The sequence below is a fragment of the Catharus ustulatus genome, chromosome 23, assembly GCF_009819885.2.
Source record: "Catharus ustulatus isolate bCatUst1 chromosome 23, bCatUst1.pri.v2, whole genome shotgun sequence".
NCBI classification, from domain to species: Eukaryota; Metazoa; Chordata; class Aves; order Passeriformes; family Turdidae; genus Catharus; species Catharus ustulatus.
Window position 1 is genome coordinate 6,208,895 of NC_046243.1, and position 139,449 is coordinate 6,348,343.

Sequence of the window (139,449 nt, forward strand, 5' to 3'; positions counted from 1 at the left end):
CAGTGAAAGCTCCCCCAGCTGCTGTGTCCTGGTCTCAGCAGATGTGGTGGGGAGAGGAAAGGAGCCCCAACACCAGCCCAGCTCCCTCCTTCCTGCTCCGAGGGGATGCTGGAGAACCAAACCTGTCTGGGGACACAAACAGACCCCAGGGGTGGTCTCTCCTTCCCTCTGCCCTCTCTGCTCCCCACACCTCCCACAATCTCCCAAGGAGGATATCAGGAAGGCACAGCCCAGAGCTGACCCTCTGGCACTGCCCCAAGACAAGAGCAGGGCACAGGGCACTGCTGCCACCTGTACAGGGGACAGCACCATCCCAGCCACTGCTGCCACCTCTGACAGGGGACAGCACCATCCCAGCCACTGCTGCCACCTTTTACAGGGGACAGCACCATCCCAGCCACTGCTGCCACCCATACAGGGGACAGCACCATCCCAGCCACTGCTGCCACCTGTACAGGGGACAGCACCATCCCAGCCACCTCCTCACATGCAGGAGAGGATTGTAAGGATCTGGGCAGTATCTACTGACTAAACATTCCCTGACATGATTTTCCATCCCAGAGGGAGCTCAGGGATCTCTCTGGGGATGGGTCACCTGCCAGATGAGCTGCAGCAGCAGCTCTGAACAGGAGAGATTGCAGGGAGAGAGGAAATTTCTGTCCCAGTCTCCCTGTCAGCCCTCCCACCAGCCAGCCGTGGTCCCCCAGCACAATGCCAGGCAGAGCCTTCCCCTGCCGTGGGATTCACTGAGCTGTCAGCAATCATCCAGGAAGTCCCCAGGCATGGAGGCTCTGTGCCATGAGCAGGGCTTTGGGCTCCCCCCACATGCCAAGGCCCATGGCAGTGCAGCAGAAGCAGTGTTTGTCCCCCACCTGCTCCCCAGGCCATCCCCTGTCCCTGAGCACATTCCCCTCTCCCTGGCTTTACCTTCTCCAGGAGTACTGACCCATGAAATTAAAAATGAATCACTCCCTGTGTGCTGGTGGGCTCCAGGACCAACAGCCACGTTCAAACACACCCCAGTCAGTGAACTGCAGGGAATTGTGGCCACTCAGGCTGTGGCTGCTGCTCCCTCTCCCTTCTCCTGGCAGTGAGCAGCCTCTGGAGCTGCACAGAGCAATAAGGGCTGAGACCCCTGGCAGGGAGCACAGGAGGGCTCTCAGGCAGAGCAGAACCCCAGGTCCCTCCCATGCAGTGTCAGGACGAGCTCCAGACCCTCCAGAGGAGCCTTTGCTCCCAAAAATGAAAATCCCAGAGAGCTCCAAAAGCCTCCCCCAGCTGGAGCCACACTGTGCTCTGATCTGCATCTATTTAAAGTATATATTAAATCCTACGTCTGGAAAGACTCCCAGTACCCGACTTTAAACAAAATCCCTTCTTTGTTTGTTTGTTTTTTAATCAAGAAAAGGTATTTAATATTAAATAGAACATTTATTGCCTTGTAATTATTTTACTGTAGCCAGGTATTCTAGCACTGAATGGAAGATCTTTTTCCATCAATCTGCTGTATCCAAAGTTTTGTATAAAGTTGTAGAGGTCGATTTTTTTTTATTTTATATTCAGAAAATTTCTCTTTTTATAAGCATTATTTATTATACAATGTATATACTTGAGTTAACTAAGATTATATATTATATAAATATATATATTTGGAGAAAAATATATTTCAACTTCCATTTTTTTTGTGGTACATCATTAAAGAAAAGGTAAAAATTCAAAAATATGCACTTGCCAGCTTGTGTGGTTTGGCTCTGAGGGTCCTGCTGAACAGCTACAGAGCAGTGGGTCATGGCCCAGCTGCTCATGGACAGGGACAACCACAGAACCATGGAATCCCAGAATGGCTTGGGTTGGAAGGGACCTTAAGGGTCACACAGTCCCAATTCCCTGGCATGGGCAGGGTATCTGCTATAGGAATCAAGACAATGATGGCAAAAAGAAGAGATTTTACAGCTGAATGCTGAGATTTTGATTCAGGGAGTGCCAGAGCACAGTGTGCACAACTGAGATTCAGCACAGAATGATGGAACCCTTGGGCTTGGAAAAGACCTTTAAGATCACTGAGTCCAACCATTCCCAGCAGTGCCACGGCCACCCCTGTCCCCAAGTGTCACATCCACACTGTTAAATCCCTCCAGGGATGGGGACTCCAGCTGTGCCAGGACTGGACAAGTTTCCATGAATAAATTTCCCTTCTATCCCATCTCATCCTGCCCTGGCACAGCCTGAGGCTGTTCCCTCTCCTCTTGTCCCTGTTCCCTGGAGCAGAGCCCGACCCCCCCTCACTGTTGTCCCCTCCTGTCAGGGACTTGTGCAGAGCCAGATTAAATTAAGCAATGGATCAAGACAGGCTTCAGATTTGTCCACTCCCCACATGTACTCACAGGCTATCTCTGAATCACCTTCCAATGCTTTGGACAGACCAAGCTCCAAATTTTCTCATATAAAAACTTCTCCTCCTGTGCATGAATAATTCTGTGGATGTTTCTGCAGCATGCCCCTCACATTAGCAATGCTTTTAAGTGCACATGATTTTCCACTGCACTGGCCTCAAATGTACCTGTCTGAAGGGCAAAATAAATATAGAAACATTCGATGTTCTTGCCCTGATCCCCAAATTCCACACAAAGCCATCCCATGGATCCACGTGCATGGGCAGGGTGTCTCTGCTGGTGCCACCACCACTGACATGTCCCAACCAGAGAACCTGGCCCATGGAAGGTTCTGGATTTCACAGCTCTCCATCTGCCCACCTGCCCCAAACCCTCCTCCACCCCACACTGTGCCCCTAAAACCCATCCCAGCACTTCCAAATCTGCCTCTGGTCAACAACTCCACTTCAGGGACACATTTCTGGAAAGTTCAAGATGAAACAGGGTAAGGAAGGGGGTGAAGAATTTTGCCCTTACATTGAAAGCAATATTGTATATTTATTACACATTTAAAGCCATTCTGCCAGGAGGAGCCATGGAGAGCACACAGTGGTGGGAAGGTGCTGCCCTTCCCCTGTGCCACCTGCAGGAAACATCTCAGATGGAGATGTTGGAACAGAGCTTGGGATGGGTCAGGTGTCACACCCTGCAGCCCACCCTGGTTTTCCACACCCCACACACCCACAGACACACCTGGGGCCTGCTCAGCACTGCAGGGCCCACACAGCTCCAGCTGGGCTGGACCAGAGTCCTCTCCTAACTTCTGTCAGAGGGGCCAGCTATTCAGGCTGGGGTAAATTCAGTGCAGGCACTCTGGCACACACTGAGCACCCCTCTGGCAGCAGCAGCTCTGCTCCTCACACACACCAGCAGCAGACACAGATGCACCCAGGTCATCACAAGGAGTTGTGCTTTTTTATTGAATCCATTGAATGTGCAATTAAACCAGATATTTATTCATCAATATAGTTCTGGACACAGACACAATAAGGTTTACATCATTTACTCTGAAATATAAGTTACTGTGTGCTGCTGCCACTCAGACTGGCAGAGGGAAGGGAGGAACAAATAAATTCACAAGATCATACACAAAATGAGAGAGAACCACCACTGGGACTCACAAGAGCATCACAACACAACAGCACTGCCAGAGGAGCAGAGTGGAGTGAAACACTCCCCTGCTGTGAGCACACTGAGGACACCAGCACCTCCAGGTGGGCCTGAAGGACGTGGGGCACCCTCCTTCCCTGGGAACACCTCTGCACTCCACTGCTAGCCCTTACTGTGGCTCTGCTCAAGTTTAGGAAGCTACACTGACTAAGATCTGCAAAATGGCTTTGATTTCATGCCCCACCACACTGAGGTATGTTCCAGGAACCTTCTGGAAGGAGTGGAGCCCAGGGGAGCAGCCTCAGCATCTCCCTGAGGCCACAGGACTGCGGGAAGGAGCGCGGGGCAGGGTTTGATACATTCCTTTATTTCAGTGCAAAAACATGGCAATGCATCTCGTGCACCTGCACAGCTTGGCTTCCCCTCTGTCTCCAAGGAGGAATTTCAACCTTTGGTAACATGGCAGGAAAAAGGGATAAAATGAGGCTGGAGGATACCAAAGCTGCCAACTACAGGAACTCAGGAAGAGCTGGAGGCTGGAACTAGCATCTCTAAAACTGTTGTTGAATTATCAACAAGATTGGATGCCTTAAATACTGGATTTGGAAATCTCCTCTACTCTGATCAACACTTCCCTGCCCTCTTCCAGGCCCCAGTGCCACCAGCAGTGCCCCATCAGGCCCCAAAACACCTGGATATAAGGAGGGTGGGTGCAGCACCCAGGCACTCCTGGGCACTGTGTGTGGGTCTGGCTCAGATTTGGGGGGTGGGGTGACACCACAACAAAGCCTTCACCTGGCCAGGATAAGACAGAGCAGTGCTTCAACATCCCTCCACCAGACTGGCAGCTTTATTGGAATCCAGGATCTCTTTCCCACTGCAGGAATGCTGGACACAAGTGAGGGTCAGCCCCAAACCTCACAGGACATTCCCCCTGCTCACCCCAAACGCAGCCTGGCTGCACAGAGACAGAAGCACAGTGTTCTAGGAGACACTTCCACATGACATCAGAATATCAAAGACAAAGAATAAAGATACTCTATTGCACTACACATGCAGGTTCCACATGGGGCTCTGGGGATCAAGGGAGCATTTCACTTTGTCCAGTGTGTTGAGCACAGAAGAGTAAAGATCCCAGTGTTTGTTCTCCAGGTTGGTCACTTTTCCAGCTGTTGATCTTGCACTTGGTCCACCTTCAGTCTAGGGTAGGGACTCTTGCAAAAGAAGCCAAATCCATCAGGAAAGCATCATGCACATGTATAAAGCATCAAGCACACACTGGAACCCACTCACATGTAGCCAGGATAGATAGTGGTGTGAGTTTCCCCAGCACAGGTACTGCCCTACATGTATTAGAAAGTCATTCTGTCCCACTGGGCTCAACTACTCCCTGTGGCACCTATGGGGAAAGAGTAGGACATCCTTCTCTCAGACAGGAGACACAAGAAACCAAAATTCCAGATCTTAGATAAACAGCTGGATTTTAACTCAAGCAAAATCTCTTTTGATTTATTTTAGTTAAAGAAAGGTAAATCTTGGCCCAGTATCTCATGGACACTTTAAAAGCCAAGGGTAAATTCAGAAAAGCAGAGAATTCAGGCATGCACACTCCCAAACCTTCAGGGCCTCCTCCCTCCCAAACTGCTCTAAGAACTGATCTGATACAGCTCTGACAATAGAGAGGGGCCAGCAATGAGAGCAGATACACCCCACTGCAGGTTCCCCTTAGAGCAGCTCAGAGAATTTAAACACTGCTTCCAAATAAAAGTACTTACGTTCCTTCTTCTCTCAGAAGAGCCAAGAACTTTTTCACCCTGTACTCAGGATCCATCTAAACACCAAACAAAACAGATCCCCATTAGTGCCAGGCAATCCTTCAAGCAGCCAAAAAAAGTACAGAATGTCCTGAGTTGGACAGGACCCACCAGGATCATGGAGTCCAACACAGATCCCCCAACAATCCCACCTGGCCATCCCCAAGAGCTCCTGGAGCTGTGGCAGCCTCAGGGCTGGGACCATTCCCTGGGCAGTGCCCAGCACCCAGCACCCTCTGAGGGAAGAACCTTTCCCTGATCTCCAGCCCTTCCCTGGGTCCTGTTCCAGGTCACAGAGAGCAGAGCTGGGGCCACAGAGGCTGCTGGAGCTGTGTTTGCTCTGCCTGAGCTGTGCAGGGGCTCTGGAGCTGCCAGGGCAGGCACAGCCCTCACCATGAGAAAAGGAGCAGGACTGGCACAAGCTGGGTGTGCTCCCAGGGCAGGAGATGGGAGCACACACAGCCTCTGTTTCCATGGCACCTCAACCCACACCCTGCTGCCAATTCCAGCCAGGCCCACTCCAAGGCTGCTTCCACCAACCCCTTCCCAGAACTGGGGGAGCAAATTCAACAGGAGAAAAGGGGCTGAGGATGTTCTGAGTGCTCCTTCCCCCCAGAGGTGCAGCAGCACAAAGCTGAGGCAGCACACAGCTCCAGAACATTGAGTGCTGTGGATCCATCACCCAGGAACAGCCCCCAGGGAGCAGCCCTGCCTCCCCAGGACAGGAACAGGACAGCAGGGATGGGGACAGGGATAGGAGGGAATTGCTCAGGAGATACTCAAGCTGCTGCTGGAGGGCACCAGCTGTAACTGGATCTGTCCTCTGTGCACAGGATTGCTGATCCTCTCATGGAATCACTCCAGGGAAATCTTCCTTAGTTTTGCACCAAAATACAGTGAGGACTAGAAACATTTAGAAATCAGAGGCTGTTGCTTATCAGAATCTTGGTCTGGTATTCCAAAAGTTCTTGTGTCCCATAAACTCCAACTTGTGTTCCCTCTGCAAATTCCATCACCAACCCTTGTCCTCACCACACTGTGACAATCCAGGGGGGTCACTCTGGGAACACCCAGGACATGGATCTGTGAAGTCACCTGTGTGAGATCCCCACTTGGCAAGACACAGGCAAGCCTCTACTTAAAACAAAATCCTGGGACTCATCCTTGGAGTGGGGAGGCCAAGTGTCAGCCTGTGTCCTGGTCTCCCAGCAGGGAGGCCAAACATGGGTCTGGAAATCCTCCATCACATCCATTTTACATCCCTAAAGGAAAATTTCTTCCCATTCCAGATGTGAAGAAGCCATCTATTTAAAATTCTGGTTGTTGCAACGGAGGGCAACACAAATGCTTCAAGAACAGCTCAGAAGGAAATAAATCCTAAACCAACCACAGTGTCCCCAGCAATGCGGGGGAGAAAGAGCCAGCAAGAATTTCTCCTTTGTGCTAAGAAAAGCCTAAAAATGTAAAACTTCCCATGGCTGTGAGATAGGAGATCAAGGACAGTTCCTCAGTACCAACTGCTGAGCTACTTTTAGATCAGAAAAATAAATTCACTGGAACAAGAAGATTTAGAGGAACTTACTGAGGCTCACTGAGCATTTCATTTGGGGTTTCAGCAGCACAAAACACTGGCAATAGTCAGGGTCCAGGCAGAGAAGAAAGGTGAACCCCCCAAGAGAGTGTTTGGAATGTGAAATACCCAGGGACTGAGAGGGACTGTGCTGCCACCAGACAGGAGACCAGAGAGGCTGTCTGCAGGGTCCCTCAGGCCTAAACCTCCACAGCCTCTCCCAGCTGGCTACAAGGAAAGGCTCACCTGGCACTGTGCCAGTGTCCCACCTCTGTGGGGGATGTGGCACTTGGGGACAGGGGCAGCAGTGCCCTTGGCAGCTGAGGGAACACTCAGGGGGCTCTGCCCACCTCAGTGACTCTGTGGTTCTGTCAAAAAGGCTGAAGGCAGCTGGCACAGGAGCATGTGAGCCCTGAACCCTGATCACATCCCCTTCCTCTGGGGGCATCCACAGCTTCAATCCACACCACCAGACCCAGCATGGGACTCTCACCTGGCAAAGGGCCCAGAGCTTTCCCCACCCAAGGGGCTCTGCTCTGCCCCTGCGGCTGATCCTGCTGAAGCAGAGGTTGGACTGATCAGAGAACACCCTGGGTGGGAGGGGATCTTGGGGAAGGATCATCCACTCCAACTCCTGGCCGTGCACAGCCACCCCAACAATCCCACCCTGTGCATCCCTGGGAGCTCTGGGGGCCTTGGGGCTGTGCCTGGCACCCTCAGGGGCATCCTGACCTCACTTACCCTACAGTCCCATGACAATTCCACCACCTCCCTTCCTGCACTTCTGAATGTTTCTGGAATGGCAAGTGCTGGGTAAAGCCTGACCCCAGCTCCAGGCCACAAACAAGGAATCATTTACAGACCAAAGCCAAGGGACTGAGCACTGCTCAAAGAGCTGGGCCCAAGGAGCTGGGCTCAGGGGAAGAGCTCCCTGTGTGCCCATGTGCCACACATCCACCTGGGAGCCACCATTCCTGAACTGCTCAGTACCCAGTGGCACTGGGCCAGGCACACCCTGAGCCTGCAGGGACAGGGCATCAGGAGAGTCTGTACCTGCTGCTGCCTCAGCCTCAGCTGAGGGAGATCCAGCCCCACACACCCCCATGAGTTCAGTGAAGGGAAATTCCAGCTGCTCTACCTGGGCAGGGACATCCCCACACACCAGGGCAGGCTGGGGACACCCAGGGACTCCTCAGACAAACACAGGGTGTGTTTCTGGGTACCATACTGAACATGTCTCCTTCTGAAAGGGTTTCTTCAGAGCACATGCTGAGGTGAAACCTTAGGAGACCATGGGAAGTCATCACAACCAGGAAATAACAAAGGTCCAACCAGAAAGTTCTGCTAAAAACCCAACATGACCTGACACAGTTAGACAAATCTCCTCATCCTCAGAAAATCTGTTCTAAAGCCACCAGTTAGAATTCAAACTTGCCAAGGCCAGTGCTCTGTTCCCCAAATGGAAGATGCTGCCTCCTACCCCTCTCCACCTGGACACTAAGGGTGTCCATAACCTGCACTGGCCCTGGGGAGACACAGCATTTACCTGTACCCTTTCCAAAAGACCACAGCTGGCAGCTGAAAGGCCACAAAGACTCAAACTTGATCAAATGCTTATTAAAAAATGCAGGCACAAACCCCAGGCTGATCTGCCTGGGAAGGAGCAGAAGCTGGAGCCAGTGGAGCACAGAGGAAGCAGGTTCAGGACTCCTGGACACCCTCTGGTGCTCTGTGAAATAAAAAATGCTGCTGCCAAAGTGAGGGAAGATTTTCTGGAACAGCAGCATGGGGACTGGCCCTGTGACAGAGCTCAGAGAGGGGACAAGGACACAGATGTTCCTTCCTGGGTAGTGCAGCATCCCCAGGACATCCAGGACCCCTCAAGAAACAAAGAAACCGAAGGGAGGCTGCTGTCTCCAGTCCAGAGAAGATCCTCCAGCAAGATGTGATGAATACTCCTGAAAACCTGCCATGAACCCCAAACCCTCTGCATGTCCAGGTACAGTGTTTGCTTTAAAATAAAGCAGGCAATATTATATGGTGATCTTTCAAAGTTCCCATTAAAGTTAAGATAATCTAAGCTGCTTGTCTTTAATGTAAGTTTTATTTATGCTGATTAAGCTTTATTGAAGCTAAACAGAAGTTACCAAATCAGGAAAGCCTGGAGGTGCCAGGAGGGGCTTCCTGGAACCCTGAAAACACAGTCTGGAGTAACTCATCCAGGCTCAGGAGAGAGACCTGGGCTTTGGGAGTGCTGCCAGCAAGGTCCAAGAGCAGCAACACAGCAGGGAGAGGAAGCAGGAGGAACCAGCCCCAGCCATGGGGAGAGCATCCAGCAGCACCCAGGGCAGGGTGAAGCCAGAGTGGGACCCAAGAGCACTGGAAGTGGCCCTGTACTGCAGCCAAGGCCACTGCAAACACTTGTGGATTGACATAGCAAACCCTGAGTGTATCCAGGGACCAAAGGCTTTGTTTGAACAAGAACAGAATCATCCCAGGATACTCAGTGCACACAAATGACCAAAGTATGTGACACAAAACACAAGCAGCTGGACATTAAAGCAAGCCAGGAACAGAAATAACAGAGTTTGGGGGAAATTAGGCAGCCAGAAAGTGTGGGGTTACACAGCTCATAAACAAGGTGACAATTCACCAGAACACTTCAAGTATCCCAAGAAAGGATTTTGATATTGAGGGTTTGGTTCAATGTGACTTCAGACTGAAACACACTGGAAGTCATTTGAGCTGCAGAGAGCTGAGAGTGGGGTCACTGCTTCAACAAAACAAAACCCACCTTGGATTCAGAGGAAGGCACTATGTGCACACTTTTTACAGAGAATTCAGTCACCTGGTATCTCATCAGCTGAGTTCTCAGAAATTTCATCCATCACATGGAATTCTGAAGATTTCACACTGAAATCTCCTTCTAAAGAGCTGTGGTACAACCCAGTGAGAACAAGATCCAGAGCTGGACTTCTTATCTGGTGCAACTGGCAGATCCCAGCTCACTGTGGGTTCCAGTGCCCTCAGATCCCAGCTCTGCTCACTCAGAGCCTGCACTGCTCTCCTGTATTTATAGCAGTTCAGCAGATGGAGTCATGGAAACACCTCAGACCTTTTGGAACAGAGCTGGTTCATATTTAGCTGCCATATGCTGTTACCTCTGCTGTTACACAACCACCTGAACCCAGCAGCAGAGCAGGAACCACCCTGCTGCCAGCCCTCCCTGGGCAGCAAAGGGACACCCTCAGTGGCTCTAGGGACAGCTCATGTTTGATGTTCAGGGTGTGAGAAAGGGCACAGCCCCAGCTCTGCTGTCTCCTCCCAGCCTGGCTGCTGCTGGACCCACCTACACAACAATGGTTTGCTGAAAAGAAATAATGCCCAGGAGCAGCTTTCCTGCAGAGGGAGGACTCTGTGTCTATAGTGTCACTGCTCACAATCATGGAACATCCTCAGTGGGACCTGCAGGGATCATCCAGCCCAGCTCCTGCCCTGCACAGACCCCCAGCAATCCCACCCTGTGCATCCCTGGGAGTGTCCAGTGGCTCCTGGAGCTCTGGCAGCCTCGGGGCTGGGACCATTCCCTGGGGAGCCTGGGCAGTGCCCAGCACCCTCTGGGGGAAGAGCCTTTCCCAGATCTCCACCCAAACCCCCCTGGCCCAGCTCCAGCCATTCCCTCAGGTCCTGTCCCTGTCACAGAGATCAGAGCTGCCCCTCAGGAGGAGCTGCAGCCCCACTGAGCTCTGCCCTCAGTCTCTGCTCCAGCTGAACAAGTGACCTCAGCTGCTCCCCCTATGGCTTCACCTCCACACCCTTTCCCATCTTCAGGTCCTTCCTTTGGACACTCTCTAATTGCTTTCTATCCCTGTGATATTGAGGTGCCCAGAACTGTCCCCCAGGAGTGGAATGGACACTGGGACCAGGGCTGGGGTCAGCATTCCCACCCATCTCCCAAGTCAGAACTGCCCATGATTTACAGAACTTCCACCTCCAGCTTTGAAAAGAACCAGCACTTCAGGAGAAAGCAGCACAAGAGCACGTCCTGTGTCAGAAGAAGGGACCCATTGTCAGGGCTCAGGGAACACAGCAGTCCCTGAAGGCCAGCACCCCTTAAACACATTTAATACATGTGAGCAATGACTTACTGACTTGCCTGTAGGTATGGAATTAAAAGCCAAGGAAGAAGAGGAAAAAGTAATCTAGATAAATGACTTTATTCCCTGAGGTGACATGCAGTCAGAGCACATCCTTAGCGCTGAGCAAGTTTTAACAGAATTGTGAAGAGCGAACAGAGGGGTGCACGACTCGTCTGCTCTGAGCTACAAGTCTCTTCACTTCTGCCCTGCCTCTGTGAGGAAGATCTGAGGACAGTTCACTCAGCTGCACTAAATCCATTTGATGTGAGCAGGGGGGCTGGGGGAGCACGGGGATGTCAGGGGAGGATTAGGGCTGCACCCTCAGCCCGTGTCAGCATCAGCACGAGCTTGCTGCCTGGCTCCAGGCATGGGTGCTGCTGCGGGGGAGGGCTCAGAGCTGCATAGTTCTACCCTCTGCAATTATTTTCTTTAAAGTGCTGAAAGTGGAAAATAAAGAGAAGAGCAGCTGAACAGCCTGACAGATTTATCTTCTTCAGGGAAAGAGCACATACACCTGGACAGGCACCTTCTTCTTTAAAAAAAAAAAAACCTGAGGTGATTGCTATCTGCAATCTTAACATGCTGGGTGGAGAGAAGAAATTCCACGAAAGGTGAGTTAATCCAACCCCTCCCATAGCCAGCTGCTCCAAAGTGCAGCTCTGAACAGCCCATGGCCACAGGGGGATTTAAAGATCTCTGCAGACCAAGATGTGCTGATTTCTTTGTTCTGAAAATTTCCCCTCACTGCAAATTAATCCAATGCAAAGGCTCCCACTGACAGCAGGGGCCTGCAGAGCAGGGAACCTCCAGGACTGCTGCAGGACCCCAGTCCCCCCTCCCCAGAAGCATTCCTACCTGTAAGGACATTTCTATCAGCATCAGCAGCTTCTTGATCCCGATCCAGACAGGTTTCCCTTTGACGTTCTGTGCAATCGTGCTGCGCTCCTTGTCTTTGAAGTTACCCAGGAGCTGGAGGGGAAATCATTTTAAAAAATCAACACCAGGAGACTGAGAGAAGGAAAAATGGTACCTGCCTCAGGAGAAAGGGAATGGGAAGCTAGAAGCATTTACTAGCTGAGAAGGAAAATTTGTTGTAACATATCTTAGACAAGGCAAAACACAAACAAAAAATTCTGTAATTCCCAAATTTTTTTTCCGTAACATCCCTTATCCAATAGTTAGTTCTGTGCTGCACTCCAAGCCTTCTCCACACCAGGCTCTACAAGGAAACAATGGGTCAAGCCACAGGGAGTTTCCACACCTGCTGCAGAAGTGTCTGTGTCTCTCAGGCTTCAGTGACACCACCCCGGGGACAAGTTTGCCAATGGCACCAAAGATTTGCCTGTTCAGTTTATTTTAACAGCCTTCAGTACTCCCTACAACTCCCACTAGGGCACAGAATAAGGAGACACTGAAGGCAGGAATTTATAAGGAACTTGAAATTCCTCAGCACCAAACACCTTCAGCTGAGCTCAGCACCCTCCGGGCACACTCAGTTTAAGTGTCCCAGTTATACTCATTACCCACTTCCATGCACTTGGAATGTTTCAATCCAGACCACAAAGCTTTCCCCAGACCTACTGTTCTCTAATTTTGCCTTTATTTAATTCATGAAAAACCAAATTGAAAAGCTTTAGAACAGCTATGTTATGACATGATGTCAAGTGGGATGGTGTTACCAGACACAGCTGCTGCAAAATCCCTCATTTCCAGCAAATTTTGAGTATTTTGTCATGCTTGAACTTTTGCTCACCTCTAAAGCCTCCATGAGCTGCTCCCCAGTGGCAATGTTGGGCACGTGGATGGTGGTGCTGAAGGCATTCAGCATCTCCATCTCCTGCAGGACGTCCTTGCGGCTCGTGGTGCCGATGATCAGGAGCTTGCGGCCCTGTCCAGCCAAGGCACAGAGTCAGGAAAGCAAAAAGTGGAGAGAACCAGCCTGGGGAAGGTTCAGCTAACTCCAAATGATAAATGGGAAATGGCCATTGAAAAACCCACTTCAAACAAAATTAATAGGATTAAATCTGGCAGTAATTGAAGTTGCCAACAGCAGCCACAGGAGACCAGGATCAGCTCTCAGAGCCGTGCCACCAACAGGGCCCAGGAATTGTGGTGCACAAAGCCCCACCACACTCCCAGCTCCTTCTGAACCCAGCATTATAAATAGCTGGATCCTCATTAAATTTAAAAGCCTGAGCAAACTCCCACTCCCAAAAGCTGAATTACAAATGACTTCTCAGGGGAACAGCCTGTCTTCAGGAATCTGGGGGTACAGTGAATTCCCTACTCCTGCACAGGCAGTTCCAGTGGAATTCCAGCTCAGGCTTTTGAGCAGAGGTTGTTGTGAATCCCTGAGATCTCCCTGCAGCTGTACAGGGCAGTCCCACTCCAGCAGCCTCCAATTCCCAATCCAGAGTACACAGAGCAACCCCCAGTCAGCCCAGGCAATAACAGGTTTATGAATAATAGAGCAACTTGTGGAAAACATCAGCTGCAAATGCAAATCCACTGCTGTTTGTTCAGCTTGCAGAGCCCCTGCCACTGCTATTTGGATTTCCCTGTGCAGAGTTTGGACACTGCTGATGGAAGGAGCTGCAGGGATTGTCAGGCAGGATCATCAGTCCCTCTCCTGTCCCAGCACAGAGAGCCATGGGCTGGGAGGACCCCCACCCTCTTTTGCTATACAAGAAGTTTGGCTGAGGCTGCAAGAGTGAAGTGAATGTCCAGTGCCAACCCTGAGGGTGCTGGGCACTGCCCAGGCTCCCCAGGGAATGGTACCAGCCCCAGAGCTCCAGGAGAGTTTGGGATGCCCAGGATGGGATTGCTGGGGGGTCTGTGCAGGGCCAGGAGCTGGATTTGATGATCCTTGGGGGTCCCTTCCCCTCAGGATATTCTGTGATTCTGTGCAAGTTCTGTATTTCAACTTCATGATGCAAAACTTCATCATTATAAAAATAAAACAAAACCCTAAAAACTGTTCCCAGAATGAATCCTGTAACTGCTTTGCATTCCCTTGACAAAGGATGAAAACCTATTTAAACACATCTCTGATGCACTGTGCATCTTCCCAGGGTCTGCTCTCACTGACCAGATCCTGCTCCTGCTCCAGGTGCTGGACACTGAGCAAGATCCTGAACTGGGAAGAAGCTCAAGTGCTCACTCCAAGCTTGGTTTTAGTCCAAGAGAGCAAAAAGAAGGAACATGTGGCAGGTGGAACCAGAGCATGTCCCAGGTCACCAGTGCCACACTGGGCACACTGTGCTGCCCCTCCTGCGAATCCCCATCTGCAGCTCAGGAGGCACCACTGCACCACTCAGCCACCTCCTTGGAAAAGAGAAAATGGGGGAAAACAGCCAATTCCTGAACTGCAAATGCTGGGTTAGAACTGCAGTGGAAGCAGTTGCTGTGATGTTTCAGGGCTGAGGGTCCAGCACTGCCTGCAGGTCACCTGGGGAAGTGTGCAGTGTCCTCAGGAAGCATCAACACAAACATTCCATGGTATTTCTGTCCCATTCCATGGTATTTCTGTCCCATTCCATGGTGCTGCTCCCACCATGTCCTGCACAGCCACAGCTTTGCAACTGCACAGGATTCATTTCCTTTCAGATGCTCCAGCAAAGCCAGGAAAATATTTACAGCATTTTACAAATCAGGACAATCTGCCTGGCAAAGATGAAAACCCAACACACTCAGTGGAGAGCCAGCGAATGGAGTTTGATCCTCACTCCCACAGGCACTCAGGAAGCCCCATTGGGGACCCATTTTCATGGAACCATGGAATCTTGGAATGGTTTGGGTTGGAATAGACCCTAAGAGCATCTTGTTCCACACCCTGCCATGGACAGGGACACCTCCCAAGAGAGATTTCCAGCTAAAGCACTGCAGAGACCAAGAGGGTTAAGTGATGCTCAGCAGAAGAAAATCCTTTTGTCTGCATAAAGACAAAATTCCAGCAGCTTTCCACTATGGAAAGGGTTGGTAAAACAGGGTGCAAGCACTGGTGTGGCAGCTGTGTGAGATGAGTCCCCAGAACTCACCAGAACCACACCCTGCTCCTGAGCCCAGGTGTGGCACAGATATCTGGCCCAGCTCAGGGCTCAGAGGTGCCTTCAGCCTGCTGGCAGGGCAGCAGGACTGCTCCAGGAGCACTCAGGGACTGTCACAAGTCTGGGAACATTTCATTTGCTCTGTATTTCCTCACACCCTGTCCTCAGGGAGCTCCTGTTCCTCCCGTGGTGCTGCTGTGGCTGATGTTGCAGATCCTGTAACTCAGCAAAGGAGAACTCCTGCTGCCTCAGCCAAGGAATCCTAACCAGCCACACACATGCCAGGCACCTCAAACAGCTTCACTGCTACCCAGCTGAGGTACCAGGGCACAGAGGAAGCCAAGGACAGACTCTTGACCAGAACTGAGCCTCCAAAACACAGACCAACCCCTCCTGCAAGTGCTGTACCACCCAAACCCATCTGCTTCACAAGTGGTTCTCCTAAAAACTTATTTATTAGTGTATGGAACTCTCAAAATCCTGAACAGCTTGGGCAAGGGGCTGTGTTAATAACAGTTTCCCATGAACTATGAGCATTTTAAAGAGAAAAACTGCTCAGCAGCACCCAGGCAGTGTCTGTTCCCCAAATATAGCTCCCAGCATGTGTACAGTGCCTGGCACACTGATCAGGCATCAATCAAGGGGATAACTACCTCAGGGTGGCTGCTGAGGGATGCTTCCCTCACACATTAATGAAGTGTGTGCCTGATGACAATAAAAATGCAATTTAGCTAGGAGTTTCATCAGCAAAGGACACAGGCAGCACAGGAATGTCACAGTGAGAAGAGTTTCACCTCCTGGCACATCAGGTGTCCAGGACTGATCTCGCTCTCAGCCTTCCCCTCTCAGCTCCTGGAGCCCAGATGACACATCCCTCCTGCCAGGAAAGCTGCCCCCACCCTGGACTCATGCAGCAAACATTCCCTAAAGGAGCAGCTCAGGGGGGCAAACCCCACACTGAGTCAGCTGGCCCAAAGCCACCAGGGCAGGGGGTGACAGGAAAAGCACTGGCATTCCCTGTGGGAATTCTGTGGGAACACCAGCTCCATCTCACTCTGTGTGTGACCCCTGGGACAGATTTAGAACAGGAAAAGAGCAAAACAGGATCATCATTCTGCCATGTGAATCCAGGAGTTCCTCCTTGTGTCAAATATAACTTCAAATCCAGCATTTCTGAGCTGGGGGTGTTCACCTGGAGAAGGGAAGGGTCTGGGGACACCTCAGAGCCTCTCCCAGTGCCTAAAAGGGCTCCAGGAGAGCTGGGGAGGGACTGGGGACAAGGGGGAATGGATTCCCACTGCCAAAGGGCAGGGATGGATGGGATAATGGGATGGAATTCCTCCCTGGGAGGGTGAAAGGCCCTGGCACAGGGTGCCCAGAGCAGCTGGGGCTGCCCCTGGATCCCTGGCAGTGTCCAAGGCCAGGCTGGACAGGGCTGGGAGCAGGCTGGGACAGTGGGAGGTGTCCCTGCCATGGCAGGGGTGGCACTGGATGGGCTTTAAGGTCCCTTCCAACCCAAACCATTCCATGGTTCTAAGATTCTGTTTAGTTGGAGAAGTCAGAGAAAGCACTGGGGATGGTCAGGGTTTAGGGAATAACTTCCCTAAATAGACCCTGGATAAAAACAGAGATGTTTATAAAATCCTAGGTGGTGTAGAGGACATGAGGCAGAGACTGCTGCTTGTGATTACAGAAACCAGGGAGCACAAAAAAGAATTATCAAACATCAGATAAACTGAACTAAAGGGTGTTTGCTCTCAACAACAGCTCAGCTGGACTCAGGCAAGCACAGTGCTAAGAATGGAAAGGCTTAACAAGGTTGAAAAGCACCAGGATGAGTTCCCAGAGGGCAGATCCATCAGCAATTTTTAGATATCTCTGTTAAAATCTATTCCCAGGTCCCTGAACCACTGACGTGGTTGGGAGCTCCTCAGAACAGATGGCTACTCCACAAAAGTGCTCCAAATTTTTAACAGCTCCACCCAAAAGATCCTGATTTTTCCCTGCTTTCCTCAGAAGAAGCCATGCCTTCAGCTCCCTGTCTTTAAACCTGACCCCTGGAAAGCAGCCACAGTGACCTCAGCACTGACAGGGCAGGAGTCCCTTGAGCTCCTCAAACTTTCAGGCAACTCAACACAGAAGTGAGAACCTCCAGGGCAGCACAGGAATCATCATTTGCCCCAGGAATCATGGAGGCAGCAGGAAAAGCCATCAAACTGGAAAAGCTGCTCTCAGCCAGCTCCTCTGCACTGACACACACCAGGGGCAGATCTGGGATTTGCTCTTGTTACAGGATCCCAGAATGGTCCTGGAAGGGCCTCAGTGCCACTCCCTGCCCCAGGGTATCCCAGAGCACTGAAATGGTCCCATTTTCAGAAAAATTCACTTTTTTTCATCCCTAATTTCTACAGCAGCCATGGTGAAGACAACGTGCCACGTGTTCAGCCACAGCAATTCAGGATTCAAGCCAAACTTCCAAAAATCAGGCAAAACACGTGAGTGAATTATCAAGGAAGGAGGAACAGCTTAAGGTGATTTGGTGTCAGATTCACAACCAGGGCAGTTCCAGCCCAGTTCTTCCATCACCAGAGATCAGACACAGGCACAGCCTTACACCTGGGTTCATCCTGTCCCTTTTTAGGCAAAGTGCCCCAGTTTGGAGCCCAGATCCCCCTGTGCTGACAGGGGACAGCACAGAGGTGTGTCCTGCCCTTCTGCCTTCTAGAAGAGGGGTGAGCCCAGAGCTGACCCCTCTGCTGCAGGGATTTTACCTGACTGAAGGATGTTCTTGAAGAGGCTGCTGGAACCAAGTTGATTTTCCAGGTTCCTCTACCACAGCAGCAGCACAGGGGGAGCCAGAACATGGCACAGACTCTGCTGTGAGCAACTGCAGCCTCAACACAGCACTGCAGTGTCCAAGTACAGAATTCCAGCAAATCCAGCCAGCCCCAAGCAAGGGCAGCCTGAGCTCTGCAGGAAGCAGGCACTGGTGACACTGAGGTGGCTCTGTCACCCACCAGCTGCTCCCTGTGCTCAGAGCCTTGGACACCTTTATCCTTGTGCCTGGGTCTTGGGAATGCCTCGCATGCAAAGGGAGAAACACAATTCTCCAGGTTTCTGCACGTAAAGGTAACATCACCAGTGACTGGAATTGCTTCCAATTCACACCAAGTGATGTGGAATCAGGAATTAATCCGGGATTGCATCAAACAAGGAGATTATTCCCCCATAAATTTCATCAACTGGCAAAAGCCTCCAGTGTCTCAGTGAGAAAATGGGCTGGGGGCTTTGGGAGCAGTGGAAGGGCAGCTCCAGAAATGGGTGTGCCTTGGAGGGAAGGGGCTGGGGGCTGTGGGGACAGTGACAGGACATCCCAGGAGTGAGTGTCCCTTCAATAAAAAGGGTTGGGGGCTGTGCCTGCAGGGTGGGTGTCCCTTCAATAAAAAGGGCTGGGGGCTGTGCCTGCAGAGTGGGTGTCCCTTGCAGGACACCTTGCTGGGGCAGACACTCCCTGCCCTGGCCAGCCCGTGCCCCCGGGCTCTGCAGGGACCCCGAGGGTCCTTCCCAGCCCATTGTGGGAAGCAGCAGGAGGCACAAGTGAGCCCGGAGGGGCTGGGCAGCCTCCAGCCCCGCTCTGACTCTGCATGTAGATGAAGCAGCCCCGGCTCTGGGAGCTGCTGCTGCTCAGTTCTCAGGGAAGTCCTTTTCTGTGCTCGGCTCCCTGCTGAGACAGCCCTTTTCAGCTTTTCCATCCCCCAGTCCCTGCTCCTGCACAACACAGGCAAACTTGATTGAATTAAAGACCCAGGAGAACATGGTTTATTTTCTTCTCTTCAAGGCATTTCAGAAAAGATTTTTAATTGGTTTAAAAAAAAAGATGCTGAACAAAATGCAATGGTTTTCAGCCTCTTGAAGCAGCAGTAATAGATAGCACTATTTAACACTGCTGAGTGGAACCACAAGCAGGAGCTGTGACTGGCAATTTAAAGCAAGCTCAGAGAGGTTTCTAGTTTATTTAAAGTCTAAAGTGTTTACTCTCAAAAGAAAACCAGAACCTTCAAGTGTTTGCCCTTCCCACACCATGTTCCAATAATCCAGCCTCTCTGAGAAGAGCAGAGCCTGGGAGGCAGCTTTTCCTACACCAATTCAACAGAGACAAGCACCTCAATGCATAATTAATAACATTTCATCCCTGAAATGCTTCTCTTGCACACAGAGCCTCCAGTGATTGCAGGGAGCTGCTTGCACATCAAGAATATCCCTGCAAGTGATGTGACACCCCAGTGAATTCCTAATCTGGGCCACAGCAGAGGGAGCAGCCACACTGCATCTGCAGGGCAGGATACAGGGAAGGGCTCCACTGCCAGAGGGCAGGGATGGATGGATGGATGGATATTGGGCAGGAATTGTTCCCTGGGAGGGTGGGGAGGCCCTGGAATGGAATTCCCAGAGCAGCTGTGGCTGCCCCTGGATCCCTGGCAGTGTCCAAGGCCAGGCTGGACAGGGCTGGGAGCCCCCTGGGACAGTGGGAGGTGTCCATGCCATGGCAGGGGTGGAACGAGATGAGATGGGCTGTAAGGTCCCCCCCAACCCAAACCATTCCATGATTCCTTCAAATCAGCTCAGTATTCCAGGCCCCTCCCATGAGTGAAACACCAAAGCAAAGGAGAACAGGTATTGTCTCCCCAGCACCCTGCCAAGAGTTTCTCTCAGCACAGGATGTCCCAGGAGTTCCCATTTTTACAAGGAATGATGCTAAACCACAATCCCAGTCCCACAGAAATCCATGGTGCTTTGACCCCCTGCAGGTCAGCACCACTGATGCTGCTCATGCACTCAGAGCCTCTACCTGCACCTCAGACTACAGCAACCCCTGAGATCAGCCATTCCCTGCAAAGAAACTGCTCCTCAAGGGAACCTGGAATCTCACACAGGACTTGGAAGGTGTTGATTAACCCTCAGGATTATCCCCATTATGGGTTCCTCACTTGAGTTCAAAACCCCTAAAGAGTCTCTGTGCCCAAATCCAACCTGTTTCACACTAAACTGTCACAGAAAAGGCCTTTTCCTGCACAGCTCTATATCTTACACACAGCTTTGGGTTTTTGAATGCCCAAGATCCCACATGCCATGGCTACCCCAGGGAAATCACTACCAAAGGCCCATGTCCAACAGCAGACACTTAGAAAAAAAAAGAGAAAAACCCCCACATGATCAATCAACCAGTGACATTTCCTCAGCAAACTCACTCTACCCTACAACAATTTATGGCTTAAGTCACCATAATATTGGCTGTCAAGGCAGTCTCCCAGCCCCCAGGGCATTTCAAACCCTGCTGAGCACAAATCTCTGCAACAAGCACAAACTTGGCAAATATCTGTGAGCTCCAGCCCATGTCCTGCTCTTGGGAGCCCCAGGTGCCACCCAAAGGGCAGCCCAGCAGCAGCACACACTCAGGGTGCAATGGGCAAATGGACAATTTAATACTTGAATTTCCTTTGAAAACTGAACCAAATCAAGTTGTGTTTTCCCTACTGATTTATGGAACAGCCATGTCCTGGCCCTGTGCAGCAAGAGGTCAGTGACTGCAGGGCTGATGTGACCAGGAATGGCTCTGCTGCTCCACACAGGCAGCTGCTCTGTTCCAAGCATGTGATAAAACTTGGATGCTGTTGTGTTACAGACTTCACATGGCCTAGAAAGCTCACTGGGAAAATCTTTGTTCTCCCAGGCTGACAGTCACACAGGGAACTCAGGGCCTGTGGCATTACAATTGAGTTCAAAGTCCTGCATTTGAAAGGTCTTTTCACCAAATTCTCTAATGAAAACAACACTCACACACACTCCTGTGCCAGGATATTAAACATGACAAAAATCTGACTTCACCCAGACTGGGCTTCTGTTTTTTCCTGACACCAACTTTCAAGGTGTTCCTGTTAGGATGTTATTTATTCATGCAGATACTCTCACACACAGAGAAGAAATGCAGTGAAGGACAGGGAAATGGCAAACAAGAAAGGAATCCCTGCCTGCCTGTCTCAGCCAGCACGAGCTGCAGAACCCTCAGCACCTGTGATGTTCTTAAATCTCATCGAGCCACAAAGTGCAAACAGACAGGATCAGCACCAGAGCCAAGCTCTTAAGCTTCCCTCAGTCATTGTAATTAACACCTGATCATTTCAAGTTAAGAACAAATTAACCCCCTGACAAGCACAATCACAGATTACACAGAAATTGATTTATAAACAGGGAGGAGCACGTGGCTGAGCCAGGGGTGGAGCTGGCCTGAACAGCTCCTCAGAGGGCAGGCAGCTGGCACAATTCAGCTTCACTTGGTGAAGGTTCAACTGCTTTCCTTAGTACTTTTAGGACTAACTGCAGAAGATTCAGCCCCCAGTAATTAGATATTTGAAGCTGAATCCCTTGTGCTTATCCTAGAAATGCCCAAGTGAATGAAGAGCACGGGCTGGGATTCACGTGGCTGACAGACAAAGGCATTAACACCACGGGCAGCTCCCAGGCAGACACAAAGCTCCCACTGCCCCAGCTCCTGCAGGAACAGGGACCCTGCCTCACCTGAGGGGGGGCTTTCTTCAGCAGCACCAGAAGGGCTTGCAAGACCAGATTGGAGAACCGAGGTCCAATTGGGACATAATCTGAAAGGAAAAATGCATTTTGATGGCCATGGAGCGAATGCACATTTAAGGCACTTCACTGTATCAAAACCAGTTCAATGCTGCTGATAATTTCCAGTTTGCCATGATTCAACATTGCAAATACATCAATATTTCTGCAGCAGCCAGCACAGCTCTCCCTCCCCCTGACTCACCTAAAAGTCGCTCAATGTCATCCACAACAACACAGCTGAGCTGGGACTTGTAGGCATCATCAAAGATCTGAAAAACAGTGAAATATCTCAGTGTTAAACCTCAGCCACAGGACTACCACAGCCACAGCTGCTCATGTGGGTTCAGCTGAACACAGCAGCACTGAGAGGAATAATCTGAGAATGAACCACGTAGGTAATGAGAGATCAGCCTCCCTGCAGGCAACAAAACACTGCCATCTCCACAAATCCACTTTATTTGTTCATTTACCTCCCACCCTTGGCAACAAGCAGCTGCCCTGAGGTTCACTGTAAGCCAGGAGAAACCAGCACCATTGCTGTTTTTGGAGCTGGGGCAATACTGATAATGTAACACACAGAGAACTTTCCCAAGTGCACCACAGCTGTGAAGCTTTTCTCCTCAGGCTGGATGCTGGGTACCCAGCAGGGAGAAGGGACTGACTCAGGTGTGGATCTCAGCCCCAGCCACCCTTCCTGGAGCAGCACAGAGTGTCCTGCACAGCTCTGGCTGGGAGCAGCAGGCAGCACTAAGGACAGCAGTGGTGCTACAGCAATCCCTGATTCCAGTGAGTGCAAAAGGCTCCTTTTGGGATCTAAGACACAAACTGGACCCCCAGTTACAGGTGCATTGCTTCTCTCAAGCACCTTCCTTCCCTCAGAAACTCCACAACCCTGCACCAATGTGATCAGAGTAACATTCAGCTCCACTCAGTACCATTCATCTGAGGAGGAACTGCTGGGCTGCTCCAGGAAATGGAAATGTTCAACTCACTCCCATTGCCTGGCTCCTCAGGTTGTTAAAGCTCTTGTTTAACTCAGGACCCCACCTCAGAACGGCTCCTAGGCAGGATCTGTTCTCCCCAGGTGCAGCCCTAAGTCCTTCCTGCCTCCTCCTTCCCAGGCAGAGCTCCAGCCCTGCCCATCCCAGATGTGTTGTGCTGCAGTGTCTGCCAGGATCACCCACCAGAACACAGCCCTGAAACCTTCCCCAGTCACTCAGTGCCACAAAACACTGACAGGAGTCTGCAGTGACAGCACAGCAGGGAATGGATTCCCACTGCTAGGGGGCAGGGTGGATGGGGTATTGGGATGGAATTCCTCCCTGGGAGGGTGAGGGGCCCTGGCACAGGGTGCCCAGAGCAGCTGGGGCTGCCCCTGGATCCCTGGAAGTGTCCATGGCCAGGCTGGGCTGGGCTGGAGCAGCCTGGGACAGTGGGAGGTGTCCCTGCCATGGCAGGGGTGACACTGGATGGGCTTCAAGGTCCCTCCCAACCCAATCCATTCTACAATTCTGTGATACATTCAACTTTATAAATAAATACATGCAGGATTTTCAGACCTAGAGAGAGCACAGAAACACCATCCCCAAGGGAATTCACCTTTCCCTCCACAAGAGAACCCAGGGCTGTCACCAGCACAGGGGAGGACACATACATACCTTCTTCATGGCCTGGCACTTGGCTGTTTCAGAAAACCCAATCATCTTGTCAGGAGAACAGATCTTGATAAAGGGGAAGTTGGATTCTTCTGCTATTTTTGCTGCTAAAGCAGTCTTCCCACTGTGGGGGGGGCCTGAAGCAAAGGACAAACAAGGGATAAACATGGGATAAAACAGCACTGACAATGCTCAGTGTGGATGAGACTTGGGGTATATTTAGAATTCCATCCAGAGGCATCTGCATTGTGAAATGAGCATTCTTCCTGCTTGCAGAAGGAACAGACTAACTCCTGCTGCAACCCAATCCTCCACATGAAGGCAATTCATGGAACTACCTGAGCATATGCAGAACGATTTGCCATGGCACAAAAGAGGACATTACATTTTCTGCAGGAGCAGCCATGGCACCAAAATGTGTGAGTTTGTGTTTTGGATAAATTGCTTGAGCTTATGTCTTGTCTCAGTATGATCTCTGCTGGCACCTTGGCAAACAAGTCAGCAGAACCATCAGGGAAACACTGGCAGAGACAATTTGTTATTTGCTTGAATTCACACCAGGATAATTCAGAGACCAAAGACACACCTGAATCCAGGCACCCAACATCAATCAGTTTGTAGGGACAGAAGAAATTGCTGGGCACTAACACAAAGAACTATTCAGGGTTAACTCCAAAACTACAGACCACAAGCAACAGTGGTAACCCATTTTTTTGGACTTTGGGAAAGGAAAAAGGGAAGAGAGAAATACCAAATTCTGCTCTAATATAACAAATTCTTCTCCAAAACCTGTAACACAGATATGGAACCAGTTTCCAATATCTGGAAACTCTCCTTAGTCAGCAACACTCTGGATAGAGGGAAATCCACCTTTAACTGACAGAGTCACCTCAGTGTGGCTGTTTGAACTCAGCTAATTGCACTGATGAACCCTCCAGTGACTTCAAAGAGAATTTAGACAACTGACTCAGCTAGGGACATCTCCACTGTAAACCAACCAAACTCAGGTTATTCACTGGGTACGTTTTGGTTTTCACCTGGGTACATTGCCCAGGCAAACTCAAGTTATTCACTGGGTACATTTTGGTTTTTTCCTGGGTACATTCCCCAGCCAAACTCAGGTTATTCACTGGGTACATTTTGGTTTTTTCCTGGGTACATTCCCCAGCCAAACTCAGGTTATTCACTGGGTACATTTTGGTTTTTACCTGGGTACATTCCCCAGCCAAACGCAGGTTATTCACTGGGTACATTTTGGTTTTTATCTGGGTACATTCCCTTCTCCCCAGCACAGGATTCCCTCTGGCTGAGACAGTTTTTATATAAAGCAATTTCACCCAAGCAAACAGAAAGAGCCCAGCTCCATTTCTCCCCAAGGTGTTTGCTGCAGGTGCAGGATGTCAGAGTGAGCAGTGGCAGGAGCAGCCTGCAGAGGGCATTTCCCAGGAGCTTTCCCTGCAGAGGGCATTTCCCAGGTGTTTCCCTGCAGAGGACATTTCCCAGGTGTTTCCCTGCAGAGGACATTTCCCAGGAGCTTTCCTTGCAGAGGGCATTTCCCAGGTGTTTCCCTGCAGAGGGCATTTCCCAGTGTTTCCCTGCAGAGGGCATTTCCCAGTGTTCCCTCAGCTGTACCTTCCAGCAGGACGCTGACCAGGGGAGTGCGGTCGCTGTTCTTGGTCTGCTGCACCAGCAGCTCCCCATCATCCAACACCCTCGTCACTGGGTCCCCCCACTTAATGATCCCATTCATGATGTAGCTGGCATAGTCTTCCTGGTTGGTTCCAAATGCCTGTAGAAAAGAGGGAACACTTCTTTTACCAAAATATTTTTCATCCCATCATAAAAACCATGAAACAAAAATGAGCAGGAGCAAGGCTCTGCAGGATGCTGAAGTGAGACAGTCCCAGCCCCTGGTGACTCACAGCATTCCAGCTCAGAGGGCTGAACACAGCTGGGGACCAGGCACGTTCAGAAACATCTTCTGATACGCCCCCACAACCAGTTCTAGTCAGTGCAAGTTGCCAGTGGGCTCTGACTCCACACACGTGGAGACAATTCTCAGAAATGAGGCTCAAACCTCCTCCTACAGCCCAGGGTAAAGCTCACCCAGGAACTGAAGTGGCCTAAAAGGCAGAGCTGTGACAAGGAGAACCACCCCCCTCCCCCCAAGCTGTTCTTTATCTGTTCTAGTTCTCTTTACAACTCTCTGGGCAGCAACAGGCACACAGAGAGCTCAGAGCTCCCCACCTGCACAGCACAGGACATGTCAGCCCACAGGGCACCACTGCTGGGTGACCCCAAAGGAACAGGGCACCACTGCTGGGTGACCCCAAAGGAAGCTGCTCCCCCATCACTGACTGTCCCTGCAGTCCCACTGTGCCCACTCACAGGTTTGATATCGTTCTCCAAGGATGCGAAGAAATCCCCTCTGGTCACACGCAGGCTCTCTGCCTTCTCCATGTCCACCTCCACTTTGTTGCTGGCCTAGAAAGGCAGGAAAGGACACTGAGCTCCAGCAGCACCAGCTCCTCCCCAGCTCCCCTCCACAGCCCAGCCCTGTGGCTGCTCTGGGTCAGTAAGGATTTTCTGTCAGGGATTTGCTGGGTGGCCCTGGAGCCATCCCCACCTCCAAGAGGCACAGCCCAGCCCCACAGAGCCACCCAGGGCAGCTGTGCCACCCCTCTGGGTGATGCTGAAGGGCAGGGGATGTCTGTGACCCCCATTCCAGAGAAGCCACCCCAGCTAAGAACAGGACTGAAGCTCTGGCCCATCCTTGCTGCTGGAGTCAGTGAGGCTCAGACTGGTGCCAGTGTGGGACTGACCTCAGCCCAGTTCAAACTTGCAGAACTCACTGGGATTACAGAGGTACCCTTAGGAGCTGGGAACTAAGACAAAGAAACTGTGTTTAACCCTCAAAGGAGTGTCCTAAACATTCTCCTCCACTAGGGACCTGCAAGAACAGAGTGCACCAGAGCATGGGAAGGAAAAATAACAACAAAAAAATGACATGGGAGCATTGAAGAGCAGTCCCTGAACAGCAGCCACAGCACTCCAGGCTGGCCAATCCTCCTGTGCCAGACACATAGCCAGAGGATGGCTGAAATGAGAGAGACCCTTCTCCCAAAAACACTCAACCAAGCACAGAGGGTGCCAAATAAACAACTGAGGGGCTCTTTAGTCCAGGTGATCACTTTGCAGAGGGAGGTGAAGGTACCTGAAACACTCAGTATATTCCTGGAGTTGTGTGTACACTAAAACCAGGGGGGCTCTTACCTCCCCAGCCTTTAATGAGCTCATGTTTTAATTCTTCTCACACACACTTTGAGAGACAATCACAAGAGTTTAAATGATTCAGGAGACAATGCCCCTTCATTTCCATTTGTGCTCTTGCTTCTCACAGGTGCTTCTGGAAACTAGGTCAGGCCTATGATGTATATTTTAAATTTTCAGTACTTGTAGGAAAGAATCAAGTACTTCACTGCATCATTTAGCTAAAAGCAACTTCAGAATGAAGAATATTACCCAAAATTACTGTGTCAAAGTGTTTGAAAAGCAAAACAACACGTGGCCACTTCCCATGTGGAAAACACATCCATACATTAGTGAGATGTGGATCACAAACCACCCCAGAGGAGGGGACTGTTCTTTCACATTTGCACATTGCCATCTCCCCTTTTCCCACATGATTTCTTGGCACTACAGGGAATAGATCAAAACACCAACACTCCCCAAAGTCACCCAAAACTCAAGCACTGAGAAAACATCAACTATAAGCAAAATTAATTATTTAAGGAAAATGTTTTGCCTGCAAAAGGAAGAATCCAGAAGTGCTGATTTTTTTTTGAGACAGAGCACAAGAAAATGAGAAAGTGATGATGTTTGTGGTTTTTTTGCTATATGAAACAACTTGTCAAGTATTATGGTTATACAAGAACTAATTAGCAGGAAGAGTAATTTTTCCTTTAGAAAGAGCACTCCCAGGAGATAAAAATGTCTGAGCAGCAAATGATTCCTCACTTAAATGAAAGTGTGATTTGCTCTCCTCAATTTGAGACTGAGCAGATTTTTACTGAACAAGAGCTCTGTGCTGTGGGATTGGTGTCCAGGGCTTTTCCCTACAGGAGCTGCCCCCAGTCCTGGCCAGGGGAGCAGGGGCTGTGCCTCAGGCTCCTTCCTCACCACCTCATCATCTCATATTTCAACACCACTGAATAGTGAGCTGTGCATCTGCCTTCACACCCCTGACATTTCATGGCCCTGACCTCCCTCCTGAGACACACTGAATGGGGCTGGGGAGGCAGGGAAGTGTTCCCAGGGAACAGAGGGAGCTGGGAAGGCTGCAGGACTCAGGGGATGTGGGGTGATCACCATGTCAGCACTTATTTGCAGTGGAAGACTTTGGACAAAGCTCTCTGAACTCAACCAACACTTGCAGCACAGGATGCCCCTCAAGGCTGAACACTTCACACAAAGCACATCTCTGCTGTTCTGCTGTGGCATTAGGAAACAGTGCACAGCCATCCCCACTCCCTGACCCCAGCACTCTCACACTCTCCATAACTCTTCACCATGCTTGCTGCAGGAATCCCAGTTTAATTATTTTTCCACAGAAAACCCTCCTGAACCTCTGACCCCTGCTGCCATTCCATACCCTGGTTCTAGCATGATCCATGTACTCCAGGGATTTATCCATGATGGAATCACAGCCCCACTTTTGCTGTCTACCTCTCCTAGGAAATTCCAACCTTGCTATTTTGCTGTTTTCACTGACAGTGACTGAGCTGGGATTTCCAGAGCATTCCAGTTCCAAGAACTTGACCCCAGGTGATGGCCAGGTCAGTCCCCATCCCTGCCTCCACCTGTTGAAGTCTCTCTCCCAGTGGACATCTAAAATTCATTGGCATCTTGTGCAGTGACATTCACTGGTGACCTTTGTCTTTATGCCTCAAACCAGCTCTGAGACTGTAACCTCCCCCTCACAGAACATTCAGGAACACACTGAGCTGCTCAAGCTCCAGCACAGCCTCCCTATAAATGGCTGTTCTAATCCCTACCTTGTCTCCTGGGTCCAATGCACAAACTGTGCTCAAGACTTTCAGTTTTTATCCAAACATCCTCAAAACCCACCCCTTCCACCCCACCAAGCTGTGCAAGAGGCACTTGGAGGGCAGGAGAGGGAATTCAGAAGGAAGGAAAAGCACAGGGCAAAGGGGGTGCCCACATGAATTTCATCTCCTAAAGCACACTGATAGGCCACTTTCCATTTGGAAATCAACATTCAATATTCCAAAGGTAATTCTTTTCCCTTTTTTGCCCCAGTAGGAGATGACAGGACTGACCTTAATGTGCCTGTTCATGGCAGTGGACTGAGCAGCTCGAACCAAACCTTCCAGCTCAGCACCACTGAAGTTTTTGGTCTCCACTGCCAGCTCTGCAATGTCCACATCCTCAGCCAGCAGCTGGTGCTCCCTCATCCTCACTGTGTGGATGTGGAGGATCTGGAACCGGCCCTTCTCATCTGGCAGGCCTGGCATGGGGAACAGAACACACCCAAAGCCCTGAGCACAGCACTGCAAATCCCCCTGCCCTCCCTCAATGTCCCTCCCTCCCAAGGCCCTTCTCACCACGAGCATCTGGCACTTACAATGAGGGTGTTTGATGATGCTTTTCACTGCTCATTACATTAACTGGTAACTGAGCAGTGAGCAGAGAGAAAAGCACAAGGCTGAGTTTCTTTCCTCAGGGTTCCACCAAGTGGGTTGCTCTCAGATTTCCACAGCAGGAATGACCACGTGCTCAGCCCCCTGGCATCCCTCCCACCAATGCAGCTCCCACCTTGCAATTACCATGGAATGGTTTGGGTTGAAGGGACCTTAAAGCCCAGCCAATGTCACCCCTGCCATGGCAGGGACACCTCCCACTGTCCCAGGCTGCTCCCAGCCCTGTCCAGCCTGGCCTTGGACACTGCCAGGGATCCAGGGGCAGCCACAGCTGTTCTGGGCATCCTGTGCCAGGGCCTGCCCACCCTTTCCATAACAGATTTCTTCCTTATATCCCATCTGACCCTGTCCTCTGTCCATTAAAAGTCTCTGCTCCTTGCCCTGTCACTACAGGCCCTGATAAAATCTGTTCTGCTCCTCTGTCCCTGAGTGCCCTTTCATAGGGAGTCACATCCACTAATTACTGAATCAACTGAAAGTTTACTCTCCCAAAGTCCAGAGCCTTGACTTCCCTCTTCATAAGGCCCATATCATTCCTATAAAATGTTCCTTTTCATTTCCCAGCCTGCACCTTAGCAAGTCCCTTCTGAAGCAGATGGCTACAGAAGATCCTTCTCTTAGAAGAGTAACCTGTGAGTCTGGCACATCATCCTGAGCCCCCTGTGCTCAGCCCCTCTCAGGTGCCTCCCCAGCCTCTGCTCCAAGGATCTGATATTTGCACTGAGCAGTGTTTGTGCTGAGGGGATGTGAAAAGACATTTTACAATGTGCACAGTTCCCAGGAGCATTCAGTCCTTGTCACCTGATCATTTATTCCAGGATCCCTGAGCTTTTCACCAGTCCCAGGCTGTTCTCTGCCCCATCTTTCTTCAGTGAATTGTTACCTCAGCACTGAGCCCAGCCAGGCACCCTTCAGGCTCCACCATAATCTTCACTGACCAAATTCTGATCTCAAATGCAAAGTCAGTGATCAGTTCTCTTGTATCTAAGATAATTCGGGCTTACTTTCTTAATAAAGCCTACCTGATCAGATATTCCCTAACTTCCCCACACTGGGGTGAGGCAGATGTGCACAGGTACAAAGGTCCCTTTTCAGTGACTGACAGACATCTGCTCTTCCAGTTGCCAGATGAAATGGCAAACCAAGCTCTTGGCTCACTTTTAGTTCACTCACTGCTCTTGCCTGGCCTTCCTGCAATTCCCAACCAGGAATAACCCAGCACCATTATTTGCCTCCTTTCCTTCACACAAGAGATTCAGTGTCCTGCCTGCCCATCCTGCCCACTCTGGGCACAAACTGAGGTCAGGTTTATCAGTAGGGATACAGTGGTATTTTATTGGTCTGATTTCATTTCTATTCTGGAGGGAGCTGCAGTGAGTTCAGCACCTGAGCCATGCTGGGGATTGTTCACATTATGATCTGTATTTGCTTTGCTGCTGTAGGTTCATGAAGCTGAGGAGCTGGGACCTGCAGTGTGCTTACCAATCTCCATCTTCACCTCCAGCCTCCCCGGCCTCAGCAGGGCCTCATCAATCAGGTCAGGTCTGTTGGTCATTCCTGAAGTCAAAGTTAAAAACAAAACTGTTATCTGAGCTTCCTGAGTGGGTTCCAGCCCCTGGTACAGCCCATAGAGCTAGGGAGATACTAAAGGAGTCCCCAAAAGACAGACACTCATCTTCTGGATCTTGTGGAATGCTGGGAAAGGCCCTGAGGGACAGTCAGGGCACCAGGGATCAAAGCCGTGCTTGTGGCTGTACCTACCTGTCCTTCAGGAGCACCTGCAGGGCTCCTGCAGCAGGACAAGCACAGCTGGAGCAGCCCCATTCCCCCAGTCCATCCATCAGTCAATTCTATCAATCCTTGCAGGTTTCCCTGAACTATGGAACCCTTCTTATCAAAAACTGAAGAAGGGAATTGCTGAAAGCAGCAATATCTGCCAAGCACAGCAGCATCTCCCTTTAAAGCTGCTGCTCCAGCAGGAGCCATGGTACCTCAGCTGACCTGCAGTGAGCAAACAGCAGAGCTCACCCAGCCCTCAGGACACCCCACATACCAATGACCAGGATGTTGTTGAGCTGCTCCACACCATCGATTTTGGAGAGCAGCTGGTTCACCACGGTGTCATGCACACCAGTGCTGCCAGCCATGCTGCCCCTCTGCTTGCAGATGGCATCAATCTCATCAAAAATGATGATGTGCACCCCACTGTTGGCTCCAAGCTGTGGGAGAGAGGATGTGGCAGGAATGTCAGCAGCCTGATTGCTGAGAGCAATCCAAAATCACCAAGCTCAGCCACACAGACACAGCTCTGAAAGTGCCTGTGTGCCCTGTGTGTGTCTGTGTGTCTGTGTGTGTGCCTCACCCCTTCCCAGGGAACTTCCTGCCCATCTCCACATCAGAGGGCTCTCCCCAAACTCAGGACTTGTCAAGGGAGAGCACAAGGCTGAGCAAGCCAAGCCAAGGCCAAAGCTGGAGCAGGCAGCTCCCAGCACTCAGTACCTGGGCCAGGGAACAAGGCTGCTCTGGGGAGGGAGGGAGGGAGGGATGCACCAGGGTGGGAACACCCCAGGCTGGACTGAAGTTAGTAAACACACAGCTTGCCAGAGCAGCTTTGTTGATGGTATTTTGAAGGAGCCCAGACTCTCTGTGCCAGCCAGAGCCAGAACTGCCATTTCCAGGTTCACTCAGGGGTGAGGCAGTTGCAGCTGCTAAGAGAACAGGATACTTTTTGTGACTGCATTATGAAAAGCTTTTTCCCTTCAAATTCCACCTCTAAAACATCTTTTGTGGCCAGTGCAGCCCATGTTATCACTGGGTGAATGTGCTGGCCCTGGCAATCTGCCCCAGACACAGGCAGCACAATGCCAACCTTTTGGAGACCTTTTTAATCTCCCAGCTGTCATCAGGCCCAGCCCCTGCAGCCAATATCGAGTGGTATTTAACAGGTGTGTTATTGCCAAGGGAAAGCAGCTCCCAGAGACACTGCAACCACCAGGGAGCAGGAGATTGCTCACGTGGGTCTGTACTACCACACAGAGCTGATTGACTGACTAATAAACCTCTTGCTGAAGAAATGAAATTATTTCAAGTCACCTCTAAAATCTGTGCCTTGTGAGCTGAATAAAATTAAGGGATCATTTGCTAATGACTACTGAAAAGACTTCCCTGTGTTTAACTGTGACTAGCCTGACATTTGATTTTCTTTACCAGAAAATTTATCAAGATCAAGTCATCCACAGCAAAGAAAAATTACCATAGCACACATGAAAGAAGCACTTACACCATGAAAGTAAAGACTGGGGTTTTGAAAGCCAGTTAAAGCAATGGATAAAAAAACATCACTGGATAAAAACAAAATCTTTATCTACACTTCCAGTTTCAAAGATCTCTAGTTTCAAGACAATATTCTCATCTATTAATTTTCTGCTGAGAAAAATTAATCATATGTTGATTAGAACATTTCAAGTGCTATAACATACCAACATGCCTGAACCTAAAAACCTGAAAAGCTTATGTGCCTGCTTAATTTAGTAAGAAAAATCCAAATAGATTCAATTACATCTCTCCCACCAAAAAAAAAAAAAACAACCAAAACAAACAAACAAAAACTAAAAACAGAGGGAAATTTGTACAATGTGAGTTCTGAGTTTGAAGGAATTTTTGGAGCAGGTGACAGCACATGGAAGCAAGCAGGGTGGGCACTGCTGTATTATTCCCAAATAACAATAACTGTGCTGGAATCTCAGCACACTGTCCCTGACTGCAGGGCTGGCTGGAGCCCAGCTGCCTTTCCAGCTCCCAAGAGTGTTTTCACAGCTGAGAGTGTGTGAGCCTGCACAACACCAACACTCACCAGCAATACCCAAGCCAAGCAGTGACTCTGCCTTTCATGGAAGCCGTGATTCGCAGATTCCAGACCCACACTCCCATTCTGTGTGTCCTTACCCTCCTCTGCTCCTCCTCTGCATCAGCAAACAGCTTCCTGATGTTGGCCTCAGACTCCCCCACGTATTTGTTGAGGATTTCAGGGCCGTTGACCACCTTTGGCTCCCTGGCATTGAGCATCTTCCCGATCTGCCGCGCCATCAGCGTCTTGCCGCAGCCCGGGGGCCCGTACAGCAGGATCCCCTTCACGTGCTTGCAGCCTGCAAGGACAGGGAGCAGGCTCAGAGAGGAAGGGACACAGCACTGACAGAGGCACTTCTCCAAGGAGCTGGCAGAGATGGGCCAGAGCTCTGCTCTGAAATCCAAACACCAAATTCAAAGCCAGCATCCATCAGGCACACGGAGCTGGAACTCCTGGTCAGGAACACACAGCACCTGAGATCCCTTGGGAAAGGTGGGAATAACAATTCTGACCAAGAGGAGGTCCTAGGGATGCTGCTCATTCCCAAGTAGAGAGGGGTTGCAGATAACTTCTTTTTACATCCTGCACACCAAGCAAGGCAGACTCAGATTCTTCAAAGAGAAAATGAGGAATTTCATGTGATAACACCAAACTTTTAACTCCTGTACTGGGCTTTGGTGAGTCCCATATCACACATCCAGTTCTGGCTACAAGTTCATAGAATAAATACTCAAAAAACTGAAAAAAACTTCCAAGAAGCATCAGAACCATCAGCCCAAAAACCTGTAATTAGAAAGACCTGAAATATTCTAATTTGTTCAAATAACAGGACCTTGGACACTGTGTATGAGAATTTAAATTCTCTCCTGCAGGGAAAGAGAGGATGCAATTGCTGCAAGCTGAGGCTGGACACATCCCAGTCAGTGACAGGCACACGTGTCCCAGGTGTCCCAGCTCCTGGGAGAGGCTGCAGCTGTGAACAAGAAGAGTTTCCCTGAAGGATTGGTGGAATTGTGGATCTTGTGGATCAATATGCTGAATATCCTCATGGCCAAACTCCCCTGTGTGTGTGCCCTGCCTCACCCTGTGCCAGGAGAGGCTGTGGGACCAGCCCCTGTCCACAGCCAGGTTTGGTTTGTTCCTTTAATGAGACTCTCAGTGCTCAGACCAAATCTGGCCAGGAGGAAAAGTAACTGCACAAGACTGAACCTTTGGCCTGGAAGCTGCTGCTGGAAAACCCTGCAGGAGGAGAGCAGAGATGTGTTCTAAACACTGAGCAGCAGGCCCAGGGAAAGCCTCAGAGGAGAGGGGGGACATGGGTGAGTGGTGGCCTCAGAAGTGTTGGGGGAATGGTGGGACTCAGAAGGCTTTTTCCATTTTTTAATGAATATATGAAAATCTATTTTTTACTTCATTCTTGCAGGTTGGCTTCTCCAAGAATGTGACCCTGCAGTGTTCAGGATGCACATTAAAAGCAAAGCCCAAAACAGGCAGCAAACTGACGGCCCAAGCTCAGACTGAGGGACCTGAGCTCAGTTCCTGCCAGGCTCAAGGAGCTGAGCACATGGAGCTGTCTGTCACCCCACAGGATGATTGCCCTCCTGCCTTCTGCCTTGTCTCAGCTCCATGGTAACCTCACCCCATCCCACAGAGCCCTCAGGGCTGCTCAGACCTCAGGGCAATTCTGCCTGCAAAGGACAAGCACTTATCCCTTATCACCTTCCCAACACTCTGCTGTGATTTCATTTACTCCTGAAGGTTATGGCAATAAAGAATTGATCTCAGTCTGAATAACTGCTCAATAGAACTTAATTCCTGTGACCCCACATGCTCCCTTCCCTCTCTCTGGCTGTTCATTCACTGCAGTGAAGTTCCAGGATGACACTGCCATGAGGAGCAGCTGATCCCTCCCAAACCCCAGAGAGCAGCAGTGCTGCACTGGGTAAGCCCAGCAATAAAGATGAGAGATCCTGCTGGGCTTCTCTGCAGATAAAAAATTTACTACAGAAATCAGGAGCTGTGGCTAAGAACTCATGAGTCAGCATGGAGGCATCTGTGAGTCAAAAGCATAAACAACATAAACTGGCAGTGAAGACAAATTTCACAGGGGAGGGAGTGAGGCACAGATAAATTAAAAGCTCTTCCTGTCAAATTCTTGTCATGAGGGCATTGTTACCATAGGGGAACATGATCCCCTCTGTAACCAAACAGCACCAGGCAGGACAGTGCTGACAAGTGATCCCTGCAGGGAAATCCCAGCACAGCAATGCTCCAAGAGCTCCTGGGCCCCAGCATGAGGCCACCAAAGGGTAGAGAGGCCACCAAAGGGCTACAGAGGCCACCAAAGGGCTCTGGCAGGTCAGGGCTCTGTTCCTGCCGAGCGAGGCAGGGCTGTGGTATCCCAGGGAGTGGCAGTGCCAGGGTGCTCACAACACAAACACCAACAGTTTGGGCCTCACTTGTTCTTCTGTTTTTCTTCTAAGTCCTATGAGAAGTGTCTGAGGCAGCTGAGGGGGCTCAGCCTGGAGCAAAGGAGGCTCAGGGGGGCCCTTGTGGCTCTGCACAGCTCCCTGACAGGAGGGACAGTGAGGAGGGGACAGGCTCTGCTCCAGGGAACAGGGACAGGAGGAGAGGGAACGGCCTCAGGCTGGGCCAGGGCAGGCTCAGGGTGGACACCAGCAGGAATTTCCCCATGGAAAGGGTACTCAGGCCTTGGCAGGGGCTGTCCAGGGAGGTTTGGAGTGTCCATCCCTGGGGGACACCTTGGAGGTGCCCAAGGAATGCCCAGAACAGGCACTCCATGCTGGTGACAAGGTGGGGATCAGGCACAGGTTGGACTCAATGGTCTTGGAAGTCTTTTCCAATCTTAACGATTCTGGGATTCCTGCAACTCCCAATCTCTCTCCTAGAAGGAGTACAACTGAGTTATATCCCCCAGAAGCTTCTCTTCCACAGCCCAAAAAATTTGAACTTCTTGAAAAGCACAAACATTCCCCTGTCTGCATGAGCTGCCTCAGCCACAGCAGAGGGCTCAGCCTGGGACACCCCACACCCAGAATCTCATCTCCTACAGAGAGAGTGGAACACAAAACACAAACTGGCTTGGACAAATCTGCTTAGGAACTTCCTAGAATGTTCACTTTCTTCCTGTTCAAGGGAAAAGGAAAGGGAAAAGCAAAGGGAAAGGAAAGGGAACAGGAAAGGAATTCTGGAATGCTCTGAGCAGGAAGGGACCACCAGGATTATCCAGTCCCACCCCCAGCCCTGCACAGACCCCCCCCAGTAATCCCAGCCTGAGCATCCCTGGCAGTGCTGGAGCTCTGGCAGCCTCAGGGCTGGGATCATTCCCTGGGGAGCGTGGGCAGTGCCCAGCACCCTCTGGGTGAGGGAAGAACCTTTCCCTGATCCCCAACCCTGACCCTCCAGCTGTTCCCTTGGGTCCTGAGTCTTCCCCAGAGAATTCCCAGCTCTGAGCCCAGCAGGTTCCCTGAGACATTCCCCAGCTCACCCAGATGAGCTCAGCCCATGCTGGACAATCCACACTCCCCCTCCCTGAACCCTGAGCACATCACTGACCACCTGCTGCAAGACTTGGTTGCCACTGAATGGGCAACATTGAGAGCAGGGTCTGAGTCAGGTGGCAGAACATTCCTGGACCCAAAGCAATTAGTTCCTCTTCAAAAAAAAAAAAAAAAAAACTGTCACAAGCAACTCCAGCAGACATTTCCCTTTTCAGCCACGTTCACCTGGCTAAAATCAAAGTTTTAAGGACAAGCAGGACTTTATTAAAATAGACAGGTGATGACAAATCACAAATGTTACCTCTCAAATCACAGTGGGATCCTCTGCACCACACAGGAATTTTGATTAAGTTTATCTCCCCTCTGCTGACTTCACCAATGTGGCCCAAATGTCAATACTATTATGAGAATCTTTCTAAACACAAATTACACCTGTGCAGACATCTCCAACCAGTTCAGCTCATCATTTGATGAGCTCCCAAAAAAGGTCATTGCTGTAACCTGATCCTTAAATTATGCCATTCAGTGACAGTTAAGAGGCTGAATAGGGACATTAACAGGAACTCAAACATACAAATATGGGAAACAAAATATGAGGGAAAATTCATAAAAACTTCTGAGAATGGGAGAGTCACTGGTGTTACCAATGGAAGTCAAACTCTGTTTTGACCCAGAAGGACAAGATAAAGTTTATTTGTTCAATTCTCCCTCTTCAATTTATTGCAGAGATCAGAAGAACTGATTTAGCAAAACAGGGATTTTCTACTTGGGAGTGTAATTCCCCTTTTAATTGAAATCAAAGCATTCTGGTGTGATTGGATCACTCAGATGCACCACCAGGAACCTGCATGGATGGCAAGGCCCCAGCCCAGCAGGGAGATGTTTATCTCTGCACATTCATCTTGGGGCAGGTTACAGGAAGTTCAGGGCTCCCAGACTTCACCTGCCACACAGGCAAAATTTCCCTCAAAGTAGAGTTGGGTGGAATTTCCCTCTCCTCTCATGCTGTAAGCCCAGAGTCACTCCAGGCTCCTGTTAGCCTTCCCACGGGACTGCCAATCCAACACAGAGTGGTGTCTGTTTGGAATTCAAAGGTGGGGCAGGGAAAGGGCCACACCTGAACCAGAATTTTTCTCAATGGACAGAATGTTGATTTATTAAATCCTTTGCCATTAGAAAGGGAAGACAAAGTAAAGTTCTCCATAGACCTTTGGAAACAGATTCCTCACCACATGCCATTGGCTCTGAGTTCAGTGCACACATCTAGCAGGAGGCAATAATGAGATTTATGACAAGGGCATTTGTCCATTTCTGAGGGAATGTGCTAGAAATGAAAATAAATCAGCTTGAGAGACACTTCCAACAGAATGCCTTTGGCTACATAAACAGAATCAGGACACTCAGGAAAAGGGATTTTGTAAGAGTATAAACAAACAAAACCAAGCACAGTAGCAAAGAGTAAATCTATCTTACCAGAGCTGCAGGAACATCCCTAATTCCAGAGGCAGCTTCTGTGGGAAGCTGAGCACAGCCAGGATGTTCACAGCCCCATCCCACCTGGGTGCCAGTGACACAAATGCCACCAGCATTCCCTGCTTTCCAGGACACAGCTGGGTCAGTCCCTGCTGAGAACACACTGGGATTTGGGAATGCCTGATGAACAATTCATGCCTTGTGAGCATGTACAGACACCCAGGGGCACAGGGACAGCTCAGGGCTCCCAGCTGGGGACAAAATGGAGATGCCAGACCATGGTGATGCCACCAACCAACAGCCCTGCAGCCAGCTGGAGCAGGAGCAAAGCCCTCCCAGTACCCACTGATGGCTCTGGCCATCCATGCAGAAATTCCTTGCTGCAGGTTTGGTGTAAAGCCCCTTCCCCTCCCCCCAAACAATCTGCCACATTCCCATTTCTATATCCCTGTGTTGAAAGGGAATCATTTTCTTTGGTGACTGGGTAGAATTTGGAAGTCCCCTCTCTCATCCCCCTCCCTTCCAGTCAGTTCCCTCTGTGCCCAGAAGTTTTCCTGTCCCCCCACCCTGATGCCCTCCTCCCAAGTTTTTCCAGCTGTATCCAGCAATCCAACACAGGAACCAATTACACATCAGCTCCTTCCCTGGGGGATACCTGAGTCAATCTCTGCTTTTAAGAAGGGGGAGGCAAGTGACAGATGTCAGGGACTTCACTGTTCTCTCCAAAGGAAGAGTTCAGTGCCCAGATCAGCCAGGCTGGCCCTGGCTCCAGGCGCCTCAGGGTGAGCAGAACATTTTGTGTTAAATCCCATTTGGAGAAGAGCACTGGTCCATTCTCAGCAAGGAAGAAGAGTTAACAACAGCAAATGCTGAGTTCAAGCTGTTAAATACTTTTTTACACCAGTAAAGACTTGACATATTATGTGACACCTGATATTAATAAAAGTGACAAATGGGCAGGAACAGGAAACAGAAACAGAAAAGGAGCAAGGGACACAACTGTTGGATACTGGCAGATCACCTGGACATGAACTTCACCCAAGGGAACTCAGAGTGGGTGAAATCATCTCAAAGTCAGTGAGAACCTGAACAGGGTGGGTGAGAAACCAGGGGGAAGATGATGAACATCAGCCCTGATGTTATAAAGGGAAAAGGGAACTGTGGGGTTGGACTAAACTGAGAGGTCCCTTCCAACCTCAGCTGTGCTCTCACTGTGTGGTACAGAGCTAGCACTAACCTGATGGCTGGAAAATTCTGAGATAATGTCTTTTTCTTCAACCCACTTTAAAAAAGACTACAAGAAGTAGCCAGAGCATCTTTATTAGGCCATTCTGAGACAACCTCCCTCCAGGAAAACATGGGGGTCCCACACACAGGGTTTGAGGAAACAAAGAAAGCAAGAGAGGGACATTTAGATTTCCCTAGATATAAATAGGTGTTAGACATCCCCCTAGACATGCAGGGAAAGCACAGAATGAAAGTAGAGGTGGATGAAAAGTAGATTAAACCCCACAAACTCTAAAGCACAGAGAGAAATGATCCATCCTGAATTTAGTGGCATGTGGTGCCTGGGAGAAGGAACAGAACAGAATGCTCCAATTAAATCTGCACACTGCACAGCCAAGAGCCACAAACACACTGGCAGGCAGGATTAAATCCATCTGAAATCTGTGTAACCTGATGCACGAGTCTCTAAGCTGGGGAGGAATAATGAACTGCATGTTGCAAAACAAAAAAATCATCCCAGTGAGGATCCTACCCAGGCCCAGCCAGAACCTGCTGATCACAATGGATCCATGCTCTGGGCTGGGCACCACAGTCCTGAGCAGGGAAGGGAGGCCAGAGGAGGAGAAATAATGATGGGTGATACAGAGATCATGAGAAATGGCCTCAGAATGCCAGAGCTGGCCTGGAGAATGCTGGAGAGACAGGACCAGACTGGATGCAAAGGCTGAGAGCAGCACCCAGCCCTGGGACAGTGCCCAGCAGGGCCTGGCATTGCCAGCACCCCAGCTAAGGTTAGCCATGCCTGACACTGATTTACAATTAAAATTATCCTATTTTCAGAATAGCTGAGTGAGAACCTTCCCATCATTATTCTTCTTGTACAGTATCTGAGTACTTTGAGAACATTAATGAATTAATTTTTAAGGCAGCTTAACAGACAAGCCTCCACTTCAGACAGAATCTGAGGAAGAAAATAATCTGAGTGTCTGCTCATTTCAATGTTCCCCTTGTGTGCTGTTCATACTTCACTTCTCATCATGAGCTGGACTTCAAAATCACAGAGCTCTGAGACCAACTGATCCTGAGAGGGCAGGGCAAGAGCACAGGTTCAGATGGTTCCCAGGAGACAGAACCCACCCTCAAAAAGTCTCATTTAGCTAATTTGTGGTAGCAGGAGAGGATGGGGAATTTGGGTTCTGTTTCAGCCTCATAGAAGGAACCTGTAACACCAAACATTTCCATACCTGTTATTAAACTATAACAACAAGTCCATACAAAATTTGCTCTTTGAGCCTCTACAACAATTAATTTGCCACAGGAGTCAGAGAAATCCCTTCCCTGCTGCAAGTCAAGACTCTGTTTCAAAGCTTGGGGACACCAGAGTGTTCTTAAATAAGGAAAAGAGGGTCAGCACAAGTGTTCTGTTTTCAAGTCTGAGAAGAAACTTTGCAGTTTTGTTGCAAGTTACAGCTCCAGGCACCAAATATCAAAGATGTTGTTCCAAGTGGCTAAATATCTCTTGGAGTCAGGGGAAAAGCAAAAACAACAAAAAGAGAGAACACTGTTCTAGGCAAGAGCACAAGCTGGTGAATGAGCTGGATTTAAAGCCTCAGCAGAAAAAACAGCATTTACCATGGATGGGAAGAAAACACAACATTTGTCAAATACACAGAGGCGCTTCAGCTGAGGAGGAGGATGCTCTGAACTGCAGCAGAGTAACCAAAGCCAGACTCCCTTCACCACAGTGACAGCTTTACTGTGAGCTGCATGGCACAGACATCCTGAAAGGGCTCGAAGAGGAGAAGGATTCCCTGGAAACAGGGCTGGGAAGGGCTGTCCCTCAGGGAGAACCTGACTGCTGCCTCCCTCCAGCAGTGCCCCCAGGGGTGAGGTTCCTTCCTCAGAAGTCATTCCTATGAGTGAGGCACCAAAATGTTTCCAGACATCTTCCTCAAATCTCATTCAGGTGAGGATTTAATTCCATTTGGCAGCCACAAGATTATCAGGAGTCAAGCATCAGTCACTCTTCCCTGGGAGGGTGGGCAGGGCTGGCACAGGGAGCCCAGAGCAGCCCCTGGATCCCTGGCAGTGTCCAGGGCCAGGCTGGACAGGGCTGGGAGCAGCCTGGGACAGTGGGAGGTGTCCCTGCCATGGCAGGGGTGGCACTGGAGGGGCTTTAAGGTCCCTCCCAACCCAAACCAGTCTGGGATTCTGTCACATCACACCAAGCAGGGAGCTGATTTAGCTCAAAAATGACCCTACAAACTGTCTTTATTAATAGTAATTTTGCTGCCAACTGTATTAGCTCCCTACAAAGTCATACAAGCCCAAAGCCACCAGAGCAGGGCTGGGACATGCACAGATGGGAAAAGCAAACTGTCCCTTCCAGGCCAGAGGGAGCTCAGGCAGGGTGAGTGCCCAGCTGGGGCTGAGCTGACATTTCTGCTCTTGGATAAATCAAGGCTTGTACCACCAGAGCAGTGTTCCCTCCCTTGGATGATATGGTTAACTAACATTGATTTATGTGCTCCAAACCCAGAACATTCCTTGGAAGTTAGATAAACCACACACAAATTGCAAGTAATGCTGGAAGGGTCTATAGAGCCTCTATGTAGTTATGAACAGAAATATTTATTGCATTTGGCCTGGAAGCTGCAGTCTGGGAGCACTGGGCAAAGAACACAACTGGGTGAGCACTGCAGCACCAGGGAGCAAGCAAATTCCTTCTTTTCCTTTCCCAATAAATTATTCACAAAGGTGAACAGCTGTCACACTGACATTTCAGATCTGAAATATAGTTAAGAGCAAGTTATAACTAAGGCAAAGAAAATGAATGTCAGAAAGTTTTTGTTTTTTCAAATTTCAGATAAGCTCTTTAGCCCTGGGGTTAATCAGAGCTCAGGAGCTCTGCTCCCAGTCCAACTTCTTCCCTAAAAAATCTCTTTGTGCTGCCTGGGTGTAAACATGCACAGTTAGGGTACTTGTATTTAATGTCATTTAATGGGGCACACCTTTAATTCATTGCCCAGGGTAATCCAAATACCAGTGGTCCTTTAGAGAATCTTTGTCTTCCTTTATTAAACAACTCCAATTATCTTTTACCTTTACATGTGGTGCCACCAAGGACTCTGTACTGCAGGCACAGAATCAGAGAATCCCAGAATGGTTTGGGTTGGGAGGGACCCTAAACCCCCCCAGTGCCACCCCTGCCATGGCAGGGACACCTCCCACTGTCCCAGGCTGCTCCCAGCCCTGTCCAGCCTGGCCTTGGGCACTGCCAGGGATCCAGGGGCAGCCCCAGCTGCTCTGGGCACCCTGAGCCAGGGCCCCTCACCCTCCCAGGGAACAATTCCTGCCCAATATCTAACCCAAATCTCTCCTCTTCTGTTAGTTTAAAACCATTCCCATTCCAGTCATCACCTGTCCATGTAAAAAATCAATCTCCCCTGTTTTATAAGCCCCCTCTAGGCACTGCAAGGGGCTCTAAGATCCTCCCAGAGCCTTCTCCTCTCCAGGCTGAACAGTCCCAGCTCTCCCAGCCTGGCTCCATGGGAAGATTTCATGAATGCACACAATGGCTGCTTCAGAAGGTAAAATATTTCAAATACAGGAGGCTGGCTGTCAGCAACAGTGCTGAGCTGGACTCCAGTGCCTCTGGGTAAAAGCTGTTCTTCCCACAGCCAGCACCACTTCTCTTATTCCTTCTCTCTGCAGAGCAGTTAAATATTTAACAAATTTAAGCATTTTATGTTCTCAAGCAGAAGCAGAGAAGTTTTATCTCGCTCACAGCCACAACCCTCCTGAGAACCAAGAGCATCCCCCAAAGGCCTCAGCTCTCAGACTGACAGGAATTAAAAGGCAGGAGAGAGAGAATCAGGCACTGGACCCAGCCCTGGGGATTCTCCATAGCTCCTCCATACGTGTCCAAAGCCCCAAGGAGAGACTGAAGGCACATCCCAGGGAAGTTTACTTTGCATCAATTCCACAGCACTGGAAGCTCCACACACCCCCACACAAACAGGATGTGTCTCCTGATGGAAATCTGTTTTGTAATCAAAATCTTGATTGCTTCATTTGTGGGGAGAGGGAAGGTGGATCAGAAACATAAACATACACAGAAATTATACAGCTATGGATTCCAGGTTCAAATATGAACCCACAGAGATTATATTCCAGAACAAGGAGCAGCCAGAACATCCCCAGCCACGTTCTGTGACAGAACCAGACACCTGCAGCTGCACACTGCTTACTAAAAACTAAACCTTGCACCATTTATCTGCCTGCCAGCACATGTTTACCAAGTGCTGGGACAGCTTTTCCTTCCCTTGACCCAAAAAGAGAAGTTATATTTAGAATCTGTGCTTCTATTTCACAGACTCCAGGACGTGCCATGGCCTGTGCATCCTCCCCAGCATTTCAAACCTGAGCAGCAGAACTCCCAGCCCAGCTCAGCTGGGGGAGGACAGGCTCATGGTGCAGCTGCCAGGAGAGCTGGGATGGAAAAGAGATTATGGCAGGAGCATTAAGACAAAATTTCCTCTGAGCTGATGGACAGATCCTGGCCAGGCAGTCAGGAACAGGAGCAGTGTCACTGCTAGGGATAAATGAAGCATTCAAGGAGGGAGAGTTTCACAGAACCATGGAATGGTTTGGGTTGGAGGAGACCTTAAAGCCCATCTCATTCCAACCCCCTGCCATGGACTGGGACACCTTCCACCAGAGCAGGCTGCTCAGAGCCCCAGTATCAGAACAACATCCAGTTAAACTATGTGTTTCATTCCTTCAGACATTCCACATTCAGGGCTGAGTGTTTGTGTTGGGTTTGTCTCCCTTCCCCAGCCAAGCACCAAGAGTCCAAAATTTGGGAGTTCCAGGGGAAGAAGAGGCTCTGCTGGATCCCTCAGACACTGCTGTGTTAGAGCCCCCAGGGTGTGAGCTGTGTCCAGCCCTCACACAGCAGGGACAGGCCTGCACCCTGTGCCCAGCCACACTTCTCAGGTTACACTCACCCATTTGCTCCACAATTTCAGGTGGGAAAACTCGTGAAGCAAAAGCTCTTCGGAAAATATCTGAGAATTCTTTATCCAGGCCTCCAATGCCCATTTTCTCAAAATTCCAGTCGGGGTTGATGATTGACTGCCGGTTCTCCTTGGTCTTTGATTTACCTGCAAAAGCCAAGCAATGGTTTCAAACCCAGCCCAGCAGAACTGCAGCACACACAGCTACAGACACCAGAACAGCTCTGCAGGTCACACCCCATCCCATGAACTCTGTGCTCAATTTCAAACGTTGGCCAGGACACACTGTGACAAGGACACAAGGACAGCCCACCAGAGACCCAGCTTGGTAAATGATCCCCAGCCTTCCCACTGCCCAGGTCAGGAGTTTCTCCAGCCAGGTGTTGTTCCTATGTACTGAAGAATCCACAGGAGATTTCTCTGCCACAGATTCACCCAAATGCCCCTGGACTCACCTAACCTCAGCACTCAGCTCTCATGGCTGCTGCCAGGGGCAGCATCCACCCTTTTCCACCTTGGAAGAACAAAGGTTTGTCCTGCATCCTCCTCAGTCCTGCCTTTCCCAGCTCCCTGTTCTTCCTTGTGCAGCAGCAGCTCCACACTGAACCCTTGTTCCTCTCTGCCTCCCACAGCCTCTGATGGGCAAATGGGGCTGCAGGAGCTGCAGTTTGGTTGTACCTCCAATACAGGCACAGAATGATGGATGCTGTGCTTTGTTCATATGCCTCTGTAACAGTATGTGATCATCCTTAGCAGTCACATTTAACAGCTCTAACAGGGCTCACACTGCAGGAGATGGGTGCAGCATTCCCTTGATCCTGCCCAGGATCTGGGTCCACCACAGCCATCAGAGGTCAGCTCAGCTCTTCCTCCCACACATCATTTACAGCTCTTTGTACTCCATCTCCTCTGCCATTTCCTGCTTCAGTCACTGAGCTCAGTCAGAGCCAGCCTGGGCACCTCACTGCTCCAGCTCTTTCCCAGCTTTTTCAATCATTACAATGATTAGCAAAGGCCCAGCAGAGATTCCCACTGAACTCCACTGACATCAGCTATTTCCTCCCTCCCTCTCATCACTCACTGACTCATGCAAGGACCTTTTCTCCCACAAATCTCTGGTTTGATTCTTTCTTAAGAAACTTTGACAAAGAACTTTGCTGGAGGAGCTTTGACAACCAGCCCTGCTGCCAGTGTTTTCTGATTCCTGTCATGAACTCCAGCAGGATCATGAGGCAAGACTGCCCTTAGACAAGACAGGCTGGCCCTTCCCAGTGTAGCACCCTTATAAAGGTATCCTCTAATTTAATGTTTTATTAGAGTCTCTTGAATTTTTCTGTACAGACCTCAGGTTGAAAGGTCTGCACCTCTGCAGACTTCTCCAGAATCCCTTGGAAAGGAACAGCACAATCACCACTCTTAGTTCCCAGACAAAGTTACACAAAACAATTCCCTTCCAAGTCAGAAGAGCAAAGGCCAGTCCTGGTAAACCACCACTGTCTGTTCCAGAGTGTTCCAGGGGCACTGCAGGTGCAGCCAGACCCCTGAGCACAGGTTTGCAGCCCTTTAACCACCTCCTTTCCCTGCTGCTGCTGAGCCACTGGCATCACAGCCTCACAGAGCTGCTCACTCCCTCTGCAGAGGAACTTGGGAGTACCCAGAGTGCTCAGGAAGCAGAAAACAAACACAAATACTCCTGGAAGGATGTGGCAAATCCATGTAGTCTCACCTTAGGTTTATTAAAGGGAGCCCATGAACAAGCACTGACACTTTTATCAGTCAGACCAACCTTCCATGTGGATTTCAGCATCCTCAGCTACACAGAGATCTGACAGGCCAGAGAAAAAGCAAAGACACTGCCAATTATCCTTAATTACTGCAGAAATGGGAAGTTTCCTTGGACTTACACAGTGCTGTAAGGGTTGGCCCTTAATGGTTTTCCCAGTGGGGGCATTCCCACCCTAGAACACCACAGAGTCACAGAGTCACAGGTGGCTTTGGGCTGGAAGGACTTTAAAGCCCATCCATGTCAGCCATGGGCAGGGACACCTTCCACTGTCCCAGCTTGCTGTCCAGCCTGGCCTTGGACACTTCCAGGGATCCATGGGCAGCCACTGCTGCTCTGGGCATCCTGTGCCAGCTCCTCCCCACCCTCACAGGGAGCAATTCCTGCCCAATATCCCATCCTAGCAAACAACAAGTGTGCATTTTGCTGCTCTGCTCCACAAACTCTTCTAAGAGGCACTTCAAGTTCAGCCAGATAATGAATGAGCACCAAGAGTCCAGGAAGTACAGCAAACAGCAGCTCTGTGTGAGCTCAAGCAGACTCTTTAATCCTGGTCTAAACACATCTGGAATCAATGTTTCAATTCCTAGGGCAGCAAAACAAACAAACAGGAAGGTGCCTGTGGGTAAGCTGCCAGGGACAGCCCAGCAGCACTTGGGACACAGAGCACCCACAGCCCTGCAGGGAGCACCAATCCACAATTCCCCTGTGTTTGTTATCCCAGTGCTGCACTCCAGCTTTGAGGTCAGACCCCTCAGCCAGGGCTGCTGCTGCTCCCACAGAGCTTGGCCTACACTCCCCCCTTCTGGCTGCACCTCAGCACAGTAAAATTCTTGCAGATTGGATTAAAAACTCTTCCATTGGTTTCATAACACAATTTTATGCTAAACAAAACAAACAGAACTGGCTTTTTAAAAAATTACTACAATTCTTCTCTATTGAAATAATGCAGGCCCTTTACTGAAGGCAGAGCTCAGTGACACTCATTTCACTTTCATCTCCTCTCTCACAATTTAATTATTCAGAATTTTACAAGTCCCCAGAGACCAACAAAGCACATTAAGCAGCTCTGCCTCAGATCAATGAGGAGATTAAATGAAGTACCAATTTGACAGAAGTAAATTGAGGCACAAGAAGCTGTTTTGTCTTGCCTGCAGACAGTGGAACAGAATCCTGGGGAAGGGTCCCTATTCCCACAGGACCACTCCTCACAGCCCCACGTGCCAGCAGGGACATCCCAGGTAATTTTATGGCTCTGAATATTTACCAGGTACAATCCACTGCCTGCTGTAACTCAGAGAACAGGGTTATTCCACACTGCCCCCAGCTGTCCTGGCAGCAGAGTGAAAACTGAATGGTGTAATGCCACAGTCACAGGTGGGAACTCACTGCCCTGCCCCTGCAGGCTCCATCTGCTGCTATTAACAGCTGTACCCTCGTTAGGATGTTTAATTACAGCCCAGCCTCCAGAACTGTGCTAGGGCTTCAGCACAGGCTGAATGCTCAGATCAAAACTCTGATGAGGTGCAAGCTGTGCTTACACAACAGCCTCACACCTTCCCACTGGCTGGGAAGCAGCTACAGGACACAAAACCCCAGCCCCAAACGTGGCCCTTCAGGGCAGCATCAAACCTCAGCCCTGCCACAAGCTCCTGCAGTGCTGGGTGAGTTGAATTCTCCTTTCCTAAGCGGCTGCTACCCTCAGATGGTTTATTCCTGTGACAAGTACTCACAGCACCGAGCACTTCCAGCCAAGCAGAGCTGTGGTTTGAAGCCTACTGCAGAAATAAACCTCATGGCTCCCTGAGCCCCCTCCAGCAGCTGCCCCTGCCACTCCTGATCTGTGGAACAGCAGCAGCAAAAGGAGAAGTGTCCTTAGCTCCCAGACTCTGGCAGGAAGGAACAAACCAGGCAAGAAAAACAAGAAAAAAATGAAAATAAAAGTGTCTAGCCTTGAATCCCAGCCAGAGCCACACCACCAGCAAGGGAGGGATCTGCAGCTGGAGCTTGGAAAGAGTCACCCACCTCATACCAGTGGTGAGCAAAGGAATGGCAGTGTCCCCAGGAAGCTCTGAGTGGCACTCAGAGCCACTGCAGGGCCCAGGTCCCACCACCCAAACTCCTCCATGGGAACACATCAGATCCAGCCCAACCCCTACACCAGGCTCTTTTTACAGGAATGTGTGGAAGACACACCAAGATTTCCCAATTTCTTTGATGGCAGGTGTGATATTGTGCACAGGGATTTGTTCTGTTGAGGTTTTAGAAACATTTAAATCACAGCTCCCAGTGGTGTGAATGAACTCATGGAAGCAGTTACACACACAGAGCTCCCTGGGATTCTCTGCAGCTCCCATGGCCTTCCAAAGAGCAGGACTTGGACATTTAAAAGAACTCTCAATTTCCTAATCCCTTCTCTTTTAACTAAATTTAATGGGAAAGCTGTTGACTTGTTACTGTCCCTGAAAACATTACTCTCTGATGTTTGAAGAGTTAAAATATTTCAAACAGCTGATGTGTGCTGGATCTACTGATCCATTTGGCCTTGCTAAACTAAGCCTAGGAGTGAAGACAAAAACAGCCTTGAGGAAATGAAGTCTCCCAGGCCTGAAAAGCAGCAGATCTCAAGTATTATTTCTCTGTTTTTACTCACCAATCAGATTGAGAGAGGAGTTCTCAGCTTTCTCAAAAGCAACTTGACTGTTTCCAAGAACCAAACCAACCTCAATCTGCAAAGGGAAGGGAAGGAAATCATTACATTAATTACCATTAGATTCAGCTTCAGATTGCACCTTTGGTAGCTCCAAGCACATCTCAGAAGGCAGGAAAAAGCAGCAAAAGCACCACTTCAAAAGTCACTGGGAAGAATGAAAAATAACAGCCCCTCCTCTAAAACAAACACCACTGAATGGAGAAGTTCACCAAGTACAACAACCTGGCCTTTAAGTTACTGGTTTAGTTCAAACCCAGACCAGGTGGGGCAGTGATCCTTATCTCAATGGCAGATATTCTGCTCATGGGCCATCCATTGAAACCAGGTGGGGCATTGTTCTTTATCTTTTCACAACCCATCCTTCCTCCACGAGTCATTTTCTGCTAATGGCCCATTGAGTCCCACTGTGGCACTGATAAAATTACTGCATCCCATTGGGAGTTGCTCCAGCCAGGGGGAAGAGCCCAACATTTCTTACCAAGATAAAAACAGAGGTTTTGGGACACTAAGGGAGCCCCTTTCTCCACTGGACTCCAGAGGAAAACCGGATTTCTCCACATCCCCACTGGAGCTTTAGAGGGAAACTGCACCTTGTACAGGAGCACTGCTCCAACTGAGCCACATCTGTCACTGCAGGAGGATGCAGCCACCATGGGATGGGACTGCTACCAACACCCTGCCTGACAGGGTGTCAGGTTGTACTCTGTCAGGGTTTGGGGTTTGTTCTTTGTAGTGCTGTATTTCTATTTTAATTTCCCTAGTAAAGAACTGTTATTCCTTATTCCCATATCTTTGCCTGAAAGCCGCTTGATTTCAAAATTATAATAATTTGGAGGGAGGGGGTTTACATTCTCCATTTCAAAGAGAAGTTCCTGCCTTTCTCAGCAGACACCTGTCCTCCAAACTAAGACAGCAACTTTTCATTCTTTGTCCATACATAAGCCACACCTGATTATAAGCCGCACTTTGGGTTCGGACCAAAATTTTAGTCAAAATTGTGCGGCTTATAATGGTGAAATTACTGTACTTAAAGACCAAAAGGCTGTTCCTGGTATCCTCCCAGCTCTGTAGTTTAGTGGAGACTGCACTGAAGTGCCAACAATGCTCTTTGTCTCCTGTGCCACAGCCAGCTGTGTGACTTCTCCAAAGGCAGGTCACCTGAACTGCTCCTGGGCCATGACCTGCTCAGGAGCTGCAGCTCTGCAGTGCCCAAGGCAAGGACAGCAGTTCCTGGGAGCTCACCTTCTGCTTCTTGCTTGTTCCAGACTCCCCTTTGAGAATGCTGGGATCCATGGCTTCCATGTCCTTCACCAACAGCCCAAACAGCTTGTCATTAAAGCTGAACACCAGCTGTGGAAAGGGAAAACAATTCTCATTAAAAAAAAGCTAAAAAGGATTCTGACAAGACTACCAAGATTTGAAGGGAAAGAGGCCTGAACACCAAGCTGAGCACCCAGCAACTCCTCTGGAGCTTTTTCCCTGTAAAGCTCTGGAGTGCTGACCATGTTCTGTCCCTGCCCCAAGAGAAGAGGAACACACCTAAAGTTGCAGAACATCAAGTCAGCTGGAGAAACTCAAAGAAAAATTCTCCTTCCAAGAAAATCATCTATTCCCCCCCTTCTCCCCAGCTCAATGCTCTGTATTATCAGATGACATTTTCCTCTCACTTCAATAATTGGTGCTAGTCATGGAGAACAATTTAGCTCAAAACTTTCAGATCTTTTGTGTTACAGTTTGACAAGGACATTTCAGGAATAGTGCTAATGAGAGACAGAATGAATGTAACAAGAAGCAGGGTCCATCCCACAGAAAACCAGGCTGGGTCTGCACAATTCCTTTCCTTGAGTTTGTATTTCCAACTGGCTTTAGAGTCAGAGCCTGCAAGGTGTAAATACTGAGAGACAACCTTGAACTGTTTTAAGAACAAGGCAAAGCAAGGCTATCCCACAGAGCTTTGCAGGGGCTGCAGCCCATCTGCTGCAGACCTCTGCAGGCTCAGTCACAGGGACATCAGCTTTCCAAGGTTCCCAAGGAAAATACTTCATATCCCTGTTTCACTGCTTAGATCCACACAGCAGCAATAAATCATGGAATTCCAGAATAGTTCAGGTTGGAAAGGACCCTAAAGCTCATCCAGTTCCACCCTGCCATGGCAGGGACACCTTCCACCACAACAGGCAGCTCCAAGCCCTGTCCAGCCTGGCCTGGGACACTTCCAGAACAATAAAATACACTGCACTTGGGAGGTGCCACTGAGAATGAATTACACCTGCTGTTTGTCTTGATCTTATAGAGATGGAGGCAAATGTGACTTCCCAAAAGATTCCAGGAGCTGAGGATTCCATGCTCACATCCAACCAGGCCACAACACAGCCAAGCTCTCCCAAGCACAAGCTCTGGGATTTTCATCACAGATTTAGGACAGGACAGATTCCAAACCCCTCAGCCCATGCTCTCACTGAAAGTCACAATGGTTTTACTTTTTACAGAGACATCCTTTGTTGGGTCCCAAAAACCTGGGAGTTCTGAGCTTTCTGTGCTTTCTGACACTGACCCCTGCAGAACACTGCTTTTGACCTGAGGCCTTGGAGAAGGCTCCAAATTTGAGTGATGGAGTTAAAGTCACTGTGTGTAGTCAGAATAGAAGTGTGTGATTTCACAAGGTGTTAAATTTGAGGTATTTATAATATAATAATAGGTATGGGACAAGATGGAGGATTTTGGGTGTTGTCTTTTTCTATCTTCTTCTTCCTTCTTCTTCATGATTCCAGGTAGTTTCTGGTTGGACAGATAGTGCTGCACTGAAGGTCACAGGAGTTTGGTTATTGGGTTAAAAGGACAAATAACACAGGTGTTAATTCTCTATTGGACTGTTTAGCTTTAAAAGACCTTCTAGCTCAGTTCAGCTCCATTTTGCTCACTTTTAGCTGGTGGCTGGAAGTGTTGCAGAACTCTCTGTGCTATAGATAAGATTTAATAAACACCCAAGCCCAAACATGAGAAAATTCATCTCCATGTTTTTAATCCTGGCTCTGAGTGAAGACAGAAGAAACTGCAGACAAGCCACTAATTGAGTGGTGCAGACACCACCTTTCCAATCCTTCACAGAAGGAACAATTCCTGCCCCTCAGCCAGCCTTTGCAGAGCTCTTGGCACCCTCACAAGGCTGCCTGTGCTGTTTCAGCCCAGTGGAGCCCCAAGGGCCCAGCCCACCTGCTGGCCCACAGAGAAGGCCTGGCTGTTGAACTGCTGGATAAACTCTGCAGCCATCTTGTCTGTGTCATAGGGGTTGGAGTCAATGTTCTTCTTCTGCAGGAAGTCGATCTCGATGGTCATGGTGCCAATGCACTGCTTGGTCTTGTCAAAAGTGTACAAGGAAACTGTGAAAAAACCCAAGAAACAGCACATTTAAAGACAGCAAGGTCCTCCCAGTGCATTAAACACGCTTGGCAATACACATCCTTCCCTTGAGAATTTCACTTGGTAAAACTGAATACATCATTTCTGATGGAGACCTTTATGTTCAACTACAAGGTCAAAAATACAGTAAAAGTTTCACTGAAAATCCCTGCATTGCTCTAAAAACTCTTAATAAACCTTTAAAACAGCTCAAACACCACCCAGACTTTGGGGGATGAGGACAATGAAAGCAAATCCAGACATGCTGTGGTCCCATCATGGGATCATAATGGCTGATAATGGCTGTACCTCCACCCAAGGGTTTGGGACACTTTTTGGAAGCCCAAAAAGCAGCTTTAAGGGCAGTCTTGCCCAAAGGCACTGACAAGAGGTCATCACTGGTTTTCTGTGGCAACAGGTTGCCAAGCTTTTCTCCAGATGAGGCAGCAGAAAGTGAATTACTGCACGTTCAAATGCAGCAATGCAATCTGTCAGACCAAAACAAAGCACATCAACTGTCCTCCACCCCTGACACTGAGCAAACAGCCCCGACCCCAGAGGTGCCCTTGGGCCCACCCTGACATTCCCAGGTTTCCTTCAGTGATGCAGAATCACCTGAACAGAAAGGCAAGGGGCAGGGAAGGCACTGCACAGTCACTGCCAACCTGATCCCACAGGTACAGCACGTGGGAAGCACGAGGCCACTCAGGCTGCAATGAGGGAGAGAGGATGGAAAGGAAAGAGCAGCACAACCCACAGCTCCAGGGACACTGCTCAGCATGGGTGATCCTTGGGCAGGACCTCAAAAACAGGCAGGCCCAGCAGTCCAGAAACCAGGCTGCAGGAAAAGCCAATGATTCTCCAGAAGACTGAGGAACACTAAAGGTTTGCTTTGAATCTGGAGAACAAAGTCTCCTCTGCTACATTCCATCTGTCATTTCCTGTCCTTGGCAGCAGAATGGTTCCAGAACAAACCTGCAGATGCTGAGGTGTGATGGCAAAACAGGCCTCCAGCATGGCTGCTCCAGGAATTGTTCACATGAAGGGAACAAGGAGAGCCTGTCTCTTGCTGAAGGTGTTACCAGAAGACACAGCACACACACCAAACATCCTTCCTGGGATGGGCCACCTTGGGAGGAGCTGCCAAAGACAGATCTTCCAGGAAACAGGGATAAAGATGAAAACACTGCACTGTCTGGGATATTCAAAGGGATGTGGCAGCAGGGTTATCCCTTCAGTCCTGCAAGCAAACACCAGGAGCTCCTCTCACCCCACAGGTCACCTCTGAGCAGTTTCCTTTTTCTTGCTGAACCTCATGGCTTTGTCAAATAAAAGCTTCTGGAATATCAGTCCCTGGATTTGGTCACAACACAGGCCTGAGGTGTCAGCTGCACACAAGCAGCTCTTACATCCAGGACTGAGTGCTGGGGGTGCACTGAGGGAACCCCCAGCATGGGGCTGCAGCCACTCAGCAGAATACAGCACCAGCTCCAAGAGCCTGGAATGTCCCAGAGAGAGGCTGGGAATGCAGCAGGGACCTCCTGGCTCTGGGAAGGCAACAGGGACCTCCCTGGGGTGGGAAGGCAGCAGGAGCCTCCCTGGGGTGGGAAGGCCCTGGCTCCAGGTGGATATCTCTGCTGGGAACACAGGAGCTGGTGCAGCTGGAGCACACAGAAGGCAGGACAGACACATCCACTCAGGCCACTCTGCCTTCCCACCAGCAAAACCACTCACTGGAAAACCTCTCCTGTATCATCAGGGGCTCAGCAGGACTCACATCACTGCATTTACACTGACATTTAAAACACAGCTTCCACATGATCAGGGGAGCAGGGCAAAGCATGAGCCCTGGGAAATCACTGGTTTGTGAACACTCCTCTCTGCCTGCAGGATGCCTTTAGAAATCCCTTCCACCCAGCACAGAGTCAGGTGACAGTTAGTCACTCTGCACAGAATCTCTGCATTATTTTTGTTAACACAGACTCCCACATAGCTGGAAGTTTTACAGCAAAGCCCAGGACAAGGACAGTCACAAACTGCTCTAAAAGCTGATCACACAGAGTATCAGTGCTTCTTTCCCCAAAGGACCTGAGAACTGAAAAACACTGATCTGTGAGTTGGCACATGATCAGCAGCCAAACAAGGGTGAGAAACAAATTAATTTATGAGTCTTCCCCTGTTATAGGTCCTTCTTCAGTTAAAACAAGACCAGCTAGCAAAAAAATCACACATTAACAGAATCATCAGGGTTGGAAAAGGCCTCCAAGATCAGCAAGTCCAACCATCACCAGCACCATGGTCACCACTAAATCATGTCCTCAAGTGCCACATCCACCAGTTCTTCAAACATTTCCACTCCACCACTGTCCTGGGCAGCCTGTTTCAAGCCTTTTCAACCCATTCTGTGAAGAAATTTTCCCTAACACCCAACCCACACCTCCTCTGAGGCTGCTTCCTTTCATCCTGTCCCTTTTTCCCTGGGAGAAGAGACCAAGCTCCTTCCAGGTCACTGGATGGACCTGGAAGGTTTCCCCTGGCCTCCTTTTCCAGGTTAAAATCTTGGCTTTCAAGCAAGGTCTGTGGGACATCAGAGAGGCAGAGACACCCAGCCTGTCCCTACAAACACATCAGACTTCACATCCCAGGACTGATCCCTGCTCATGGACCTGCTGAGACCACAGGAGCTGGGAAAACAAAGAGCCAGGAGGGAGCTTCCCCAGGAGCACCTCACAGCCACAGCACTCTCAGGCTCAGCCCTCCTCACCCTGACACAGGATGGAGCCATCAGCTCTGCCCACAGCCCCAAAGCAGGAATTCCTGGAACCACTGGGAGCTACTCCAGAGCAAAGCAGTGAACAGTGTGCTCCAGGGCAGAGAGCAGGATCCCAGCAAGGGAGACATGAGCTGCCCTCTGCAGGAGCACAGAGCTGACTCCTGATGGTCCAAAGAACAAATGTGATCCATTACCTGGACTGCTGTAAGAACCCAGAGACTGTAACAAGCTGCTGCCAGCAGTCTGGTCAGCATTCCAGTAGCTACAAACAGCCCCAACAGCTGCCCCTGTACCTGACAGTGACCCAAAGCAGAGGGAATAGTGACATACAGCACAAAGTGACACAACAGTTAATTGGTGTCCTCCAAACATTCAAGGCTTGGAAGGCTCCAGGAAGACTTGAAAGAGGAACAGACTTCACCTCAGCCCTTCACCTTGCTGCAGAATGTTGTGGTCAGTTACTGGTGCAAACATCAGTGCTGCTCCCAAAGCTCAACACTGCAGGGCACACTGCTGCTCCTGGCACTAAAACATCCCCATTCATCCCGATGCTGCTGCCAAGAAATTCCCCAAGGACAAGAGCTCTTAGTGGGAGGGTTCTCCAGAGACCCAGAACAGGCTATGCAGGACATGTTCAATGCTCATATCTGCATGTGGACACTGATGTCCCACAGAGCCTGGCTGAGATACCAGCAGGTGTCTGAATAAAGTGCAAAACAGTTCCCCCAGGTCTGGAAAATATTAAATTCACAAAAGTTGCAGAGAGGAGAGCAGGTCCTTCACTAATGAGGGGCTCACATCACCTGGAGAAGCACTGGAGCTCTGAGAGTTCCCAACTCAGTTTCCCTTCAGGATGGAAACATGAATTCAACCTTATAAACACGTCCCAATTGCTCTGCTGAGTGACTCACCATCGATCTCCTGTCCGATGGAAAGGCCGGCCCATTTTCTCTGTAAAACAACACAAAAATGTCAGAACACCCATCCTGCAGAACCCCTGTCCCTCAGAACAAAAATCTGTCCCTCAGAACACACCCCTGTCCTGCAGAACAACTGTCCTGCAGAACCTCTGTCCCTCAGAACAAAAATCTGTCCTGCAGAACAACTGTCCCTAAGAACAAATCCTTGTCCTGCAGAACCCCTGTCCCTCAGAACTCACTCCTGTCCCTCAGAACACACCCCTGTCCCCCAGAACACCTGCCCTCTCAAGGCAGCCTCCTCACCCAGAGGAGCAGGATCCCCAAGAGAACCTTCAGCAGCAGAAAAAAGGAGCAGAATGGAACATCCCAAGGACCCCCAAATTAAAAGGGAATAAGTCAAAAGCATTGAATAGTCTCTCAAAATAATTCTATCTCATGACCTCAGAAGGTTGTTCTGTCCAACCTCCTTGAGGTTATTGGTCTCCCCACCATCCTGCAGGCAGAAGTTGTGGTGCTTTTGGTCCTTCTGCTCATTTCCTACCAAAGCCCAGATTCTGAGCACTCCACAGGTGCCAGAATGGCTGTTACACACCCCATGAGCATTATAAAAGCTTGTTCTAATGTGCTCCAGGGTACAATATCACCTGAACCAAGAGAACCAGGAGGAATGAAACTGTTCAAATCCTTTAGGTCCCTTGGAAATTCCTTTAGAAAGACTGTGCTGCATGGAACTGCAGAAGTGGGAAATGGCTCACGAATTACATGACACAAAAAATCTATAATCATTACAATTCCAACAGCTCTGGTTTGATGATTGCAAAAATGGGGTTTTCCCAGTGGCTGCTGCTGTTTTATAGATTGGCTGCAGTGTGTTCATAGCCCCTCAGATATCAAACAGAAGCACCAGTCACAGACACATGTAGGTGTCATCACAAACAGCTCTGGGGAGATCACATTTGAAAAGCTGCAGTTTATGGTCATTTGTATTTGCCTTTTTGTCTGGGAGAAATGAACATTTCCCCTTTACACCCTCTTCAATATGCTCAGAGCATCCTGAGTTGGAAGGCACCACAAAGGATCAGCCAGTGCAGCTCCTGGCCCTGCCTGGACATCCCAACAATCCCACCCTGAGCATCCCTGGCAGCACTGCCCAAACACTCCTGGAGCTCTGGCAGCCTCAGGGCTGGGACCATTCCCTGGGGAGCCTGGGCAGTGCCCAGCACCCTCTGGGGGAAGATTTGTCAGGATCTTCTCTGTGGTATGAGATACAGCTCAAGCCCCATGCTCACTTGGCTGGCTTTTGCTGAAGGAATGTCATGGCTGTGCAGCAATTCAGCTCTTAGGTTCTCAGGGTACAAAATTTGTCACAGCTTTCAGTGTTAAGAGTCAAGATTACCACAGAATAAAGGTGGGCAAGAACTCCATGTGAATGTACAACAAACAGATGTCCTGCATGAGGACATCAGGGCACAGTTGGTGTGAGACTGACTGCAGCTATCCAAGGCTCTGGGAAATGCTAAGAATTAAAACCCAGTATCAGGAATTACCCAGTGCTTAGAGGGCTGAAACAGCTCTGCTGTGGAGACAGCCTGGAGGAGGCTCTGGGGATCTCACTGTGGCCTTTCAATACTGAAAGTGGGCTTAAATCTTCTTAAGGGGAGAGAATTTTTAATGGACTGTAGCAAAAGAAAAAGGGGAAATGGCTTTAAACTAAAAGAGGGTAAATTGGCAGATGGGCTCTCCTGACTCCACAGCAACAACTGCAACATAAAAAATCCAACACAGACCTGAGTGCACTGACTTGAACAACACAAACATCTCCTGCTGGGCACTTTGGGCATCACAAACCCCAGCCAGGTGAATGTAACATCCCCCTCCCACTCATCTGGACAGACCCAGCTCCAGCAGCACATCAAAAGGCAAAATGTCATTTGGGGGCTTGTGCCAAGATGTGCTGAGGAAAAAAATCTCCTGTGTTTGCAGCACAGAGAGTGGGCCTTGGAGCAGTCAGTGGCAGGGAGAGATGAAAGCACAGAGACAACAATTGCTGCAGGTTCATGGGATGAGACTCAGAGTGAGCAGCAAAAAGCTACAAGTTCATTTTTCAATTAGAAGTTAATTATCCTCATTGTTTATTCTAACCATCATTTAACATCTAATGATGACTTAATTAAGAAAGAGGAGATAAAGGGGTTTGGGTTTTTTTATGCATTTCATTGCACTTTTCATCTAAAAATACTAACAGTGACTGAATGTAGTCAATAAAACTTCTGGTAGGTCTTCAAAATGAAAAACACAGCGAAGAAACCCTTTAAAGTCAAGGGAAAATGGGGAACAATAAAGATTCAAAAGGAAGGGCATATATTGCTTAGGCTTTCCTTTTTCAAATAGTTTCTTTCTAGTGGATTTTTAAAAGGTTAAATTACACCTTTTCCAGTATCTTTATCCCACCATGCACTAAAAATATATCAAAGCAATATAAGCACAGTCACTTCAGTTGCAGTAAAAGTCTCCTTGAACTTTTGCTGGCAGAAACCAAATTTGCACCATTCAATTATTCCAATTAGGGAATTTATCTTCAATCCTGATCCCAAAAGAGATTTTGCTTATTCAGTAGCAGAGTAGAAATTCCAACCATCCCATACCTGGGGTAAGCTGAAGGCGATGCTGCCAGGGACAACCGAGGGGTGGGTTCTCAGTGTGAAGATGTATTTGTGGTTGGGAGAGGTCTTCACCACAACATGTCTGCAAAAGAGATCAGTATTTTACTTTGATGTGTACCAGGAGGGTTCTGCATTGCTCACAGCACTGTGAGAGCTCAGAAGAAACACCCAGCTTATCTCTGGGTGGCACACAGCAGGGTGACAGAGCCCACCACCCTCACTGCTACAATGTGAGCTCAAAGCTAATTGCAAGACTTTGTACCAAAAATTAATATTTCTATCACCCCAGTAGCCCTTTACTTCAGGATTGCACTCTACAAATGAGAGAGAACCAAAGCACAACCACAAACACCAAGGCAGCCACAGCTAAAAATCAACAGCAGTTTCACATCTGAAGCATTAACACCAAATTAACATCAGTACTTTACCCCCATACAAACACTGTCCCCAGCTGTGATGCAAAGTCCAGACAGGGATCTGAATGTATTGTTTAGAAGTTAGATAGTAGAAAAAAATGGGAGGAATTTCTGTACAAAAAGCAAAATCACACAGGCCCTCCTGGCACAAGTGACAACAGATCCTGAACTCAGACAGCATCTGTGTGCCTGGACAAACAGCATCAGTGGAAAGTGGCTGTGTAGGAAAGGACCAGGGGGTGCTGATCAACAGCAGCTGGACAGGAGCTGATGTGTGCCCAGGTGGGCAAAGAGGCCAAGGGCAGCTGGCCTGGATCAGAAATGGTGTGGCCAGCAGGCCCAGGGCAGGGACTGTCCCTGAGGCCACACCTCGAGCACTCAGCTCTGGCTCCTCACTGCAGGGAAAACACTGAGGGGCTGGAAGGAGCTCAGGGAAGGGAATGGAGATGGGGAAGGGCTTGGAGGAGCTCAGCCTGAACCCTCTCACTCTCCACACCTCCCTGACAGGAGGGGCAGCCAGGATGGGGGATCTTGGCCTCTGCTCCCAGGAAAAAAGGGACAGAATGAGAGCAAACAGCCTCAAGATGTGCCAGGGGAGCTTTGGAGTGAACATCAGGAAGGACATCATGGCAAGGGCTGCTCAGGGGGGTTTGGAGTCCTTGGAGGTGTCCAAGGAAGAACTGGATGTGGCACTCTGGGCTGGGGACAAGGTGGGCATTGGGCACAAATCACACTCCATGATCTGGGTGGCCTTTAGGCCTCTTTCTCAAGGATTCTGTGATTCCATCAGAGAACACTTACAAAACCAGAGCAATACAAGCAGTCAGGAACAGACACAGCAGCAGCCATGACATGTGCCTGTCTGTCACACCCAGAATTGAAGCTGTCAGCAACAAAGATACTCAAAAGCTGCTTCTAGCTTTCCTCAGACTATGCTTGATAGCTCTTATCATGTGATAGGCAGACAGCTTGCTGGCATGAGAAAGCAAAGCCAAAGCAGGCTGGGATTTGTGTGCTCTGGCAGCAGGGTGATGGTGGAATCAGGGTTCCCCTCATCTTCCTCTCACAGCTGCTGGCATCCTTGGGGTACACAAGGCACCAGCTCCATGAGATTTTACCCCCCACCAACCCCTGACCAACAGTCAGGAAGGGCAGGGTGAGCTGTCCACACTGCTGGCCCTCCTCCCTCCCTGCAGCCCATGTTTTCCATGCACATATGCTCCCTTACACTTCCATTTGCACATGCCCAGCCAATCCAGCACCATCCAAGTGAGGATCTGCACTGGCTCCATCCTGTGTGAGGAACAGCTCCAGGCACACGACAGGAAGGAACATATGGCCCTGAGAGACAAGAGGAAATGGAGCCCAAAGTGGGAGCCATGGCAGCCCAAACCAGGAGCCACAGCCAGCTGTCACCCGCAAACCCTCCCAGGCACTGCTGCCACTTGGTGGCCTGGCAGGGTCCAGAAGCATTTTCAACACACCAAAATGACAACAGAGCTCCCAGCTCAGGCAGACACTGAGCTGAGTCCTCACTGCTTCTGGCCCAAAATCACCCCTCAGCTGCCAGGACACCCTTCCCTTGCCCCAGGCATAAACCCAGGAACCTGGTGTAGGTGGTGAAGCGCCATACAAACATTACACAGGAGAACAAGGCATTTATTGGTGCTGCATGGCAGCCAGGGAAGATTTATGAAGATTGGAAGACAGCAGATGTCACTCCTGCCTTCAGGCAGGAGGATCTAAGGAATTACAGGATGCTCAGCCTCACCCTGCTCCCCAGGGAAGTGATGGAGCAACTAATGCAGGAAGCCAAATGTATGAAAGCACAAGAAAGTGACTGGGAGTCACTCTGAGCATGGATTTATACAGGAAAATCCCTCCTGACCAGCACAAGAGCCTTCTCCAATGAAATGGTGAGCTCTGGGGCTGAAGGCAGAGCTGCATTTATCCCAACATCAGCGAACTTTGCCTGGCACAACCACCCTCAGACACTGCTGCAAGTCAGACTGGGTAGGAAGGCTTAGTAAGGGAAAATGTAAAGTCTTCCACCTGGGGGGAACAATCCCACCCACCAGGGCAGGCTGGGGGCCAGCTGGGGGACAAGAAACCCTGGGAACCAGGTGGGCAATGAGCTCAACAGGAGCCAGCAACACATCCCTACAGCAAATGTGAGTAAAATCCCCTCCTGGCATTAGCCAGGAACTGGCTGCACTGGCACAGGGTGCTCAGAGAAGCTGTGGCTGCCCTGTGCCTGTAAGTGTCCAAGGCCAGGCTGGACAGGCCTTGGAGCAACCTGGGACACCCACCAGCCTGTGGGAAGATGGATTAGGATAGTGCAGAAGGCAATTTTCCACAATGAATTGCAGCTGTACTGATTGCCAAGCAGTGGAAGCAGCCTTGCCTGCCCAGTGAGGATGGGTGTTATAGCAGAGAGGGTCAGCTGGGTGAGAGTTAGTTGCAGTTGGGGATTTAGACAGAGAGTGTGCTGCAGTTTGGGATGGGGTGTGCTAGCTGTGTATGTGTGTGAGGAGTAAGGGACATGCAGTCATGCAAGGGACAGATAATAAGAAGATACTGTGTGAGGCACAGTGAGGGTAAGGGGGCTGGGAAAGGGAGGGCTGGGGTTTAGCCAGTTGTGCAGAGGAGTCAGAGCTGTGTGGAGCTGCTTGTAAGAAAAGGAGTGAGTACTGAGTGAAGCAGCTAATGAGGAAAGGAGAAAGTGCTATGAGGAGCTGCCTGTGAGGAAAGGAGTCAGAGTCACCTGAAAGAAGGCATGAAAAGTTTTTAATAAAGGACTGGTGCCAGTCCAGTCTGTCTTGACATAATTGCAACATCCATGGCAGGGGCTGGAAGTGCAAGGTCCCCTTGCAGCCCAAACCATTGGGTTATTGTGTGATTAGGGAGAGCAGGGACAGGCATCCCTCCTGGATGGAACAGTGCTCCAAGGACTCATTTCAAACTGAGCATGGGTAAAGCACAGGACTGAGAGTGGGACTTTTCCAGCACAGCATTATCCTGAGCAATCCAAACCAGTATTGACACCAAACCAACTGGGAAGGAAGCTGTGACACTGCAGAGTAGGACAGAACCATGCCTGGAGGCAACAAACAAGTTCCAGCTACAATTCTGAAATACTTCAGCACAAAATGCACCTTATGACAACTAACACCTGACTGGAAGCAGCTCATGGCACAGGAAAAGAGCCCAAATTAAAGCTTTTTAAAGCTCCAAATGGGTCCTGAGCAGTGCACACAACAGTGACTTCAACATGTAGAGATTCAGCATCTCTGCAGGAAGAAACAAACTCCATCACTGCTGGGCTTCACCTCAAAAACCCAAAATGCACAAAAATGAAAATACCTGGGAAAAGTATTGGAGAGGAGTATCCACAAAGATTTGATATCAATTACTATGCTGGAGCATTCCATTCAACAAAAACATCTCCAGCAAAGCAGAAAGACAGCAGAGCTTGACAACAGACAAATAGATGGCAGGAAGAAAAAACAAAGAGGAAAAATGGGGGAAAAAAATCAGCTTTCTCAAAGGAAATACTAAGAAAGGTTAAATCCTGACAGGTTCTGTGAGAAAAATCTCACTAAGACACAGGAACAACCATGTTTCTTCTCAAAGACAGCAGGAGCAGGCAGCTTCCAACAAGCTGTAAGCAACCTAAGTATTACAAATGCTCAAAATAAGGCAGTAGCAGAAAAACTAAATGCATTTTCCTACACTGATGTTCACCAGGAAGGAGCTCAGAGAGCTCATGGAGACACAGGGGGGAAATCTCAACCTCATTAAGAGCTTCTGCTTATACACAAACAAAAGGAACAACAAATCACCAGGGCCAGACAGCTCCCAGAGCTGTCCCAGGTGGAATTGCTGCTCTATTCTGTGTGTAAATCCTCATCTGGAACTGTCAGATCCAGCCCATGTGATGCCAGCTCTTAGGAAGGGCTCCAGGAAACTGGGCCCAGGAAACTGCTGGTAAGTTTGTTGGCTAGGCTGAGCAGAACAAGAGAAACTGCACCAGCCATGAATTAACCTGTGAGTGCATCAGTTCTGGTGCTGAAGCACGAGCAGGGCTCCTGTGAGGGAGGGGATGACTCAGGTATCTGGGTGGAGGTGCCAGCAGGGATCTCAAACCATGCACTGCATGTTTGGAAACCCACAGCAACCATCCAGTAAGGGCTCCTCAGAAAACTAAACTGGCCTAGGAGGGATGGGAACAACCAGTCCTTAACATGAACAAAAAGCTGCCACTGACAGCCTGCCCTGACTGCTGTCCCCTCACAGCCCAGCTGAGTTCAGAACTGCTTTCTCTCTCCAAACTGCACCAGGAATCCTCAAGGTAGAAGCAGGACACAGGAACTGAGGATGGTGCCACTCCCCAAAGCCTTACACACACACAGTGCATGGCCTTGTGTGAACTCCTGCAGCACTGAGCACTGACTCATCCCTGCCCAGCTCCCGGGGTGCACAAAGGGAAGTGTGAGAGGATGATCAGCAGCACCCTGGGGTTCAGCCATCTCCTGGCTCCAAGGGCAAACTCCAGCTCTACACCCCCAGAGCAGCTGGAGCAGAGACCTCTGTGCAGGTATCACCAAAACCCCCCTGAGCAGGCAGCTGTGCTGAGGGAGCTGAGCCAGGGAGCTGCAGCCAGGGCTGGCTCCAGGGATCTGCAATGCAGCAGCAGCTGCAGCCCCAGCACTGCCCAGCTCCCCGTGCTCCACCTGACACTGCTCCATCTGCAGCATCTGCTCCCAGGCAAACACACCCTGAAGGTGTGAGAGCACCAGGAATAAACAGCTCCCAGGGGAATGGGAACAGCCAGAACCACATCCAGCCTGCTCAGCCAGCACATCCCGGGGCACTGCTCCCTGCAGGCTGCCAAAAATGCCAGGAGAGGCTTCTGGAAGCAAAAGGAACACAGCAGGCTGCAGGTCTGGCAGCTGGGTCCCTCCAGGACATCCATACTGGAGGAAATTAAAGTTTGTATAATGCATGAGGTACAAAGCTCAGTTCAGGTATTTTTGTAACTTAATTATTTTGGAAAAAAATCAACCTGGTGAAAACCATACTTTGAAAAGATCAGGACACTTTTCTGCCCCAGCAGACCCTTTTCCCTCCTTCTGACTCTTAAAGTTCTGCTTGTTTAGGGGGTGGTTTTGTTCGGTTTTGCCATTTTATACACCAGCTGGACAGGTCCCAGGGCAGCAGAGCAGACTGACAGCACAGGCAGGCAGGCCCTAAACACATCCCTGTATTCCTGCAGGTCAGCATCACTGCAGAGTACACCTAGGGCAGGTATTTTATATAAGGCCTGGGCATATCATTCAGTATCTCCTTTGACTTTTTTCCCATCTTTCAAACTTGAGCCCTTCTGCCTTGTGCTGCACATGATATTCCTTTTCAGCTGAAATTAATGACTTCTGTCTACAACCTACATACTAAAATCTGTCAGAGCTTCCCTAAAGCTGCAGCAAAGCAAAGAATCTGAGTATGTGAATTGGCTTCTTGTAATACAAAACCCTTCTGTGTGGGCTGAGCTGAAAAATTCATGTGTTTTCCACCTAACAGAAGTAAACCCCAGAGTCAGGTTCCATCAGCCACCCCAGAACTGCAATTAAAGAATCCAGCTTGTTGTGCCCACACTCTGGCTGCTTCTTCCTTTTGTTCTCATGCATGAAAATACTGAGAAGAAGAGAGAGAGCTCTCCTGGCTCTGCTCAGCACACCCATGTGATGTGAAAGTGAGAAGATGCCCCAAGGAACACAATAAAATGATAAAAACATTTTAAAATAGTTCAAATATTCTCACTATGTAACAGGAACAACAGCAAAACCAAAACAAACAAAAAATATTGCAAAAAAGTACTTGTTAAAATAATTATTCTGTTAGTGAAGCAGATGCAGCTCCCAAGAAAGAAATGCTTCAGTGAAAGTCACCCTTCTTCCAGCACCTCCCATTTCCAGAAACAGAAATTCTGAACGTTCTGATCTCCAAAGACACTGAAGTCTTGTTAATCAAACTGCTGTGTTCACCTTTCCAAACCTGAAAGTCATTCCCCCTCCATCCAAATTTGAAAGCAATTCCTTAGTGGTTAAAAGCTGAGAGAGCAGGAGTGCACACTTACTGGCCAGACTGGAAGTCCTTGTCGTTCACCACAGCACAGTTGGTCAGGGACAGCTCATCAGTGGGACACCTCGCTGCTTGCATCGGCTGCAGGAGAGGGGTGGGAAAAAGGCAAATTAAATTCTAGTTTTGCTTTATCAAGCCAAGCCTCGAGACTTCTGCAAAACCACAAAGCACCAAAGAGGTTTCCTGAGTCCTGGCACACTCTGAGAGTCACTGGAACCAACAAGCTCCTCTTCCAGGCTTCTCCAAACATTTGCACATGCCACAAGTACTGTATCCCAAAGCTCTGAATTTTGGTACTTTGTAATTTCTACCCTACCTAGATAAATACTTTAAAATTACCTGTAAGGCAAACACTGTTAACTTGCAAGAGAAGCCTGGCACTCTGAAGCTTCCCCAAATGCTGCCCCAAGGCAGCAGGAAACCAGCACTCCCTGGAAGGTGTTTCTTGCCCAGGGACAGGACTCTGGGATATTCTGAAAGCTCTAAGGGAAAGCAGCCTACAGCCAGAGCAGCTCCTCTCTAACCCTGCCTCACAGTGCTGGGCTGGGTCACAGAGCCCATGTGGAGAGAAAGGGAGGGATGAAGATGTGACCTCCCCTCTTCCCTGAATGTAACTGAGAAAACTGGAATTTCAGCATATCCATTGTGCATAAACCCCTTCACCCAGAGCATGCAGGGCAGCACTGAGAGCCCACAGGAAGGTTTAACCTCAGCCAACTGCTATCCAACCCCACAACCCCTGTGTGTCACTTCTCAGAAGAAAATCACATGTGAGTATGTTCCACTCTATAGGAAACATCCCAGATCCACAACACAAAGTAGGTAAAATAGTTAATTCCAGCCTATCACTATGAAAAAAATTACTGCAACAAATTTTGAGGGGGAGTCCTCCCCCTCCTTTTATTCTTTAACGTCAGAGGACCAATCCTTTTTCAAGAGTATCTGTTCATTTTCGTCCCTTCCACTGTTACTCATCAATCAGCAATTAAAAACTGAAATAGCAGCACTCCCAGCCTAAGCTCCCTATTCCCATCATGAGGCAGGATGGAGCAGGGGGAGCACAGCAGAGGAACCTCAGCCACATTCTACACCCCCAACCCACCTGCTCCTGCGGAATTATACCACAAAACCACAAAACAATGGTTCAGTGATGAAAATGGGATCAAAATGCCTGCAGAAGGGATGGAAAAGGCAGGATTTATCTATCATTAGCTGCGGACTGAAGAAATGTCATTTGGGGAAAAGCTAAACTTGCCCCCCAAGGTGTCATTTCGAGAATCAAAGCACAGCTACCTCTGTCAGATACAAATTTGCAGGCAGAGCAACAGAAACTATTTGACAGTGTCAACCCATTGCCAAAAGTAATTCAGGAGGGATTTTCTCTTAAAACACCTTTAAATCCCAGCAGCAAGCACAGGAAACGCACTGATCCCAACACACACATCTAAATCATTCCCCAGGAGTTACTGCCCTGCTCAGCCTTCCTCCCCCAGCCCCTCTGGGAACAAGAATCAGAGAAATTCTCCTCCAGTGTGGCCTGCAGCCAGCCTGCCCTAAAGTTCAGATCAACTTTCATGGCACAACATGATTTATGTCAAGTACTTGCTATTTAGAAAAGGATCAACTCATTACTTTTCCTGAATAATGCTCAATTGCCCTTGACATATGTGACAAACAAAAAAAAATTCCATTTTCAGGCCTGAAGCAGATTTATCTACCTGAATGCTGAGTGTAATAAAAGGCTCAAACGTTCAATGCTGAGTGTAATAAAAGACTCAAATGTTATTGCAATAAAATATATGACATCAGTGGATTGATGAGACACACAACCTGTGTGCTGAGGCCCTGGGCTTGGGGCATTCACAGCCAACATTCACCACGTTATCACTCCTCCCATCTGCAGGGCACGGGTTTGTGAAGGACATGCCCTGCTAAAACGCATTACAGGGGATATTGCTGGAGAAAAGTGGACACAGAGCTCCTGGATTAAACCTTTTTACAGCACTAGTCCTCAAGTGCATTTTTAATCCTCAGTGACAAACTGCTTCCTACACGCAGCGAGCGCCCGGCCAAGCTCTGCTCCCGGCTGCACTGGAAACACGTGCTGGAGGAAATGCAGGAATAGCAGGGGATGCATTCCAAATCCAGCAGCACTGCAAGCTCTGCAGCAGAGCAGAGATGATGGCAAAACACCCTTGGGTGTCTGACACGTGAAATTACGTGGCTGCAGCACCCCAGAGCTCCCCCTCCTCCTGGGCTGTCAGGCAGGAGCCCATCTCTCCCTGGCAATGACCAACACCTCAGGCAGCATCTCTGCTCCCAAGCCCTCCACTACACACCCTCCTCAAACTTCAAGATTTTGCAGATCTTCAGAACATCATATTCTGAAAAGGTTTTAACATCACACAGCTGCAAGACAGGGGTGTCACTCCCGGGCATGGAGTTCCACAAGGGTGCAAGGGACAACTTGGGAACTCTGGTCATGGAAAAGGTGACAATTAAACTGGAAATCAGGCAGGCAGGAAGGAGGAACATGCTGTTGTGGGGAGCTGCAGGGGCTTCCCCTTACCTGTCCTCCCCACAGAGCTCATATCCCAGAGCTGCTGCTGCCAGGGATGGATCCCTGTCTCTGTCAAGCAGCTGAGCTGTCACAGCCAGGACACGGGCACAGGTTGCTCCTCAGGAAGTTTTCCTGGCATAAATGCAGCAGTGCAGGGCTGGAACACATGGCTGGCATGTGCCAGTGGTGCTGCTGTCAGGAACACTTTCAGTTCTCCCCCCTCTCTGCCATCCCAGTGCCAGCACTAACACAGGGTACAGGGGCAGAAAAATCCCTGTGAGTATTCCTAGGAATCTCAAAGTAGATTTACACAAACTGATTTTAAGCAAACCGGCAGGTTTGGCTGGCCACCACCCAAGACAGCTCTAACAAACCAGAGAGCAAGCTCCTGCAGGTGACAGCACATGGCAGCTGCTGCAGCCACCCCCTGGCACTGCCAGCCTGGAGGTGACCACACACCCTCACTGCTGCTGCAGCATCCACATCCACAACACAGATAGATTTGGCTTGAAGAAGGAAAATTGGGGTTAAATTAGGCAAAAGAATCTTCCCTGCCTCCAGGTATTGTCCTGGTTTGTGCAAAGAGGAGATTCCAAGGACAGCACAGTCCTCAGGAGGTGACTGCACACTGCTAAAGCATCCCCAGCTACAGCCTCCAGCACCAGGCAGGCAGGACCTGCTATCAAACACAGCCTGTTCTGCCATTCCCTCTGTTTGTCAAGAGGAAAACAAGATAATCCACTCATTAAATCACTGATTTTATCACCACCACTGATAAATCTCACTCTGAGAGACAAATGTGAAGGACTCTGACACTGAAACGTTGCCTCAAAACCCAGAAGACTTAATGATGCTGACATACTTTATTTTTACAAAGAAAGTTACCCTGAAGAACAAACAGCTACATTATAGAAACAATCACCACAACATCTGATCTTTCAGAGATTTTTTTTTTCCAAAGCTGCAAGGATTCATTTTCCTCCACAGAAAACAAGAAACTCACATGTTCACAAAATCACAGAATAGTTGGGGTTGGAAGGGCCCTCTGGAGATCATCCATTCCCAGCCCCTGCCAAAGCCCAGAAAGTGGTGCTGCTATTTGGGTACTTTCACACATACATAAACCACACCTTTTGTGGTTTGTCAATTCACCTCTTGTGAATCATTAAGGCTGATGGTAGAGGAAGCCAAGCAAAAACACGTTTCTCACAGATACAAGGTGGTGGTAATGACTGAAGTGCACTGCTGACAGCTGGTACTGAGAGCTGAAACATTAAGTGCTAAGGCAGAGATGCTCCTCATCCAAGACATCTGAACTCATTTCATTTCCCAATGCTGAGCAAGAGATTATGAAACAGTCTCTAAGGCTGAGGCAGGCTTGGTTCTGTGCCCTGTTCTCACATGGTTTGTACAAGACAAATATTGTTCAAATTGTATGTTTAAAATTCTCCTGTGTGTAAGTCAGACACTGACACACATCCCATGCACGTGCAGCTGCACTGAGATGGGATCCCTGCCCCAAACAGCACCCAAACTTTCCTTTAACAGCTGCTGGGCACCAGAGCCCAGAGCCTCGTGACCCAAAGAGGGCAGAGCCACCTGTGCAGGTGAATTCCTGGGAAGCAGAGGTGCCTCTGGGAGCTGTGTGGAAGCACAGCTGACTCCAAATCAAACACTCCCTCACCACCACGAGCCTGACAAAATGAAGTTTGAATACTGACAGGAAGAATTATGATGTCAAAGGAGCTCTGAAGATAAACAGGGAACTGACACGATGAATCACAGATCCTGCTCATTATCCAGAGTGTGCTCCTGACAGGAAACACTCACCAGGCTCTGATTTATCTCCAGATCCAAGGGACACCAGGACCTGAGGTGGACAGGCCACCTCTGGCTGCACACAGGGGACAAGCAGCAGCTCCAGCAGGAGGAAGAGCTGCAGAGCTGGCTCAGCACCAAGCAAGCTCCAGCACAGGGAAGCCCCAGGACTGTGCCTGCTCTCTACACCCATAACACACCACAGAGCTGAGCAACAACTCAAGGACACAAGAAATGGGCATAAAATAGCAACAGCAGCAGAGTTCCTGGCTGGCAGGTAAGAGTGGACACCTGACCTGGAGGAGAAGCTGGATCTGTGACAGGGGGAAACAGTAAAGACAAAACCAAGGCTCCTCTAAATATTACAATTCTGTAATCTTCATAAAAGGAATGACAACTTGATGTCACCATCAGGGACCAGACTCAGGAACACAAGTTGTCCTAAATGCTCTGGTTCTAAATAATTTTAAAAATTAACTAAGTTTAGTAGCTTGCAGAGGGTTTTTCTGGACCTGACAAAAAATATTGAATAAAGCTTCCATATTTCTGCAGCCCAAGAGGAGATCAACCTACAAGGAACGTTTTGGTCCAGCAGGCCTGGCCAGACAGACCCTGCACAGACCTTTCCAGACCTGCAGGGGCTGTGCTGGCAGGATAAACTGCTGTCCCTGGAACACACAGCCCTGACTCCCTGCTCATTCCACCTGCTCCATGTGCCCTTATTTGTTTGCTGGAAGCTTTTATTCTCTTCAGGAAGGAGCTGTATTCTCTCAACAACAAACTCAGAAATACCAATTTTCTTCTCCTAATAAAAAGGAATGCATTGGGAAGCTAAATCTCAGAACTAATATTGGTATTTTAGACAAAGGCAAGGAACACTGAGTGAGCTGCCACCAAGGCAGCCCCAGAGACGCCTGGATGAGATGGATCCCTCCTTCCCACCCTGGGAATCACCTCCCAGCTCTCCCCAGCACAGACAGCAGCAGACAGCACACACTCTTCACTGGGCACTCCTTATCAAACACTCCACACATTTCCCAGTTCCTCTCTGAGAGCAGCCCTGTGTTCTCTGGGCCTGAATGCAGAAATTAGTGCCCATGCTGGCACTCCAGAGCTGCTGTATCAGGGCAGAAGGGCCTCTCCACAACAAAGGATACTGGGTTTGACTGCTGCTTCCCTTTGTTTGCAAAGTTCAAATGAACTCACATCTGCAGGGGCGGCTCTGTCACTCCAAGGCTGTTTACTGCACTTAACGAGGCGCTCACAGCTTTGGGAATAGCTCTGCTATTGCCAGAGAGTTTCTTTCACAGAAAGACAATTTACAGTCCCAAGAACAGAGTTCCAAGGGTCTGCCTGATCCAACAAAGAAACGAGTGCTAAATGAGAGCTTCTCCAAGCAGAGCAGCTACAGTCAAAGGACAGAGGCTGCTCTGCCCAAAGATGTCCTTCTCCAGCTGAGCTCTTACAATATGGTCAGTAAGGGATTTTAGGAAATACACCTGTACCTGTGCCACAGAACCAGGGAGCTGCTCTCTGGCAGCTCAGCAGGAACAGCAGCTCCACCTTCCTATTAAGCAATAATGACCCAGGATGTGCATTTTAATTAACACATCCATTTTTTGAGTGGATGTTGCCTCACATTCCTTTCTCAGGCCAGGATAATCAACAGTTTAATTACAGGGAATTGTTGCTTGCTGTGCTGCATCTAAACATCTCTCAAAAATGCCAAGGGAATGAAGCACCACCCCACCAGAGTATGCTGTGGGCTTGGGATGCAGGTCACAGATGAGCAGTGAGGACACCTCATGGATGCAAATTTCATCCCATTTATTTAGAAAAGTTACCCAACAGCAAAGGGACAATGTGAATATATGCTAATGTTAAAAATATCCCCCTTGGAATTTGCCCTGTGAAAGCCCAGGATGCTGTCCCTGAGGATTTACAGCCCAGCCCAGCCCTGACACAGGGCAGCACCTGGCACTGAACTTGCCAGGACTGGGATGTTCCAAACACCACCCAGCCACCAGCAGCTTCAGATGCAGCAGCTTGCAAGCATTGCTCTATTTTTTACAGAAAAAGCACATGACACAACTCCAGGGCATTAATTACTCCAGATTTTTTTTACAGAAGGTCATTGCTTTATTGCATCCCAGGAGAGCAGAGAAATGTGTTAAATCTTTTCATCCTTCAAACCTCTGACCTCCCTGAGGGCAGGAGGTGCCTGCACAGGAAGGAGCAGAGCAGCAGTGCCCGAGGAGCTGCATTCCCAGCCCTGCTTCATGAGCAGCAGCACCATCAGCTGCCTCAGACACACTTCCAGGGCACTGCCACAAGCTCTTCCATTCATTTTAGTAACTGGGTTTCTTGATTGATTTTTTCTGTTCACAGACCTTCTCCAACTCAGTTCTTCAACTCCTGGGGGGCTGCAAACCTTCTGATGGTCAATATGGGTGTTTCACCAGAAAACTGCTCTCTGCCAGAGAAGCTCCCTGATGAGACATCAGCATCCTGAACACTTTGTGCAGAGCCCCAGGCTGACCCTCATCCTCCAAAAGCCACTGCAGCTCCCAAGGTCTCTGTGCCACTGCTCAGGGGTGTCACTGCACCAGCTCTCCCTAAAGCTGCACTTGTGAGGGCACCTGAACATGTCCACCAACCCTGGATCAAAACAACATCACTCCATGACATGGGGACTTACATTTTAGCTGTTTTCATGTTAAAAAAAAAAAAATCAATGGTAATTTCACCACACTGAAACTAAGTGTGGTGGTGGATAATTCAGCAAAACAGAAGTGTCCCTACTTTCTAGGGACTGCTTTTCTGTGGACTCAAGCAGATCTGATTTTATGCCAGAACTTCTTCCAAATGCAGTCAGGGTTTATCCTGAGCCTCAGGGCCTTCTCCTGAATGACCTCTGAGACACAGAACCCAGAACAGGAGAGGAAAAAAATGATCTTCCTGTGCTCTGGAGGAAAAAAAAAAATTAAAAGTAATACTAAAGAAATTCATACTTTAAATGATTCTCAAAAAGACTCTCTGACTTTTTAAAATACTTTTTCTGACTAAAAAAAACTTATTACCCAAGTTTAATTATTCTGGAAGGTCCACATAATAGAGGATGTGTGACACACCAGCACCCCAAAAACTGGAGATGGAGAGGCAGCAATGGCATCTCCCTTTGGCAGTGACTCTTTAAGCACAAGCTAAGGACACTTTGCTTCTGCAACACTGAGCCAAGCAACAAATTATGTACTCAAAGATGACAGGGCCACATATCCCACAGCCACAAACATTCACATGGTCATCAGAATTTTATTCTAAATAATTTTAGAGTTTTTAACAAATTATGTGACTCTACTTTAAACAATTCAGCAATAATTTCATAAGTCCTGAAAGCAGGCCACAAGTTGATTAGTGATGATTTCTCAAGTTAGTTATGCGTTTGAAGAAGTGATCACAGAAACTGAGATTCAAAGAGAGTTTTCTCCCATTTCCCTGAAATATTGCTAAAAACCCATTTCTTCATATTACACACTAGGAAGTACTAAAAAAAACCTAAGTGACGATAGCAGGAACAGTACCAGGCTGCAAGAAGGAACTAAGTTGATTCATAAACTTTTTTTTAGTTGCCTGACTACGCCTGCATCTCTGAAGGCTGGTTCCATATGTTATCAGAAATCACCTTACAGCTTTAACCCATAAACATAAAGCTCAGCTCCCATTATTTCAAAGTCCTCACCAAGCCACCCACCCTAAAACCACATTGTCTGCATTTTAAGTAGTAGTAATTCAAACAAATAATAAGCCAAATATTATTAATTGGCTAGTGCTGTTTCAGGTATATTATATGGATTAAATGTTAGGAAGGAATTGTTCCCTGGGAGGGTGGGCAGGCCCTGGCACAGAGCAGCTGTGGCTGCCCTGGATCCCTGGCAGTGCCCAAGGCCAGGCTGGACAGGGCTGGGAGCAGCTGGGACAGTGGGAGGTGTCCCTGCCATGGCAGGGGTGGCACTGGGTGGGTTTAAGGTCCCTTCCAACCCAAACCAGTCTGGGATTCTGTGCTGGCTGTAGGAAGCACAAGAAAGCAGGGTTAGGTCAGCAATGCCTTTGGCAGCACAGAACACCAAGAGTGTCCTTCAGTCTGTCCTTCAGCACCTTCCCACTCCTGCTGCACCTCTGGTGTCACCAGATGCCAGCAGGACTCTGTGCTCAGCCTCAGGCTCTCCAGAGGAGTGACAGCACCACTCTGCAGAGTCAGACACCACCCAGTACCTGAGTGAATCCAAAACCATTTCCAACCCAACACAAAGAGAATCGCTTCTGACCCAGCAGGGCAGAGCCTGCTCCCACTGGGCTAAAAGCAGCACTGCTCAAACAGCAGAGGAACAAAAATGGGTGTGTTACACCAGAGACACCCCCTAAAACAGCCATGATTTCTAACCAGCAACTGTTACACAAGTGCAGCTATCACACATCTCACATCCCTTAAAGAAAAGCACACCAGTGTCTCTGCTGAGAGATCCTCACCAACAGGCCCACGAGCACCCCACACTGACAGGGTGTGTGCAACCCTGCTGCCACAGCAGCACTGACCCAGCAGCCCTGACCTGCTCCCTGCCCCACCCCAGCCCCATGCAGCTCTCCAGCCTGTGCAGACACAGAAATGCAGAAATGCAGCTTGTGCTGGATCCACAGCTTGACACTCACTGGAATGAGGCACAGAAATCACCTGGCCTTCCTAGATCCCTTTGGGAGCTAATTCCTGATGTAGTTCAAACCAGTTACAGACCAGGGAACTTCCAGGGGTGCCCTTGGCCCAAGAGGTCCATAACCACCACATGCAGCAGCTTCCCACCATTGCCTCTCCTGCAGATGCCTCACTGCTCAGCGTGCCTAATGATCCCCATGCAGAGACACAGAATAAATTATTACAGAAACAGCCATTATTTCTAATCATCATAAACTGTTTTTCCTGTAAACTTCAATCACTGCTAATCACCATCTCTTCCTTGCCATGGAGAGACCCAGTGCAATTAGGGGAGCCAGTAATGCACCCGAAACAGCATCACACAATTAATCAGACTTGGCTTATCATTCACCTGAATTATTCAAAATGTTACTAGAAGCTTAAATATTTTGTCTCTCTCTTCCATGAGGACAGCCATTCATTTCTCCCTGTGAGAATGTACATGCACAAATTGAATCACATGAGTCCAATAAAGGAGATTAAGCTCCAAATGGCATTGCAGAACAGATTTGCAGGGCAGGAAGAGTCACTGAAGCTCCTCTTCCCATCTTGCAGGTTGAAGCACCTGTTAAAAACGCTGACAACAGAACAGCACCTGTGCTCCAGCATCAGCCTCACCTGTTGTGCCTGGAGATATCACACACCTCCATCCTCCCACCAAGTGTTCTGTGTTTACCCCAGCACAGCTCTGGTGTCACAGCCTGAGCAGGAGCTGCTGCTGCTCCCCCTGCCCCCCATCCTCCCCAGCACTGCTGCTGGCCCACGGGCCAGCTGGAAGGAGCAGCAGCTCCCTTGTTAGCTCACATGGGAAGCAATCAAAGCATCAGACCCAGCTCGGAGAGTGAGGTGGAACACTCAGCTTAAGGACTCTCTTTGCAGCATTAAATAACCTGGTAGCTCTGCAACAACTGCATCTGCAGGCAGATCATGGGAACACTGAATATTAAGAAGCTTCCTGATAACCCAAGGAGGACATGAGCCATCCAACTGCAGTCAGGAGGTACCTAAGCATCAATCTTTCCTTTAAATTCACATAAATCCCCCTTTCCTTCACCAGGCTTCTAAGCTGGTCAAATAAAGGCAGATTTTCTCGGGTTTTTAGTAACAGTAAAGCTCAAAGCAGAAGAAGAAAGTTGAGGTTGATCCTTCTCCTTCCTCCCCACATCCCCAGTCACTAATCCCAGCACTCAGAGCCTGCACCAGGGTGTTCCTGAGGACACAGCTGGGAGGGCTCAGAGCAGCAGCAGGGCAGGACACTGCAGGTGGGTTGGGTTAGGCCCAGGGAGTCCCAGAACCACATCAGTGTGGGTAAAATGATCTCACCACTGACCAGAGCACTGGGCTCCTCTGCTGGGCAACAGAAAGCTGAAAAATGCCAGTCAAGGCTCACAGATTTCCCTGGGTTAGTGCCAAGGGTGAGATGAAGAAAAAATGGTGCAAGGAAGAAGGTGAGACCAGGAATCTGGAGCATGGACAGAGGAAAAGCTCTTAACCACAAAACGTGGGGCTTTTCTCAGTTACTCAGCACATTTCAGGGGTGGCACTGGAGCACCTGTGATGCACAGAACGCCAATGGGCCATATTTCTGAGTCCTGCTCTGCACCACAGCACTGCACCAGCTGCCCTCCCTCCAGCAGCCCAGCACAATGCAAAAACCACTTGGAAAACCAATCCCCCAGCATTTCAACCACTGAATTACTTGGCTTAGAGACAAGATTCCAGCCAGAAACAAGCACTAATGAAAAATGTGACTTTCCCAGGCTGATACACAGCAAAGCATGACTGAGCTCCTGGTAAAGAGCAGAGCAATCCAAACACATCCTGCAGCACCCAGACACCTGAAAAAGAGGGGATGTGCAGGCACCACAAGAAAAGGTTTCACAAACAAGGCTGGTTCTTCACATTTTAAAGACCTTCTGGCCACTTGCTGATGTGGTCTACCATTAATAAGGGATTTTTTTATTTTTTAAATTAATACAGAATAAAACTACTGCACAACCCTTAAGGTATTTCCACACAACAAAAGATGGACCCACATTATAAAACAGCACCTGGTTGGTTCCCTCAGGAGAAAATCTCTCCACATCCCCCTGCACCAAATAGTCACCAGAGCCTCACAGCACCTTTAGGGGACTCTAAAATCTTGCTGTACACCCCATGGAGACAGGGGCACCCCAGACCCACAGAGGCCCCTCAGGGAATCCCAAAATCCTGTCCCACATCCCAGAGCACCAAGGGATCCCTCCTGTCACAGCATCCCTAAAGGTCCCTGCCCATAGCCCACAGGGAGAGGGGTCACCAGAGCTTCACAGCACCCCAGGGCACTCTAAATCCTGAGAGTAGCACCAAGACACCCCTGGGCATCACTGCACCCTCAGGGAGCCCCACAACCCTGCCCCACACCATGGGGAGAGGCAGTTCCTGAGGAGCCCCAGACACTCATCCCACAGCACCAAGGGTGACCCCACAGCCCGTGAGCACACCCAGGGAACCCCAAACTCAGCTCTGCACCCCACGAGGCCACTGAACCCGAGGGAACCCTAAATCTGCCCCACACCCACCAGGAGAGGGGTCACCCTGCACTCACAGTGCTCCTGAGGGAACCCCCAGTCCTGTCCCACACCCCACACTGCCAAGGGACACCCGGCTCTCACTGCACCCCTGAGGGACCCCAAAATCCTCCCCACAAGGAGACGGGTCGCCCTTGCCCTGGCTCCTGAGGGAACCCCAGTCCCGTCCCACATGCCACATCACCAAGAAGCCACCTCAGCCTCTCGAAACCCCCGGGGAACACCAGGACAGGGGTCACCCCCCAGCCCCCCACACCACTGGGGGTGTCCGCAGCCTCACAGGACCGCCAGGAACCCCCACACCGCTGCGGCGAGGGGGTCACCACAGCCTCACAGCACTGCCGGGGGACCCCCCAGGGCTGAACGGCCTCCTGGCAGCGGGGCTGCGAGAAGCTCCCAGAGCCGCGGTGGCGCAGGGAGGAGCAGGAGCGGAGGAGGGAGCAGGGGATGGGCGATAGCGGCCGGTCCGTGTCCCCCCCACTTACCCGCCCCGCCATATTGCCGCAGCGCCGAACGACAGACCCTCCCCGCGGCCGCCAGGGGGCGGCGCAGCGCAGGCGCCGCGGCGCGCCGGGGCGGGGCCTCAAGGGCGGTGTGGCCACGCCCACTTCGACATTAAGGCTTTTCATTGGTTGCTCCGCCCGTCGCTCAAGGCAGTGACGGTTGCGTCACTGAACCACCCGCCCATCGGCAGGGCGGTGATGGGCGGGGCGTCCTGATGTCAGTCATGGCGAGAGCTGCGGGGATTGGACGATTGGGTGGGTGGGCGGGGCCAAAGTTCCGAATAGTCCCGGTATTGCCGGGGATCCGCGGGAGTGCCCGACTGGGAACGCGATGGCGACCCGAAGGGAGCTGGTCCCGGTCCTTGGACCGAGCGCCGTGGTGTGAGGATAAGCGAGGCTGGGGCGCCAAGCAATCCCTGCTCTAATTTTTTTAATTATTTCTATTTTGAGGTAGTTTTGATTAAACATTAATAATTTTTATAATAATTGTTCATAATTTTGTGCTAATATTATTATATTGATGATAATATTTACATTATATATTGTAGAGCGTATTGTATGTTGTAATATAATATTGATACAGGATGCTATTTTTTTATATATAATAAAGCATAATACTAATTTAATAATTTTAATTCTACCTTTTTTAATTAATTCTGTTTTAATTTAATTTTTAATCTGGCTTTGATTCTGTTCCTGCTCCAAAGAGGCCGCACAGCAGCAGTTGTAAAGCAGACATTGTGGTCTCCTTCGATGACACCTGATGGCTCAACTGTCTCCCTGCCGGGACTTGCCACTCGGCAGCAGCTGGCTGACAGTGATGGTTGTTTCTGTTTGTGATAACACAGGTGTGTGTGAGCCCGAGAGGCGCTGATGGGAGCTCAGAGCTGTCACAGCCGTGGCTCGTTCCTGGGGAGGGGGCTTGGTGCTCCCCCAGCCCATCACACCACGCAGTGTCTGCAGCTCTGCTCCTGCACAGCCAGGTCCTGCCTGGCACTGAGAGCTTCCAGCCAGGCTTTGGGATCCCTATGGCATCTGCTCTGGAGAAGCAGATCACACTGGGGGAGTGGTGCTGGGAGGTGACAATGGCTTCTTCACGGAGCTCATCCCTCTGTGTGAGGTTCAGCCAGAGATGAAATCCCTGCTGGGCTCTGTGGTTTGTGTTCTGAGGGAGGTGATGGCAAACACTCCAACCCCAAGGCTCAGTGGTGTCTGCAAAGCCAACCCAAACATCCTGGGAGCTTTAACACATTAGCAACCTGTCCCAGCAGCTTCCTGCGTGGGCTTTGACAGCATAATAAAATATTAATACTGATTGTAACTGCGGGTAACTGCCTTGAACAGGTACCAGAGTCAGCTGGGACCTAGAGGGGAATGCCAGGTCCATGGAAAACTGGCACTGAGGAGAATTTACCACACTGTGGTCAGTGCCCCAAACTGTGGATGTACCTCAGTGCACAGCACAGGCCTGAGGGGAAGAAGAAATGGGGTCAGTGCCTAAATCTGCTGTGGGCTGATCCCAGCAGTGCAAGGATTCATTTTCCTGCAGTGAGACCCTGTTGTCCCTGCCTGCAGCTGAGCAGTTCCACTGTCCCTCGACAGAAATCACTGTGCCAGCAAAACAGCACTGGGAAGAGGCTGTTAAATACTGCAAACACCTCCTGTGCTTCGAGGGGCAGCAGCCAGAGCCCAGCAGGTGACACCCTGAGTGGGCTGACACTGTTCTGCACAGCTGGAAAGGTGCCTGGCCAGGAGAATCACCCAGCAGAGAATTCTGTCTGAAGGACGAGTTTTGTGGGGGATTCTCACTGCTCTCAGCTTCCTAGATCTCTGCTCCATGGCATTAAGGGAGTCTCTTGCAGCAAGAAATGCAGGAAATGCAACATATGAATTTAGAGGGAAATAGCTGAGGGAGACAGTGAGGCAGTGGCCGTGCTACTCCGCTTCTCACCATTTCAAAAGGGGGAGAAAAACAAAGCAAAGCTCCCCCAAACCAAGCACAGAGGTCATACCAACTCCTCTGCAGATCTGGGACTAAGGGGGACCACAGCCCCTACCTGGCTGCTCCAGAGCCAGCCCCAAATCCCTGCCCACAGCCCTTCCCTGGGGCAGGGAGCAAGGAGTGGATCTGGGGCCTGGGACACGCTCTGGAACCAAGACCTTCACTGATGATTCCCTCATCTCCTGGAGTGAATCCTCTGGCTTCCAGCAGACAGAACATCTGTGTCTGGAGTCCCTGGGTGGGTTTAGGAAGGGGCTGGGCAGATTTGGCTGCCCAGGCTCACCCTACTGCCCTCCCCACGATCCTGCAGGCTGGCAGTAAACACTGAGGAAGGGAGAGATGTATTGCAGCACAGAAGACCAGGATTCATAAAATAACATCTGCTTCTGCGGGCACTTACCACCCTGAGTGATCCACGTAGGGGTGACAGCAAAAAAGCCATCTGCAGATGCCTTACAAACAGCTTAAGGAGTGCAAAACAAAGTATCCTTAGAAGTGAAAACAAGTCAGGCGTGGTTTCAGAACATGTGGGTTTTTCTTAGTCATATATAGTGAGAGCAGTGATATTAATGCATTGGCAGAGTATCTAATCCAGCAGCAACAATGAAAAGTATAAACAAGTCAGGCTGTGACCCCCTGCTTGTCCCACCTCCCCCTGCCACCAGCTCCCCTGGGGCTTCTCTTCCAGCCAAGCAGCCCTGGGGTCTGGGACTGCCCAGCAGGGCACAGACCCTGCCACAGGCACTTGGGGACAGCTCTGTCACCAGCGACGGGTGACAGAAAGTTCCTCTTGCTCCTGTGAGAGATGAGCAGGACTGTGGAGAGAGCTGGGACCTGCTCAGGGCTGCTGTGGAAGGGCTGTCCCACCATCCAGGAGCCGCTCTGGCAGTCACTGTCACCACCTGAGCTGGCACTCAGCCCCTTTGCAGCTACACCCCCCACACTCAGTCAGACCAGGCTGCCCACAGCAGTCTCAGCCATCTCAATCGAGATTTAATCTTGGTGCAATAATGAAATAGCAAAGTGACAGCTCAAACCGGTGCCTCTGAGGGACTCAAAGCAAAACTTTGGGTTGTATACCCTCACAGTGTGTGTGCAGGAGAGTTCGGGGTCACCAGCTCCTGCTGTGTCCTGAGTGTCCCCTGGCCGGGCCAAAGGTCCCCAGGGCCCTTTGTTGTGCAAAGGCTGGGAGAGGCCTCAGGCTCCTCCTGAGCTCATCCCACAGCTCCGGGAGGGACCGAACGGATTCGTGATCAGGGCTGGGAGGGGACAGCAGCTCAGGGCAGCCACAGGGTCGGGGGGTGACAGAGACTGGATGTAGAAGGGTCTGGAGGGGTGACCAAGCCCTGGGCAAAGATGGGGTGGGGGAGAGTGACAAAGTGCGGAGGGGTGACAGGGACAGGGGGGTGACAGGGACAGGGGGTGACAGAGCTGACAGAGCCTGGAGGGTGACAGGGTCAGGGAGTTGACAGGACCCAGAGTGACAGGGTCTGGAGTGTGACAGGGTGTGGAGGGTGACAGGGTCCAGGGGGAGGTGAAAGGGCCCGGGAGCAACAGGGCTCAGGGGGAGGTGACAGGGTCTGGGGGATGACAGGGTCACGAGAGTGACAGGGCTCAGGGGGAGGTGACAGGGTCCGGAGTGTGACAGGGTCCGGGGGGTGACAGGACCAGGGGGAGGTGAAAGGACCCGGGAGTGACAGGGCTCAGGGAGAAGTGACAGGGACCGGGGATGACAGGACCTGGGTGCGACAGGACCAGGGCTTACAGGACCAGGGGTGATACGACCCGAGGCTGACAGGGCCCGGGAGTGACAGGGCTCAGAGGGAGGTGACAGGGCTCAGGGGGAGGTGACAGGACCGAGGGGTGACAGGGTCCAGGGGGAGGTGACAGGGTCCCGGGGGAGGTGACAGGACCGAGGGGTGACAGGGTCCAGGGGGAGGTGACAGGGCTCAGAGGGAGGTGACAGGGCTCAGGGGGAGGTGACAGGACCGAGGGGTGACAGGGTCCGGGGGGGTGACAGGACCGGCGGTGCCGGGTCCGCACGAAGCCTCTCGGGGCACTGTCTCCGGGCGAGCGGCGCCTCCGCGGCCGCTCATTGGCGGGAGGCACGAGCGAGCCGTTTTCCCATTGGCTGCGCGCCGGCGGGCGGGGCCAATCGCGGCGCAGCGCTTTGCTCGCCGGGCGCTCACACCGCATGGCCAACGGAGCCGCTCACGTTGCGCGGGGAGGCGCGAGGCGGCGGCGCGGGCTCTGATTGGTGGAGAACCTCGGGCGCTGGCCAATGGGCGGGGGCGCGCGGGGTGGGGCGGCCGTTGGGCCGGCGCGAGGGCAACGGCCGGAACTCGCCTCAGGCTGCCCCGCGCGGGCCCGCGCCGAGACCGGCCCGGAGCCATGGAGGTGAGAGACGGGGACCGAGATGGGCACCGACCTGGGACGGGGGTTGGCTGTGCTCCTCCGCCCTTCACGCACCCGGCGGGCCGCCGTGGCTGTCTTGGGCTTGGCCCCGTCGGCGCTGAGGAGGCGCCGAGGCCCGACCAGCTCTGCGCCTGCCCTCGGCAGGTGTTCGAGCCCCGCTGCCCCTTCGGGCCTCGACGCCCTCCCGTGTGGGGGCAGGTGTGAGACACAGAACTCAGGCCTGTGGGGGAAATACCCATCAGCATCCTGAAAAACACCTGTTTGGGAAAAAAGGGGTAAGGTGTGGGTTTGGGGGTGTCTTAGGGCTGCTTCTGGCCCTACAAGTTGGCCATTGTTCTGTGGAATCGCAGACTGTGTGAGTGTCAGGTGTCCCTGTGAACGGTGATCTCTGAGGGGAAAACATGGCACAGTAAGCTCTGGACATAGAGCCTAGCTCAATAATAACTCAGTGTGTTCACTTATTTGGAAAATGTGCCAGAAAGCCACAGAAAAATACCTGGGTGTAACGGTGGTGTGAGCTACAATAAAGATCGCTTGGTGCATCCTCAGGGAGCTGCAGAAGGATGTGTTTCTAGAGAGCAGACCCGGGAAAACCGGGTTTTCTGAATTTATTCATCATTCCAAATGAGCTGCTGTGATAATATGCCAATAACTTCACTTTTCTATTTGTTGGCTAAAGTGAGTTTTAGTTAGCCAGTTTAGCTTTTCCTTGTGTGCCTCACCCTTGGGAGAAGAGGAGAAGAGCCCTCAGTTTTTGTGTGTTCTCATTCCTTGCTCCTGCTGGCCTGTGATTTCTGGCACTTGGTGGGGTGGCCCTCCAGTTGGAATTGTTTCTCCCATAATTACACAGCTCTCGGGGTGTGTGTGGTAGGAAATTTCCAGCCCCTGATATCTGGAAATGCACATCCGTGCCAACTGAAACAATGTGTGGGAGCAGTGATGGAAGGACAAAGAGGTGTCCAGGAATATGTGAAGGTTGAATAATTACCCATGGCAGGGGTTGGAACTGGATGAGCTTTAAGGTCTCTTTCAAACCATGCCATGATTTCTGAGCATCCTTCTGTGTTTGATGTTCCTCTGGTGTTGCTCTGATGTTGGGAAGCTCAGCTGGTGGAAACAGGGAAAGTGCAGATTTTTCTCTTGATCTGCACCTTCTCTGTCTCTGAACGCCTTTGGAATTTCTTGTGCTTTGGTAGGTTCAGCTTTTCCTTCAGGGTAAATAGGAAAGTGTTCTGCATGCATGTATAGAACCACGTCCTGGTAAACTCAGATGGAACACAATCCAGCAGTAAATTAGAGGTGGTAAAGAAGTTCACATTGGTATAAAATCCACAACTGTCAGCTCTGTTTATAATTGTATCTCTATGTGTAATTATAACTGTGTGTGATGGTGTCCCTGTCCCCCCAGCCCCTCACACCATTCCGTGCTCTGATGTCCCTGTCCTCTCCTGTCCCTTCAGCCCCTCACACCATTCTGTGCTCTGATGTCCCTGTCCTCTCCTGTCCCCGCAGCCCAACGTGGCGTTCCGAGGCGGCGGCCGCTGCTGGGGCAGTGCGGAAGCGGGCGGGAGGCCCACGGACGTGTTCAGCACCGCCCTGCCGGGCTCTGCCTCGCTCTATGGCTGCTACAAATCACAGGTTCGGTCGGTTATTGATTACTTTTATAGATCCGTAAGAGTTTGGGTTGCTTGTGAACAAAATGGTTCTAAAGTGGCTGTTTACACTGGTGAACATAAATCAGTGCTTTGATTTAACGGGAGTAAATGCTCACCTCTGTGACTTCCATCAGTGGGTTTTCTAATGCAGTCACTGATGAAGCTGTGGGGGATGTTTGTTAAAATGGTATTTCAGCATTGTTTGGTGAAATGTTCATGGTGATTGTTCTCCTGTTGGCATAAACAACTGTGTGCAGAGTGAGGAGCAAACAGCTCATTTAGGAAAACTGGAAAGTGGGTAAGGAGGAGAGCCTCAGCTATTTCAGATTATTTCTGTAGTCCAAGTGTTCGTATGAACCAGTTCTTAGTCTGATCAGCAGAAAGTGCCAGGACAGTTAAATATTTCAGCTCTCTCTTGGACTTTTTGCCTTTCATAGCTGTAAGCTTTTACTGAGGTAAAAGACTCAAATGAAAGTTCATTCCCAGTACCTTCAAGACCAGACTTGCTACTTCTTCCATCCAGGACTTTTTATTTTGTCAGACTCCTCTGCTGCACAAAGGAGTGTATCATGAGTCTTTAACATTTAACCCTGCAAAAACACCATTTATTGTTTCATTTATTGAGAGCTAAGAATGCCTATTGTGTCTAAACCAAACAGATAAGATAAAGGTAAAGATGTTCCTTTTCACTTAAGCAGCCTATAATGCCTTTCATCAATAAAAGAGTTGTCTGTAAGTTTTCTTCAGTACCTTAATACCCTGTAATGATGGGGAGAAAGGGGATGTAAATCCTAACTCCTGGCAGGGATGAGCCAGCAGAAACTGGAGCAGATGTTTTAGGCTAACATTGTTGCTGGTTTTAAGAACTCTCTAGACATAGACAAAGTGTCAGGTTGAGGAAGGAGGTGTTGCTTATTCTGTGCATGGTGCCTGGGGAAGTTTTCCCCAAACTACCAAAGAGTGAAAAGTGAGAGAATTTAGACACTGAAGTTTGCATGAACCTGCCTGTGTAACCTACAGTTCCTGCCTGCTTAATGCAGCCTTAAATAAAATATCCCACTCCATCTTTCTTTGCTCCTTCCATTACCTGATGGGTTTCCTTAGTGTCATGGTGGATAGTAAGAAAGCATTTCTGCTGCTCTTTTTAGCTTCTTTTAGCCTTTGCAAATTTTTACATTTTAGCCATTTCTGAAATAACATAAAGCTCATACCCATAAGGCTAGGTTGTATAGTTGAAATTAGAATTTAGGGGTTTTATTAATTAGGGGGGTTTATTAGCTCCTGGGGGTTGAATGAGCTGGGTAAATTTACAAACACAAAATTAGAATGTGATTTAATTGATTATTTATTTCTGTATCTTCAAAGGGAGTACTAAAGCATACCCACTTTTACCCATGTATCTGAGTATCATTTTTATATTAATCACTGATGGAATTTCAAAATTGCAGCTGTTCTGTTTCACATCTTGGCCGAAATCTCGAATTTCAGTTGTATTTCCTTCAGCTATTGTTCCTGTGCTGACACCTGTACTTTGCCATCTGTTTGTTTCTGAATGGGTGCATGCTCTGTGTCCTGCTGGATACATTGTGGTTCCATTATTGATCACGTCTAGAGCAATAATAGCATGAATATCATATACTATAGTTTTAAGCATAGCCAATGTTAAATGATACTTGTTGTTTCCCTACCTCCTGAATTACATACAGGCTGATTTCCCAGATTTGAGGCACTTTGGGAGGTGTTAATGGTCAGGGCTTTCCTGTTACCTTTCCTTTTATCCAATGGCCTTCTGCTACTTCTTTATCTCCTACAGCTCAGCAATGGTATTTACCTTCATCCTCCTTATGCATCAAAGGAAGTTTTAAAGAGTGTGTGTTGTCAGATTCCCATCTAGTTACAACATTAATTAATAATTTAAAATCTCTTTCATCCTCCTTAAACCATCGTACAATTGATTTCTTGTTACAGTCTTTGATTGGACAAGAAAGAACAAAAGGATTGCCTATATAAGTTTCATATTCAGAAAGGTTAAGGCAATTCAGGGAAACTTGTCACAGTAACAGTCCTAACCAATGGAAAATTATACCAGCATTATAGCAAGTTTGACAGCTGGCACTGTCTTGGCAATCCTGCTCTGTGCAGTTCTGTTTATCTAAAATAATTACTGCAGCTGGAATTGGTGCTACCCCTTGAGAGCATTCAAGTTCTGTGTAAGACAGGACTTCTTCCCAGGCACAGTTTATGTAGTTACTTTTAAATTTTTTTAGTCCCAGAGGTCCAGAGGAGGTGGCTTCTCACTTACCTGGGCCTGTAGTTCTCTTCAGTCCTGAATGGTGGTCCCACAGTTTCTCAGCTGTGTCTGCTGTGAAACGAGCCTGGTGTGGTCCTTTCCAGTGTTCCTTCAGTGCCTCACTGCTCCATGGTCTTAGACCCAACCTCCCCCCTGATGTCATGAACAGGAAGGTCCAGATCAATCAGATTTCTGCAGTGAAAGTATTTGTTGATAGAGGACAAAACTCTCCCTAGAGAGATAACATCATTTCACAAGTGTTCTTGACCCAGATATTCACAGAGAGTGGTTTGTAAGACAATACCTGATAAGGTCTCCTGTATAGAGTTCAAAAGGACTGAGTTTATCTCTGGATCTAGGTGTTATTCTGGCCCTCAATAGTGCTGGTGGCAACATCTCAGGCCTCTTTGTTTTGTCCTTTATTCTCCTGTGATACTTGGAGGTTTTGTTTGGGCAGGGCCAGCTCGATTGGTGCAGCCTCAGGTGTTCACTAAATGCAGGTCCCAGTGTTGGAAGGTCCCACCACCCACTGCTGTCTGTGTTTTTAACATCCCACTGTACTGTTCAGCTTCCCCAGAGCCTGGGGCTCCATCCCCAGTACAACAAAGCTTGGAGCAGATTTGTTTCCAGCCTGCTGTGGGCAGATCTATTGTTAACCCTTTGTGCCTCATGTTTGTTGGGTGCCAGTTAAGGAATGGCACTTCCCAGTCCAGTTCTCCCACTGAGGCTCTCCAAATCACACACTGATATCACTCCCTGCTGTGCCACGAGAACTGAGGCACTAAAGCAAAGATCACAGGCTGAGGTAAGAACAATTTACTGGGAGCAGCAGTGAGAGAAGAAAAGGAATGGTAACAGCAACAGCACTAATGATAGAGGGTACAAGAAAGGATTCACATGGAAAGAATTCCCAGTGGTACTGGATGGTTCCCTCCAGCACATTTCCTCAACTGAAGGATCCCCTTCTCCCTGGAAAAGAGCTCCTTGGCAATGAGGTTAGGTGGGACAGAACAGCTCCTGGGTCCTGGCCATGCCCCTTCCCAGCTTCTGCAAAAATTAACCCTGTGCTGGGCAGAAGCAGGACAGTTTGCTGACACACCTGTAGGTATCCTGTGCCTAGGAATGGTCTCTTTCAGTAGTACCTCACCTACTTCCTCAGCCTGGTTAATTTGGCAGGGAAAAGCTTCTGGCCCCCAGGAAATTATCAACTATTACCAGTAAGTATTGATGCCTATTCTGCCATGGCAGGGAGAGAAGTTGATTTGCCAGTAATTTCCTGGTGTGTTCCTTTGTTGGCTTGTCCTGGGGGAGGCTGAGGCTGGATCTGTGGATGCACACTGTGGTTCACTTTTCTTCACTATACTTTTTGTGATGCCTCCCATTCCAGTCCCAAGGGTACAGAGTTTTACATTGTTTTCCAAAAACTCTTGAGCTGTTCTTAAATCTGTGTGGTAAAACAGTCCAGCATAATTGAGTCTTTGGCCCCATTCAATGCAAACAGCTTCTGACTTTGTGTCCAGAAAAAGAAAACATCTTACAAGTCCAGTATCAATACTTGTTACTGTGCCTACCTAGGCCTTTTTGGGGGTCTCTGGTGATCACTGGGTGGTTGGGGAGGTGCCCCCAACTCATTTTCCAGCAAAGGTCATCTCAGGACACACAGAAGACAAGGCTGAGTAACAAAGAAATTGTGATTAGGAGCTCAGCACCTTCTTCTTAAACAGTTGCCAGGGAGGATGTAAAATACAAAAGCTTTCCATAAGCAACACTTGTTTTGCTCACCTGAGAGCATCTGTTTGTGTTCAAAAGAGGGGTGAAAGCTGAGAATGATATCATCAGCTTCCATCTGCAACAGAGAGCAAGGGAAGGGACAGAGAATTCTGCTTAAAGACATGAACATGGCCTGAAATTGTTGTATTGAAAGCGTGTGCTGGTTCCTCCAAGAGTGAGCTCAGTTACAACCATGTGCAATGACAAAATGGCAGTTTGATGTGTTTCATATTAAATAAATGCTTCCATTGTACATTAAATGCAGAATGAAGAAAATGTGGAGTTACCTCAGGCCTACAGTTCTTCCCTTTCAACATCAGAGTACTCTGCACCCATGGATCCTTCCCTTTTGTACCCCCCTTGGTCTGCGTGTACAGATGACACCAAGCAGCCTGCTGCTCCTCACATTAACCTGAAGTCCAGGTACTCATCCTTGGCAGGGGCTCTGTGTGTGTTGGAGTAGATGGATTATATTTTTTTGTTTAATTTAACATAAGAAGTACTTTGAATGAAGGAATTGTTTTTATTAATACCCAGTTGGTTTTCAGGATTCAGCCCGAAAGGAATGATTATGGCAGTGAAACTGATTTGTATGGACTCGTGTCAAACATCTTGGAAGAACAAGACAAACCACAGCCGTGCTTTGCTGAGGGGTGAGTGAGGTGCAGGTGACAGAAACTCCCCTCTCTGATCTCCCTGTGCTCCTGAGTCAGCTCCACCTGCAGCTGGCCATGCTCTCTGAGCTTTCTCCCCTTCTCCTTAGCTTCCAACATTTTGCTTGGGATACTCGGAAGCTTTTCTCAAGGCAGTTAGATTGCATGGCAGCTTCTGGCTCTCTGGTATTTACAGAACTTCTTAATTGATATTTTTTAAATAAGATCATAACAAGTGTTGTGGACATGCTGTGTTCAGATAAATCCCCTGCATGTATGCTTTGGTCTGTTTTTTTTATTTTAATCAAGAGTGAATTCAGACTTTAGGTTTCTTTCTTAATTAATGTAAATTCACAGAAAAATTACACAAAGCACAGACGCCTTCACATTTGCCTGAGCTGGCAGGAGAAAATTCCATGCAACATTTTAACATTTCTTGCTGTTAGTGCTACCTAAGAAATATTTGTGTATTTAAATGTCAAGTTTATTTTCCTCTATTCCTGCACCAGAAGAGACAATTCCATAGTCATAACAACATGACACAGACGGGTGCAGGTCCAGCAACCCCTTACAGGTCTAAGAGACAAGACAGGGAGCCCAGCTCTCAGGTTCCCAAGCCAGACACTGCTTTTCCTTTCTTCCCAAACAATTCCAGTGATTTCTCTGTGTGCTGTTATGTGGCTGAAATGAGGGAAAGCTCCAGAGTCAGTCTTGATATCACGAGACAACTCAGTAGTTCCTTTGCTATGGACAGGCAGGGCTGCTTCAGATGTGGCCTGCCATGTCTTCTAGGCACAATTTCCCCTTTACTGAGTCTGTTTAAATTCTCCTTGGCAGTCAGGGATTGATGGTGCTGTGTTAATTCATGCTAATTAGTGGAAAGAAATGAGTGTGCTGGGATGCTGCCTCTGGCTTTACCTGCAGGAAGCAGTGCAGGCCAGTGTAGGGCACAAGTGAGGTGAGACAGAAGCATTTTCTCTGGAGTGCTGAGCCGTGGCTTTGGAAGACTGAGGGCAGTCTGGGTGCCCAAACTTGGTGCTGAACCAGCAGTATTTTGGTGATGATGGACAGGACTGACAGACCAGGATTTGATGTGTGCTCATCCCTTGCAGCTTGAAGGCCTGTCCATAGCTCCTGAGCTCTGGTGGTGTGCTTAGACAAGGCAGAATGAGTTTTCTCAGCTAGATGTGGGAAACTGAAGATGGCAGGAGTGGGTGGAAGTCAGACATCTTGGAAGTTGAAGTCAGTCAGATATCTTAGAATCATTTGAGAGAAATTATTCTGAAATAATTAGTTTCTTAAACCTTGTTTTGTGTTTTTAATGAAGAGCAGCAGCACAGATGGGTGTCTAACCATGTGTTTCTTGTTTCTCAGGAGTTGCCCTCCCACCCTGAAGTCAGTGTGGCCAGTGAACACGAGCAGAATGGAGCACCATGACCTGTTGCCAGAGGCCAGGAGGGCAGTTGTTGGAACAGTGCCCCAGCAGGGATTCTATGGCAGTGAGTCCATCCCTGCTGCTGACAAGCAGTTCCTGCAGAGCCCCACCCTGGTGGCACAGCAGAAAGCAGATGATTGTTACCGCGGCTTTGCTGCTGTGGACCTGGAAGAGCAGAGCTTGTACTCCAGGGGTGATCGTGGCAATGGCTGCAACTTGCAGGCCAGTGAGAGTATGAAGACAACATCTGTGTATCAGAACTACCCCTACCTGAAAAACACCTTTGCAGCCCAGGCTGGGTACTCAGAAGCAATCAAAGACTCAGGAGCTGATGCTTATTCTTATGGAAGGGAGAAGGTGTGTCCCAAAGGAGGAGATGCACAGGTGCACCCAAAGCAGGCAGAAACATTCCTTCCACAGTGTCACAGGTACAATGAGAACACAGATTATACCAGATACACTGAATATTCTCATGCTGGTAAAGCAAAGCCCAACAAGGGCACCAGTTGTAGCCTCCAAGAAAACAGAAAGCTGGTAAATGGAACCTCTGAGGCACCATCTCTGGATGCAGAGCCCTATGCTAAATTATTTCAAGTTAAATCAGGAACTCAGAAAAAATTTGAAGATACAATTTCAGATCAGCATGAATTTACGTTTCCCAAGTCTGTAGGACTTGTATCAGAAAAACAATTTGCGAGCGAATCTTCCTTCGGCACTGATTTTGGGCAAAAATTTGAATATGGACTAAAATCTTTTGCAGCTTGTCCAGGGAATAATGGTGTGGAAAAGCAGCAGTTTTCCAAGGCTGATCTTCAGAATCCTGAATTCTATAAATCCCTCCCACTGTTGCCCAGTGCAGCAGTCCCCTCAGCAGGCTCTAGTGCCAGGCCAGGGTGGATGAACATCCAAACCAAAGCCACGGCTTCCAGCCCCTTCCAGAATCCAAGTCCTTTATTGAAACTCAATAATCAGTCACCTGCATTTCCAAAAAGCTCTCGTCATTCTAATGATGTTTTCCAGTTACCATCTTCAAATTTGCCTTTAAATAGTAATTTACTTCACAAGTACTGTCAAGACAACCCATTCCTGTCCAGCCTTGACTTCGGCTACAGCACTGCAGAGCGAGCTCGAGCGGCTGCGTGCATGGAAGCCCTGGTTAGGGGAGGTGAAGAGAACCTCATTGAGTACCTCAGTGAGAAGAAGTTGAAGCAGCCAAATGGATTCTGTGACAGTTACTTGGCTCAGCAGTTGGGGATCATTGACAATCTGAACAAACAGCGTTTCCAGCTGAAGCCGCAGAGCGAGCACTGCGATCTGGAAGGGCAGAGCCAGGCGGATGGAGCGTTTCAGGACATGTACCAGGACTTACTGGAGTCTCAGGGACAGCTGCATCTGGGGGCAGGGAATGGGGACACCGGTGCCATCGGTGCTGGGAGCTGCCTGCAGGCTCCAGGCATTCCCAACTGCATGGTGGGTGACTTCAGGCGGAACCGGCAGCTGGGCCCCAGCACCTTCCCCGTGAGGTCTGCTCACCTCTTGGGCCGGTCCGTGGTGCCTGTGGTGGAGCCCCACACCTTGTTCTCCCAGGATGATCTCAAACGCCTGTACCCCTGCTTTACAGAGAAGATGTACAGTGACAGCGCCCTCTCTGGTTTTGTGTCAGCATTTGGATTTCAAAAGCAAGTGAAAAGCCGCAGCGGGCCTGCCAGCGAGCTGCATGTCAGACTGGAAGAGTGTTATGAGCAGTGGAGAGCTTTGGAGAAAGAAAGAAAGAAGGTAAGGAAACCAAACTAGAATAATATCACAGATTTGATGTAGATTGCATCCTGCTCAGTGCAGTCACAGATCATGGGTGGTTCTGCTCTTAGGAGTTGAAATGCTTGATGGGACTTCAAAGTTACAAGTTTGTTTCTCTGTGTGTTTTGGGACAGAAAGTGAAAGATGTGGAGACTTGTAGCCTGGCTGGAAACATAGCTAATATTGTATGGAACATTGCACTAAAAGCAGGAATTCAGGGGCTTTTGCAGTCCCAGGGCTGGGGAAGGTGTGTTCACAGGGAACTAAGATGTGTTATACCTTTTTATTAATACAGTAAATACAGTGCCTCTGGAACTTTGAAAATCCAGTAAATATGTTTTGGATTGAAACTAAACTTTAATTCTTTAAACTCATTTTTTTTAGGAGCTACACTGAATTCCTGCCTCCTGTTTCCCCAAAGGTTTAAACCTAAGGTGTATTTGAAGGGGTTCTTTTTTTTCCCCCAGAAACAGAGGCTGAGGGAAGGGTCATTAATTTGAAACCCTTGCAGTAAAAGGCTCAGGTAGTGCTGTGTGAAGCTCTACTAAAAGCAGTTGCCTTTTTTGGTCTGTAGGAAAACCTGTCTTCATTTCACCAGCTGAGATGGGGTTTGAATTTCAATACCTGGGATTGTCTGTGGGGAAAGCTGGGCCAAATGTCACCTGGCAATAGTGGGACCTTTGGGAGTTCTCCTGTGCCAGCACCCACAAAGAAACCAATTCCAAGAAGATGGAGCATGGGGATTTTTTTGATGGTGTTTCCTGACAAAAGCCAGTGGTTGCTTTGAATAGAGGGGCTGAGGAGGAGTGAGCCCGGCTTAAGGAGGGGAGGTGGTGTTTGGGGTGCATGGAAAGCACAGGAGAGAAAAAGCTGGTATGTGCATGGCCAGGGGCCATGCTGGGAGAAATTCAGCTTTGTCACAGAATCCCACAATGGTTTAGGTTGGATTAAGGACCTTAAAGTTCCCTCAGCCCCACCCCTGCCATGGCAGGGACCCCTTCCACTGTCCCAGGCTGCTCCAAACCCCATCCAGCCTGGCCTTGGACACTGCCAGGGATGGGGCAGCCACTGCTGCTCTGGGCATCCTGTGCCTGGGCCTCCCCATCCTCCCAGAGAACAATTTATTTCTAATATCTGGTCTGAAGCTGCTCTCTCTGTGTGAAGCCATTCCCCCTTGTCTTGGCACACCATGCTATTGTTAATAGTGCACCACTATGAGACCATCCAAGAACTGCAATTTTAAATCAGATTCAGACAATTCTATGTTGTTATGGGTGTTTCAGAGTGACATAACAAGGGGATGAGAGAGATGGAAACTTGGAGTCTTGCAAACAGTTTTCAAAATAGTTTTCTGATGGCTAAATAAAACTCAGAATCCTGGAATGATTTGGTTTGGAAGGGACCTTAAAGACCATCCAGCCCCACCCACCTGCATAGGCAGGAGCATCTTCCACCAGACCAGGGTGCTTAGGAAAAAACCTTTTGTAGTTTAATCTGTGCAAAAATTAGGTTAATTGCTGACAGAGTTTTATTTTAATTTTATGTGTGAGATCCACATCTGTTTGGTCCTTTTTTTTTTCCCTGTAATTCTGACTTGCCTCCATTTTATTTCCAGGCAAAACCAGTACAGGCTGTAGTCAGAGTGAGCAGACATAGCACTGCTGGAACACGGTGTGTTGGCACGATTGCTTTAGTTGAACTGCTTTGAGTAAAGCAGTTGTTCACTTAAAGCAGGTGATTGTCTCACCAGAGGGTTAAATCCCAAATGCCTGAATCCTCATTGTCTCCTTTAAAAAACTCCAAAACCCTGATGGGAAGAAATTGAATCTGATATTTTTTCTTATTTCTGTAATGAAGCACGCTCTGCATGTACATTCTGAGGGAGTTGTTCTTTTGTTTTCCTGCAGACTGAATCAGCTCTTGCTAAGAATTTCCAAGGGAAGAAGGTTTCCAGTACTAACAACATTCCAATTCCAAGGCTGACATCAAATCCATCAAGGGTTGATCGTTTAATTGTGGATCAGCTACGGGAACAAGCCAGAGTGAGTTGTAGGACTAAAAAAAATCTATTGAACTTATCCCACAGAACTTAGAGTACAGTGTGAGATAGGTAAGATGATCAGAGCAGCTTTTCCCAAAATAGCTTTGTTCTTCAATGCTGTGCAGGGAATAACATTTCAGCAGGCCTTGTTAGAGCTTCTGCAGTTCTAGGGTGCTGTTTCCAGGGAAGCACAGAGGGGCTGAGGCTCAGTTACATCCCCATGTGCCAGGAGGATGTGGTTCTTGTGCAGGAGCATGCACATGGTGCAGCATCCAGTCCTGAGCCTGTGCACAGCTCTCAGGGCTGCTGCATTCAGAGCAGCTCAGCAGGGAAATATTCACTGTGGATTTGGAGACATTGGTGGAGGAGGTATTTGTGGGGAAAACCAGGTTTGGTTAATGTTTGGTAGATGTTGATGTATATATATTTGCTTGAGAGTCTGGTATATTTTATTGCAGAATGATTATTTGATGCACCCTCAGCCTGAGTTTCTGTTACCAGTTTGCTGTTTAACCCAGAGAGCCATAACCAGTAGGGACACTGGTCCCTGCTGAGCTCTGTGGGCAAACCATGGTGCTGTGACAGCCCCAGGGTCCATGGGGAGGAGGGAGCACAAACTCTGCCATCAGAGTGGTGAGGGGCTGCTGTGGCCCTCCTGAGCCCCAGACAGCAGAGCCATGGTACAGCAGAAACCAAGCTGTCCCCCCTGTCAGGGGCTGTGGGGTGACAGGGTTCTGGGAAATGTTGGGTTTGGAGGCAGCAGCAGTGCTGGGCCAGCCACTGGGCAGCAGGGGGGAGCAGCAGCCTGTCCCACCTGCCTCACACAGGAGGAGCTGTGTGAGGAGCTGTGCCTGCTCACTGCCTGCAGGACCTGCCTGCTGCTGCTCAGCCAGCTGAGGGATGGACTGAAAGACATGTGTGGTCTTTTTAAACTGCTGCTCTATGAATCCCAAAAGAACAGCCTTAGTTTCCATGTTTAGAAGGCTTGCCTGTCCTTGTCCTGGTACTTTAAAACTGCCTCCAGAACAGGGCTTAAGCCTCTCTCTCCATTTGAGGAACCAGACTTCAGGGTGTAGCACCTCAAACCCTTGTTTTAGGTAGTTTTAAGGACGCTCAACAGCACAGTGGGGCTGTTAAACCTGGATTCTAACATCAGAAAGCTTGGTGATGGCCAGAGAGGAACCCTGGTACAAAGGTTTGAGTGGAAGCTGGGTTGGCTGAATCTGGGACTAACTCTTCATTGTTGGAGCATCCGGTTAAATCCTCTTGACAGTCACCTGCATTCCTTTAGGACATTAAGTGTGGCCTGAGGAACATCCCAGTCTGGGGAGTTTTAGTTTCTCTTTTTCTGCAGACCAGTACCCAAGGTGTCAGCATTATGTGACTGTGGCTGAGGAGTCACTCACCACACATGATGGGAGTGGTGTAAGATAAGACAACAAAGATAAACATTGTCAGTGGACTAAACCAACCTGAAATATTTCTGAATGTTTGTTCTCAGCTCCCTTAGTGTTGAGTGTTCATCCCAAAGTGAGCCACACATGGTTCCACAGCAGCTTCCCTTTCCCAGTGCAGTGACTGCTGCTGGCCCAGGCTGCCCTGCACAGCACGAGGGCCCATCTGGGTTTGTACCCAGAAATTGCTCTGAATGCAGGGAAATGCACATTGTCCTGAAACCACCTTTTGTTCATGGATGTCTCAAAGCTGTACAGCTCTGGTATTAACAGTGAGCTGGGGTCATTGCTGGGGTGCTGCAGCTTTGCTGTTGTGCTTTTCACACCCAGCTGTACCACAGCTGTGTGTCTGGAGATCATCAAATCCCAGGTAAGAACTTCAAACTGCTGCAGCTGTAACTTCATTAAGTGTTCTCCAGAGAGAATAATGATTACCATGAATCTGTTCTGTGTAGTTAATTTTGCTGTAAGTGTGGATGAGTGCAGTGAACCCCTGTAAGATGTGACTGTTCACTAGGTGGTGACTCTGCTGGGGAAGATGGAGCGCCTGCGCAGTTCCCCGCTCCACGCCAACGTCTCCACTGCCCTGGATAAGCAGCTGGAGTCCATCCACGTGGTGCAGGCTCGCAGGAAGGATGAGATTGTCAACGCTTCCAGCCGGCAGAGGCACGGCCCTCCCCGCTGCCAGGATGAGAGAGGTACAGCTGTGCTTGTGTACCTTTGCTGGGTACACAAGCTTGCAAAATTAGTGAGGGGGTTGTAATTCAAGTTTGAACTTCCTTTTCAATATTAGAGCTTTGTCAAAGACAGGCTGGGTGGTTTTGGATGAAGATTTGAGGAGACACTAAAACTGGATTTTAGGGATAAATACGTTAAATCAGTTTGGAGGTGGTTATTCAATTAATGAAGTAGCAAGGAATAAAAATTAGTGGATTTTTTGGATAACACATTCAGGGATTGGAGATGTTACTAAGCTATTGCCTCTTGCTTCTCCCTGTCCCTCATATTCCTGTTCCTATGAACCCTCCAGCTCTGTCTTTTCTAGAACTTCCTTGGTATCTCCATGCTGAATCTTCCCAAAGTGACTGAGATAGCCTTGGGTTACAAATGGATTTCTTCTTCAAGCATCTTCTGTCACAGACTAGCATAATTAAAAATCGTATTTTGGATGGAGGCACAAAAATACAATGGGCAGAATGTTTTCATTCTTATTGGTATCCCATATAAACCAAATACTCAGCTTCATCTTTCCCCAGTGCACAGGCAGAGTGGCAGGTTCCCTTGTCTCTGAGATGGGAGTCAGGCTCCATTCCTGCTCCCTGAGCACTCTGACCTCCTGCCTTGTGGCAGAAGCTGTCTTACATTTCTGAATCTTCTGATCTCTTCTTCTGTTCTTTCTCCATCTCAATTACAGGGGTTGTTTTACTTCTTTGGGGTGCTCCATCATGCAGTTCTGTAATTCTCAAGTTTGCCTCAGAAGATACACTGCAGCATTCTTTTTCTTTTTCACCTGTTTCCCATCATTCCTGTTTCTCTTTACCTTGACTGAAGATTATGGGACTTGTTATGGTGAAGGGCTTTCTTTGGGTGTTGAAGCCTATGAAAATAATTGGCTTTACCAGGCAGTACCAGATCTGTGAGCTTTTGGAACAGAGTGGTCTGGGAAGGAGATGTCAGACCTGGAGATGCAGCTGCTGGGAGAGGAGGCTCTGCACAATGGGATGTGATTATTTACCTGGAGCTGCTGTAACAAACTCAGAACCTAAAAGCCACACACCTGCCTGGCTGTGTGAGGGCGCAGAAATTGAGATGCAGCTTTTACAAGCCTGTAAAGGGACCGAAGGGCGGGGCAGCCCCGGCGGCGCTGCAGGACTAAAGCTGTGTTCCCTCCCTTCCTCCCTCGCAGTGGTGCTCGCTCTGGCCGCGGCGCTCCGAGCCCTGGGGCTGGCCACGCGCAAGGTCCGCACCATGCTCTGGTGCGCCTTCCAGATGACGCTGCCCAAACCCTCTGCTGGCAAACGGGCTCGGGAGAGACTTCCCCAGGAGGGGGCAGCGCCCGAAGAGAAACGAGCGGAGACTCCTCCGGCTGCGGCCCCGGCCCCGCGGGGGCCCAGGGAAGGGGGTGCAGAGGGAGCCCCGGGGCCGTGCTCGGAGCTGCTCCACAGTGTGTATGAGAGAGGAGAGATGAATTCCTCCTAATTTTTGGTTCTTTTTAGTTACTTCAAAGTTTCAACTGCTAAAGTTCATATTTAAAGCTATATCTTGATGAGAAGTGGGATTTGCCTTAAGGGCTCTCAGGTTAAGCTGTTAACATGAGGGGCGGGGTCAGAATGTTGTAAAGCCAAACTGGTGAATGTTAACTTAAATAATCAGACTAATTCATTAACAGCCAAGATATTTAACTCCTGCGGCTGAAGCCTGGTGTTCAACTCTCCCCATAACTCCTTTTAGTTTTGCTTTAGGAAATAGGTTTTTAAATAATGATTCTTAAAGACTGTGGTGTGACAGGGTGTGAGGTTGGTGTCAGATCAGATTGTGATGTAAAATGGTTTCCTTATTGAACTAAAACCTGGAAACAGAAAGAAAAAAGGCTAGAAATACCCAATATTCATGTAAAAGTAGATATTTAAAATACAAATATTTATGGATTTGAGATTTTAAGGTCTACATTTGGGAAAGGCAATATGCACCAGGTTCCACTAAATTACCAATAGAGCAGAATTGCTGTGTGAAACCATGAATTTAGTGAATGTGTTCAGGTATTTGGAATGCTCTTGGGAACAAATGAACTACTGTTGTAAAGTATTTAAGCATAATCAAACTACGACAGGCAGACAGGATTGTCCTGCAGAGCTGTGAAGGAGCTTCAATAATGAGAGTTGTTTTTAATTTAACTTCAGAAAAGGTCGTGCCAAGTTCTGAAATTTGGATTTTCTTAAAGTTACTAGTTTGGTTTGAAATTTGATTGTCAGCTTCTAGACTTCTTAGTTCCCTTCTGCATTGGGGCAGCTCCCAGCACTGGTGTTTGCTTGCAGCTCTGTCTTTAGGAGCAGGAGTGATGGATTCAGCAGCACCCAACACTGGTGCTCGGGACAGAGCCCTGGGAAACCCACAGGCAGTGGGTCAAAGTTACTGAGTGACCATGCCTGCACACCCTGGCACTGACATGGCTCTGTTCTTCCTGCTGCTGGGAATGCTGGTATGCAGAAGGGGTGATGGCATCAGATAAATTGTCTTTAGATGATGTGCAGAAAGGACTGAGAAGGGCTCAGCAGAAGGTGGGGTGTGATCACGGCAACGGCCGCAGTGCTGCCGGGTCAGGGGGGCAGAACGAGCACAGCTGCCTGCAGTCACTGCCCTGGGCTGGTTCAGTTTGACCCAGGCTGTGTTGATGTTAAAGCAAAACTGATTGTGCTGACTGGAGTTGTCTGTAAGAAATAAATTCATTTTTGTTGAAAAGCTTTTGTTTGCAAGTGTGTTACCAGGCTAGGCTCCTCGGGCAGGAGCCAGCAGCAGGGGGAGGCATTCAGGCTGTTATGGAATTGTGTTCAGGACAAAGCAAAGGGGATGTGAAATCCCTCTCTGGAAAGAGCCATGACCATAACATCAGCCATGCCAAGGCAGCCAGAGTAGGGAATGTTTCTCCCCTGAGAATGTCTCAGCTCTGCATTGCCAGGGAAGGCTGATGCAGCAATTCTGTCATCTGCACTGGGAATCTTAGGGGTGAGTCCAGAGTATTCCTGCTCTGTAAATAACTCCTGCTGTCGGTGCCAGCTGTGCACTGCTGCCTGCTGTGAATGGAGCAGCAGTGCTTGGAGCTCCAGAAGCTGAGTTGCTGCCTGTCTGGGCACCTGATCCACAGCACAAACTGCTGGCATGGGAAGGGGGGAGCCCACAATCCTGGGGGCAGGGGCAGGACCATGGGCTGGGGGCAGCCCTGCAGCCCCATGGGCTGGGAAGCATCAGCTCACTTTGAATTTCCAACACCACTGGCTGCTGCTATGGATGCTGCTCCTGGCCACAGTTCCACCCTGCCCCAGGACAGCTGCTGGAAGCCAAAGGGCTGGACTGGCCCTTGCTCCTGATCCCTGTCCCTGACAGGGCCTTTCCCAAAGGCAGGGAGGTTTGGCCAGACAGACACAAGAGCCTGGCCCAGCCCTGTGAACGCTGCCCTTCCCTGGCCCCTCTCAACCAAAGGGCTCAGGAGGCCATGATGGGCTCAGGTGGGCTGTGCCTGTGGCAGCTCCAACCCTCAGCTTTCCTTGGAAGCCAAGGGCCAGTGCAGTGCCAGGTCACAGAGCTCCAGGAAAAGCTACTTTGGCTGACAAGGCTGGGCAGCAGCTGCTGCCAGAGCAAATGGGGTGCCAGTGGGAAGTGCTGCCAGCCTCCTGAGCCTTGTGGGTAGCCAGGGCTGCCTCAGCCCAGGGCTGGTGCACAGGGCTCCAGGGTACTAGAGGAGGTGAGAGCTGGGGCTGAGTGACACCCCTGCCCGGTTCCACCTCAGTCCCCACCCTGGCAGCTCCCTGAGCCACCTGAAACACCAACCAGGAACTGTCACAGTGCACCAGGCCAGGCTGGGAAGAAACACTGAGGAGCAGCACAGCTGGGTCAGCTCCCAGGAAAGAGGGCAGCACAGCCCTGAGAAACACGGCATGGAGGAAGCTGAATATGCACCAAGGACAGCAACAGGCACTGCTGCTGCTGAGCAAGGGGCCAGGGCACTGCCATCACCAACAGCAACATCACTCAGAGGAACTTCTTGGCCAATCAAGATTTATTATTCAAGTCCAAAGACAAAGCAGTTGGACACTCACACGCACAGCAGCGGCTTGAGGGGAGGCCTGGCCCCAGAGTCAGAGCAGGGCTGAAAGCAGTGCTGGGGCAGCAGCTGGGAGTGCAGGAGCACAGGAGCTCAGCACAGGTCAGCTCACAGCAAACAGGCACCCAGAGCATGCTGCAGCAGAGCCCAGGCACACCCGCTCCTCTCACAGCCCCTCCTTCCCCCTCAGCTCCCAGGGTTCGTGTTCTCCTTCCCAGTGGGCACCATCATCACAAAAAAGGCTGGAGCAGCAGGGATGAGGCCTTGGGGGGAGGAGGAGCTTTCAGGAGCAGCCCTGATGGCAGCTGTGCCCAGTGGGCAGTGACCCCAGCACGGCCCCAGCTCACCCTGCTTGTGCCAAAGCAGCTCCAGAGCTTCACCCTGGCGGCAGCCGTGGAAGCACCAGTCCATGTCCGCCCCTCAGAACATCGGGAAGCGCCATTTCCCAGCTATCTGAGTCTTAAAACTGCCTTAGGGGTGTGCTTTGCTGCTGCTGAGGCCCATGCTCCTGCCCGGGCCCAGTGCTGCAGTCCCATCAGTGCAGCTCATCTCGGTTTCACACATCTCACTGCTCTACTGCAGCCCAGCACCGCCCCGTGCTGAGCTCACTCCAATGCTGCTCCCCCAGCCCAGCCCAGCCCGAGCATTGCCTCAGCAGCAAACACAGGCATTTGCAAAGACATTTTTCCAGGCTTGTGTAAATGAACCCATGTGTGCCCCAGGGCAGCTCCAGGCAGGACAGGCTCAAGTCAAACCAGGGCCAGTGCAGGGGCTGCTCCTACACCATGCTCTGCTCCCAGGTGGTCAGAAGTAAAAATGGATCAATTTAACAACATGGACATAATCACTTCACCCTTCTTTGGTACAGACACTGGCCACGAGCACCGACTGGGACACTGACACCACAAGCACAGCGCACACCGAGTCCAGGAGCTGCTCAAAAATTCTCTTCTGCTATGTAACAAAACAAAACAAAAAAGAAAAAAAAGGCAACACTTCCCAAGAGCTGCTCCCAGCCACGTGCCTGGAATTCTTGCTGCTTTTTAAACACACACCGTATTCAGAATTAATTTTATCCTTTGAGAGTCCAACTGGGAATCCCCAGCTACCGCTTCCGCTCGCCCTTCTGTGTTCGTTTCTTCTCCTTCTCCTTCCGCTCCTGCTTGGCCAGCTTGTCCTTCTCCCTCTGCAGTTTGTCCTGCTCTTTCTTCTTCTGGAACTCATCCCTCAGCAGCTCCCTCTCCAGTTTCCTGGCATTCAGCACATCCTCCACGTTGGTGTTTCGGAACAGCGCTGGGGTGGGCTAAGGGCCACAAGGCTCTGCCTGAGGTCATGTGAGGAGTGCCTGTGGCACATGGGAAGCTTGTTCTACCTCCCCCCTCACCTTCTGACTCCCTACTGCTTCACCAGGCAGGTAAGGAATTGGGGGATGAGGAATGCAAAGGAGAAGGAATCTCTTGACTGCTTTTCCAGAAAGAAAAGTCAGGTTGAAAAATCACCCACTCCTAGAGAAGGAAGGGCTCAGAGCACAGGTCTGATGAGGAGTGGGGGGGCTCAGCCTGGAGAAAAAGAGGCTCAGGAGGGACCTTCTGGCACAATTCCCTGACAGAAGGGCAGTGAGGAGGGGACAGGCTCTGCTCCCAGGGAACAGCCTCAAGTTATGCCAAGAGAGGTTCAGGTTGGATACTGGAAAACCTGCTTCAGGGAAAGGGTGCTCAGGCATTGGCACAGGCTAGCCAGAGGGAGATGTGGCACTTGGGGACAGGGTTCAGTGGTGGCCTTGGCAGTGCTGGGGGAATGGTTGGACTCAATCTCAGAGGGCTTTTCTAACCTCAGTGATTCTGCCTTTTTCCTAGAAAAATGAGATTGTTTACTTGTTCTTAAGACTGATGTGTCTCCACAAACCTGAAAGGAAGCAAACACACAGGGTCCAGCCCAGAGTGGGTGCACTGCAGCTGTGTGTGATGTGTCTGAACACATACATTACATACATGTACATATGTGTGTATGTGCACACAGGTACATACATGGCCCTAATGCAGGGACAAGAATAATGTACATTTCATAATTAATTATGTGATAAAACCTGCTTCCATCTTACATTTGCCAACTGGGAGCTCAAGGACAGCCCCAGTACTGAGACAGACACGGGCCCCTTGGTCCTGCCCACCCTGAGTGTTCAGCTGCACCATGGCCTGCCAGGCTTCATTCCTGACACCATTTCCCTGTCTGAACACCATTTAACATGAACCTGATGTTCTGGGAGCACTGTCCTTATCAATAAGCATGTTCTGTGAAGCTGCAAGAAGGTGGAAGAAGGAAAGAAGGGAGGAGAAGAAAATGAATGGCAGGGCTGGTGTGAACACTGTGCACTGAGCAGACATGTCACTGTCACTGTGAGCAAGGTCAGGGTACACAGAGAGAAAAAACAACTCCCAAGCTTAAAAGGTGGCCCTAAAGAAACAGGGAGACCAGCACAGGGAGAGAAGGATGGGAAACTCACCATGGAGGCTGCCTGCCTGACAAACAGCCTGAGTCACCAGGATTCAAAGGATACATTTTTCTGATCCAATATTTACTGCTGTCGTCAATCCATCCTGTTCATCCCCACCAGTGAGAGAATTAAGGAAACACAGACATCAGTAATGGACTTGTGCCTCTCTACAGCCACACTTCACTCAAGTAACAGCCTTATAGAGCCAGGAAGAAGCAGCTGGACTCTCCCAGACCAGGTGTGCACAGCTCCCACCCTCAGCTCCCACTGTTCCAGGGCCAGATGAGGTTGCTACAATTCACTCAGCTGGGCAGGGAAGAGCTTGTTCTTCAGCACCACAAAGAGTTAACTTCTAACCCTCCCACTCCACACTCTCTCTGTAAAGGATTATTTCAGCAGATTTCTCCTGGGAAAGCAAGGAGAAACTCTGCACCAGTTGCTGAGGGATGGGGGCATTCACTGTTCTCCTGTCACACACCCGGCTGGGCAGAGTGTCACAGGCACGCGCTGTGGGGACAAACCCCTCCCAGGAGCACTGCTCAGCACTGCACAAACAAGGAGCTTCCATGCTTTGTCCATGGCAGTTATTTTATCATGAAGGAAGCCTGCAAAGCTTCCCCAGCTCTCCCCAGCAGAGCTGGGAGGGCACTGTTGTTGTCTGAGGTTTAGAACAGCTGTCCCTCACAGCCCCAAGCAATACAAAGGATATTCCTCCTCGTCGGTCACGTTGGCATACTGGGCCAGGAGTGCAGCCTTCCTCTGCTTCTCCTCCTGGGACACCTCCCTGGGCTTCACCACTATCCTGGCCTGCTTCTCCATCATGCTGGTGATGGCCTGGACCTCATCTGGCAGGAGAGGAGTGACAGTGTCAGCCCGGGTGTCACTCACTGCCCCCTCCCTCTGCAGCCCCACCCACCCCAGTCCTGCAGGGACCTTGTCCTGGGGGAAATGCACCCACCCAAAGGGAGATGTCTCACCCAAAAACACCCCAAGCTTGTCCCAAGGGCACCAGTGGTGCTGTCAAAGCTGCTTTGGGGAATTCCAGCTGGGGTCTGGGAGAGATGGAGCTTCTGAGGAGCCAGCATGGGGCTGACACCCTGACTGACAGCAGCTTCTCCCTTCCAGAGGGAATTCCTGTGCTGCACCAGCCACCACCAGCCACTGTTATTCCTGGAGTCAGGGAAGTTTCACAATGAAACTGCAATCAGTCAGGCTCTGGCTAATGAAAATCCATTTGACTCCAAATCACATTCTCTTCCACTTCAAAGCAGCTTAGTAAGTTTATTTAAGGATGTACTTAACCCCCATCAAAGAGAAATTCTGAAAACCTGAAGTGAAGGATCAGTTCATGCTCTCCCTTTCTTTCCAACCAAGAGAAACCAAGAGCTGATTTACCCTTTTAACACTGAAATTCCACTGCCCATTTCCTAAAATGACATCTGGGTTTTGACACCATTTTTTTTTTTCTGTTAATCACTCATCCTCAGGACTCTTGTTATTCTGAGTGGATACACACTTCAGGGGATTTATCCTTTCATGGAACCCCAGTGAAATAATTTCACCCTGCAATTCCATGAACCCAGACACACTGTGCTGCCTCTTTATAACAAGAAAAATCCCTGTGGGTGAGCCCTGGCAGAACAGGAGGAGCCCAGCAGCAGCTCCAGCAATCCCGGTCACTTGTCCCCAAGAGGAATTTATTTTATTTAATGCATGGAACAGCAAGGTCAGGCCAAGAAGACTTCCAGGATTTTTGGGTGGAGCTACTGTGTCCATGCAGGGCGTGAGGGGATCTGGGGCTGATCCAGTGACTGATCCAGTGCTGCCAGAGCCACTCCTGGGTGACACCAGGCACAGACAATGTGCTGTTTGCAGCCAGAGGCAACAAGAAAATGCAAAGCAAACAAAAAGCAGGATTTAGACCAAAGGGATGTTCCATTGTCACAGTCTGCTGTCAGGTCTGTGCCACTGCAATGTCACTGATCTGTGCTTGAACCACAAATCCTCCCAGCACATGGCTCCAGTGCATCCAGAGTGTGCACAGGGACCAGGACAAGTGTTGGAACCCAGAAACCTGGGAGTTCTGAGCTTTCTGTGCTTTCTGACACTGACCCCTGCACAACACTGCTTTTGACCTGAGGCCTTGGAGAAGGCTCCAAATCTGAGTGATGGAGTTAAAGTCACTGGTGTGTAGTTAGAAGTGTGTGATTGCACATGGTGAAGGGTGTTAAATTTGAGGTATTTATAACATAATAATAGGTATGGGACAAGATGGAGGATTTTGGGTGTTGTCTTTTTCTATCTTCTTCTTCCTTCTTCTTCATGATTCCAGGTAGTTTCTGGTTGGACAGTCAGTGCTGCACTGAAGGTCACAGGAGTTTGGTTATTGGGTTAAAAGGACAAATAACACAGGTGTTAATTCTCTATTGGACTGTTTAGCTTTAAGAGACCTTGTAATCAGCTCAATTCTGCTCAATTTTAGCTGGTGACTGGAAATGTTGCAGAACTCTCTGTGCTTTAGATAAGATTTAATAAACACCCAAGCCCAAACATGAGAAAATTCATCTCCTTCGTGTTTTTAATCCTGACCCTGAGTGAAGACAGAAGGAACTGCAGACAAGTCACTAATTAAGTGGTGCAGACACCACCTTTACAGGCAAACCTCTGCACTGAACAAGGACAAGGTGAGGTCTTGGCTCCCAGCTCAGGATAAGGGATGGATTCAGGGAGGTGACACAGGGGAAGGAGCAGTGACAGTTTATCAGCAGCCTCACAGAGCTCCCTCCAACAAGCATTTATGGGAAAAAAGGAGAGCTGGAAGGGAGATGTTGGAAGAGGAAATGCAGACACGTGAGTGGGGTGAGCAGCAGCAGGAGGGACAGCCCAGCTCTGCACAGGGGCAGCTGCAGTTGTACAAAGCAGCTGCTTCAGACTGGCATGGACAGAAGCAACACAGGTTTCTGTACCATAACAGCTGCAGAGCCAGCACTAAACAGAGACAGCCTTGGGCGTGCTGGGAAAGGTTTCTGAAAAAAACACAGAATGGTTTGGGCTGGACTTTAATGACCATCTCACCAGAAAAAAGAATTCTATAGGAAAAAAAACCACACACACACACAAAAACCCAAACAAAAAAACCCAACAAAAAACCCTAAAACCAAAAGAAAAAAATAACCAAACAAGCACCACAAAAAACCAGTGACAAACTGAAAAACAACGGAAGGCAAAAAACCCCATGAACAAGAAAAAACAAAACAAAACCCCAAAAAAACCCAAAAAACTTTTCCCCTGCAGGATGATGAACCCAAAGAGCAGCAAATGCTGGGGCAGCCCAAAGTGAAGCTGCTCATCCCCATGCCAGGTGAAAGAGTAACTGAGCAGCAATGGAATGAGAGGCAGGTGACACCTGCAGCCACGGGGCAGGGCTGGTTTGATCCGTGCAGGACAAACAGGAAGCTCCCACTGAGGTGAGGCCCTGCAGCTCACCCCACACTGAGCCCCAGGGCTCAGCATCCCCAGGCACAGCACTCTACCTTCCTTCTCCTCTTTGGCATCAACGACCTGGGAGTCAGACCACCTTTCCACAACCTCCCTGCACACATCAGTCAGGAGATCTTCTTCCTAGGAAGCAAAAAAGAGACATCTCAGACTTGGATATAGAGTTGGCTGCCTCAAACAAGCACCAGTCAGCTCAGGAACACAGCTTTTCACCCCAGATGTGCCTGCTGAACACCCACAGGACTCTGGTTTCCCTGGGGTGACAATCCTGTGGTGTCCCTGTGCTCTGGCACACATGGGGCTCACAGCAGTGCCTGAGCATGTGCCACAGCCCTGCCCACACCCAGGATCCCCACTGAGGATCTTTGCTCCCAAATCCTCCTGCCCTGCATCCTCTCTCTTCCTGAGCCAAGGCCACAGGGAAATGACTCAGTGCCACCTCCATGCCAAGCTCACTAAAGGGAATAAATGACACGGGATAAATCATAGGTCAGGGCCAGTGCAGAGCTGAAAGCAGGGTGGTGGGACTGACAGAACATCAGCTCCCACCTGCAGGGACACTCTGCTCCCCCCTGAACTGCCTGGAACATTAAGCATGACTTAGAAGTGACAGTGGGACCCCTCCCCAGCTCCAGCAGGGGCTCCTCCAGGGCTGCAGGTGAATCTCTGCTCCAGGATGGATCTCCAGGGCTGCAGGGGCACTGCTGCCTCACCACAGACTGTCAGGGGAATCTCAGCCATGGTGCCTGGAGCAGCTCCTGCCCCTCCTTCTCCACTGACCCTGCCCAGCTGTTCCTCTCACTGCTTTTCATTCCTCTCTCCAGCTTCTGTTTAAATCTGTTACTGAAAGGTGCTGAATGTCTTGGAGCCAATTAGCATTTGCTTCACAGAACGTGGGAGATCCAAACACCACTGACAGGGGGTCACAGAGCTCAGGAACCACCACCAAATATTTCCAAACAAACCAGAAATTGTATTAGTTTGGCATTCAGTAAATACAGAGAAAAACCAACCATGGAAAATACAAGTGAGGTGGATTCTCTCTGGTTTAAAGAGAAGAACTGGACAGAAACAGAACTCAGTTTTAAATTTCTTGATTAGAAATGGTGACATCTGAATAAACTCACTAGTGCAAGACATGAACAGGACTGAGGAACCATGGACATGAGAGCAGATGTCACCTTATTTTAATAAGGTTTGTGAAATACAAACAAGTGAACAAAAAAATCCCCTGCAATTTATGTATGGAACTAGGAGAAGAGACTTGGCAAGAAAACCCCCAAATTCACCAAATAAAACAGTTTCAAAAGTCAATGCAGAAATAAGCAGAGTCTAAAAATAAAGAAAAAAATTAAAAAAGAACACACTACAATGACTCTAATTAGAAAGTCTGAGGGATCAAGAGACAAAAATGTTTTACAGGAATGGCAGAAAATCAAGCAGAGCCAGAAACTGCAAACAAGGCTCAGCTGAGCTGTGGCAGAGAAGGAAAAGGCTGTGGTGAGACTGGGGCAGTGACTTGAGGGACATGGGAACCCCACAGCTGCTCAGTCCTGCCAGCAGCACCACAGAAAGGAACTCAGCACTGAGCAGAAAAGGGGAAACAGCAGAAAATCTGAATATCAGGAAAGGGGAATATCTATCAGTGGCAGGACCAGCCAGCACTGCTCAGACAGGACACACTCTCCAGGCTGGAGAGACCAGGCACAGTGCTGGGGATGGAATGAAGCTGGTGATTACAGGCAGGTGAGTTAACCTCAGCCCCTGCAGAGTTAACCTCAGAGTTAACCTCAGTAAAGACCTCTGGCTCCATCCCTCAGGATGCACTGTTTGCTTCCCTGGCTCTTTTAGGCTCAAAGCTGCACTGCCACAGTTGAACCAGCTCACTGCTGTGCCCCAGAGTGGGGAGGGGACAGGGACAGCAGTTCTGTCTTTTAGGAAACCCATCTGGAATGGCAGAGTCCAGAAGGAATGGTGCCATACCTGTGGTAAGAAAACGCTGATTGTACCCACCCAGCCCCTGTGGGCTCTGTGCTCCCACACTGATATTTTGGGAGGAGATCAGTGACAGCCACTGAGCAGTTCCCAACACCAGCACCACTCATGATTTAACATTTTACCCTATGAAACATCCATTTATGAAAAATCCCAAGACACACACACTGTAAAAATCATACAAGGAGGATTGGCGAAGACAAATCCCTCCCTGCACTCTCCCGGCTCCAGGAACGTGGCAGGAGCAGAGGCGAGCCCTGCCCACCGTCCAAGCTCACCCACGGCTGTTCCTGTCCGTCCCAGCCCCGGCCGGATCTGATTCCTGACAGACAACGCGTGTGTGAGCACCAGGGCACTGCCCAGCACACTCCTGCCACAGCATTTTCCATTAAAAGTCACCTCCCGAAGCCCAGCTGGCGCTGCCAGGCAGCCCAGCCCGCGGGGAACCCAAAGGAAGGGACCCCTGTGCTGCCCACGAACAGCCCCTTCCACAGCACGGGCCAGAGCTTCCATCAGCCCTGAGCCTGGCACAAAACCTCCCCCCAGCCAACAAACCCCCGAACAAACACCGAGAGCCCCGCAAGGGTTGCGGGTGGGGGCAAAGTAAAGCCCCTGGAGGAGAATGTCCTCCCAGTGAGGGGGTAACCACTCCGGGAACGGGGTGAGGTACCGCGGGATGGGGAGCTGAGGCACCCCGGGATGGGAGGGGTGAGGTACCCCAGGATAGAGGGGGTGAGGTACCCCGGGATAGAGGGGTGAGGTACCCAGGGATGGGGGTGAGGTACCCCGGGATAGAGGGGTGAGGTACCCGGGGATAGGGGGGTAAGATACCCCGGGCTCCGCGGAGCCCCCCGGCCCATGCAGGCCGCAGCCCCCGTCGCCTTGTGGGCTGCAGGGGAGCCCCGGCGGGAGCACGGCGCTCATCGGCGCGGGGTGGACGGCGAGACCCCGCTCGCCCGGGGGCCGCCCCTCACCAGGCAGGCGGCCAGGACGGCCCGCAGCGCCTCCAGCCGCTCCTCGTCGCTCTCCTCCTCCCGCAGCAGCCCCTCGATGTAGGCGCCGTACACGGCGCGGTCCAGCCCCAGCGCGTCCAGCCTCGCTGCGAGCCAGGCGGGGAAGGGCGGCGGGTCCGGGACCAGCATGGGAGCCGGGATCGGCACCGCGATCGCCATCGGGGCCGCGCCCGCCCCGCCGGGCGCCGCCATCTTGGGCCTTCAGAGGAGGGGGACGGCGGCCGCGCTGGGACAAAGTTGTGACGCCGGCGGGAGCGGTGGGGGTCGCTGCGGCCGTGCCCGGACGGGAGCGGCGGGACCGGGCGGACAGCCTGGTGTGCTCGGAGCGCCCCGTGTGCTTCCTGCGCCACCTGCGCCCTTAGCACAGCTTCTCCTTCCCCGGAGAGCGGCTTCGCGGGGAGCGGCGCGTCCCTGCACGGCCGCCGTGAGGGGCGGGGCGGGCGGCGGAATTTAAACACGGACAAGCGGCGGGCTCCCGGCGGCTCCGAGCCCTGGGAGGGCCATGGCCGGCACGGCTTCCCCTCGGCCCCTCCGCGGACAGTCCTTCTACCTGGACCTGCCGAGCGGCCGCAGCGCCCGAGACCTGGCGGAGGCCATCGGGCGGCTCGGGGGGGTGAGCGCGGGCCGGGCCCTGAGGGGGGAGCGCCGGGGCTGCGGGGACCCTGCCGGTGGAGGGGGTCTGGGTGGGGGATCGCCCCTTTTCTGTCTCTGCTCGTTTTTTAATGGTCTCTGGTTCTCTTGCTTCCCCGGTGAGCCCCTCCCCGGGTTCTCTAGCAGCTCTGGGGGCTGCTGGAGGTCGCCCCCATCGCCGCGCTCCGGCCCCTGGGGGTCCCTCACAGCCCCGTCCGGCTCGAGCCCGACCTTTCCCTCCAAGATCCCGGCTGCTCCCTGCCTTCCCAGGACCTGCCTTTCCCTCCAACATCCCAGCTACTCCCAGCCTTCCCAGGACCTGCCTTTCTTTTCCCTCCAAGATCCCAGCTGCTCCCTGCCTTTCCAGGACCTGCCTTTCCCTCCAAGATCCCAGCTCCTTCCCTGCCTTCCCAGCTGCCTGGTCCAGCCGGTGCTGTGAGCCCAGGGGAGCAGCTCCCTGCCGGTGCTGACCATGGAGCTCCCCGGCCATGGAGGTGCTCCCAGCCAGGGGTGATGCTCACTTTGTCCTGGAACAATCCGCAGGGGTGGGAGCAGCTGCCACTCACAGGGACACCTCCCAGAGGTGATAACTGCTTGTGCGGGGATGGGTGCCCCGTTTATCACCCAGTGAGAAATGGTTGCCTGGCCAGGGGCACATTTTCCAGTTGTAACTGGTGCATGGTCCCCCCTCATCGCTGACAACAGCCTGTGGCAGTTTAATTTTTTAGGGAAGTTGTGGGAGTTCCAAATGGAATTCAACATAAAGTAGGGAAATGCCAACCAAGGTTCTTATCATGGTGCTTTGTTATGGTTTTCCCAGGAAAGCCATCTGGACTCTTTTCCCTGGGAAGCTGGTATTTGGGTGGATCCCTGTGGCATCCTTCATGGCCTCCAGGCTTCCTTGCTGCTGATATTCCTCATTAATTCCTTATATCCTGTCACAAAACCCTTCAGAAAGTAGCATCACCTCAGTTCCTCCAGCTGGAGCTGAACTGGGGGTTGTACCTGGTTGTTCATCTTTCAGTCTCCTTATTCCTCTTGTGCCCAGCTTGGTTCTAACAGTTGTTAGTATTTGTTTTCAAGCTCTTTAATCTCTCTGCTGTGGTCATCTCATGTAACCTCAAAACTTAAATCCTGCAATACACACACAGGTGTAAAATCTTTTCATTCTTGCTGATGCTGTATCCCTTCAGCCCTGATCAGGTGTTGGCTGCACAGACATGGGGAAGGTGACTTGCACTGTTTTCCCTTTCAGCACCTTTGTCCTGAACTTGCTGGTTTCTCTCTCCCTGCCCTGGATGTCCCCTACTTAGGATATCTCTTTCCTAGCTGGGCATCTTCAAGTCTGAGAGCCCCATGCTCCCAGCAGACATTTACTTTTCTACACAGCTGCTGTGTTTCTTGGAAATAATTTTAGATTTTGACATCCATCCTGGTCCTCCTCACTGAAATGAGGTCACTGGCAGTGGAGCTCTCATTGCTCTTGGTTCTGTAGAGATACTGAGCTGCACCATGGCCACTGTCTGTAATGGCAGCAATATGCAAGCCCAGGCTCTGTGTGTGGTTCAGGACACAGGTAAGGCCATCCTGTGGCCTTGGGCTTGCATGTGGCACCTTGAACTTGGCATGGGGCTGGTGACACTCTGGAGTGTTATTTGGATGGGGAGGCTGTGATTTCCTCTCTTCTGTGCTTGCAGCACAGCCTGCAGTGTCCCCTGTGGCACTTCACAGCCATTTCATGGTTTGGGAATCTCCACCTACAGGAGCAGAGCCAGCTGGTTCAGCAGCTGCAGTTTTGGGCTGCCCAGATCTTTATCTTCCTGTGGGCTTCACACCTGAGCCCTGTGACCCTCTACCTCCTGCACAGATTCTGAGAAGCCAAGTCATTATTGGCTTACAATACCATTGGTGTCCATACTCTTGGCCTGGTAGCTCCTGTGAAAGGTGTGTGCATGTGTTTCATCTCTGGCCCCCTCCTGCCCTGTTCTCTGTAGAGCTGCTTGGCCAGTTGCTCACTTTCTCTTATTTTTTCTAAAATTTGTTATGTTCTCCTGAGAACAGAGCTCCTCCAGGTTGATCCATGATGTGCAGGGCTTTTTCCTCAGATGCTGGGGTTTTTTTTGAAAGCACTCTGTGAGGAATAGGTGATGGTGACAGAGTTGTGGATGTCTGGATCTGAAGTTCTGGTGCCTATTTGCAGTGAATCTCTAGGGCATCACAGGCCTTTTAGGGAGGCATTATGGAATGAAAAATAAATGTGATTGCTTTCAGCAGCCCCTTGCTGTGTGGGGTTGAGCCAAGGGCAGTGGTTTTGTGCAGCAGGGCTCTGTCAGCTCAGGGTCAGACATGTGCAGGGCTGCTCTGTTCTGTCTCACTGCAGGTGACTGAAAGCTTCCTCAGCAAAGAAATCACCTGTGTGGTGTCCAGCAACAGAGAGGCCAAGCGGGGCCAGGCCAGGACTCGGGAGGAGAAGCAGAGCAGCCCAACTGCAGGAAGCACAAAATCCACGAGCTCAGTGCCTGCTGCCCCCAGAGGGAACCCAGGCAGACCTCGCCACAAGCCACCATACACTGTAAGAACTGCAAAGGTTTTGCCCAAGGGGTCTGTAGGGTAGAATCTGGGGCCAGTTTCCTGTTCTGAGCAAATATTCTGTGTGGGTTTTTTTCCCTGCTCTATTCCTGTTTCCCTGGTTGTTCATATTCTTGTTTCTTGTGTCTGCCATCATTGTGTACTCAAATGTGCATGTCACAGCTTTGGGCTGTAATCAAGGAAATCTGCTGGAATGGCAGAGGAGCTGGAGGCCTTGGCTGGCTTCCTGAGGGAGCAGGCAGAGGTGTGGTGAGAAAAGCCAGAGAAATGTAGACCAGAGAAAACCACTGCAGTGTCTGGGTACTCACAGACACAGGGCAAGGCACCTGTACCCTGGGAGGAGATCCATGAGGGCCTCCTGCAGGAAGGGGCTTCTCCTGGTGCCATTTACCTGTTGGAGCTGGGCTTTCTGCTCACAAATGCTTGTGGCCAGGCTCCAACATCCCACCTTGAATGCAGTGTCTGTTGGAAGCTGTGAGTGGGGAAAGGCAGCTGCCCCAGTCTGGGCCTGGGGAGTCTGCCAGCTGCAGCTGAACCACCTGCAGTGGGAAACCTGAGCTGCAGAGGTTTGTCCCAGTTTTTGTCCCTTGTCCTGGCTCCCAGCATTGTCCCTTGTCTTACAAAAAGCTGAACCAATCTGCTGAGACCACTGGATTGCAAATAAGGCTCTGTTCCCAGAATGTTCCTAACCCTGGCCAGCATGTTGGGATGCCTGGAGAACAGGAGGCTCAGGGGGACCTCATCTGTCTACAACTCCCTGACGGATGGGACTTGGGCACTTTTCCTGGGTAACAAGTGACAGGACAAGAGGAAACAACCTCAAGTTGTGCTGGGCAGGTTTGGATTGGATGTTAGGGAAAGCTCCTTCATGGAAAGGGTTGTCCAATCCTGGCACAGGCTACCCACGGCAGTGGTGGAGTCCCCATCCCTGGAGGGATTTAAAAACTGTGTGGATGTGGCACTTGGAGACATGGATCAGTGATGACCTTGGCCATGCTGGGGAAGGGTTGGACTTGACCTTACAGGGCTTTTTCAACCTGAAAATTCCATGATGCAGCAGGCACTTTCCAAGCTAAATTGCTGCTTTGTCTTGGCTCACTCTGGAGCCTTCATTTCCCTGCTGGTCAATAATTCCAAGCCTTGGCTGGTGCTGCTGGTGCAGTTGAGTGGCTCTCCCTGCAGTTTGCATTCCCTGGAAAGGCTCTCTCTGCTGGCAGAGGTGAGCCCAGCAGAGTGTGGGGATACCCAAGGATTGCTGCTCTTTGCCATGAGCTGCTCACATCTCTCTCCACAGGCGCTGCTGAGCCGGGGGAAGGAGCTGCTGCACAAGGCCATGAAGAACCAGGTGAGCAGCCTTGGATGGGCTCTGCTGGGGCTGGGTGTGCTCAGAGTTCTGCTGAGCAGAGCAGAACCAGTGCCAGCCTTCCTGCAGAGCCCCTGCCCTGCTGACAGAGCAGATCCTGGTGCTGGGAAAGGCACAAAGCAGTTGCTTGTGGCCTGCAGAATGTTGTGCAGTGCTGCTGGTCACTGCTCTTTATGGAGCTGTGTTGGACCTCTAAGGCTGTCCCAGCCCTCTGGGTGCTCAACACAAGACAATTATTAACACAAGGCCTGTTGTTAGATGAATTTTTAGCCTAAGAAGAGCTAAAGCAATGTAGCTGGGGCAAATGGCTCCCCTGCAGTCCTTTCCCTGAGGTCACAAGTGGCCAGATAAATCTCAGTGCCCACTTAGGGGCTCATGCTGTAGCAGGGATTAAACATTTGCCTGAGATGCTGCTGTTAATTTGGGATGGTTAAAGCAGGAGTTTGGTCCTTTACTGCTGTGCCCTGATTTTAATAACAGCCATGCAGTGCTCTGTCAGTTGGGCAGCAGGAAGGGCCCTGAGCTCAGTTTAGAGCTGCACGTGGCCGTGCTCTGAGCTGTGCTTTGCCAAACCTCTCTGTACAGGACACCTGCAGTGGCAGCAGCATCCTCGCCAACGCTCGCCTGTGGGGAGTCCAGATCCTGCATGTGGATGGTATCCTTCTCTGTGGGGTGCAGGGAGGCTGCTGGTAATGAGGCATTTTGGAGACAGGTGGAGCAGAAGTGATGTAAGGAGAGTAGAACAGAAGGAAGAAATTGCAAGCAAATATCCTGGAGTGATGCCATCCTGGCTGAAGCTGGGTCTGCCCTCAAGCACCAGATTTGTGTGTACAGAACGTGCCACTGTCACATTTGCAACAGCAAACACAGGGTACATTGTACTGAAGGTGGAACATTAGGAAATGTCAATATCTTGGTCAGTACATCAATTTTTTCCAAAAAGACCGTTTTTACTAATTAACCTGGAAGTACAATTGGGATAAGGGCAGGATTTGGTCAGGTTTAATTAGGAAGTGCTGGTGTTTGAGGACCTGTTCTGGAAGGCACCTCCTGTTCCCATGATGGATGGAGAGGAGGTGATGGGAAAGACAAATGGTGGAACTCTGATACTAATAATAGGTCTGGAGTAAAAGGTTCTGAGTGTCTGCTGACAGTGACATACAGCTGTGGCTGAGCCTGTCTGGATCATGTCCCTGGGCTCTGCTCGGCCTCTGGGGCTGCCAGAGCTCAGGCTGTGTTCTGTGTGCTGCAGAGCTCCTGCCAGTGTCTCCTTCCTGCAGAGCCCCAGCAGCCTCCAGCTCTGCTAGAGAGCAAACAGGGGGGCTGTCCCTCAAAATGTTCTTCTGGCTTCATCTTGGACCATTCCCTGGGGGAGATCCCTGCCAGGGGCTGCAGGCTCTGGCTTTTCCCGGTGCCATGGGGGTGTGCTGCAGTCTGAGGGGAGCAGTTCCCTTCCCTGCCTGAGCTTTGGCTCTTTGACATCCCACCTGCACAGAAATGTTGTCCTATGCCCAGCAGCTGCTGCGAGCCATCTCGGGAGCAAGGAAGCAGTGCCAGAAGACAGAGGTAACAACTGCAGCCAATTTCAGGAGCTCAGGGCTCCTGGGCAGCTTTGAACAGTTCTTGTAGCAACTCCAGTGCCAGTGGGCCAGTCAGGGGGTGCTGGATCCAATCCTGTGCTTGTGTTACTGATGCAGATGAAGAAAATTCAAAGAATTTTTACTTTTATAAAGCTGGGGCTAAATCCAGATGAGGATGAGGCATCCATAGCACAGCTAATCTGAATTTGAAGGGTCATGGTTTAACCCCACAGGGTAACTCAGTCCCACACAGCCACCCTCTGGGATACCCCTGGGGTGGGGAGAGAACTGGGAGAGAAAAAGTGAGAAAGCTGAGATAAAGATGATTTGGTAGGTAAAGCAAAAAGCTCACACACAAGCAAAGTAAGATGACAATGTGGCTGGTACACTGGCTCACCAGAGGATTGGTGAATGCATTGGAGGGATCATGGAGAAGGTGGGATGTAAGGATGGGGTGTGGCAACCTTTGTGTTATATTTCAAGTTAGTTTTTTTTTTAATTATTTCAACTAAAATTAAAAAATATCTAAATTTCCATGGGGAACTTGGGAGGCAAAATGAGGGGAGATACTGTGGGTTGGCACAGGAGCTCTAAAGTGGTAGGTGAGGCTGCTGCTGCTCTGGGGTCACTAACTGCAGCTCTTCTAATGCTGCTTCCATGCTGAATATGTCCCTTTTTTTCCTCTAGGTGAAATGCCCCTCCTCCAGATCCAAAATTCACAAAGGTAAGCCTGGAAGTTGTGCTCCTGTTTATGCTCAGATGTGGAGCTGCTTGGAGAAGCCTCATTTAGAATTTGAAATACATCAAAACCTTTGGCAATCCCAAAATATGCCAACTCTTTAGGCAGTTCCCCTTGAATGGGTTCTGTTACTCCTTGTCAGAGTCTGGCTGCAGCCTCCCAGGACAGCTGAGGACCTTTGATTTCACACTGTGTTTAAAAATCCTAAAAACCCTTTGCTGCCAGCTCCCAGAATCCCAAGGCACCTGAGAACAGTGCTGCTGCACATTGAATCCAGCAGCTTAAAGGAGGTTTTGAGGAATAAATGCATCCTGCAGAGAAGAGCGTGTTCCTCCCAGCCCACTCACTTCTGTTGGGCTGAGATGTGCTGCTGAGACATGGATCTGGGGATGGCACTTCCCAGGCAGGAGGGAGGGGGAACAGCCAGGTTCTCATCTGCAATTAGACAAGAGCCAATTGTGGTGCTGGAATTGGCACTGCTGACGTCAGCTGAGCTGCGCCTTGTTTGACTCCAACATCGGAGAGCTCGGGAATGGCTGGGAACAGACTCCAACCTGGATTGTGTGTGAGACACTTGGGAGTTATTTCCCAGTTTGGGGTGGGGGAAGGTGCTGAAGGAAGGCTCAAAGAAGCTGTTGGATGTGGCAGATTGTGTCTGCAAGCTCTGAGATCTGTGCTGGGCACACTCTGAGCCTGGCCTGGCTGGGCAGTGGCATCAGTGCCATTTGTCACTGGTGGGATTGCACACACCCATCTGAGGTGGATCTGGGGCTTGCACATGGCCTCTGTCTCAGAAGTGCTGAGCATTTGGCAGTGTTTACATGGAAAGAACTTGATCCTGTACTGAAATAGCAGCTTCAGTGACGTAGCAGCACATTTGAGGCAAGGAGAGGGTGAGGCTGGTGAGGACAGGTGGGCTCAGCCTTTCTGGGGAAGGAGGGTGAAATATCTTTGGAAAAAATAGCAATGAGTGCCAGGATCACAAGAAAACAAAACTCCTCGCCCTTCAGAGGCTGTGAGGGAGGCAGGAGAGGCTTGGTTTCAGGGTCAGGCAGATGCTCTGTGGGAGCACCTTGGTGTTTATTTGTTTCTTAGCCCAATCAGGACTCGGGTTTCCAAGGTGAGCGTAATGTGAGTGGAATGTACCTGCAGGACAGGAGGGACCTTGGAACCTCCCCTCCCATCCTGCCTCTGAAAACCTTTTCCCTCAATGCACTGCTGAGACTCTTTTGCTCTCTTAATTTCTTCTATGCCTCCCTAGGAAGCACAGCTGCCGTTTGCCCTCCTTGGGAGCTGAGCACAGGCCAGATACTGCTCTCGAGTAGTGTCCTGCTGCCAGCCTTGGCTGGGCAGCACCTTGGTGTGTCTCCAGCATCTCTTGCTGCTTTGACATCACCATCCTGGCCTGAGCCAGGGTGAAGAGCCAGGTTCTGCACTTGAGACAGGGTGAATGGAGGAAAAGGTGCTGGAAGTTGTTGCAGAGCTCAGAGCCAGTGCAGCAGCCACTGCAGTTCCTGAGTTCCCTTCTCATATTCTTCGGCACATTGTGGGGGGGTTTGTGTGACAGTTCTTGGGACTGGAGTCAGAGGGTCAGAGTTAGGCCATGGGCTTTAAGACTGAGGAGGCATTAAAGATGTGAGGGGATGGCTGAATACTCTTTAAAAGGTGGACATGTCCTGTGGTTTGGCTGCCTGGGGTTTGGTCACCCCACTGCACACTTGGGCCAGGGCTGTTGGAGATCACCTGAAGAGCAGTTTTTGCTGTACTTGGCATTCACCAGTGCCAGAAGTTCTGATACACTCAGCTCTGTTGGGGAATGAGTGACTAAGTAGGGAATTTGGCCAGGAAAACTAACCAGGTTTCTCTCTGGCAGGAAAATTGAAGCCCCCTTTTCTGAAAGTTGAAGACCAGAGCAGGTAAATTCTGAATATTCTACCCTAAAACCTTGGGGTCTCTCCTTCACTGGTTTGCTTCCCAGGGACTGTTCTGCCTATGAGGCAGAGTGTGGCTTTGTGCAGGCCCTGTTCCACACTGGGAAGTTGACTCTCTCCTAGAGGGAGGCAGATGGAGTTTAGAGAAACAATCCAGGTGTCTTGTGTGTCAGAGGGAAAAAGGTGTTAAACGAGACTTGACAGCAGTTTGCTTCCTTGCTCAGATTCCATGTGTGATCCTCAGCAGGTCACTTAATCCACCCCAGCCCTCAGCAGTGAGGAGTGAGATTGAAGCACAGGAGGTCAGGGCCTGTAACTTGATGACAGCCTTGGGCACAGGGGACCTGATCCCTGTGGTGTTTCTGAGGAGTCTGTAACTCTACCAGCATCCACAGGGCCAATTAATTATTCCAAAGGCAACATTTAAGGCATCTCAATTAAGAGTCAAACATTGAGGTTTACATGCTGGGTGCAATGAAGTGTGAGGGGAGAGATGTGGCCTGGGAATCAAAGCCCTCCTGTGCTGTGAGGTAGCTGGAAATTCTGCACTGCTCTGCCCTGTGGTAAAAGGTGGAATTTGGGCTGAGCAGGCAAATTTGCCTTCTGCCCAAAACATGCCCCACTGGGGCTGTTATGGGAACTGGATTTAACACTTTCAGTGAGAAATGGGAACTCTGACACAGCCACAGGAGAGCACTGAGCAGCATCTCATCATAAATGAGGTGACACCTTGAGCCCTCCCAGGAGGGACAGCTCTGAAGCCTTGCCAGCACTGCCATGAGTCTGATGTCCTGATCTGCTGCTTTCAGGCAATTCCGACCCTTCCACCACCAGTTCCAAAGCTTTCCTGACCTCAACTTCTTGGCACCCAAAAGCTCCAGCCCATTTGAGCCTCTGAAAAGCCTCTCCAATTCCTGCCAAGCCAGGTAGGCTGCACTCCTTCTGTGCAGGTGTTTAACCCCACTCCTGCTCACTGCTGGTTCCTGGGATCTGGGAACCCCCTGCCTTTGGCTGTGGGCACAGGGAGCCTGTGCTGGGTCCCTGCCAGGCAGGGTGACCCCTGTGTGTCCCTGCCAGGCAGGGTGACCCCTGTGTGTCCCTGCCAGGCAGGGTGACCCCTTGTGTGTCCCTTGCAGGGGTGCTGAGGGCTGTGCCCTGCACAGCGCCGGGGGAAAGAGCCCCCGCTCCACACACATCACCGTGCCCAGGAAAAGGAGGGGGTTTTGTGAGTGCTGCCAGGAGAGCTTTGAAGAGCTGCAGAAGGTAAAGGCTCCTCTGGGACCTGGTTATGGGAGTTATGGGGGGGACACTCAGAGGCTTTGTTAATCGTGCCATGTTAGCACTGTGAATTGCAGGGTGTGCCTCTGAGGTGGGAACTGGGTAGATCTGTGTGCCCAGAGCAGCAGGTCAGAGCACGGTGGGTCTGGAGCTTGGAGCACAACATGCTCCTCTCTTGTAAATTCCCCTCCTGGCAGAGCTTGAGGTGTTGTTAAGGGGCCTCTGTCACCTTGCAGCATCTGCAGAGCCCCCAGCACCGGCGCTTTGCCCAGGACAGCTCCCAGTACATCCCTGTGGATCGTGTCATCTCCCAGCTCACCAAGTAAGTCTGGGAATCTGGGACCTCCTGGAGCCCAAAGGCAGCATCATGGGATGGGGTCCTTGTGCCTGGGAGTCAGAGGCTGAAGCAGAACCAACTTGGTACCTGCTGGGCAAAACTTAGACAAACTGTGGGGAATGTTCCTGCATTTCCATGGGTTTTCTCCTTCAGGGAACTCCCTGTGGACTCCTAGTGCCTCCTAAACTAGAAAGAGCAGCTGAGCCCACCTCTTCTGTCCCTGTGTCTGACTCAAACCCTGCTGCTCTGTACCCACCCTGTGCCTGGATCAGAGTCATTCTGAACCTCACCAGGCTAAAAGTGCTTCCCTTCTTCTGAGCAAGGGCTGCAAACACCCTGCACTGCAGGGTGGGCCTTGTCTCCCTAGGGGGGGGGGTGTTGCTGGGGCTGGGTGAGCATTAACTGATGGTTCCTCTCAGGGTGCCCTGGTCCTGCCTGGCAGATGAACATGTAATACCTCAAGCACACACTACTGGAAGAAACAAGGTGCTGCCAGCAGAGCTGGGGAAGGAAGGGGAGCAGCCTGAGCAGGGTGCTGTGGAACTGGTAACAGATACAGAGCTGGTTCATGGCCTGAAGAGCAAGGAATGTTCCCCCTGCCTGCCCAGGGACAGGGTCAAAGATCCCAGAGGAGGAAGGGGCCTGTCAAAGCACAGCTTCCTGCAGCTGCCCAGGAGAGCAGGACTCAGCAGAGGGGTCTGTGCTGCCCATGGCACCATGGGGGAGGCTGGGCTGGGTGCTTCAGACTTAGACTTGGCTCCTGAGCTGGGCTGGGGGCCTCGTGCAGCACCCACTCCTGTCAGAAAGGCAATGACTTCTTCATCTGAACCTCATACCCAGCCTGGGTCTGTCAGCCACCTTCCCCAAGCACAGCCTGCCTCCAGGAAGCGCCAGCTGTGCTCCAGACAGAGCTCCCAGGTGGGCAAGAGGCCCAGGCTGGAGCTGGGTTTTGGCCTCTCCCCTGCAGCTGAGCAGATGGAGCCGCTGGGTGGTGGGATGGGGGCACAGGGTGCAGGGCAGGTGTCTGAGCCAGGCCTCCCCCTGGGCACAGAGCTCTCCAACAGACCTCACAGCTCCCTTGCTTTGGATGTGTGCCTGTGTGAGAGCCCTGGGGACCCTGTGTGCCAGCCACGATCCCCAGGAGCTGTGGCTGCAGCCTTTGATCCTGGGGTTGTCACTGTCAGCGAGCATGGCTGGAGCAGGGACAGATCCCAAGGGAAGCAGCCAGGAGGGGACAGTGACAACACAGCCAGGAATGGGAACAGGCCTGGTCTAGAGAGCACAGCCAGCAGGACCAGCTGCCCTGCTGGCTGCCTGCCCTCTCCCTCACTGCCTGTGGCTGAAGCCAGATGTTGCTGCTCACGCCGTGTCAGGGCAGCAGCAGAAGCAGCCCCTGGAGCTCCCGACGTGCCCAGGCAGGGCACAGAGCGGGCACAGAGCCCTGGCCTCCTCCCCCCTGCTCCCCAGAGCCCAGAGGCTGCTCACAGCTTCAGCAGGAGCTCCTTGGAGTCAGACTGGGATGTGCAGCTGCTCCCCAGCCTCACGGGTGCCCAGGGCTGCAGGAGCTTGCCGCAGCAGAGGCGGGGCGGAGTGAGGGACAGCGGGTACGAGTCCCAACTCTGCTCGGTGCTGAAGGAGTCAGAACTGGCCTGTGTGGGCCAAGAGGACAAGAACTGCAGGAACTGCTGCACAGAGACCAGAGGAGCCTCTTTCCCCATATCTGGGACATTGTTTGGCAGCTAAAACCAGCTCCAGGCTGCTCTCTGGACCCTTGGTGGGAGCTGAGAAGGGGCTGGCAGGGGTTTACCAAGGCACCCTCCCTGTCAGCACCAGGAGGCACATCCAGCAGTGAGGACAGTGCCAGCAGCCTGGGCAGCTCTCCCATTGGGAATTGATGGAGATGCAGTGGCTTCACTGTCCTTGGCTGTGATCTTCCCTCCTCTCTGCTGGCCACATTTAGAGCCAGCAGCTTCCTCTAAGTCTTCACAGGCTGCTGACACGGTGGTGCCTCTGAAAGTCTCTCTTCAATGGCAATATGCTCTTTGCCCTTGCGGAGGGAGAGCAGAGCCTTTTCCTCCTCTCACATGGTCCTCAGAGCTGCAAAGACTTAGAAGAGGGTCATGGGGATGAGATTTGTGCTCCTCATGTGGTCTGGGGGTTGTCTTTGAGTATTTTCAGGTGCTTTTAACTTGTTTGGGTTTCTTTTTTACAAACTTTTGAATTTTGAAATAAAATGGAGGGATGAGATCCTGCTCTGCCTTGCTGTGGGTGGAATGTGTCTGGGGGCAGGAGCAGAGGGGGCTGGGTGAAGGAAGCTTTGCAAGAAGGGATCTGTGGGCAATGGGCACCACGATGAAGGGGGCACAGGGGTTAGTCCAGCCCCAGAACATCACCCCATCTGTGGTTTGCCAGAGGAGGGGGGTCAGCAGGCCCTGGGAAGCTGTTGTACCCAGTGCAGAGGTGGTGCCCTGCAAGGAGGGGTGTGTAGAAACTGGAGAGCAGTTGGTAGGAGCCTGTTGCCCTCTCCTGGGTATGGGGTCAAAGGGTGGAGGTCAGGGATGGGCTGGGCTGGCTAAGAGGATGGCCTGGAGTGTCTAGAAGCAGCCTGAAGCCAACCCTGCTGTGGTGCCAGGTGTTAAGCTGTTCCCAGGTGCAGGGTGGGAAAAGAAAAGGCTCAGGGCCCAGGAGGGTGAGCCAGCCCTGGGCCAGATACCCAGAGGAGTGGGGTCTGTCTGTCCTTGCAGATCAGTCCTTGAGTGAAGGATAACACTGTCTCCTTCACTCCAGGCTCAAAAGGAAAACTTGAAGTGGGAGCAGAGATTTGGACTACATGAGGCTTCAGAGGTTCTTTCTGAGCTAAATACTGCTCCAGTGCAAAGCCAAAGTCCAGTTCTTTACCTACTGCAGCACCTGTACTGAAGGGCTGATCAAAACTGCAGCAGGAGCTGAACCCCACTGGGCTCAGGGTTCTGCCAGGGGCAGGTTCCTGCAGCCACAGGCTCTACCAGCAGGAGCTGATCCCTGGGAGGGAGGGACAGAGGGGCTTGGAGCACCAACCAGCCACTGGCCTGGTGTGCTTGGCCTCCTGGAGGGAGTGACCAGCTCTGTGCAAAGAGGGTGCCCTGGGGACAGAGGAATGGCCCCTCCAGGCCCCTGGCCTGTGTGACCAGAGCTCCAGGGTGACCCCTGTGAGACTGGGACACCTCATGGTATCCCTGACCTGAGAGTTTAGCAGTTGTCTTTCACCAAGCCTGGCCCTTCCAGGGAGGGGAGAGGACCCCCAAGTGCCACCTGCCCCTGCTCAGGCTGACCAGGGACTTACACCATGGCCTCCCTCCTTGGGGGGAGTGAAGCAGCTGCTTCATGGGGCCCTGTAGGCTTTGGATCAGATGTTCAGGCTGGAGATGCAGAATCTTGGAATGGTTTGGGTGGGAAGGGAGCCTAAAGGTCATCCAGTTCCAACCCCCTGCCCAGGGCAGGGACACCTTCTACTAGAACAGCTGTTCCTGGTACAGGGTGAGATCCACACTGGCTGAGCACCTCTTTGTGCCTGTGGTGCAGAGGAGCAGCACAGGGGCACTGGGAGGGACTGTCCCCCTTGGGCTGGCAGCCCCAGAGCTCCTGAGGAACCAACCAGGTGCTGGATCATCTCTGCTGTGCCTGATGCTGCACTTCCTCCCCTCGTTGCATGGAGGAAGAGGAAGGTCCAAGGGCAGCAGGTCCCAGTTTGGAAGCCCTGCCTGCCCCATGCTGATCTGCCTCAAAAGGACCATTGCCAGCCAGGAGCCCCTGAGAGTGGCTGAGAAGTGCTTCCTGGAGCCTGTTCCTGTGCAGCCCCCAGAGCCCCAGGGGACATGTCCCTGTGTGTGAGTGCCAGCCCCCATCACATGGGCTGGGAGGGGCTTTGAGCACCCCAGTCTGAGCATGACCCTCAGCACATCCTCTGCTCAAACCAGGCTGAGCTGCAGAGGGACTTGTTGGAGTGGTAACACAAAATGGACCAAAAAGTTCTGAAAAGGTTGTCCTGGAGTGAGGGATGTGAACTGGGAGTTCAGGGTCCCCAGCTTGTTGTTTTGGGGGAGCTCCAGGGCCTTCCCAAGGCAGCTGACCTCCAGGATGAGCTGGGGCCACTGAATCACCTGCATCCTCCCCTCTCTGGAGCACGTGGTGACTCAGCTGAGCCCCTGTCCCCTCAGACACAGGACAGGTTGCCTATCTCCCTCCATGGGGAGCCCAAGCACCCACCCAAGGATGGCCCTGGGCACCCCCAGCAGGAAGAGCTGGGGCTGGTGGTCTCCAGGTCTGTGTCCCACCCTCAGTCCTGAGAGAATGATCTCTGTGATGGTTCATGCATCCATCACCTGAGGCTGCAGCCTCTGTGCCCTCCAGGAGAGCCCCTCCTGGAGGTGCCTGTGGCTGTGCTGCCTCCCCTGTGAGCTGTGTCACCCTCCATGCTGCTCTGACCCCCTCCCACTGCAACAAAACAAACTGGAATTTACTGGGGCTTGTCTCCCTAAAATCGTTCCATTACCACAGGTGAACACAGCATTGCAGCTCCCCCAAAAACAGCAGAGAGGGACTCCTGGTTCTGGTGCTTCCTGAGGGTGGGGACCCCACAGAACCCTAGGGTGACATCAGCCACCAGTGAGTGGGACAGTCCAGAACTGCCCCATGTCCCCAGAGCTGTGAGCACCAGCACTCCCTGCTTTCAGCACCATCCCCTTGGAACCCTCAGCTCCATCCACAGCCAACACCAGCCCTGGCACCAGGCAGGGGCTCAGCTCCAGCTGGGAGGGTGGTGCTGGTTGGGGGCTTCAGTCCCAGCTTGGGGACTCTGATCATGGTGTGGGTCCTGGTAGTGGTGGGAAGCACCAGGACAATCTGTAGGGGCCTGGGACTGGCTGGGAACCAACTGGGGACTGGGAACCAGCTGGGGACTCGGTACCAGCTGAGGAGAGCACGGTACAGCCTGGGGGCCTCCAATCGCAGCTGGAGGCCCTGTGCTGGCTGGAAGCCTGGTACTGGTGTTGGGACTGGCTGAAGGGCTGCTATTGATGTGGGAGTCCTGCACTGGCTCGGGGGTGGGGGGGCAGCACTGGCTGACAGGGGCTTGATTGTCTCGAGGTTCCAGACCTCGGGAGGTCCATTATTGACTGGGGAGTTCTCGTACTGGTGTTCCTGTCCTGGGTGGGTGTGAGGGGGTCTGATCCTGCCTGGGAGGGGTCTGGCACTGGCTGCTCCACCCCAGTGGAGTGGTGCGGGGTGCTCAGCCCGGGGGTCCGGTACCGTTCCAGGGGTGATGCGACCGGGAGCTCCGGTACCGGCGGGGGGTGCTGCCGGCCGGGGAGTGCTGCCAGCGGGGCTCCGGTGCTGCAGTGCCGCGGGTGCCAGCGGCGCTGCGGCAGCCGGGGCGGGGAGGGTGGAAGGGGCCGGTACCGGGGGCGGTGGGGCCGGGCGGGGCGGGGCGGGCCCGGGGCGGCGCTGCCGGTGCCGCTGCCGGCGCTGCCGGTGCCGGTCCGGTCCGGCGGGCCCGGGGCCGCGTGCGGGCGGGGCGGGGGCGGCGCTGCCGGCCCGGCCCGGGGCGGGGGGGCCGGACGGGACGGTGACGGTCCCCGGCGCGGCGGGCCCGGCGCGGCCGCTGGCGGAGCATGAGGGAGCCATGAGCCCGCTGCGGGGGTGGCTGCTGGCCGCGCTGCTCTCGCTCGCCCCGCGGGCAGGTAGGTCCGGACCCGCTCCCGCTCCGGCATCGCCCCGGTACCGGCCCCGCATCGCGCCCGCCGCGCTCCCGGCCCCGCATCGCCCCGCTCCGCTCCCGGCCCCGCCGCCGCCGCTGCGGCTTTTTCGCTGCATCGACACATTTTTCCGCAGCGCCGCCCCGCAGAGCCCCGGGAGGGGCCGGGCCCGCGATCCCCCCGCACCTGCCCGGCCCTGGCCCCGCAGCCCCGGCTCCGTACCTGCCCCGGCCCCGCACCGACCCCTCAGTCCCGCGTCCCCCCCCGGCCCCGGCTCCGCACCCGCTCCGGCCCCGCACCGGCCCCTCAGCCCCGCGGCCCCGACCCCGCACCTGCCCCGGCCCCCCAGCCCCGCGTTCCCCCGGCCCCGCACCTGCTCCAGCCCCGCGCCCTCCGCCGCGCTGTCCCCGCACCGGCCCCCGCCGTGGTTCCTTTCCGGAGGTGGCGGCATAGCAGACCCCGTGTCCCCTTCAGGATGTGTCCCCATCTCGGCTCCCCCGTTCCCTGCATGTCCCATAGATGTCCTCGTAGCAGCCCTTCACGTCCCCTTGGGTTGTGTCCCCATAGCAGCCGCCCTCCGTGTCCCCTGGCTGTCACCTCCCAAAGGTGTCCCTTCACCGAAGGTGTCCTGCTGTCCCCTCGTTGTCCCCTCTGTGGGGATGTCCCCATACCAGTCTTCCATCTCCCATTCGGTGATGTCCCCATCTCGGGCCAGTCTGTCCCCTGGGTGTCCCCTCTGAGATGTGTCCCCATTCCAGCCTTTTCCCTGCATGTCCCCTCCAGGAGATGCTGCCCCCCCAACCTTTCCTCCAGGTGTGATGGCATTCCTGATCCCGCTCTCCCCTGCATGCCTCCCTCTGGGATGCTTTATCAACCACCCGTGTCCCCTGTGTGTCCCCTCCAGGACATGCCACTGTATCTGAGACCTCCTGAGCTTTCCTACCCAGATGTATTCCCCTGCTGGTCACCCCCATTCCCGGGGCACCCCTCCCAGCCCCTGCTTGCTGGGTGTCCCCTCCTGGGCAATGTTCCCTAGCGTACATCCTGACACAATCCCTGTACCCACAATCCCTGTACCCACCCTCCCTGTTCCCTGGCCATCCCATCCAAGACACAAGTGTCCTCTTCTGGATGCAGTGCCACACTTGGGCATCCCCTGAGCATGTTCACCAACTCTGTCCCCTTGTGTTCCCTCCCCTGAGTGTTCTCATCTCTCTGTCCCTCCTCTTGCCCAGCCCTCCACGTCCCCTGTCCCCAGGCCCCTGTGTCTCCATCCCTTCTCCCGGGGTGGCCGCGATCCTGTCCCCTGTCCCGCAGGTCCTGCCGCGCAGGCCGGAGCTCTGCCGCGGAGGCTCCCGCGGGCCGCATGGCAGGAAGGGCGGATGGTCTCCCAAATCACCCACCCCAGCAGGCTGGTGGGGCAGAGCTCGGGCGGAGAAGTCCCAAAGCATCAGTTGGACACCAGGGTCAGGCATGAGCCCGGAGGAGGAGGAGGAGGTGGTGGAGGACCCGTAAGTGAACGGCAGCCCCCAGCCCGCTCCCTTCCCGGGGTCCGTGGCAGGTGGCAGGTCCAGGTCCCCAGGCAGCCGCCGTCGCTGGCCCAGCCACACCCCAGCGTGTGCACGGGTGCCGACAACTCGAACTAGAGCCCCCGTCCCCCCAGGGACCATCCCGCTGCCATCCTCCCCGGAGGGACACTGACTTGTGCCGAAAAATCCCATTAAATCTGGGAACCGGTGGCGCGCGGGTGTTGGGAGAGATGAAACGGGAGCGGGCAGGTGGCGAGCAGGGCTCCCACAGGGACAGACTCGTGGATCCGGCAAGGACGGATCGAGGCCGCGCGGGAGCGGCCCCCGTGTCCCCCCAGAGCAGCCCCGGCTCCATGGGGTGACCTTCACCCCATCGCTGCCTGTCCCGGCGTTCCGGGGAGCGGCACACGCACCCATCCGGCACGGGGGAGTTGCGGTGCTGGCAGCCGCGGGGCCGGCGCCCATCGATCCGGATAAAGGCGAGATGAGGAGCTGCTCTCGCCGCAGAGGTGATTTACACCCGGCATCGAGTGAAACCGCCGGACTCCGGGCAGCGCCGGCAGCCGCCGCGCTGGCGGGGGGCCAGGGAGGTGTTAAACTACGGCGTGGCGATGGGAGGGAGCAGCGGAGATCGGGGGAATTCGGGGCTGAGCCCTCTCCGGCAGTGCTGCCGGACCCCAGCGATGCGGTCGGGGCCCGGGACATCCCCTCCCTGTGATGACACACGGCTCCTCATCCCCGTGTCCTCATCCCGAGCCGCGCCGGGTTCCCAGCAAGGGGACAGGGCACGTCAGGATGGGTTTGGCTTTTCTGCCGTTTCCCCGTGTGAAGCACCAGAGGGGCCTGAGCCGGTGCCGGGCTCTCTGTCACCCGTGCGCCGAGTTTGCGGGGTCTGAGGCCGCGCCGCAGCGCTCGGCTCCCGCTGCCGGCGGCAGGAATTAGGTCAGGAGCCGAGCGCCGCAGGGCGGGAGAAGCCGCGGCTCGGCTGGGCTGGGCCCGGCTCCGGGGGGACCCCCGGCACCCCCACCCCAGCACGGCACCCGCGGAGGGGGCGATGGGACTCAGGTGCCATCCCAGTGCTCCAGGGGTGATGTGTTTAAGAGGAAAAAAAAAAAAAAAAAGATCTTTCTTTATGCTAAATTTTTCGGTTAAAAAAAAAAGTGCATCTTCACAGGCTGCGTATTTGGGTTGGGGTTTCAATTATTATTTTAGGTATGAATTTTTTGGGGGGCTGACGGCTCTGGCTGTCCTGCAGGGGCTGCACCTGGCACAGGTGAGCTTCATGGTGCGTGCCTTCGGCTCAGCCTTCACCCTCGATCTCCAGCTGAACCAGTGAGTGACCCGGGGGTCCTGGCAGGGGAGCGACCGAGGGGCTGCCGGTGCTCCCGAGAGGAGCTGGGGGTGCTCGGGGATGGGGCAGTTGTGCAGAGCAGTGGGGGCTGAGCCGTGGGGGGAGCAGAGGGACCCATGGGATCCCAGCGGCCTCCCAAACTGGGGGGGTCCCATGCTGGGGTGATTCCTTGCATGTGGATGATGGGTGGTCTCCCACACCGGGGTGGTGCCCTGCACATGGATCGCTCCTGTCGTCTTCCTCTTCCTCCTCTTCCTCATCTTCCTCTCCACCCCACGGCCTCTCACCCCCCACCTGCTCCCGGCAGCCACCTCCTCGCCTCCCACTACGTGGAGCGGCACGTCGGCGCGGGCACCAACAGCAGCCACAGCACGGTAAGATGTGTGCCACGCTGTGCCAAACTGTTCTGTGCCAAACCATGCTGTGCCAAACCGTGCTGTGCTGTGCTGTGCCAAACCACGCCATACTGTGTCAAACCGTGCCATGCCATGCTGTGCCATGCTGTGCCATGCCATGCTGTCCCAGTGCAGGGGTTGTGGTGGCCAGTTCATATATCCCACAAAAGCCCAGGAATGGTTCCCAACAGCTCAGCATCCCCCACCTGCTGCCCCTGAGTGCCCAGCCCCTACCTGGGGGGTGCTGCTGTGGTGCTGGGGGACGCCACTCGAGCGGGGATCCCTGAGTTCTGTGGGCACCAGGCACAACCTGAGGGTGCCTGGCAGGGAAGCCCAGAGCCCCGAGCCTGGTGCAGCCCCTGCAGGGGCAGGGCGGGACCCGAGGCTCAGCCCATCCCCGCTCCGCAGGGCGCGGGCGAGCACTGCTACTACCAGGGCCGGATCCGAGGGCAGCCCCGCTCCTTCGCCGCTCTCTCCAGCTGCCAGGGCCTGCGGTGAGTACCCCACTGCCCACAGGGGGCCGCGGGGCTGCACGCCTCTGCACCCCGACACTCCCACCTCTGTTTGCAGCGGGGTGTTCTCGGACGGCCGAGCCACGTACCTGATCGAGCCCCAGGCGGGCACCGAGCACGGGCAGGTGAGCGGCGGCACTGCCACGTGCCTGCCTGAGTACCCCAAGGCAGCTTTCGGGCCTGGCTGTGGCTTGGGGACAGCCGTGGGGACACAGGGACGTGGCAGTCCTCCTGTCCCACTCACACCTCTCCCCGTGCCAGGACCTTCGACCGCACATCGTGCAGCGCATCCCCAGCTGCCCCCGACTGGGTGAGCCTCACAAAGCTGTTCTGGGGGTTTGTGGCGGTGATCTCAGTGGCCCTGTGTCCTGGTGTCCCACCACCTCTGTCCCTTCCCTCCAGGCTGCCTCTTCCCTGCACTGAGCCAGCGTGTCCCGGGTGGGATACCAAAGCTGCGGCGGAGGCGGCAGGTTAGTGCAGACAGCAGGGTACACAGGGCAGGGGACAGGGGACATGGGCAGGGGACAGGGCACATGGGCAGGGGACAAGTGTGTTTGACCCTGGCTGATTTGTGCCGGTTGGCTGTGGGTGCAGCCAGGCTCAGCCGTGGGTGTGAGGGTCGTGTTTGCAGAGTGCTGCTCCTGCCTGGGCTCGGGGATGTCCAGGGGACCCACTGGAAAACTGGTGGGGCTGCATCCCAAGGCCCCCCGGTGGCTGTCCCTGCTCCCTGTATCCCAAACATCCCTGACGGGGTCAGGAGCCCTCTCCTGGTGCCGGTGCCAGCTCAGCCGCAGGTTCCCGCTGCAGGTCCGCCGAGCCCAGCACACGGTGCACAGCGAGACCAAGTACATCGAGCTGGCCGTGGTGAATGACCATCAGCTGGTGAGCGGGGGGGTTCCCGGGGCTGGTGGGGGCGGTGAGGGGTCGGGCTGACCCCCCCAATCCCACCTGGCCCCTGGTGTGCCCCCAGTTCCTGCAGCTCCGCAAGTCTGTAGTTCTCACCAGCAACTTCGCCAAGTCCGTGGTCAACCTGGCTGACATGGTGAGAGGGGATCCTGGAAGGAATTTGTCCCTGGGGGATTTGTCCCTGGGAGGGTTAATCCCTGGCATCTGATGGGTTTGTCCCTTGGGGATTTCATTCCCCTTCATTCTCAAGGGATTTATCCCCAGTGGGTTTATTCCTGAAGAGAGGGTTTATCCCCCATCCTGGTGGGTTTGTCCTTGGGGGGGTTATCCTTGAGGGGACTGTTCCCAGCAGCTGGATTTGTTCCCAGGGAGTTTGTCCTTAGCTCCTGGTGGTTTGTCCTGGGGGGTTGGTCCTCAACACCTGCTGGGTTGGTCCCTTGTGAGTTTGTCCCACTCTTGTTTTTTTTTCTTTGCCACCTGGTGGGTTTGTCCCACCAGAACTTTGTCCCTGGGGAATTGTCCCAGGCGACTGATGTGTGTGCCCAGCTCCTGAAGTTGTCCACAGGGCTTTGTCCCCAGTAGCCGGTGTGTTTGTCCCTGGGAGGGGTCGCGTCCCCAGCACCATCCCTTTGTCCCCACAGATCTACAAGGAGCAGCTCAACACCCGCATCGTGCTGGTGGCCATGGAGACATGGGCGGCCGAGGACCGGATCCGGATGGGACAAGACTCCCTGGAGACCCTGAACGAGTTTGTGAAGTACCGGCGCGATGGGCTGGCAGAGCACAGTGACACCGTGCACCTCTTCTCGTGAGCGCTGCGGCCACGTGTCCCCCGGGGCAGGGGACCAGGTCCCCGTCCCCACCATCCTCTTCCTCGCAGGGGTCGGACGTTCCAGAGCAGCCGCAGCGGCACCGCCTTTGTCGGGGGCATCTGCTCCCCTGCCCGCGCCGGCGGCGTCAACGAGGTGGGTGAGGCGAGGGAGGGCTGGGGACAGGGCTGGGGACATGGCTGGGGGACAGGCCGGGGGTCCCTGCGGTGACACTGGGTCTCTCCCGCGCAGTACGGCAACGTGGCGGCCATGGCGGTGACACTGGCACAGACACTGGGGCAGAACGTGGGCATGATGTGGAACAAGCACCGCACGGCCGCAGGTACCACCCCCGCGGGGCCATGGGGACCATGGGGACACGCCGCGGTGCCACCGGGCTGACGGAGGGACAGCCAGCACCCCCAGCCCTCTCCTCTCCTCCCAGGGGACTGCCGCTGTCCGGACTCGTGGCTGGGCTGTATCATGGAGGACACAGGGTGGGTGCCCGCCCGGGGTGGCACTGCCACATCCCCTGCCACACCTCGTGTCACCGCTGCGGGGGCATCGCCGAGGGTCCTGCCCGGGTCCGGGTGCCTGGCAGTGCCTCCGGGCAGGGTGTGGCAGTGTGACAGTGACCCCCGTGCCACAGGTACTACCTCCCACGGAAGTTCTCCCGCTGCAGCATCGATGAGTACAACCAGTTCCTGCAGGACGGCGGCGGCAGCTGCCTCTTCAACAAACCCCTGAAGGTACCGGCCCCCCCCGGCCCCTCTGGGGGTCACAGTGGGGAGCGAGGCTCCGGACGTGGATTCCCGAGTCCCTCGTGGTGTCCCCAGCCCCTGCCACGGCCAAAGTGCTGGTGCTGAACTCCCAAGGGAGCAGGAGCTCGTGCCTGGCAGCACTTTGGGGGTGCTGCCATTCGCCGGGGGTGTGAAGCCCTTTTTGGGGGCTCATAGCAGCAGCTGGCTCAGGGGTCCCCAGGAGCTCTCGAGTGTGTGTGTGTGTGATGTTTCCCCCTCGGTCCGGCAGCTCCTGGACCCTCCGGAGTGTGGCAATGGCTTCGTGGAGGCAGGCGAGGAGTGCGACTGCGGCTCGCTGGCGGTGAGCAGGGTCAGGGGGCTGCTCCCCCCGTTCTGGGGGGCTGCCAGGGGGCTGATGGACACGATTCCGGCTGCTGTCCTGGCAGGAGTGTGCGAGGAGTGGGGGAAACTGCTGCAAGAAGTGCACCCTGACCCACGACGCCATGTGCAGCGATGGGCTCTGCTGCAAGGGCTGCAAGGTGCGGGGCTGGGACATCCGGGGGGCTCAGGGGGGCCAGGGCCCAGATGTGGAGCCGGTGCGGTCCTGTCCCGTTCCTGATGAGTTGGGTTTGTGCCCCGGGCAGTACGAGCCACGTGGTGTGTCCTGCCGGGAGGCTGTGAACGAGTGCGACATCCCCGAGACCTGCACCGGGGATTCCAGCCAGGTGAGTGGGGCCGGGGGGACACGGTGGGACAGGTTGTGGGGCCTTGTGGCATTACCCAACCTCTTGCCCCTGTCCCCACAGTGTCCCCCCAACCTCCACAAGCTGGATGGATATTTCTGTGAGAACGAGCAGGTGAGTTCAGCCCAGCTTGGTGGGACACAGCCTCCAGCATCGGGGCTTGTGCATGTTGGAAGTGCATTTGGCAGTGTCCAGGGCCCCGCTGGACAAGGCTTGGAGCAGCCTGGTCAGGTGGAAGGTGTCCCTGCCCGTGGCAGGGGATGGAACTGCATGGGCTTTAAGGTCCTTTCCAACCCAGACCAGTCTGGGACGTTTTGTCAGCAATCACAGCCACAGCTGAGCCATGCACACACACTGGGTGTGGGTTTTGGGGTGAGCACGGCCCTGATCCCCCACTGCTGTCCAGTGCACACATGTGGCTTCTGATCCCTGCACCACATGGACTGGGCAGTGGTCCTGGGACCAGGCATGGGGAGAGATGTGGGGGACTCATTGTCCCTGCAGCACATCCCTAAGTATGTGTGTGACCCCTCTCCAGCCTCATCGCTCCTCCCCAGTTCCTGACCCTCCTCCAGGACCCCTGACCCCCCCCAGCCCGTGTCCCTCCTCCAGGACCCCTGACCCCTCCCCAGCCCCCCTGACCCTCCTCCAGGACCCCTGACCCCTCCCCAGCCCCTGACCCTCCTCCAGGACCCCTGACCCCTCCCCAGCCCCCCTGACCCTCCTCCAGGACCCCTGACCCCTCCCCAGCCCCTGACCCTCCTCCAGGACCCCTGACCCCTCCCCAGCCCCTGTCGCTCCTCCAGGACTCCCGACCCCTCTCCTCTCCCTGCAGGGACGATGTTACGGCGGACGCTGCAAAACTCGGGACCGTCAGTGCAACGCGCTGTGGGGCCGCAGTGAGTGCTGGCCTGGGCGGGGAGGACACAGGGGGTGACAGACAGGTGACACTCGCTGTCTGCCAGGCTCGGCCGAGCGCTTCTGCTACGAGAAGCTGAACGTGGAGGGAACGGAGCGGGGGAACTGCGGGCGCGAGGGCCTGGGCTGGCTGCAGTGCAACAAGCAGTGAGTGACCCCTGTCCCCGCGGCCCCTCCCGGTGCCACCTGCCGTCCTGGTGACACCACCGCTGCCTTGAAGGGACGTCCTGTGCGGCTTCCTCCTCTGCGCCAACATCTCGGGGTCGCCGCGCCTGGGGGAGCTCAGCGGGGAGATCGCCACCACCACCTTCTACCACCAGAACCGCTACGTGGACTGCAGGTAACGGGGCTGCCGCGGGCACGGCCGTGGCTCCAGCTCCCAGGGGTGCCGGTGTCACCGCTGTGGCTGTCCTGGCGCAGGGGCGGCCACGTGCAGCTGGTGGATGGCTCGGACCTGAGCTACGTGGAGGACGGGACGCCCTGCGGGCCCGGAATGCTCTGTCTCGACCGCAAATGCCTTCCAGCCACCGCCTTTAACTTCAGCTCCTGTCCTGGCAGCTGGGACGGGAAGATCTGCTTCGACCACGGGGTGAGGGGCGCGGCCGGGCCGGGGGGACACCCGGGGAGTGTCACGGTCGCGGGGGGTGACGCCGTGCTCTCACAGGTTTGCAGCAACGAGGGGAAGTGCATCTGCCGGGCGGAGTGGACGGGGAAGGACTGCAGCGTGTACGACCCCATCCCTGAGCCGAAGCCGACGGGGGAGACGGAGCGATACAAGGGTCCGTGTGCCCGCGGGGACACGGGCTCCCTGCTGTCCCCAGGCCACACAGGCTGGGCTGTCCCGCTGTGTCCCCAGCCACTCCGGGGCTCCAGAGTGTCCCCCCACCCTGGTGCTGCAGCTCAGCTGGGCACGGCTGGGTTTGTCCCTCCCCTCCCAGGTCCCCACAGCTCTGGGTTATGTCCCTGTGTCCCCGTGTCCCCGCATCCTGTCCCCTCTGAGGTGTGTCCCTGTGGCTGGGTTTGCCTCCCTCCCAGTCCCCCACTGGAAGTGCCCTGGGGCTGTGTCCTGGTGTCCCCCTGTCCCCTCCCACTGCCATGTTCCCTGTGGCCGGGTTTGTCCTCTTCCCGAGTCCCCATGGCACCGGGGCATCCCTGGGGCTATTGTCCCCACGTCCTCTTCCCACTGACGTGTGACCCTGTCCCCTCCTCCCTGTCCCGTCTGTCACAGGTCCCAGTGGCACCAATATCATTATCGGCTCCATCGCGGGGGCCGTGCTGGTGGCTGCCATCGTCCTAGGGGGGACAGGCTGGGGATTTAAGTAAGCAGCCACCGCATGGCTCGTCCCCTCTGCTGCTGTCACCGGCCACGTCCCCTCTGCACACCGTCACCGCGCCAGGGCCAGGCCGTGCCCTGCTGGGCATCCCCTGCCGTGTGGCCTCGGTCCCCTTGGCCCTGCCTGGTCCCCTGACCCTGCCTGGTCCTTTGTCCCAGCCCCTGCCTGCCCCCTGGTCCTGCCTGCCCTGCCTGCATGTGGCATTGGGGTGTCACTGTCACCCGGACCCCGCGGCCGTGTCTGTCCCCGAGCATGGGGTGCTGGGGCGGGGGCTGTGTCGTTGGCCCCCCCGTGTGTGCTCCTGCCTGGCACTGGGACACTGCTGCTGCCTGTGGGCCCGGGGACACTGGGGTGGGGGGGACGCACCACTGGGGACAGCAGGGACACGGGGGTGGCACTAATGCTCCTCTCCTCTCCCCCTGCCACCCCCCCAAGGAACATCCGCCGAGGAAGGTACGACCCGGCGCAGCAGGGAGTGTAACCGTGTCCCCCCCATCGTCTCGTCACCGTCCCTGTCACCGTCACCGTCCGGCAGCCTGACGGCGTGGGAGCCCCCGGGCCCGTCTGTCCGTGTGCTGTGTGTCCGGCCGTGCTGTCTCCATCTCTGTGCCCTCACGGCTGAAGGGGAGCAGCGGCTGGGGGGGCCTGGCAGCCGCCCCCCCCCCGGTGCTGCCTCATTTCAGCTCAGTGTCCCCCCATGTGTCACCCCCCTGTCACAGCCCCCCACTAAACGCACCCCACTTCTGTGTTGCAGGTCCGGGGGGGCCTGAGCGGGGCCGCTCTGCCCCACCCCCCCAGCACCTCATTAACAGCAATTAAATGGGGCGGCGCTGCCGAGGCTCCGGCCGAGGAGGAGGGGGGGGCACCCGGGACCGCTCCCCCGCCCCCCCGCACCGCCACGAATGTACGGGGACCCCCGGGCTGGCGGCACTCGGCACTGGATGGATGGATGGATGGATGGATGGATGGATGGATGGATGGATGGATGGATGAATGAATGAATGAATGAATGAATGAATGAATGAATGAATGAATGAATGTACCTGCGGGGCCAGCGGGGAGCCCCGGCCCCACAGCCCCCTCTGCCCTCCAGCAGCATCTTCCAGCCAGGGGCCTGGGACCCCGGAAGGCAGGCCCGTGTAGCCCAGGACAAAGCCAGTGTCCCCAGGACGAGGCCAGTATAGCCCAGTACCAGGCCAGTGCCCTTTCCCAGTTCAGGGCCTGGAGTCGTGTCTCCCTCACTCCCCTCCCCCCGGTGCCTGGGCTGGGTCCCACGGGGGCCAAGTCCTGTACCCCAGATGTGCCTCCCTACCCCCCAAAGCAGCTCAGCAGCCCCGTGTGGGGTTTGTCCCCTCAAATTCCCCAATCCCCCATGTCACAGCTGCACCCCCGAGCCATGGGACCCCGAAGTCACCTGTGGTGGGACAGGCACCCACGGTAACAGCTCTCCCTCAAGACTTCCCCCCCTTCCCCAGCTCAGGCGGGTCAACCCCGAGCTGGTGACACTGGGGCTGGGGGGACCAGGGTGAGCCCTGGGCTGGGGACACCGAGGGCTGCGTGCTGGGTGGCACTTGTGACCCCAGCCCCTAGGGCAGGCTTGTGGCAGCTGTTCCCCCAGACCGGGTGTCCCCCACCCCCATGGCCGGCTGGGGGGAGGCATCACTCTCCCTGTAGCACGTGACAAATGTCACCCTGCATGGGGTGGCTCTATAGAGCCACCCAAATTACAGCACCACGGAGCACTGGGGACCTCACTGGTCCCTTCAACCACTGGTGACACTCAGCATGGAGGGGGGACATCCCTGGTGACACTTGGTGACACGAGCCGGCGTGTGTGTGTGTATATGTGGGGACACTCCTGGGGACACTCAGCACGGGGACAATGGGGGATGATACCCATTGTCCCTGGCGGTGTGGGGGTGTCCCCTCTGTGTCCCCTCTTGGCCCAGTGTCCCTGCTCACCACCGGGCCCCTCTGCCATGGAGACAGAGTGACCAAGGGTGTCCCCAAGCCCAGCCATGGCCAGAGTGTGTGGTGGTGCCCAGCCTGGTGTGACAGCCCCACTGTGGCTGTGGTGGCACCCCAGGGGACAGGGTGGGAGGTGACAGCAGGACGGGGGTGGATGGACATCCCCTGGCTGGGATTCGGTGGTGGCTTCTTGTGTGACGTGTCAGCACTGGGCTGGGAGATGTGGGGACCTGGGAGCACCGTGGGCATCAGGGGTCTGGGATCCCCCACCAGGGGTCTGGGATCAACCCCCCATCTCTATCACTGTCACCACAGTGTCCCCACAGCTGCCACAGCCACAGTGCTGGGGTGCTCCCCGCGGCAAGGGGACACCGCTGGTTCAGAGCGAGAAGCCACCGTTGTCACTGGCTTTGGGGACATTAATTAATATATATATATATACATATATATATATATAAAAATACTGGAATTTTTCTTAATGATTTTAATGCTGTCAGGGCGGGAGGGCCCGCGGCGGGGAGGGGGGGGGGGGGCACACCCGGTGCTTCCAGAGCCAAGAGAACAAAGCCCCCCCCCAGTCCCCGCTGCTCGCACGGGCCCGGCCCGGCCCGGGGCACAGCGGGGCGGGGTCCCCGTCCCCCCCTCGCCGCAGCGCAGCCACCCCGCACCGCCTGCTCCGCTACCGCCGGGCCGGCCGGGACCCCCGCGGGCCCCCCGCGCCCCCCGGCCCCGAGCTCCGCTTTGCACGTGCTGGAGCCGCCGCCGGAGCCGCCGGAGCCGCCGCTCCGGGCCCGGCCCTGGCTCCGGCCTCGGCCGCCTCCTGCAATGTCGCAGAATTTATTTACAATAAAGATTTGGAAAACGATGGGGCTCCGCTTCTCACCCGCGTGGGGAGAGGGGGACGGCGCCAGGGAGGGGGAGGCTCCCCAGATCTCATCTGTGAGGATGCTCCGGTCCTTGGCTCGCTCCCGCTCATCCCACTGATGTCTTCCCATGTCCCACATTGCACCCTGGCCTGTCCCTCACGATTTCCGTGTCTGAGGCAGGAGGCACACCCAGCACGGCTCCCAGGATGGAGATGATGGCACATGGGGGGCGTCACCAAGCTCCCTCCCAGCTTTTGCCTGGCTGGGGACCCTGTCCCACCGTGGGGACACGCGGCTGCTCCCCGTCCCGTCACAGTCCCTGTGCAAGGGATCCATCCCTGTCCCAGCACGGGGACACTGCTCCGTCCCAGGGACACCCTCAGCTGAGGGACACCCTGCAGGGTGCTGGCAGCGACCCCTGGCAGAAGGGGACTGGGGGACAAGTCCCCAGCTCCCAGAGGATGGAGCACCTTCCCACGGAGCCAGCCCTGGTGGTGCCCAGCTCGGGCTGGCCCCCGAAGCTCGGCGCAGTCACAGGGAGCGGTGCGGCCGGACCTGCTGGGACAGCCGGGCTCAGAGGGACAGCCGGATCAGAGGGACAGCCGGGATCAGAGGGACAGCCGGGATCAGAGGGACAGCCGGGCTCAGAGGGACAGCCGGGATCAGAGGGGCGGCCGGACCTGCTGGGACAGCCGGGATCTGTGGCACAGCCGGGATCAGAGGGACAGCCGGGATCAGAGGGACAGCCGGGATCAGTGGCACAGCCGGGATCAGTGGCACAGCCGGGATCAGAGGCACAGCCGGGCTCAGAGGCACAGCCGGGCTCTGTGGGACAGCCGGGATCAGAGGGACAGCCGGGCTCAGTGGCACAGCCGGGATCAGTGGCACAGCCGGGATCAGTGACACAGCCGGGATCAGTGGCACAGCCGGGATCAGTGGCACAGCCGGGCTCAGTGGCACAGCCGGGATCAGTGGCACAGCCGGACCCGCTGACACAGCCGGGCTCAGTGACACAGCCGGGCTCAGTGGCACAGCCGGGCCCCGGCACACCGGTGCTGGCTGGGCAGAGTCCCCGGCACAGCCGCTCTCCCCGCACACCGACCAGGAGAGGGCTCTCCCAGCACAGTCCATGCAGGAGCTGCTCCGATGGCCACGCGGTGCCAGCCCCAGGCTGGGAATGCAGCACATCCTCCCCTGCTCAGGGTCCTGTCCGGCCAGGGGTCACCACAGCCCCGTCACTGCCCTGGGGAACCCCTCTCTGACCACCGGGGACAAGGGGCAGGATTCAGGACAATCCCTGCGCTTCCACCTCCCCCAGAGCCCTCAGAGGAGGGGCTGGAGGTGCCCCTGTCCCTGTGGAGCTCTGAAAGGACTCGCTCTGGTGTCCCCGGGGCGTGGAAGGAGAACAGAACACAGCGGCTCCAGCTCCCTGAGGGGAGGACGCTGAGCTCCAGCGTGGGGTGCTGGGGGTGCCTGAGCACCTTGGGGTGCTGCTCCCTCGGGGGGACACCCAGCCTCGGGCAGGGCCTCTCTGGCTCCAGCCCATCTCATTGAAGCCATCACTGTCAGCCTCTTGCTCTGCCCCCTGGCACGGCGGGGTGAGGCTGGAGGTGCCTCTGGCTGTGGCAGTGCCCAGGGGGTGAGAGGGGGGTCTGCACCTCACCCCTGTGTCCCCCTGGCAGCAAACGGGGCTGTTCCCATCCTGACATCACTGCAGGGGCATCCTTGCACCCCGGGAGGGGTTTGGTGCAGTTTTGCTCCATCCACAGCTGAGCTGTGCCTCAGCACAGATTTATTTTGGGCTGGTGTCAAGATACCAGCGCGATGAGTCAGTCAGAAATATTCCAGATACACTGGTTGCTTCTGAATCTTGAGTTATTCAAAATCTTCAGGGTCAGGAGGGCAAAAAACATGAATCTGAGTGTGCCCAGCTGAGCCTGCTGCCCTGCAGGGTCACACAACACCCACAGCTCTTGATCAGGGCATGTTCCTCTGCCAGGAGCTGAGGCACAAGGACACCACAATGTGTTGGATGTGCCTGGAAGGAGGGAGATGGTCCTTGGCCAATTGCCCAGGACCACAGAAGCTGCAGGAGGCAGCAGGTCTGCTGCCCAGAGACACCCAGCACCTCAGGCTACCCCAGGCACAGAGCACTCCTGCCTGTCCTCCAGCTCCTTCTTTCTCCTAATTCACTGGTTCTGGCAGGGACAGTGCCTGTGCTCAGCTCTGATCTGCACTCCTCACCCACTGCTTTCACTAAACCTGGCAAAGGCCAACCACAGCAACCCATGGGAGAAGCTACAGTCTCCTGTTTCTGTGCTGAGATCAGGGAATCAGGGAATTGTTTAGTTGGAAAAGCCCTCTAAGATCATTGAGTTTAACCATTGCCCCAGCACTGACCCCTGTCCCCAAGTGCCACATCCACAGGTTTTTAAACACCCCCAGGGACAATGACTCCACCACTCCCTGAGCAGGTGTGCCAATGCCTGACCACCTTTTCAAGAAGCAATTTTCCCAATATCCAACTTAAACTTCCCCTGGCACAACTTGAGGTCATTTCCCCTTGTCCTGTTCCCATTCTCTGATCCCCACCTGGCTGCCCCCTCCTGCCAGGGAGCTGTGAGGAGACAGAAGGTCCCCCCGAGCCTCCTTTTCTCCAGGCT

The 139,449-nt window shown here is 52.2% G+C and overlaps 5 protein-coding genes across 8 annotated transcripts; 3 read left to right on the forward strand and 2 right to left on the reverse strand.

The window, feature by feature from the left end:
- Positions 1 to 3,325: 3,325 nt before the first annotated feature.
- Positions 3,326 to 77,264, reverse strand: NSF (N-ethylmaleimide sensitive factor, vesicle fusing ATPase). 2 transcript variants are annotated; one of them, XM_033078833.1, is made up of 21 exons: positions 77,188 to 77,264; positions 65,003 to 65,088; positions 58,433 to 58,532; positions 55,779 to 55,818; positions 51,909 to 52,075; positions 49,938 to 50,045; positions 48,636 to 48,711; positions 44,191 to 44,346; positions 33,059 to 33,258; positions 31,167 to 31,332; positions 30,596 to 30,670; positions 28,733 to 28,920; positions 25,782 to 25,877; positions 25,026 to 25,182; positions 23,397 to 23,530; positions 21,941 to 22,007; positions 21,688 to 21,767; positions 12,819 to 12,953; positions 11,921 to 12,034; positions 5,318 to 5,373; positions 3,326 to 4,756 (listed from the first exon to the last, which is right to left on the reverse strand). In XM_033078833.1, the coding sequence occupies exons 1-21, from the start codon at positions 77,197 to 77,199 to the stop codon at positions 4,738 to 4,740; spliced, it is 2,232 nt and encodes a 743-aa protein (XP_032934724.1). In that variant the 5' UTR covers positions 77,200 to 77,264; the 3' UTR covers positions 3,326 to 4,737. The 2 variants fall into 2 exon arrangements, with proteins under 2 accessions (XP_032934724.1, XP_032934725.1); XM_033078834.1 differs by having other exon boundaries at positions 3,326 to 4,941.
- A 4,334-nt stretch (positions 77,265 to 81,598) lies between these two features.
- MEIOC (meiosis specific with coiled-coil domain) lies at positions 81,599 to 96,916 on the forward strand. The gene is made up of 8 exons (XM_033078687.1): positions 81,599 to 81,820; positions 83,135 to 83,260; positions 87,603 to 87,760; positions 87,886 to 87,990; positions 89,365 to 91,201; positions 93,130 to 93,264; positions 95,235 to 95,415; positions 96,624 to 96,916. The coding sequence occupies exons 1-8, from the start codon at positions 81,599 to 81,601 to the stop codon at positions 96,914 to 96,916; spliced, it is 3,057 nt and encodes a 1,018-aa protein (XP_032934578.1).
- A 2,557-nt stretch (positions 96,917 to 99,473) lies between these two features.
- On the reverse strand, positions 99,474 to 125,278 carry CCDC43 (coiled-coil domain containing 43). 2 transcript variants are annotated; one of them, XM_033078837.2, is made up of 5 exons: positions 125,089 to 125,278; positions 105,564 to 105,651; positions 102,740 to 102,875; positions 102,094 to 102,149; positions 99,474 to 100,829 (listed from the first exon to the last, which is right to left on the reverse strand). In XM_033078837.2, the coding sequence occupies exons 1-5, from the start codon at positions 125,230 to 125,232 to the stop codon at positions 100,642 to 100,644; spliced, it is 612 nt and encodes a 203-aa protein (XP_032934728.1). In that variant the 5' UTR covers positions 125,233 to 125,278; the 3' UTR covers positions 99,474 to 100,641. The 2 variants fall into 2 exon arrangements, with proteins under 2 accessions (XP_032934728.1, XP_032934727.1); XM_033078836.1 differs by lacking the exon at positions 125,089 to 125,278 and adding an exon at positions 108,498 to 108,958.
- Positions 109,002 to 121,212, forward strand: DBF4B (DBF4 zinc finger B). Its single transcript, XM_033078835.2, has 11 exons — positions 109,002 to 109,149; positions 111,547 to 111,738; positions 113,050 to 113,100; positions 113,704 to 113,773; positions 114,614 to 114,684; positions 115,386 to 115,422; positions 117,311 to 117,353; positions 118,178 to 118,294; positions 118,505 to 118,631; positions 118,883 to 118,968; positions 119,403 to 121,212. Exons 1-11 carry the CDS (start codon positions 109,039 to 109,041, stop codon positions 120,724 to 120,726), a joined length of 2,229 nt encoding a protein of 742 aa, XP_032934726.1. The 5' UTR covers positions 109,002 to 109,038; the 3' UTR covers positions 120,727 to 121,212.
- Positions 124,581 to 136,394, forward strand: ADAM11 (ADAM metallopeptidase domain 11). Of its 2 annotated transcripts, XM_033078832.2 has the most exons (26): positions 124,600 to 124,700; positions 126,033 to 126,226; positions 127,500 to 127,576; positions 127,903 to 127,969; positions 128,399 to 128,484; positions 128,561 to 128,627; positions 128,764 to 128,812; positions 128,905 to 128,972; positions 129,310 to 129,384; positions 129,473 to 129,544; positions 130,050 to 130,216; positions 130,289 to 130,373; positions 130,470 to 130,560; positions 130,663 to 130,714; positions 130,867 to 130,966; positions 131,247 to 131,318; positions 131,404 to 131,496; positions 131,602 to 131,682; positions 131,764 to 131,814; positions 132,536 to 132,599; positions 132,666 to 132,765; positions 132,839 to 132,958; positions 133,039 to 133,207; positions 133,283 to 133,397; positions 133,847 to 133,937; positions 134,388 to 134,526. In XM_033078832.2, the coding sequence occupies exons 1-26, from the start codon at positions 124,643 to 124,645 to the stop codon at positions 134,431 to 134,433; spliced, it is 2,310 nt and encodes a 769-aa protein (XP_032934723.1). In that variant the 5' UTR covers positions 124,600 to 124,642; the 3' UTR covers positions 134,434 to 134,526. The 2 variants fall into 2 exon arrangements, with proteins under 2 accessions (XP_032934721.1, XP_032934723.1); XM_033078830.2 differs by lacking the exon at positions 133,847 to 133,937 and having other exon boundaries at positions 124,581 to 124,700; positions 134,388 to 136,394.
- The last annotated feature ends 3,055 nt before the right edge of the window (positions 136,395 to 139,449 follow it).

Excerpts from the sequence above, each read along its gene's own strand:
- MEIOC (XM_033078687.1), top strand. The coding sequence starts at position 81,599 with ATGGAGGTGAGAGACGGGGACCGAGATGGGCACCGACCTGGGACGGGG. Across the intron at positions 83,261-87,602 it reads ATGGCTGCTACAAATCACAG|AATGAAGAAAATGTGGAGTT; the intron begins GTTCGGTCGGTT and ends CATTAAATGCAG. Across the intron at positions 93,265-95,234 it reads AGCTACGGGAACAAGCCAGA|GTGGTGACTCTGCTGGGGAA; the intron begins GTGAGTTGTAGG and ends ACTGTTCACTAG.
- NSF (XM_033078833.1), bottom strand. Across the intron at positions 31,333-33,058 it reads CAGAGGAGGAGCAGAGGAGG|CTTGGAGCCAACAGTGGGGT; the intron begins GTAAGGACACAC and ends TCTCTCCCACAG. Across the intron at positions 25,183-25,781 it reads TGGAGAACGATATCAAACCT|GCATTTGGAACCAACCAGGA; the intron begins GTGAGTGGGCAC and ends TCTTTTCTACAG.
- DBF4B (XM_033078835.2), top strand. The coding sequence starts at position 109,039 with ATGGCCGGCACGGCTTCCCCTCGGCCCCTCCGCGGACAGTCCTTCTAC. Across the intron at positions 114,685-115,385 it reads AGCAGTGCCAGAAGACAGAG|GTGAAATGCCCCTCCTCCAG; the intron begins GTAACAACTGCA and ends TTTTTCCTCTAG. Across the intron at positions 115,423-117,310 it reads CAGATCCAAAATTCACAAAG|GAAAATTGAAGCCCCCTTTT; the intron begins GTAAGCCTGGAA and ends TCTCTCTGGCAG.
- CCDC43 (XM_033078836.1), bottom strand. The coding sequence starts at position 108,728 with ATGGCGGCGCCCGGCGGGGCGGGCGCGGCCCCGATGGCGATCGCGGTG. Across the intron at positions 102,150-102,739 it reads AACGTGACCGACGAGGAGGA|TGGTGGGGATGAACAGGATG; the intron begins ATATCCTTTGTA and ends TAATTCTCTCAC. Across the intron at positions 100,830-102,093 it reads AAATATTGGATCAGAAAAAT|CGCTGTTCCGAAACACCAAC; the intron begins GTATCCTTTGAA and ends AGCCCACCCCAG.
- ADAM11 (XM_033078830.2), top strand. The coding sequence starts at position 124,643 with ATGAGCCCGCTGCGGGGGTGGCTGCTGGCCGCGCTGCTCTCGCTCGCC. Across the intron at positions 130,715-130,866 it reads TGTATCATGGAGGACACAGG|GTACTACCTCCCACGGAAGT; the intron begins GTGGGTGCCCGC and ends CCCGTGCCACAG. Across the intron at positions 130,967-131,246 it reads TCTTCAACAAACCCCTGAAG|CTCCTGGACCCTCCGGAGTG; the intron begins GTACCGGCCCCC and ends TCGGTCCGGCAG.